The sequence below is a fragment of the Pongo abelii genome, chromosome 18, assembly GCF_028885655.2.
Source record: "Pongo abelii isolate AG06213 chromosome 18, NHGRI_mPonAbe1-v2.0_pri, whole genome shotgun sequence".
Lineage (NCBI taxonomy): Eukaryota > Metazoa > Chordata > Mammalia > Primates > Hominidae > Pongo > Pongo abelii.
Window position 1 is genome coordinate 1,273,582 of NC_072003.2, and position 128,461 is coordinate 1,402,042.

The window sequence follows — 128,461 nt, forward strand, 5'->3', positions numbered from 1 at the left end:
GCTGATGTTACCTGTGTTAGCTGATGTTTCGGGTTGGGGTTGTCCGGGACCACCCTTTGGGCCACGCTGGTCCCACAGCACATGGGCTTCTGAGGACCCCCCGTCCCGACCCAAGACCCTGGAGACCGCTGGCTCTGGGGAGAGGGGTCCCACAGCACCTCAGGGCTCAGTCGGGACTGTTCGGGGGTCTGGCAGCCCCAACATTGGCTGAGCCGCCCTGAGACTGGCTCCTGGCCCCAAGAATCCCAGGTCTCCAGCATCTTCGGCGCACAGATAGCAGCTGCCAGGGTTCCCGCCACTCCCAGACACTCCCCCTCACCCAGCAGCGGGAATGCAGGCCTTGCTGCCCCCCACACAACAGGCAGTGGCTCTGGGGCTGCCCACGCCCACGCCCAGGGGCCGGGAGAAAATGGCGCTTCAGAGCTGTGCGCTTTCAAACTGGGAAGAGCAGTTCGGGAGTCTTTTTCCTCCTCGACTACCCCCAGATGAGAAAACGGGGATCAGTGGAGCAGCTCCAGTGAAGCTCTGTGTTTCCGGCCAGGAGGCCGCTTCCTCGCCCCCTCATGGATGTGTCCCCCACACCTAACCCCAAGCTCTCCCAGCTCTGGTACATCCAGGACAGGCCCAGGCGAGGCTGCTGCTTCAGCACCACGGACAGCAGCCGCCGCAGCACTGCCCGCTCTGCGTCCGCACCTCCTGGCCCGCCAGGGGCTGGCATCTGTGGTGCACTGGACCTGGGCCCCTTGGAGGGCCCCCCAGTTCCTGAGAGCTGAGGGGCTTCTGTGGACCTTGATGTGGGCCACCATGGCCACAGGCGGTGCCCATGTGGGAAGGGGAGCACTTACTGCCACAGAAAGGAGGCTGGGGGGCTGCCTTTGTTCCAGGGTCCCAAGAGAAGCAGCGGTCTGCAACAGGAATCCTGCTGGGGTGAGAAAAGCAGTTCTCCCGGAGACCGAGGAGCTGGTGTCCCTGAAGCGTCCTGGGCGGGACTGGTTTTCTTCATGGGTGCCAGCTGGGGAGGCCCGGCCCCCGGCAGGGCTGCAGGAGTAGGAAGGGGGCTTAGCACCTGCCCAGCCCCTCAGAAGTGCACAGGCCTGGAGACCTGAGGAAGGGGAGGTGGCCAGGCTGTGCTGCTGTGCTGGACCTGGCAGGTGCCCTGAAGAGTGTCTGGTTTTTTTTTTTTTTTTTTTTTTTTTTGAGATGGGGTCTTGCTCCGTCACCCAGCCTGGAGTGCAGTGGCACGATTGTGGCTCACTGTAGCTTCCACCTGGGGTCAAGCAATCCTCCCACCTCAGCCTCCCCGAGTAGCTGCCACCACACCCCAAAATTTAATTTTTTTATTAAATATTTTGTAGCAATGGGGTCTCATTGTGTTACCCAGGCTGGTCTCGGACTCCTGGGTTCCAAATGATCCTCCTGCCTCAGCCTCCCAAAGTGCTGGGATTATGGGTGTGAACCACCGCACCCAGCCTGAGAGCACTGATTATAGAGTGTGGGGCTGAGGGACGGGATGGGTACTGTGCCTGAGGGGTATTTCATCAGACAGGGCGCCACCACCGAGGGGGTCTTCAGCCCTGTTCCCATGTTCAAGCCTCTCTCTGGGGGGTTTTCTCCATTATGAGCCCCTGGCCTGCATTGTGGGGCATGTGATCCCAGTCCAGCGGGGGCCACCCGGGGAACATGTCACCCAGGCTGGAGAAGGCCCCTGTGGTCCCCCCAACCTTGGTCTGTCAGAAAAGAGGGAGAATCACTGAGGTCCTGTGGCTTGGTCCAGGCACATGAAGGAGGGAGGGTGAGTGGGTGCGTTGCTGCTGGCTGGGCCTCAGGGTCTGGTGGAGGCTCCTTGCCTGAGGGAGACCCCGTAGCCGAGACCACCTCACTGCGCCGCTGCCCGGCCCTTCCCTGGCTGGGTTCCCTGACCGTTCTGCCGCCCTGCAGCCACCAGGCCCCCTCCCAGGGCTGTTCCCGGCTACGTTGGCCTGCCTTCTCCAACCCGCAGTGGAAATTGATTCTAATTTGTAGAAGTTGATTTGAAACCTAAAGGAATTTTTAATTAAAACCCAGAAAATCCATCTGTATAATTAAGCTTCCAGAAGTCACCAGGCTCCGTGCGATGCAGCCGGCAGACACTGCCTGTCCTCAGCTGCCCACAGAAGTGTGGCCGGGATGGCGTGACACATGAGGGCCAGCCTGCTCAGCCCAGAGCTGCCCGAGCCCCTGCTGGCCTGTGCGGGATGTGGGACCTGGGCTGGCTGCTCCCCTCACTAGGCAGAGCCCCAGGGGGGCACTGGGACCTGGTACATCTGGCAGTCCCTCTCCAGGGCAGGGAGGGCTGGTGGCTGGGGTGTGACCCGGTTGGGAGGCACCCAACATGCCTGACTGTCACATCATCTGTTGTGAGAGGCCTCCTTGGGGCCCCCCAGACCCTGCTACACCACCGTCCCCTCCAGAGCTGCCCCACAGGCACAGGGATGGGGTCTTTGCCATTGGAGGAGCTCTCTGGGATTGTGGGCCTAATTTTGGGTGGATGCTGGGGGAAGGGGAGGCAGAGGATCTACGATGGGTAGGGGCCCTGCAGACCCAAAAGCTGGGACCCATCAGGCTGGCCTGGCTGTGTGGCCTCAGGCACACTCGGGGTTTCGGTGACCCAGCAGGCTGGCCTGGCTATGTGACCTCAGGCATACTTGGGGTCTCTGCGAGCCGGCACCTGTGCAGCACCACAGGTCCAGGAGATTTGGGGTTCCATTGTCGCCAGGCTTAGATTGGGAGGCCGTCTGCAGCTGGCGTGCCTGCAGGCCCAACCTTGCACCTCTATGGTCTTCAGCTGTGTGTGTGATTTTGGGGGAGGGGGGGTGCACCTGGATGGGAGGGGCTCACTGGAGCCACACCCCTGCTTGGAAAAGACAGTGCCCCATCCCCCACTAAACCAGACGGTCTGAGAGGTCGGGGAGGGGCACCCAGGCCCCGTCCTGGCTTCCCTTGCAGCCAGTCACAAAGGCTTGGGGTGGGTCTCAGTGGCATGGCAGAGGGGCCAAAGGTGTCCAGGTAGGACCCTGGCCTGGGGACCCCTAGCCAGCTGTCTTTGAGGATTTGCCAGGCACTGGGTCCCACCCATCCCTGCCAGCCCCTCTGTGCCTTGGGCAGCTGTCGTGGTGACTGGCACTGACAGGCCCTGGGCTCCAACACCATTCACTCCACTCTGCCGGCTGGACAGGCCTAGAGATGGCTGGTCAGGGGTGCCGGCCCCTTCTCTTCTGTCCCCACTGGGCCCTCCATCTCAGGGTCTGGGCCGGGTCCAGAAGTCAGCGTTCCCGTCAGTTCCAGGGAAGCCATGCCATAGCTTTAGCTCAAAGTCCTGAGCTGGCTGGGTGGCAGGAACTGCCAGGGTCAGGCAAGTGGCTGGGGGCCAGCCAGGGTGCAGGGAGGGTGTGAAGGGCCTTGTGTTCAGGTAGCCCCCTAGCCTAGGGCACCCCCCGCTCCTGCCTGGACATTTCTGGGGGGTCTCTGGGGTGATCTCAGAGCAAACATGGGGCAGGCCTGGGAGAAATCAGGCAACGGCTGGAGACATCTGGAGGCAGGTCTCAGCCCTGAGTCCTGGAGTCCAGGGGTGGCTGGAAACTGCCTGCTTTAGTAGTGGAATGTGTGTGTGCTGGTTGGGAGCCGGCCCAACTTGAAGGAGAGTGTGGAGAGAGGGGACAGAGAGGCGGCCCCAGGCACCCACGGGACAAACAGTCCCACAACCCCCGTTGGGTAGATGGGTAAACTGAGGCCTGGGTTGTCCTGTCCCGGAGAGTGTGGAGAGGGGAGACAGAAAGGCAGTCCCAGGCACCCACAGGACAAACAGTCCCACTACCCCCCATTGGGTAGATGGGTAAACTGAGGCCTTGGGATGCCCTGTGCCCAGGGAGAGGCAGTGCCACCTACAAGACCCATGGCTCAGCCAGGCTGGGGTAGAGTGCGGTGGGGGCTCAGGTGAGGGAGCACCGTTCCCCACACCTGCCTGCTGTGTCCTGTTCTGGCCGGGTGTCTTTGAGCTCCTCCGCCAGCCTGTTCCGTTTACCCAAGAAAACCCCTCCCGCCGGGAAATGATGGCCCTCAGAGATACACAAAGACAGTCCCCGGCCACCCCCGCAGAAAGGTGCTATTTGCAGCAGTTAGGGAACAAAGGTGCCCGAGACTGGGGGCAGAGCCGCCATCCACCATCGCTCCCTTGCACCAGTGCTGGGTCAGGAGGCCGGGAGCGGCCAAGGGGCCTGGCACGGCTTTCACAGCGGGGCCTCGGCTCCTGCCCCCACCACCTTGAGCAAGTCACGCAAACCCCACCCCCACCTCGTCCAGCAAGGACCGTGCTCTGAGGCTTGCTGTGAAGGCGCTCACACACTCTGGCCGCTGGGGTCGCAGTGGGTGCGTCATTGGTAGGCGGCAGTGCGTGCTGTGGCCTCGCCCACCTACGGGACAGTGGCGTGGCCGTGCCAGCATGCCAGCTGCCTTGGTGGGAGGCTGATTTCGGCTTCTTGCAGTCGTGTTACAGCAGAGGCGCCTGTTACTGCTGAACCCATTAAGTGTAATTACCGCACTCTTGGCGGGAATACGTAATTACATTGGTGGCCTGGAGCTGTGGCAGTGGCATCAAATGCTGACCTGCTAGGAGGCTGGGCCCTGGCTTGGTGGGAGGGAGGGTTCCAGGATGAGCTGCTGGGGTCCCTGGGGGAGGACCTCTAGGCTGGAGTGACAGGTGGGGGCAGGGAAGGCCCTCGTCACCGAGCCTCTCCCCTCCTACCGTGGCAGCTGCCCTTGCTGTCATCCCTGAGAGTTTGAGACACTCAGACCCTGACCCCAGTGCTGCACGCAGCACCCAGGACCTCCGCTGTAGTGAGCGTGGCCCGTGTTGGGCAGGGGGCGCTGCTGCCACCATCATCCGGGTCCCAAGCAGGCCTGCCAGGGGTGAGGGTGAGCCGCGGGCGCTGAGGCCTGTGGTCTGCGCCAGGTGGGTGCTAGGAAGGGCGGCCCCAGAGAGTCAAGCACAGGCCCAAGTCCAGAGCTGGGGTGGGGGCAGCCACCGGGCTGCCCCTGAGCTAGCTGTGAGAGGATGCCCAGCTCTGTTCCCTCCTCGGTTCCCATGTGTTGGGGATGGCAGGGACTGGCAGAGCTGGTGCCTGACTTCCCAAGGCTGTTCGCTGACAAGTTGGCGTTTTCCAAATGCCGACTTCTGTCTACCTTAAGGAAGGTCTCTCCGGGTCCACAGTCAGCCGGCGGATTGCCCCTCCCTCCTTCCTCTGGTTCCCTGGTCAGGGTGGGGCCGTGCAGCCCTGGGACCGGGGCCCTGGAAAGCCTGAGCCGAGTGTGTCGCCGTCCAGGCCTGGAGGGTGGGATGGGGAGTCCTGTCCGGTGGGTTGCATGGCGGTGCCCCGACATTCCCCCTGCCCTGGGGCCCTCCCAGTTGCACAGGGCGCACTGCCTGCAGCCCCCCAGCGTGGGAGCCGTATGCAACCTGGGCCCCATGTGGGCAGCTAGGCCCTGGGAGTCTGAGTGGCCCTCACTGGGGCCTCACTCCCGATGCGGCCAGCCCACCGAGGGCTCCTGCACCCCGCTTTCCTGATGAGTCAACGCCGGGGGCCTGGGGGCCGGCCCTGGGACCCCCACAGAGCAGAGCCTGGCCAGGCGCAGGCCCTGGGCGCCACCTGGTGGCTGCTTTCGGGAGGGGCGGCCGTCGGTCCCGAGTCCCCCACCCCATCCTGGACGTCCCCACGCGCGCACACGCATGGTGGGGCACCGGCTGACCGGGTGGGCATTTGGAGGGCCCCGTGGGGGCGGGTCCCGGGCCGCGCCGGTGTGCTCCTTAACCCGCGGCGACACATGGTTCGAGCACGTGAGCATGCTGGTAATCATGCTCAACTGCGTGACCCTGGGCATGTTCCGGCCCTGTGAGGACGTTGAGTGCGGCTCCGAGCGCTGCAGCATCCTGGAGGTGAGGGGCGTGGGTCGGGGTGGGACAGTGGCGTGGGTCGGGGTGGGGAAGGGGCGTGGCTTGGGGGTGGGGAAGAGGCGTGGGTCGGGGGTGGGGAAGGGGCGTGGCTTGGGGGTGGGGAAGGGGCGTGGCTCGGGGGTGGGGGAAGGGGCGTGGCTCGGGGTGGGGAAGGGGCGTGGCTCGGCACGAGGTGGTTCAAGGTGGGGCGTGGAGTGGGGCGGGGTCGGGGCTCAGGGCGGTGTTCAAGGCGGGGCGCGAGGTGGGGCTGGGGGCGGGGCGAGGGGGCGAGGTTCAAGGCGCAGGGCTCAGCGCCTGGGGCTCAGGGCGGGGCAGGGGCGGGGAGAGGGGGGTGTGGCCGGGGTGGGGGCGGGGCTCTTGCGGGGGCGGGGGTGGGGGGCTGCGGGTGAGCTGAGCCGTTCCAAGGGCCCTCCTGATGCCTCCTCCTGCAGGCCTTTGACGCCTTCATCTTCGCCTTCTTCGCGGTGGAGATGGTCATCAAGATGGTGGCCTTGGGGCTGTTCGGGCAGAAGTGTTACCTGGGTGACACGTGGAACAGGCTGGATTTCTTCATCGTCGTGGCGGGGTAGGCCCCGCCTCGGAGAGGCCACAGCGCTGGCGAAAGGGCCCCGCCCACCCCACAGGGATCCCTGTGTCCCACCTGTAAAGAAAAATGGGAGGTGTGTTCTAGAGGGATCCAGGTAGAGCCAGGGACCCTGTCTGGGATTCCGGAGACCCTTCCTCCTGGGTGCAGGTGAGGGAGGTGGCCTCCTGGTGTGACCAAGGGTTGTGCTCCTGCTACCTTGGGGCCCATCCAGGCCAGTAGAAGGTGCTCCGGGTGCCGGGATGGCCGGTTCTATGCCTGCCCACCCTACTTTGCACCCCAGCCCCATCTTGGGCCATCTGGGCCCCTTGTTGAGCTGCTCCCCCTCGGCCCCGCCCCCAGCATGATGGAGTACTCATTGGACGGACACAACGTGAGCCTCTCAGCTATCAGGACCGTGCGGGTGCTGCGGCCCCTCCGCGCCATCAACCGCGTGCCTAGTAAGTGACCGGCCCCGACTGGGCTGGAGACCAACAGGCCTGCGTGTCCGCCAGCCCTGCAGAGCCCTCTAAAGCGCCCACAGGAGCACAGTACTGGGAGGTGAAGGTAGTTACCAGGCACTCCGGCCCCAGTCCAGACCCCAGCACTGGGGTGGCCCCCGCCGCTATCCGTCGGCCTTGCATGTCAGGGGAGAGTCAAGCTGGGGTATGGGGGGCAGTCAGCATTCACAGGGTCCCTGGCTCCCACACGGCCAAGTGACAGGGGCCACTCCGAACCTCGGGTTCCTCCTCTGCATGGCATCTGGGACAAGGCTGGAGGCCGAGCAGATCCCTGGTGGCTTTGCTGTCTGGCGCATCCTGGTGTGGCTCCTGGCTGGTGGAGACACTCTTGTGGGTGCAGCTCAGCTCAGCTCACCTGGGAGCTCTGTGCAGCCCCGCCTTCACACCCGCACAAGCGAGGGGAGAGCCTGACACCTGTCCTGAGGACACCTCGCTCTCCCCACCTGCCACTGCTCTGGCCCCCACCCACCTGCCAGGATCCCCACCTAACGGAAGAGGGGAAGCTGGCTGGCCAGGGCTGGGTCTCCGTGTCCCCTGCTGAGCAGCTGATTTTCTAGAAGGAAGGCTGGAAATCCTTCAGGACTGGGCCAGCAGGTGTGAGGAGGGGGCCTGGTTGAGAGGAGCTGCTGTGTGTCCGCTGTGCGGGGGGGTGGGAGGGGACGCGGAGGAAGAGCTTCCGGGAAGTCATATGCCTGCTTGTTCGGGAAAGATCCTGTCAAATCCGGGCCACCCACCTGCATCAGGGGATGGGGTGGGATCATTCTTTAAAGCACTCAGGGCTACATTCAACTGCTCCGGCTCCTGGGGGTCGGTGCGGCCCCCACGAGGCCGTACCAGGTTCGAGTGCATACTGCGTGTAGATGTGGCCCCGTGTGTGCGCGTGCGGGTATAACATAACCTTTCTGGCTGCCTGACCTGGGTCCTGGTGGCCTTGGCACTCAGAGCTTGACCTGCAGCAACCCCACAGAGTCACAGACCCCCAAGGCTAGGCACTCCTTCCCATGGGGCCTCTGGCTTCCCGAAGGGCAGGTGGGCCATCCTTGTGCGGCTGGTCGCTGAGCCTGACTTCCACCTGCCTGCCTTGGCCCTTCTGTGCGGCTCAGATACAGCTTGAATACTGTGTGACTCCGAGCAACTAACTGAGCCTGAACCTCAGTTTCTCCTAGAATAGTGGAGTACAGGGATACCCATGACCCCAAGGGTGGCTGAGCATGCGGTGAGGGGACGCACGTGTGGCTGTTGGCCCTTTGCCCGGCACCCACTGTATGCTCAGTCTGCACGCCGGCCTGGCCCCAGCTGTTGAAACATGAAGCAACCCAGCACACACAGCACCTTCCTTTCATGGATGTTTACTTTTCAGGTTAAATTCCCAGAGTGGTTCTAATTGTCGCCAGCAGTCTGGCCTCCTGGGGACCTGCTCCTGTCTCTAGGAGGGAACTAGGGAACTCTTCCAGACTGGATAGTACACTCCTCATAATGAGGACACTTTCAGGGCTGCATCCCGTTTTGTTGGCTTGGGGTCCACTCTGACCTCTGGATCATCTGTGATCTTTGAGGCAGTTGCGGTCTGGCCAGGGCAGTGCTCACTGATTGTCTGCTCCTGTCGGCTCTTTTGACACTTCAGTGCCCCTCCTGGCTCTGACTCACCCTTGTGACCTGAGGGGCCTGTTTTGCCATTGATACTCCTGGGTGCTGGGTGAGAACTCAGCGTCCCCAGGTTCCTGGCCCAGGGCTTTACCTGCTGCCTTAGCCTGGCCCTTGATTAAATTTGGGGGAAAGGACGTCTTGGGGGAGTAGGCCCGGGATGGAGCGAGGGGCGCAAGGGGCTTGGCTGACCCACTTGCTGGATTAATCTGGAGTTCACGTAGCCCATAGCACCCAGGACCGATGGCTTCAGTGCTACCTCCTGAAAAGCCACTGCCTGTCCTCCCCACCGCCCCCAGCAGCCTCTCTCTGAGACAGGGCTCTGTTCTGGCAGGATTCTCACTGGGAATCAGACAAAGTTTTCAGGATCCCAGACCTGCTGCAGATATCTCCAGGAGGCAGCCCACCATCTGAGGTTCTGGGCTCCTGAGGCTGCTGCTGCCTTGTTGGCAACTTCAGGGTGTCGCCAGACAAGCCTTGAGGGCCACTGGGCTCCGCCTGGTCATCCTGAGCCCGAGATGCCGTGTGGTCAGACCTGCCTCGGCCAGTCCCCTGCCTCCACTCCCGCTCCTCCACACCCCAGCGCTCCAAAAGCAGCAGACCTGCTGCCCTGGGATGGGTGGAGGTGGAGACCTGGCGCCCCTCCGGATGCATGTCAGACCCCAGGGTGTCAGTGTTCCTGGAGGCCGGCGGTGGTAGGAGGGGAGTCCCGATCACACTAGGGGTGCGGGAAAGTCACCAGGGGGTGGCCCAAGTCAGTGTGTGGTGGGCGTGGACACCCACTGTGAACAGTGGATGGGGCTCAAGGGTCCCGGGAGGGGCTGCAGCCCTGAGGACACTCCTGCAGGGCTTAGCAGTGCCAATCCTGGCCCTGCTGCCCACAGGCATGCGGATCCTGGTCACTCTGCTGCTGGACACGCTGCCTATGCTCGGGAACGTCCTTCTGCTGTGCTTCTTCGTCTTCTTCATTTTCGGCATCGTTGGCGTCCAGCTCTGGGCTGGTCTCCTGCGGAACCGCTGCTTCCTGGACAGTGCCTTTGTCAGGTGCCCAGGCCCCACCCCCGTGAGGCCCCTGCCCATATGGCCCTGCCCACCATGCACATAATGCATTATGTGGCTCCACCCAACACGCAGTCCCCACCCAACACGCAGTCCCCACCCCACGTGGCTCCACCCAACACGCAGTCCCCACCCCACGTGGCTCCGCCCAACGCGCAGTCCCCACCCCACGTGGCTCCGCCCAACACGCAGTCCCCACCCCTCGTGGCTCCGCCCAACACGCAGTCGCCACCCCACGTAGCTCCACCCCCCATGCAGTCGCCACCCCACGTGGCTCCGCTCAACACGCAGTCGCCACCCCACGTGGCTCCGTCCAACACGCAGTCGCCACCCCACGTGGCTCCGTCCAACACGCAGTCGCCACCCCACGTAGCTCCACCCCCCATGCAGTCGCCACCCCACGTGGCTCTGCCCAACACGCAGTCGCCACCCCACGTGGCTCCGCCCAACACGCAGTCGCCACCCCACATGGCTCCGCCCCCCATGCAGTCACCACCCCACGTGGTTCCGCCCCCCCATGTAGTCGCTGCGCCTAGCGGCTCCACACCGTATGCCCCACCCCCAGTGCCACCTTCTCTCAGCCCCCAAGACAGGTTAGTCCCAACACTTCGTCCCCTCCCCACCCCCCAGAGTCCGTCACACCTTACCCCAGGGTCTCCCCTCGGCCCACACCTTGCAGTCTCTCCTCAGCCCTCACCCCGGGGTCCCCTCAGCCCTCATGCCGGGTTCTCCCCTCGACTCTCACTCCAGAGTCTCTTCTCAGCCTTCACTCCAGGGTTCCCTCAACCCACACTCCGGGGTTCTCTCCGCCCTCGTCCTGGGGTTCCCTCCCCCACCCCAGGATCCCCGCAGCCCTCACCGCAGGGCTGCCTCCTCTCCCTCACCCCAGGGCTACCTCCTCTCCCTCACCCCAGGGCTGCCTCCTCTGCCTCACCCCAGGGCTGCCTCCTCTCCCTCACCCCAGGGCTGCCTCCTCTCCCTCACCCCAGGGCTGCCTCCTCTCCCTCACCCCAGGGCTGCCTCCTCTCCCTCACCCCAGGATCCCCGCAGCCCTCACCCCAGGGCTGCTTCCCCTCCTTCACCCCAGGGTTCCTTCCCCTCATCTCTCACCCCAGGATCCCTGCAGCCCTCACCGCAGGGCTGCCTTCTCTCCCTCACCCCAGGGCTGCCTCCTCTGCCTCACCCCAGGATCCCTGCAGTCCTCACCGCAGGGCTGCCTCCTCTCCCTCACCCCAGGGCTGCCTCCTCTCCCTCACCCCAGGATCCCCGCAGCCCTCACCCCAGGGCTGCTTCCCCTCCTTCACCCCAGGGTTCCTTCCCCTCATCTCTCACCCCAGGATCCCTGCAGCCCTCACCGCAGGGCTGCCTCCTCTCCCTCACCCCAGGGCTACCTCCTCTCCCTCACCCCAGGGCTGCCTCCTCTGCCTCACCCCAGGATCCCTGCAGTCCTCACCGCAGGGCTGCCTCCTCTCCCTCACCCCAGGGCTGCCTCCTCTCCCTCACCCCAGGATCCCCGCAGCCCTCACCCCAGGGCTGCTTCCCCTCCTTCACCCCAGGGTTCCTTCCCCTCATCTCTCACCCCAGGATCCCCTCAGCCCTCACCCCAGGGCTGCCTCCTCTCCCTCACCCCAGGTTCCCTCCCCTCGTCCCTTGCTCCTCACCCCTCATCCGCTTGCAGGAGGAGCTGAGGTTTGAGCCTGGGTTTCTGGCTCCGGGGTCTTCCTCCCTGTTTCTCTGTGCTGTTGTTTGTTGATTTCTGTGTCTATTCCTGTTCCTTTGTGTTTTTGTGTCTCTGTGGACTTGGGCTGAGGAGGGTGTGGTTTCTGCAGCACCAATGTGTTCTTGACCCTGGTCCTGGCTGTGTCCCCTGATCCGGGTCTTGATCTCCGGTCCTATCATGCCCCCTGACCCTACCTGTGCCTCCCTAACCATGATTAGTCCGCGGACCCTGACCCTGATCACATCCCTGACCCTGATGGTACCTCTTGGCCCCGGCTGTGCCCATCCCCAGGAACAACAACCTGACCTTCCTGCGGCCGTACTACCAGACGGAGGAGGGCGAGGAGAACCCGTTCATCTGCTCCTCGCGCCGGGACAACGGCATGCAGAAGTGCTCGCACATCCCCGGCCGCCGCGAGCTGCGCGTGCCCTGCACGCTGGGCTGGGAGGCCTACACGCAGCCGCGGGCCGAGGGGGTGGGCGCCGCGCCCAACGCCTGCATCAACTGGAACCAGTACTACAACGTGTGCCGCTCGGGCGACTCCAACCCCCACAACGGTGCCATCAACTTCGACAACATCGGCTACGCCTGGATCGCCATCTTCCAGGTGGGCGGCAAGACGGCGGGACGGGGACCCTGGGGCACGGCTGGGGAGCGGGTGCGGGACTCGCCCCCGCGGCCCAGACCCCAGGGGCATGGGGAGGAGGAGGAGGGACTGGACCGTGCGGGCCCGAGTCCAGCCACCACTCTCCTAGGTGATCACGCTGGAAGGCTGGGTGGACATCATGTATTACGTCATGGACGCCCACTCGTTCTACAACTTCATCTATTTCATCCTGCTCATCATCGTGAGTGTGGGCGGCAGTGTTCGCCACGATGGGCCCTGGTGTTAGTTGGCTGGGGGTGGGGTGGGGCACCTGGGTGGCCATAGGGGCTCCTGTCTGGCCTCCAGCTGAAGGGAGCACACGGGAGGGAGGCAGAGCTTGCGGGGGTGGGGAGGTGTGGCTGGGGACCCCAAGAGGCAATGGCATCACCTAGACAGGGTCCAGGCCTGTGGGTGCTGGCTCAGGGCTGAAGAGCCAGGAACACCTCTGGGGAGCGCATAGCCTCCCAGCACGGCTTTCCACGGCGTGTGTGGCCCCAGGTGTGCTCCTCACCTGGTCCTCTCATAGGCCCCAGTGGGTCCCGGCAGAGTTGGGTTAATTAGGCCGCAGACGTCTGTGGGGTCCTGGGTGTACCTAGAGCCACCTTGCGAGGACCCAGCAGGTAACAGAAGCAGACAGACGTCCCCAGCTTGTTCTGAGAGAGCAAGCGAAGAGAACGATTAGAGACTTGCCGCACACTGGCCTGTGCTAAGGAGGAAACACACCTGGGGTGCTGGGGAGGGGAGAGTGGCCTCCGTTGAGAGGGCCACCTCAAGGGCAGACCTGCAGGCGAAGGAGGGGCAGAGCCACATAGAGAAGCAGGAAAGAGGGTTCCAGGTCTTTTTTCTAGATAGGCACAAAGCAGCTACTGTATGCCGTCTGCTCCAGACGTGGGGCCTCAGCATCGAACACCGCAGCAACCTGCCCATAGCAGGGCACCCGCCCACTGTGCCTATGGCATGGTCCCCACTCGAACAGGCAGCGCACAGTAGGGCTCAGTGGCGAATCAGAGACTCGCTCACTCACTGCCACCCATCCGCCCGCCCCCGTCACAGGTGGGCTCCTTCTTCATGATCAACCTGTGCCTGGTGGTGATTGCCACGCAGTTCTCGGAGACGAAGCAGCGGGAGAGTCAGCTGATGCGGGAGCAGCGGGCGCGCCACCTGTCCAACGACAGCACGCTAGCCAGCTTCTCCGAGCCTGGCAGCTGCTACGAAGAGCTGCTGAAGTATGTGGGCCACATATTCCGCAAGGTCAAGCGGCGCAGCTTGCGCCTCTACGCCCGCTGGCAGAGCCGTTGGTGCAAGAAGGTGGACCCCAGTGCTGTGCAAGGCCAGGGTCCCGGGCACCACCAGCGCCGGGCGGGCAGGCACACAGCCTCGGTGCACCACCTCGTCTACCACCACCATCACCACCACCACCACCACTACCATTTCAGCCACAGCAGCCCCCGCAGGCCCGGCCCCGAGCCAGGTGCCTGCGACACCAGGCTGGTCCGGGCTGGGGTGCCCCCCTCACCACCTTCCCCAGGCCGCAGACCTCCCGATGCAGAGTCTGTGCACAGCATCTACCATGCCGACTGCCACATAGAGGGGCCGCAGGAGAGGGCCCGGGTGGCACATGCCGCAGCCACTGCCGCCGCCGGCCTAAAGCTGGCCGCAGGGCTGGGCGCCATGAACTACCCCACGATCCTGCCCTCAGGGGTGGGCAGCAGCAAAGGCAGCACCAGCCCCGGACCCAAGGGGAAGTGGGCCGGTGGACCGCCAGGCACCGGGGGGCACAGCCCCTTGAGCTTGGATAGCCCTGATCCCTACGAGAAGATCCAGCATGTGGTCGGGGAGCATGGTGAGAACCCAGCCCCACCCCACGGAGGAGGCGGTGGGACCTAGGCAGGGCGGGCAGGATATCCCGTGTGTCATTCCCACACCCACTCTGGACACTCTCATGAGCCCGGCTTTGACTTGTGGAACAGACCAGCTATGCCTCTGGAGCCCATAAGAAGGGAAAAGAGGCAGGTCCCGCCCCTGACAGTGCTAAAGCAAACCCCCAGTGGCCCACAGCTCACAGCAGGAGTGGTAGCTGCGGAGGTGAGATTCTGAATCTGACAAGGCCTGTGAGACCCTCCTGGACCAGCATCCCATTGCCCCTGCCAGGTCCCGAGAGGGACCATATGCTTGTGTCCACAGCCTGGACGCTTTCCTGGAGGACGTGCAGAGTCCTTTGTGGCCACTGAGGCTGGCCCCCCTTCTAGGTGGGGGACACTGAACGGGGGGTGTGGGGGAGGCACCGTCGCAGAGTCACCGAGAGTCAGGAAGAGAGGTTGGCGTGGGGTCCTTCTATGCGGGGCCTGGTCCTCCGTCTACCAGGTGAATGGGAGACTCCAGGACCCCCAGGTGGTGGTTCCACACAGGCCTGGGGCCCTTCCTGGTTCTGTACACAGAGGTAGAGACGCAGGCAGGGGTGTGTCCCCCGTGGCGGGGACAGGCGCAAGCAAGGGTGCCGGGATGCTTTGTGCCCTCGTGCACTGGTACCCAGGGCGTGCAGGCAAGAGTGCCAGGGGCACGTGCTTCTAGCCCTTGAATTGTGGGAGTCCAGCCACTGCGTGTTGTAAGAGGCACACGGGCTCCAAAGACAGCGTGAAAACATCACAGGATGGCTCATTGGTCATTTTCATGTCAGTTTCGTGTTGGAGTGACCATGGTTTGCTCCCATCGAGTCAAACAGAATCCCGTAGCTAACTTTGCCTGTGTGGTGTGGCTGCTGGGAAGTGGCTGGTGTTACGTTTCTGTGGATGGCACAGCCCAAGGCAGGCAAACGTCTGTGCACCTAGGTGTGTCTCCCACTACGTGAGCAGAAATGTGGCTGTGGGGGTTGGGTGTGCGTGCCCAGGTGTGTGTGCAAATGTGCCCGGGTGTGCGCCCAAATGTATGGCTTTTCTGATGTCTGTGGCTGCTGTACCCACGAACTAGTGGGCTTAGAACAGCAGGAAATCACTCAGCTCTGGAGGCCAGTGGTCCAAAATACAGGTCTTTGCAGGGTTGCTTCCTCTGGAGGCTCTAGGGGAGAACTCTCCTCGCCTGTCTTAAGTTTTGGCGGTTTTGCTAGTCCCCGGGTTGTCGACACGTCCCTGCGGTCTGTCTTTGGTTTTTTCTTATCGGAACAGTTATGGCCCAGGGCCCTCGCTACTCCAGGATAGCCTCATTCCTTGTTGTAACTCATGACACCTGCAAAGATCCTACTTTCTGTGAAGCCCACTCGCGGGTTCTGGAGGTTGGACTCTGGATGGATCTTTTGTGGGGGGGCACGTTCACCCCCACCGCTCCTGTGTGTGTAGGTTCCCGGGCCCCTGTGGCAGCATCACTGAGTGGGCCTGCCCCTGTCTGTGCCCTCTCCCGCAGGACTGGGCCAGGCCCCTGGCCATCTGTCGGGCCTCAGCGTGCCCTGCCCCCTGCCCAGCCCCCCAGCAGGCACACTGACCTGTGAGCTGAAGAGCTGCCCGTACTGTACCCGCGCCCTGGAGGACCCGGAGGGTGAGCTCAGCGGTTCAGAAAGTGGAGACTCAGATGGCCGTGGCGTCTATGAATTCACACAGGACGTCCGGCACGGTGACCGCCGGGACCCCATGCAGCCACCCCCTGCGACGGACACACCAGGCCCAGGCAGCCCCCGGCGGCGGGCACAGCAGAGGGCAGCCCCGGGTGAGCCAGGCAGGCTGGGCCGCCTCTGGGTTACCTTCAGCGGCAAGCTGCGCCGCATCGTGGACAGCAAGTACTTCAGCCGTGGCATCATGATGGCCATCCTCGTCAACACGCTGAGCATGGGCGTGGAGTACCACGAGCAGGTGCGGGCTGGCCTGGCCACGGGGTGGGCTCCTTGTCACGCTTGCAGGGCCGGGGGAGTCTCAGGAGGCTTCCGGCAGCCCCGATGACTGACCTGATGGTAGGACGGTCAGGCAGGGCCCCAGAAAGCCGGGGATGGTGAGGATATGAGACCAGGTGTGCCGATCCTCCGCTGGAGGGGATCTCCTTGGATTCCTGGCCTCCTCTCTAGATGGCAGCTGATTAGGCTCCTTCTGAGATGCTGCTGCAGCTCTTGTGACCCCTTGGCTCTTGATGCAGCCAAACCTGCTCCCAGATCAGTGCTGAGGAGGGGTGGGAGCCGCAGGTGGGGGCCCCAGATCAGTGCTGAGGAGGGGTGGGAGCCGCGGGTGGGGGCCCCAGATCAGTGCTGGGGAGGGGTGGGAGCCGCGGGTGGGGGCCCCAGATCAGTGCTGGGGAGGGGTGGGAGCCGCGGGTGGGGGCCCCAGATCAGTGCTGGGGAGGGGTGGGAGCCGCGGGTGGGGGCCCCAGATCAGTGCTGGGGAGGGGTGGGAGCCGCGGGTGGGGGCCCCAGATCAGTGCTGGGGAGGGGTGGGAGCCGCGGGTGGGGGCCCCAGATCAGTGCTGGGGAGGGGTGGGAGCCGCGGGTGGGGGCCCCAGATCAGTGCTGGGGAGGGGTGGGAGCCGCGGGTGGCGGCCCCTGACCTGTCCCCACCTCTGTCTGCAGCCCGAGGAGCTGACTAACGCTCTGGAGATCAGCAACATCGTGTTCACCAGCATGTTCGCCCTGGAGATGCTGCTGAAGCTGCTGGCCTGCGGCCCTCTGGGCTACATCCGGAACCCGTACAACATCTTCGACGGCATCATCGTGGTCATCAGGTGGGTCCCCACCCTCTCCCCAGGCCAGAGGGGCCCGGGAAGCTCCACTCTCTGGCAAAAATCCCACCTGCAGAGCAAAACCCTGAGCATGGGGGAAGGGCAACGGCAGCTCTTTATGACAGGCCGTGGGAAGCAGGTGCTTGGTGACCCCAGTGGCCTAAGGGACCGTCCTGGGCAGAGTCCCCTCCCCAGATCCTAAACTTCTCTGCAGGCACTACGGGGTGCACACCTGTTAGGTCAGCTGCGTCTCGAATGTTTCTAGAAACTAGCGGAGCTGTTCCCTGCAGGAGCAAAGCAGGTGTGCAGTGGCCTCAGGGCCGCGCTGTTCAGGGCCCAGGCCGGCGAGAAAGACCAGTTTAAAATGCTGAATCCTGCTTGCTGCTGGGGGAGCATTTGCTGCAACAAAATTAAACCAGAAAGGATTGGGAAAATTGGAGGGGAAACTCCCCCAGTCTTCCACTAGGAGGATGCTCATCCCTCAAGAGTAGAGAAGGATGCGGGGTCTCACACCCCGGGGCAGGGAGGGAGTGAGCAGAACGGACAAGCCAGGTCTGGCTGAGGAAGGCCCAGGACAGGAGAGCACCCTCGGCGAAGGAGCTTCCCCGACCTGGCCAGAGCCAGGCTTCTGCTTTCCCAGGGGGTGCTGGGGGCCGGGTAGCCACCGGTGCCATCAGCAGATCAAGCGGCTTTTGAGGTGCTTCTGTAGCTGCTCATGCGCCTTGATGCAGCCAGACCCGCTCCCACCTGTGGGATGCAGCACAGGCCGCTGTGGCTCCCTGGCTGCTGATCCTGCTTCCAGCGGGAGGAGGGCTGGGTATCAGGGATCGTGACCCCGCTGACCTCGCCCCCACCCGTCTGCAGCGTCTGGGAGATCGTGGGGCAGGCGGACGGTGGCTTGTCTGTGCTGCGCACCTTCCGGCTGCTGCGTGTGCTGAAGCTGGTGCGTTTCCTGCCAGCCCTGCGGCGCCAACTCGTGGTGCTGGTGAAGACCATGGACAACGTGGCCACCTTCTGCACGCTGCTCATGCTCTTCATTTTCATCTTCAGGTGGGCCCCCCCCCGGCCCGCCCAGCATCTCACCCCAGGGCAGCTGGGAGGCAAAGGCCCAGGGCACCCCTCAAGGAGAAGGAGCCCTCCCACCACCAGCCCCAGAGCATCTGCAGACACTTGGCCTCCGCTGCCTTCATTTGAGAAGCAGTGATTGGGCACCTACTGTGTGCCACGTGCTGGACATGCCTGGAGTCAGATGGCAGGGGTCAGAGATGGGCTGCCAGGTGGACAAGCTGGGGACTTAAGAGCAGAATACTGGGGGTGGAGGCGGGCACCAGGCTCCAACTGGGCTGTTCTGAGTGCCCGCTGGGTGCCAGTCTAGCCTGGAGCTCAGGGTCGGGGTTGGCTGGAGGCTAGGCAGCCAGGCAGGCTGGGCTCTCACAGTCCAGAGAGGCTGAATGAGGCGGGTGTCCCAGGTTCCAGTTGCCGCCCGAAGCCAGAGTGGCCTCCCTGTGTCTGTCCCGCCTCTGGTCTTGTTTCTCTCGCCTGTAGAATAGACGCTACCGAGTTGTAGGAGTAGGAAGTCCCTTCTAAGCCGGAGAGCTCGGGCGCCCAGGGAGGGTAGGAGGCCAGGAGAGCCGAGACGGGCAGAGCCGGTCCTGCCCCTCCCTCCTCCCACCCCGTCCCGTTCCCCGACCTTCTTCCGCTCAGCACACCCCTGCTTCCACCCTCAACACGCCCCCGCCCCCGCCCTCAGCATCCTGGGTATGCACCTTTTCGGCTGCAAGTTCAGCCTGAAGACAGACACTGGAGACACCGTGCCTGACAGGAAGAACTTCGACTCCCTGCTGTGGGCCATTGTCACCGTGTTCCAGGTAGTGCCCGGGGTCCCCGCAGCAGTGCTGGGTGCTGAGTCTGGTCCCCAGAGAGGTGGATGTGCCATCCTGCACATACAGAGCTGCCTCCATCACAAGGACTTGCCGGCGTTTTGGGGCTGGGCTGACCAGCCCAGGCCCCCTGCTGTCCCCCAGATCCTGACCCAGGAGGACTGGAACGTGGTCCTGTACAACGGCATGGCCTCCACCTCCTCCTGGGCTGCGCTCTACTTCGTGGCTCTCATGACCTTCGGCAACTACGTGCTCTTTAACCTGCTGGTGGCCATCCTCGTGGAGGGCTTCCAGGCAGAGGTGAGGGGGCAGGGAGAGGGGCTTCCAGGAGAAGGGGTTGCTGCCGGGAGGAGGGCGATGAAAAGAGAGAGGGGCTTCAGGTCGAGGGGAGGGGTGTGGGGGGCCTGCCAAGAGGTGAGGGATAGAAGGGAAGCTGGCTGCCACGAGGAGGGAGGCGGCCAGGAGCCCAGCGGAGTGGGCAGGTGTCGGTCTGGAGAGGCAGATTCCTCACCTACCTGTCTACCCTGACAGTGACATCGTTCTCTGGGCCCTTCTGTCTACATCCCACCTCCCAGGTTGGCCCAGCCTTCTGTCCGGCATGAAGGGTCCCCACTCACTCACAGGGCCCCTCATGCCTGCCTTGTGCTTTGTTGGGTATAGGGCGACGCCAACAGATCCGACACGGACGAGGACAAGACTTCGGTTCACTTCGAGGAAGACTTCCACAAGCTCAGAGAACTCCAGACCACAGGTGCGTGTGGTTGGTGGGTGGTCCGGGTTCTGGCGGGTGGAGTATGCCAGGCCGGCCGGGCAGGGGCCCCATAGGGCAAGTCCTAGGTTGGGGGATTCCTGGTCCTGGGAGCCTGGCAGCTCTAGGGGCCCCCCATTCCTCCATCTGTCCTGCAGAGCTGAAGATGTGCTCCCTGGCCGTGACCCCCAACGGGCACCTGGAGGGACGAGGCAGCCTGTCCCCTCCCCTCATCATGTGCACAGCTGCCACGCCCATGCCTACCCCCAAGAGCTCGCCATTCCTGGATGCAGCCCCCAGCCTCCCAGACTCTCGGCGTGGCAGCAGCAGCTCCGGGGACCCGCCACTGGGAGACCAGAAGCCTCCGGTAGGGACCATCTCCTGCCCCAGCCCTCAGGCCCCTTCAGGTTTTCCCTGCCTGGCTCCTTATGGCCTTCCCCAAAGATGAGTGAGGGTCCCACCCCCCACACCCATAAAGTCCCAGCCCTGTGCAGAGACTGAGGAAGAGTGTTTTGGTTTCTGTAAATGGAAGCTGTGGCTGCTGTTCTGCGAGGCCCAGTGTGAAGGGGCAGACGCGGAAGCTCTGTGCGCCCGACAATCTAGCAGAGTGCGCAGCGCACAGCACAGAAAGACCAAAGCAAGCAGGGGCAGAAGCGTGCCCGGCAAACAGATGGCAGGCCGGGCGAGGGTTCCGCTGCCACAAGAAGCAGCCCGATTCCCATCACAGCCAGGGCATCTCTCTGGGTCCAGGGGGACTGGAGGGGAGCAGTTTTGAAACGAACTCCAGGCAGTACCGCCCACAACAGACACGGAGCACGGGAGTGAGCCAGATGCCCTAGCGGGGGGGAGGCGGGGCAGGTGTGAGGCAGAGCCACAGGCCCAGTGTGCTCCTGGGGACACTGGGGCCACCCACACTTTGTCTGCTCGTGGGCTGGTTCTGGCCCCTGACCCAGCAGAGCCCAGGGCATCACCCCCGCGAGGCGGCCACCCTGACCCTCATGAGCTACGCCTGCGGCTGGCTCGGTGTCCCCCTAAAATCACAGCCTCCACCGTGCCTCCCTGGCAGGGCTGTCTGTGTGTTAAATGATCCACGTGTGGCTTGCACACAGTAGGTGCTCCATAAATGCCAGCGGTTGGTGTTAATAGTGGTGCCGCCAGGTCACTGACTCCCATCACCCCCCAGGCCAGCCTCCGAAGTTCTCCCTGCACCCCCTGGGGCCCCAATGGCGCCTGGAGCAGCCGGCGCTCCAGCTGGAGCAGCCTGGGCCGTGCCCCCAGCCTCAAGCGCCGCGGCCAGTGCGGGGAACGCGAGTCCCTGCTGTCTGGTGAGGGCAAGGGCGGCACCGACGACGAAGCCGAGGACGGCAGGGCCACGCCCGGGCCCCGGGCCACCCCACTGCGGCGGGCCGAGTCCCTGGACCCACGGCCCCTGCGGCCGGCCGCCCTCCCACCTACCAAGTGCCGCGACCGCAACGGGCAAATGGTGGCCCTGCCCAGCGAGTTCTTCCTGCGCATCGACAGCCACCGTGAGGATGCGGCCGAGCTCGACGACGACTTGGAGGATGTGAGTGCGTGGCCCTGGGCCCATAGCTGATTCGCTTTCCTGTGTCTGGGACAGGTTCCCTGAAGTGGGATTTGAGATGGGATTCAGGGCGTGTTGTTGACTGAGGGGATTCAGAAGGGGAGAGAAGCACGCCAGGCCAGGGAGGAATCCAGCAGCATTCAGGGATTCAGCCACCGATGATCCCAGAGTCCCCCCTCTGCCGTCTAGGGGCTGTGAGCTAAATGCTCCACGTGAGCTAAATGCTCTGCACCGTGGGTCAGCCACTGGCCGAGAGCTGCTGCCGAGGCGGGGCCAGGCGTCCGCTACACTCTCAGGCTTCCGTGGGTCAAGGACCACTCCCAGAGCCAGGGACCCAAGAGCACGCACTCACCTGGCCCCGTGGACTCCAGCACGGGTCACTCTGTCGTCACCAGGGTAGGGAACGGGGAGGCTCCGTGGTTTGGGCCCCAGAGGCCAGAAAGCCAGAGCCCAAAGGCCAGCGGGTGAGGAGTGAGGATGGAGAAGGCCGAGAAGGTGTCGGGAGGAGGGCCGGGAGGGGTGGCCAAGCTGAGCGCAGAGGGCCCTGGTGGGGGGCCGGGCAGGCAGGCACAGGCTCTGAGAACCCGCCTCCTCATCCCCCAGAGCTGCTGCCTCCGCCTGCATAAAGTGCTGGAGCCCTACAAGCCCCAGTGGTGCCGGAGCCGCGAGGCCTGGGCCCTCTACCTCTTCTCCCCACAGAACCGGTGAGGCGGCCCGGGTCAGCAGGCTGCATGGCTAGTTCCACCCCGTGGGACCCCCGCCCCCAGGTCCCCCCTGGGTGGGGCTAGCACATAGTGGATATTTCCGAGTGGGCACCCCTTCTCACACCGCAGGGACCGAGGCTGAAGTGGAGGCCTGGCCAGGGCTGGCCTGCGACCGACCCCCATCCACTGCGCTGTCCATGCCGCCCCGCCTCTCACCCGCTCCCGCCCACCCAGGTTCCGCGTCTCCTGCCAGAAGATCATCACGCACAAGATGTTTGATCACGTGGTCCTCGTCTTCATCTTCCTCAACTGTGTCACCATCGCCCTGGAGAGGCCTGACATTGACCCCGGCAGCACCGTGAGTCAGCCAACCCCATCGTCCCGGGCAACCACGACCCCCAGGGAGGGGTGGAGTGGACACAGCCCCCCACCATCCTCTCTCGGCAGGAGCGGGTCTTCCTCAGCGTCTCCAATTACATCTTCACGGCCATCTTCGTGGCGGAGATGATGGTGAAGGTACTGCGGGGCCCGGGGACTGCCCTCGCTCCCAGGTCCCCATTCTGCCCTCATCCCCACCCCCACCCAGCGGCGCGCCAGCTCCCCAGACCCCCCACGCCTGAGCCTGAGCTCAGCGCCATTGGCACTCTGCAGGTGGTGGCCCTGGGGCTGCTGTCCGGCGAGCATGCCTACCTGCAGAGCAGCTGGAACCTGCTGGATGGGCTGCTGGTGCTGGTGTCCCTGGTGGACATTGTCGTGGCCATGGCCTCGGCTGGTGGCGCCAAGATCCTGGGCGTTCTGCGTGTGCTGCGTCTGCTGCGGACCCTGCGGCCTCTGAGGTGGGGGGGCAGGGGCACCCGTGGGCTCCCGGGGCAACCTGGAAGCATAGTCCCCTGACCCCACTGCCCATTACCCCTCTTGCGGTCCTGGGCTGTTCGCAGGCCGCCCACTCGGCCCCACCTTGGGACCTCTGCTGAGCTTTGCCAGCGCCTGGCAGCTGCTGCCATAGATGACTGCAGTGTATCCTTCACTCCCCTCCAGGGTCATCAGCCGGGCCCCGGGCCTCAAGCTGGTGGTGGAGACGCTGATATCGTCGCTCAGGCCCATTGGGAACATCGTCCTCATCTGCTGCGCCTTCTTCATCATTTTTGGCATCTTGGGTGTGCAGGTGTGTGGCCCCCACGTGCTCGGGGGTCTGCCCCGTCTGCCTTCCCAGTGTGGCTCCCAGCAGCGCCGCTGCGGGACAGGGAGGGACAGCTCAGGCCTCACTCACGCCCCAGGAAGTCCGGTGTGGGGTGGGGCACGGGCCAGGCCCTCCGTGGTGACCGTCGCACCCCGTCAGCTCTTCAAAGGGAAGTTCTACTACTGTGAGGGCACCGACACCAGGAACATCTCCACCAAGGCACAGTGCCGGGCCGCCCACTACCGCTGGGTGCGGCGCAAGTACAACTTCGACAACCTGGGCCAGGTGGGCTAGGCGGCCGGGCGGGAGTTGGGGGTCTCCAGGACCCCCTGGAGCGAGAGGGCCAGCGACCCCAGCTCTAACCCTCGTTAGTGACCCTGGCTCTGGCCCTCAGGCCCTGATGTCGCTGTTCGTGCTGTCATCCAAGGATGGCTGGGTGAACATCATGTACGATGGGCTGGACGCCGTGGGTGTCGACCAGCAGGTGCGCACAGGCGGGTGGCAGCCCCTGGGGTCGAGCTGGGTCACCTCAGGGTCTGCCCCGAGCGGCTGTCTTGGCCTCTGGGGATTCGTGGGGCCATCCTGGGTAGGGCACCGGGCGGAGCAGGTGGGCGGGGACCCACCGCCTCTGTGCTGCAGCCTGTGCAGAACCACAACCCCTGGATGCTGCTGTACTTCATCTCCTTCCTGCTCATCGTCAGCTTCTTCGTGCTCAACATGTTTGTGGGCGTCGTGGTCGAGAACTTCCACAAGTGCCGGCAGCACCAGGAGGCGGAGGAGGCACGGCGGCGTGAGGAGAAGCGGCTGCGGCGCCTGGAGAGGAGGCGCAGGAGTAAGGCGCTCCCGGTGGCGGTGGCGGTGGCGGTGGCGGGTCGGTACCTGTGTGCCCACCGGGCCCTCCAGCCCCGCCCACTCCTGCCCCGGCCTCCCCGAATGGCTCTGCACGCCGCCCGCCTGGGCCTGCATGGGGGCCGGGCCTTGGAGGGGCTGGCCCGAGAGGGCCGTGGGGGAGCCCGCCACGGCAGGATAGGAGGAGACACCCCCAACCCCACCCCCAATGCCCAAGGGGCAGGTTTCCCACCAAGTCCTCACTCCATGAGGAGCCAGCACAGCCCCCGAGACACAGGGGCTGAGGGAGAGCAGGGAGGGCTCCAGGTCCGAGTGCACCACGCCCTCGGACCTCAGACAATCTCCTTGTCTTTCCAGGCACTTTCCCCAGCCCAGGTACCGGCCCTGCCCCGCATGCCTCAGGCCCCGCTTCTGCTCGGGGAAGGGCGGGCATCCCAGGCCTGCGGGGGTCCTCCGCAGGGCGGGCACAGGCAGCCGGAGGTGCTGGGCGTGTGGCGTGGGGAGGGGCTGCGCTCGCCCGCTGGTGTCCGGGCTGCTGTGTGCGTGCACGCGTGCGGCTCTGCCCGGCTCACAGTCTGCCTGCATCTCTGCCGTGCGCCAGGACACCCAGAGCAACGAGGGGCCGCCCACACCCCTGCAGGCTTGTGGCTGTCCTGTGTCCTTGCTGGTCCAGCCTGACTGGCCGCTGGCCCCCTCTGGCTGCCCAGGCTGCGCTGAGTGCTTCAGTGACTGCATGCCGGCCCGCAGAGAATGAGGGTGGGGCGAGGGGTGGATCCTGCTCTTCCAGGCCCTGGGCCAGCGGTCCCCACCGTTGTGTGGTTCTGTGGCCGAGGCAGGTCCTGGGGTGTGGTGGTAGCTCATGCCTTCACCCGTGGGAGCTCCTCCCTGTACGTGGAGGGGCCCTGGAGGCCGAGCATTCAGTGCACGCCTGCCTGGGGGACACACGCAGATCGCGGGCACCGACTTCAGATGGTCTGGAGTCCGGCAGACCCTAGACCACAGCCCATGGCCCCTTGGAGGATGGGGAGGGGAGGGACTTGGGCTGGTGGCCAGAGTGCAGGTTACACTCTCATCTCTGCTCCAGTGAGGCCTTGTGAGCCCAGACCCAGAGATGGAGTGGGGCTGCCCTGCCCAGCCCTTCATCAGTGTCTCAGCCTGAGGCCAGACCAGGAGTAGACCACAGAGGCCCAGCCACGTGCTGTGCCAACCTGGGAGCTCCAGGAGGGCAGGGTCTGCCAGGCACCCAGTTGGGATGTGGGGGAGCCATCTCAGCTTCGTACCCACGCCTGGGGGCTGCCTGGGACGCGGCCACATTGCTGAGGAGGAGGTTAGTCAGTGGCCTGCCCCAAAGGCCTGCTCCAGCCCAGGCCTCTTGGCCTAGCCAGCTCCCCAGGGAGCTGCATCTCACCTAGAACAGGGTCCCTTCCCTGAGAGAGTCCCCCTTCTCCAGTCTTATGTGAGCCCTGCCATGAGGCAGGGCCAGCCCCATCTTCACATGAGCCATGGGCCCCCACTTCTCTCCTACACTCGGCCACCTAGGAGGAGAATGGGGTCTGTAGGAGCGCCGGGCGACCCTGCCGTCCGGCGCTCATGGCCACCCTCCCCGCAGAGGCCCAGCGCCGGCCCTACTATGCTGACTACTCTCCCACCCGCCGCTCCATTCACTCGCTGTGCACCAGCCACTATCTCGACCTCTTCATCACCTTCATTATCTGCGTCAACGTCATCACCATGTCCATGGAGCACTATAACCAACCCAAGGTGGGTGCGAGAGGGCTGCAAGGGGGCCCAGGGGCTGGGGCACCCCCAGTGGGGCAGCCAACACAGTGGGTGCAACCCTGGACTGGCGCTCTGCCGAGCCCTCACTGGGGGTTTGCGTGGGGGATGTGGGGTTTTGTGTGAACACAGGTCTTTCTTTTAACATTGATTGAAACTCCCCTCCCCTTGTCCTTGGGGCCTCTCCCCAGCCTGGCCGTGACTGTCGCACCCGAGGAGGGGCTGGCAGGCCGTGAGCGTCCCACCTGTGGGGAGGGGCTGGAGACAGGCAGGCCTGAGGTGGAGTTTTTCCTTTATTCGGGTTCCCCTGCATCCTCTCCTTTCCTCAGTGGAAGGACGTCATCCTCCCAGCCTTCCAGAGGAAGGAGGTAGCCTCTGGGTAGCAGTAAGCCTTTGAGGCTGAACAGACTCAGCTCTATGGAAAGCGTTTTGTATGGAACCGAGGATGGGTGTGGCCAGAGGCCAGGAGCCTGGGCTGGGAGGGGCAGGATCTTCTCTCTCCAGAGGTTTGTCCTCAGAGGGTGGGGGGCTCCCAGGTCCATCTGGGCAGTGCCTCCCAGCCCAGCCGAGGCTGCATACCGTCGGTGCTCAGATTTGGGCCCTATGAGCCCATGTCCCCATGTCCCCATGTCCCCGAGGTGCTCAGGTCAGTAGAGGACGGGGTGGGAGGTCAGGACACTGCCATCGGGGCGCACAGATGGCTGCAGGTTGTGAAATGGGCTGGCGGCTCAGGGTGGCTTCCCGGAGACAGTGGCATTCAGCTGGGCTTGTGGATGCTGTGAGTGTACCTTTCACTCATTCACCTGATCAGATACTTACGGAGCACTTCCTGTATGCTGGGCTGAAGGAGGGCCGAAGAGGCTCCCGGTGCCCAGGGAGGAGCTACTGAGCTGACCTGGGAGCCTCCAGGGCCGGCCAGCAGGGGCACTCACAGGCATGCAGAGTGGGTGCCAGGGGGAAGAGGGGTGGCCCCAGCCCCACCTCAGCCAGCCCGACCCTCCACCCCCCAGTCGCTGGACGAGGCCCTCAAGTACTGCAACTACGTGTTCACCATCGTGTTTGTCTTCGAGGCTGCACTGAAGCTGGTGGCATTTGGGTTCCGTCGGTTCTTCAAGGACAGGTGTGTGTGGTGGGGCCGTCTTGGGCTCTGGGGGCCCCTCAGGGCTCTAGGGGCTGGGGCAGGTGAGGCCGCAGGCTTTTCCACGGGGGTCTGCAGAAGCGGTGCTGCTGAGCCGAGGCGGGGACCCCAGACGCGTGCGCTGAGCCTGCGGCCACACAGGTGGAACCAGCTGGACCTGGCCATCGTGCTGCTGTCACTCATGGGCATCACACTGGAGGAGATAGAGATGAGCGCTGCACTGCCCATCAACCCCACCATCATCCGCATCATGCGCGTGCTCCGCATCGCCCGTGGTAGGTGCCGGCGTGCCCGCCAGGTCCCCTCTGCGGGTGGAGGGTGGGAGCTCAGCCTTGGGTGGGCGTGAGGGGCGGGGTGGCCAGGGTCCCCGCGCAGCAGGGAGGGTCCGTCCAGCCCTGCTGACGCTCAGTTCCTGGCCCTAGTGCTGAAGCTGCTGAAGATGGCCACGGGCATGCGCGCGCTGCTGGACACTGTGGTGCAAGCCCTGCCCCAGGTAGGTGGAGCCCGCACCACCCTCAGCGCAGGCGCCCGAAAGACGGGGTTGCAGGGAGCGCCTCGCCGTCCGCCTCTCCCCCTCTCCCCCTCGCTCGTCTCTCTGGTCCCTCGGTTGTGCGGCGGCTGAAGCTGTGTCCCTGCTGTGTGCGGTGTGTGGCTTGGCTGGGCTGACAGAGGTGGATCCAGCCGCTGCCCTCTGGCCTCAGTCCTCTGGGCAAGACTCATAACCGGGGCCACCTCCCCAGTGCACTTGCAGAGGCAGGGGCCGTGGAGAGCCAGAGGGATCCAGGCAGAGGGCAGCAGGTGGCCCAAGGTGGGTGTCTGTGGGCACAGGAATACACCCGGGATGCAGGCGTCGGCTGCGGCCCGGGGCCCCCTCGGAGCCCACACGGGCGCAGGCTCCCTGCTTCCTGTGCCCCTGGCCGCTGCCCAGATCCTTTCTGTCCTCCAAAGCCAAGAGACCCAACGTGTTGTCCCATCCGTAGCCTCTAGTTCACCTATCCAACCCCCGTGTGTCCGTCCATCCACCAGCCCAGCCATGTTCCCAGCCACCCCCGACCCCCACAGCTGCCTATGCACCCGGCACCCCCTCCTGTTCCCACCCATTTCCTGTCCCTGCGCCATCTGTCACTTGCGCCCTGCCTGTCTTCTGCCTCCCACCTCAGCTGTCCCCACTCACCCTGTCCTCAGCGGCGTGCCTAGCTTCGCCCGAGTAACACTCCCGAGGGCCCGGTACCGCTCCACCAGGTGCTCAGCTGTGCAGAGGAGGCGCGTGGCATAGGGCAGGCCTGTCCAGCCTTGGAGGGTGTGCTGGCCGTTGGGGCCGTGTGTGCAAATGCTGGAGCTGGTGGGGTGGCTCACAAGAGAGCTGTGGCAGGGGAGGGGTGAGGCCCAGGCCCACCTGCTGGGACCCCTCAGTCAGCTGCGTGCTGGCCTGGGCCCTGCCATGGGATCTCTGAGGTAGCCGCTGAACGGGGCGGGCCAGAGCCCCCAGGGAGAGCATGCTAGGCCTTGGGGAACCTGCTGGGCAGAGTGTGGGCTCTGGGCCAGAGGCTGCTGCTCAGGGGCAGGGCGGAGGAAGAGAGAAGCCAGTGTGGGCCAGCAGGGAGCGGGGGGGCTCTGTCTACCTGGTGAGGTCATGGAGCCCCAAGAGGGGCATGGGGCTGAGGAACAGGGGTCCCCGCCCAGCTCTGGGAACTTGCTTCCACTTGGCTGGGGCCGGGAGCTCCTGGGAGAGGGTGGGTAGGTGGGACCTGGTGGCTGAAGCGCCGACTGCCCTGCAGGGTGTGCTGAGGCCACCCTGCCCGCCCGCCTGACCCTGCTCTGCTTCTCTCTTGTGTAGGTGGGGAACCTGGGCCTTCTTTTCATGCTCCTGTTTTTTATCTATGCTGCGCTGGGAGTGGAGCTGTTCGGGAGGCTGGGTGAGTGGCCCCTGTGCCCTCCTCCTTGCACACACGGGGTCCTGACAGGCACCCCCGTGCCCATCCACTCACACGCCTCCTGGGCGTCCTCACCTGGCCCTGCTTCCGGAGCCTTTTCTGCACGAGGCCGAGTCTCACGTGTTGACGCAGAGGCATGTGCTCAGGCTTGTGACACATGTGAGGACGTGCACACAGCAACACAGACACAGGGATGCCTGCCACACATGAGGGAAAGCAAGTACACCTGGAGACGTGCACACACAAACATCTGGAAACACACACCGTGCCCACCGCCACGTGGTCCCTGGAGACAAATGTTGGCTGTGTTCCCTCACCTGGTGGCCGTAGCCTCCTGAGGCCCCCACCCAGGCCTCAGCCTCGGCCCAGGCTGGGCGGGGCAGGTGGGGACCCTCCTTAGACAGCCCAGCCCTGCCCCTGCCGGGTTCGACTTCAGACAGCCCAGTCCCTGCAGGGCCCTCCCCCGGTCCCTGTCCTGACGGTGGGTATGACATTGCCACAGTCCAGTGTCTGTCCACCGGGTAAGCTTGATTCCGGTCAGCCGGCGCCTACTTATCCCCCACCACGCACAGTCGTAGACACAGACAATAATGATTCTTCTATGGACTGGGGTCGCAGCCGCCGGGCCCGATGAGCCCCAGCCAAGGTGCGGCAGCAGAGGCCTCAGCCCAGGGGCTCTGGCCTCACAGCCAGGGTCAGCCTCTGCCAGGCAGGTCGAACTGCCAGGGCCTCATCATCCACATCCTCCGGGCTGACCCTGCCTCTGGGCTTCCCAAGGGGCATGTGGAGGCCGGGTGCGTGTCCCACCTCCACCCGGAGCGGGCGCGGCTGACTGCGCGGGGTCTCCCTCCCCGCAGAGTGCAGCGAAGACAACCCCTGCGAGGGCCTGAGCAGGCACGCCACCTTCAGCAACTTCGGCATGGCCTTCCTCACACTGTTCCGCGTGTCCACGGGGGACAACTGGAACGGGATCATGAAGGTACCTGCTGCGGCCGTGCCCCTGGCACCTGGCAGCCCCAGCGGTTTTTCAGGCTCTCCCAGGACTGGGTCGGCTCTATTCTTGCAGGGCAGGGGGAAGGGGATGGCACTGCCAGGGCGGCGCCCGCGGGTGGGTGTGGACCCCGGCCCACAGCTGCCCCCCACCGCAGGACACGCTGCGTGAGTGCACCCGTGAGGACAAGCACTGCCTGAGCTACCTGCCGGCTCTGTCGCCCGTCTACTTCGTGACCTTCGTGCTGGTGGCCCAGTTCGTGCTGGTGAACGTGGTGGTGGCCGTGCTCATGAAGCACCTGGAGGAGAGCAACAAGGAGGCACGCGAGGACGCGGAGCTGGACGCCGAGATCGAGCTGGAGATAGCGCAGGGCCCCGGGGGTGCACGCCGGGTGGACGCGGACAGGCCTCCCTCACCCCAGGAGAGTCCGGGCGCCAGGGACGCCCCAAACCTCCTGGTTGCACGCAAGGTGTCCGTGTCCAGGATGCTCTCGCTGCCCAACGACAGCTACATGTTCAGGCCCGTGGTGCCTGCCTCGGTGCCCCGTCCCCGCCCACTGCAGGAGGTGGAGATGGAGACCTATGGGGCCGGCACCCCGTTGGGTATGGCAGCCAGCGGGAAGACGTGGGCTGGGTGGGCAGCAGGACAGGGCAGTGGGAGGGAGGAAGATGGGGGCAGGTGGGGGGATGGGTGGGAAGGAGGATGGGGGCAGGCAGGAGGGAGGATGGAGGCCGGATCGAGGAGGCCGGGTGTGGGCCGATGGGGGGAGGACTGGGGTACACAGGTGAGAGGGAGGACAGATCGGGCTGGGGCTGGCCAGGAAGGAGGGTGATAGCGGGTTGGGGGAGGACCGGGGTGGGTGGCAGCTGGGCAGGAAGGCAGGGGCAGAGCTGCCAGCTTAGATTTTTCCTTGCCCCAGGCTCCGTTGCCTCTGTGCACTCGCCGCCCGCGGAGTCCTGTGCCTCCCTCCAGATCCCATTGGCTGTGTCATCCCCAGCCAGGAGCAGTGAGCCCCTCCACATCCTGTCCCCTCGGGGCACAGCCTGCTCTCCCAGCCTCAGCCGGCTGCTCTGCAGACAGGTAGGAGAAACCGTTGCCTGCAGTGGGGGCTGGTGGGGGTGGGGGGCTTGCAGGGATGCCTCGTCTCATCTGAAGGACCAGAAGATGAGGACAAGGCAGGAGGAGGGTGGCACTGGGTCCTTGGGGCTCCGAAGTTTTCTGCCTGCTGCTTGGTGGATCTCGGAGCATTGGGCCCAGGTGGGTCTTCAGGCCTGTTGAGCCTGTGGCTACAGAGCTCCTGGCTATGGGGACCTGAGTCTTCTCCTTGGACCCACAGCTTCAGGCCCCACGGTGGGCAGACAGCGGTTTCTCAGCCCCCACGGCGGGCAGACGGCAGTTTCTCAGGCCCCACGGCGGGCAGACGGCAGTTTCTCAGGCCCCACGGCGGGCAGGCGGCAGTTTCTCAGGCCCCACGGCGGGCAGGCGGCAGTTTCTCAGGCCCCACGGCGGGCAGGCGGCAGTTTCTCAGGCCCCACGGCGGGCAGGCGGCAGTTTCTCAGGCCCCGAGGCGGGCAGGCGGCAGTTTCTCAGGCCCCGAGGCGGGCAGGCGGCAGTTTCTCAGGCCCCGAGGCGGGCAGGCGGCAGTTTCTCAGGCCCCGAGGCGGGCAGGCGGCAGTTTCTCAGGCCCCGAGGCGGGCAGGCGGCAGTTTCTCAGGCCCCGAGGCGGGCAGGCGGCAGTTTCTCAGGCCCCGAGGCGGGCAGGCGGCAGTTTCTCAGGCCCCGAGGCGGGCAGGCGGCAGTTTCTCAGGCCCCACGGCGGGCAGGCGGCAGTTTCTCAGGCCCCACGGCGGGCAGGCGGCAGTTTCTCAGGCCCCACGGCGGGCAGGCGGCAGTTTCTCAGGCCCCGAGGCGGGCAGGCGGCAGTTTCTCAGGCCCCGAGGCGGGCAGGCGGCAGTTTCTCAGGCCCCGTGGCGGGCAGGCGGCAGTTTCTCAGGCCCCGAGGCGGGTAGGCGGCAGTTTCTCAGGCCCCGTGGCGGGCAGACGGCAGTTTCTCAGGCCCTGTGGCGGGCAGGCGGCAGTTTCTCAGGCCCCATGTGGGCATGGGCCCCACGGTGGGCAGACAGCGGCTTTTTCGGTCCTGGCTTGTGTTCAGATGTCCCAGCCTTGCCCACCTGCAGCCTCAGCTCCTCTTCCTGCCCCTGCCTACCTCTTGCTGCCCAGTACAAGACCCCTGTACCACATGGGAGCAGTTAGGAGAGCCCCATCCTGGGGGTGCCCAGCTGGGCTGCTGGTGTCCAGGGGTGGGGAGGTGGCCTCATCCTCAGCTCTGTGCCCCTGGGGGCCATGGCATCTCTGCCCACAGAGCAGTGGATACAGGCTTTCCTCGGGTGCCTCACAGGTCAGGAGTGAGACTCGGACGTCCACACCAGTGGCTTCCAGCCCCATCTCGAGGGTCAGGAGCCACCCAGGGGACCTGCCCACTTTGGCCTCTCCAGGACCTGGATGGTGAGGGGTCCCCAAGCCCTGGCCACTGATAGGGCTCTCCCAGGGCCCTGCCCCTCACTTTGACTCCACGCCCCCACAGGAGGCTGTACGCACCGATTCCTTGGAAGGGCAGATTGACGGCCCTAGGGACACTCTGGACCCTGGGGAGCCTGGCGAGAAACCCCCGGTGAGGCCAGTGTCCCAGGGGGGCTCCCTGCAGTCCCCACCACGCTCCCCACGGCCCGCCAGCGTCCGTACCCGGAAGCACACCTTCGGACAGCGCTGCGTCTCCGGCCGGCCGGCGGCCCCAGGCGGAGAGGAGGCCGAGGCCTCAGACCCAGCCGATGAGGAGGTCAGCCACATCACCAGCTCCGCCTGCCCCTGGCAGCCCGCAGCCGAGCCCCGTGGCCCCGAAGCCTCCCCGGTGGCCGGTGGCGAGCGGGACCTGCACAGGCTGTACAGCGTGGACGCTCAGGGCTTCCTGGATAAGCCGGGCCGGGCAGATGAGCAGTGGCGGCCCTCGGCGGAGCTGGGCAGCGGGGAGCCTGGGGAGGCGAAGGCCTGGGGCCCCGAGGCCGAGCCCGCTCTGGGTGCGCGCAGAAAGAAGAAGATGAGCCCCCCCTGCATCTCGGTGGAACCCCCTGCGGAGGACGAGGGCTCCGCACGGCCCCCCGCGGCAGAGGGCGGCAGCACCACACTGAGGCGCAGGACCCCGTCCTGTGAGGCCACCCCTCACAGGGACTCCCTGGAGCCCACAGAGGGCTCAGGCGCCGGGGGGGATCCTGCAGCCAAGGGGGAGCGCTGGGGCCAGGCCTCCTGCCGGGCCGAGCACCTGACTGTCCCCACCTTTGCCTTCGAGCCGCTGGACCTCGGGGCCCCCAGTGGAGACCCTTTCTTGGACGGTAGCCACAGTGTGACCCCAGAACCCAGAGCTTCCTCTTCAGGGGCCATAGTGCCCCTGGAACCCCCAGAATCAGAGCCTCCTATGCCTGTCTGTGACCCCCCAGAGAAGAGGCGGGGGCTGTACCTCACAGTCCCCCAGTGTCCTCTGGAGAAAGCAGGGTCCCCCTCAGCCACCCCTGCCCCAGGGGGTGGTGCAGATGACCCTGTGTAGCTCAGGGCTTGGTGCCGCACTCGGCTTTGGCACTGGGGTCTGGGGGCCCCGTTGGGGTGGAGGCCCAGGCAGAACCCTGCATGGACCCTGACTTGGGTCCCGTCGTGAGCAGAGGGGCCCAGGGAGGATGACAGCCCAGGCCCTGGTTCTCTGCCCAGCGAAGCAGGAGTAGCTGCCGGGCCCCGTGAGCCTCCGTCCATTCTGGTTCGGGCTTCTCCGAGTTTTGCTACCAGCCGAGGCTGTGCGGGCGACTGGGTCAGTGTCCCGTCAGGAGAGAAGCCGAGAAGCCGCATCTGTGGGACGAAGACCAGGCACCCGCCAGAGGGGAAGGTACCAGGTTTCGTCCTCTCAGGCCCCGCATTGTTACAGGACACTCGCTGGGGGCCCTGTGCCCTTGCCGGCAGCAGGTGCGGCCACTGCGGCCCAGTGTCACCTTCACTCACAGTCTGAGTTCTTGTCCGCCTGTCACGCCCTCACCACCCTCCCCTTCCAGCCACCACCCTTTCCGTTCCGCTCGGGCCTTCCCAGAAGCGTCCTGTGACTCTGGGAGATGGTGACACATCACTAAGGGGCCGACCCCGTGGAGTAACGCACCCGGCCCCGATGCGAGTCACGCCTCCCCTACATCTGGGGGCGTTGGCCGCGAGATTCCCGTTGACACCTTTGTTTCGTGTGCTTTTAAATTCAGGTTAAATGTTGCAATAATCTGATGCAGAAGACTCAGCTTCTCCAGGGAGAGGGAGGGGGCGGAGCGGAATAAATAGTAACTTATTTAAGAAACGCACTTGGATTCCTGCCGTCAGTCAGGGGCGGGGAAGGGAGTGCCATCCCCAGACGGGTGCAGCAGGCACTTGGCCAGCAGGACACAGGAGACTAGCAGAAGGAAGAGGCTGGGGAGGAAGAAGCCAGCCGCGAGGGGGAGCCTGGGATACCCAGACTCTGAGCCCCCTGATGCTGTGATGTGGCGGCGGATCCAGTTCACGTAGGCAGAGACACGAGTGTAGACTCCTGGCTTGTTGGGGCGGCCGCAGCCCTCACCCCAGCTCACAATGCCAGCCTGCACCCAGGCACCGTTTACCTGGCAGACCAGAGGCCCCCCGGAGTCATCCTGAGGGCAGAGAAGGCGAGCATTGGGAGCCGAGAAGGTGGGGAGCCCCTGCCTGGGCTGCAGCCGCCCCCGTCGTCTGTCACGGCCTGGCGGGCTCACCTGGCAGGCATCCCCGGGGCCCTGGGCACACAGCATGTCGGGCTGAAGGATGCTGCCCCCGGGGCCGGGGTAGTCCCGGCGACAGGTCTCTGTATCCACCACGGAGACTTCCACCTCCTGCAGGCTGTACGGGGGTGGCAGAGGCTCTGGGGTGGGGGGGGACAGGCTTCAGGGAAGGTTGGGGCACCAGGTCCTGCACTGGGGGGATGGGAGACCTTGCCAGACACAAGTCCCATGCCACCGCGATCCTCGTCACGGCACGTGGGTTGTGATCTGACGTTTGGCTGCTGCTCTGGATCCACATGACAGGCTTTGAAAAGGGACAGCCAATGGGGGCGGCCTTGGCCGGGTGTGGAGGCTACCAGGAGCAGATGGTAGCATCAGCGTCCCTCAAGCCAGCTCTCTTCCTGCCGCCCTTGCCTTCCTCCATCCCAGCATCCCCATGGGGGCTCCTCACCTCCCTCCTGCGTGTAACCCCAGCCGGTCACCCAGCACTGGGTCCCAGGGCAGAAGTCATCCGAGGCCTCCGGGAGGCAGACAGGGAGGATCCGGCTGGAGAGGGTCACGGGGACACTGAGCCGCACCAGGGCGATGTCCCTGCTGGACCCCGGCGGTCCTGGGAGGCTGGAGTGCAGGATGATCTGCCTCACGGTGGAGAAGTGGGGAGACAGAGTGATCTCCAGTTCCCCCAGGTGCACTTGGTAGTCGGATGAGTTCAGGGACCTGGGAGGGAAGGTGGGTGGGTGAGAGGGGCCAGCTGCAGAGGCCGGAGGTCAGCGTCGGCCCCGCCCAGACCCCACCCCTGCGGGCATCCGAAGCCCAGCTCTTCCCTCCTGGGCTTGGGACGCAGAAAGCCTGGGCAGTGGCCTCGCCCTGCAGGGCCCAAGGACCACAGCAGCACCTTGGGGTTCCTGCCAGCCCCTGAAAAAGCCAGCAGCATGCCTGAGACCAGCAGGGGCTGGTCAGGAGGCAGATTGCAAGCTCAGCTCCACATGAAGAGACAGCGGGGAGGGAAGGAGGGAGGGAGCTGTCCGTCCCTAGAGGTGAGCGAAGACCGGCAGAACCTCACGGAGGGTAGGCAACCAGCTCCTCCCTTTCCACTGGGAGGAAACAGGCTCAGAGTTCCCAAGCCTCAGAGTGAGTCAAGACCAAGTGGAGGCCTCTGCACTGGCACATGCCCCACTGGGCCCTGGACGTTCAGACTGCCCTGCCCACTCAGACACTCACCCGGAGAAGCAGTGGGCAGCTGTGAGCACCCACTGGGGGCTGAGCAGGGACCCGCCGCACACGTGCACCCTCCGCAGGCGGAGGCTGGCCTGCCATGGCCATGCGCTGGCCGGGGCAGCGTGACCGCCTACGATCCGGCCTACTGCATCCGAAACCTGCGGCTGGCCACACCCTAAGTTGAAGGAGGAAGGGGTGCCTGGTGGGGATCCCAAGAAGCCCACTGCACTTCCTCCAGGAAGCCTGCCCTGACCACACCTCCATGCCTTCTTGGGGACTTTGCTCTTCAGCTCCCCCGTCTGCTGGACTCTCCCCAGAAACATCGTGGGTGCAGCAGAAATGACGCCTCAGGAGCAGTGAGCGCGCCCGGGGCCCAGGTTGTGGTTTCTAAGCGCCATGCTCCACAAACTAACCAGGGCTCCTGGAGGCAGTGGCAAGGTTGCAGAGGGCCCCTGGGCAGCTAGAAAGGGGCTCAGAGAACGGTGGAGCCCCCGAGAAGGCCCGGGATGCTGGGGGTGGCTGCCTAGTGGGCCCTGGTTTTCCTTCAGGGGTGGTGGAGATACTCGGAGCTGGATAGAATTGGGGGGGGGCACACGGCAGTGTCCAAGGTGCTCAGAGCCTCTGAATTGGACGCTTGATAATGTAACTTTATCTTCTGTAAACTTCACCTCAGTAAGTTAAAAAGAAATTAAGAGGAAGTCAGCTTGAGACCCACTGGCCACACCTGGGACCGCCTGAACTGGATAATTTTGCTGGTGATGGAGTGTGGCCACTGGGCTGAATGGAAGGGAAGCTGGGATGTAGACAGACGTAGATTTTCATAGATAGGGAGCGGGTCTGGGGTGGGGCACGGGCTCTCCCGCATAGCAAAGCCCCCAGCTGGTTCCCGGGCCACGGTGGGGACGCTGCGGGGAGGAAGTTCGAGGAGGGCTAGGTGGTTCCATGGCCTCAGAGCATCTTTCAAGGTACAGACTGACTGCAGTGGTGGTGGGGGAGACAGCCCTGCAGCAGACCCCGGCCAGCCCCCCTCCACCCAGAGATGCGAGCAGAAACCACGGTGACAAACTATGACCTCCACGGGCCCCCAGTGGGACCCCAGGGAAGGAGAGGGTCACCTCCGAGGCCCTCCTGCCAGGCCTTGCCTGCACCCTCCCCCACACCCCACACCTGTCAGACACGTACCTGGCTGCAAAGCCCTGAGGGACACACCTGCGGGAAAGAGACGGAGGGCCCAGGATGGAGGGGACTGCCAAGGAGAAGGGTGTGCAGGCTCCAGAGGCCCCTGCCAGACACCTGCCAGGCCTCAGGGCAACACTGGGGTGGGGCCTAATCCTGAGCAGAGGGGCCCGGCCTGGTGAGGCTGGGTCAGCCGCTGTCTCACTGGCCCAGGGCTGGGTGGGACGAGCCACGGGCCATAAATGGCAGCTGGAGACCGGGAGCTTGGCCTCAGGCCTGGACCTCCTCCCCACCCTCCAGGTCCTGCTCAGGGGAGAAATCACCAGTGTTCCGGGGCCTGGGACTCCCGGCCCCCCAACTCCCACCCACACCCCCAACTCCAACCCGCACCCCCAACTCCCACCCACACCCCCAACTCCCACCCACACCCCCAACTCCCACCTGTACCCCCAACTCCACACCCCGAACTCCCACCCGCACCCCCAACTCCCACACCCCCAACTCCCACCCGCACCCCCAACTCCCACCCATACTCCTAACGCCCGCACCCCCAACTCCCACCCGTGCCTCCCTCCTGCCTCTGTCTCCAGGCACAGACAGCCGGGCCTCTAGCCAGGGGTGCAGTCTCTTCAGAGGAGACACGGGGCCCCACAGGGTGGGGGCTCAGCATGTTTCTCCGTCTCAGACCAGCCCCCAGCTCCCATCGGGGTCCAGGCGAGAAGCAGATGCCCCCCCATCCCCACACCCAGGCCAGGTCACCCACCGGGCACAGCCAGGAGCAGCAGGAGGCCACAGGCCCCAAGGGCCATGGTGTCTGCCCACTGTAGGGAGGAGGAGGAGGGCCCGCCTGATCCTTGGACCTGCTGGGCGTGGGGGGTGGGGGTGGCCACACACCTGCTGTCAGGCAGGGCGGGAGGACAGAGGAGGAGGCCGGAGCTCCACAGACCCCACCTGTTCCTTCTGCACATCTGCAGAGAAGAGTTGTCACCTCCATTTATCCCTATGTGGACGCCACAGCCCTGGCACCAAGTGGCTGGCTCAGTCAAGGGCAAGCGGGGAAGGACAGAAGGCAAGCACTTTTCACCGTATCTCTGCTCCAGGGCCAGGGCTGAGGGAGAGGTGAGTGTTCCTATCAGTGCCGCCCCCTCCAAAAATTCCTCCCTGGTTCCCTCGGGGCACACTGGCCCCCTCTCCTTCATCCTCTGGGAGCCCAGTCCTGGGGGTTCCTCAGGAGGGTCCCAACTCAAGGCCCAGCAGCCCCATGGAGACAGCTCAGGCCCTCGTGACAACCACCCTTTGAGAAGTCCCTGTCCCCACATCCGGCAGCAGGTCTCGTGCTCGCGCAGCAGATCAGATGGGCACCGCTTCACGACCCAGCCTGGGTTGGCCCTTCCTAACTGTCTTGGCTGCCCCAGCCTGATGACTCAGCTGATTAGGGGCCCTGGGCAGTGCCCAGGACTTTCCTGCCTCCCTCCCCAGATCCAAATCACAGGCCAGGCTGGAGGGTCCGGCTGAGATCCTCTAGGTTAGGGATCTCCTCTTTGGTGTGGAGAAACTGAGGCATGGGGGGGAGTTGCCTGACCACCCACTAGGATGTGGCCTCCCGGGCACAGACTTGGCCTCCTGCACGCCAGCACGTGGGGTAGCCAAGGCTCAGAACTGGAGGTTCAGTGTTTTTCCTGGTGATGAATAAGGACAACACCAGCATGTGGGGCCAGCAGTGCACCCATGACCGGGCACCCTCCTCCCTCACAGCAGCCGCACACCTGGAGGGGGCGCCTCAGGGGAAGCAGGACAGTCCTACCCCACACAAGGGAGTGAGGTCTGAGCCACGCGTCCCCGGCCCAGGGTGCCCCTAACAGGGCGATGTCACCCAGTGGGGAGGGAGCCTGAGGAGCAGGGTCTTCATGGAACCAGGTCCTCTAGTCCTGACCTCTAGGGCTGTCCCCAGGTCCCCACAGGCGGGGACTATAGGGCCCTCACCTGTCCCAACTCAGTTCACCTGCAGCACTGGGGACCCCGTCTTTCTGCCTGTGCCCCAGCACGCCGCTCCCCGCAGAGTGCTCCACACCACCCAGATTCCAGGCCTGCTGGGGAGGAAGAAGCTCCACGCACCATCCCCTGAGCCCCAGCACTCCTGTGACATGGCGCTGTTCCCCCCACCATTGGACAGGATGCCAACTGAGGAACGGGGAGGGGGGCCTGGCCCTGGTGATGGCCCCCGGCTTGGTGGGGTTTCCTGTAGTCCAGGACCCTGGGAGACCTGGGGTTGCTTCTGTCCGCGGTGGCCTGGCCACCTGGGCGCTGTCTTCTCGGTGGGAACCCTGTCCCCCCACTCGCCGTCCCCCTCACACCCCCGTGACAAGGAACCAGGGCCTCCTGCCGGCAGCCACGTGGATGACCTTGGAGCAGGTCCCCCTGTCCCAGTCAAAACGCAGGTGGCTGCAGCCCTGGCCAGCAGCCTGCCTGCCACATCCTGAGAGACCCTTCCTGCTGAAGCCGACGCTCACATCTGCCAGTGTCACTGGGCTGAGCTTCACTGAGCTTCCCAGGGATCCTGGATGTAATTTAGGAAGCTCTGGGGCTGGAGCCTGCCCCGCCCCGTACACCCAGTGACCGGCCCTTGCTGTCCACCTTTCCTTACACCAGAAGCCATGTCCTGAGGGGCTGTCTTGCTTCCCTTCGGGGTCTCATCCCTCCGACTCCCACCCCGCAAAACCTCCACTGAGCATGTGGAAGTGCTTCTAGGGGCTCAGTGTTCACTGGGGGTCACCCCACGCTGTCACTGTGATCCCTAGAAGGTGGGATGGGCCAGCGGGAGGAAGGAGGGCCCGAGTTCCAGGTCCATCTTCGTAAACAGGACGCTGGGCCTGCAGAACAGGAGCCGAGGGTTGGGCCCTCCAGGGGCTGCAGAGGCAGAGGTCACGTGGGGCTGGAGAGGGCTCTGGGAGTCGAGTCCACCCCTTGTGAGGACAGAGGTCATTTGCAGAGATTTGGGAGACTAAATGCACATCTCTGCATCTGACGGTTGGAAGGAAAGAGTGAATGTTTCTTTAGGGAGTTTTTTTTCAACTAGAATAGCCCCACGTTTCATTTATGAGTGTAATCATGTTCAAATATAAAATGCAAACAAGAGCCTGGGATAAAACGCAACACTCGCCAGACGCAAAGGGCTCACGTATTGATGTAGAGAAAGACCTCAAAATGAATCTGAAAATCTGAAACTCAGGCTGGGTGCGGTGGCTAACACCTGTCATCCCAGCACTTTGGGAGGCCAAGGCAGGCAGATCACTTGAGGTCAGGAGTTCGAGACCAGACTGGCCAACATGGCGAAACCCTATCTCTACTAAAAATACAAAAATTAACCGGGCGTGGTGGCTCACTCCTGTGGCACAGCTACATGGGAGGCCAAAATGGGAGGATCACTTGAGCCCAGGAGTTCAAGGCTGCAGTGAGCCCTGATCACACCACTGCACTTCAGCCTGGATGACAGAGCGAGATCCTGTCTCAAAGCAAACAACTAGGCAAAGCAAAAGCAGTGGACGGAGGGGCCGGGAGAAGACCTCGTGGGAAGCGTGGGGTAAGGGCTCGTGACGGGCAGCCCCGGGGCTCCCAGCGACCATGCTCTGTCTGGACCCGGTTGCAGGGACCTGGCTGTCCTTTACAATCATCTAAATTGCCCGAGTGGCTCTGTGTGACCCGAATGCTGGATGCATCATGTGGGGAGAAGCCAGCGCCGGGGACCAGGGCTGCCCAGGAGACCCGGTCCCACAGTGACTGGCTGTGCCTTGAGGGCCAGGACCTTACACTCCGGCAGCTGTCCTCAGCACACCTGGATCCTTTCTCCCCCAGTGACATCCACAACCAGAAACACAGCGACACACACCAGTGATTTCCATGCACTTTAATGAGGTCCAGCGCTCAGGAGGATTAGCGCCCACCACTAGCTACCTGGGCAGGGGAGGGCCGGAGGGCCCGGTGCAGGGGTCAGGCTTAGGGCAGGGGAGGGGGCTCAGGATGGGGAAGGGTCCTCAGGACAGGGGAAGGGGCTCAGGACAGGATGGGGCAGGGAAGGTGTGGGGGGCAGTTGCCGCCTGGGTAGGAAGCAGTGGTGTTTTGGACAGGAAGGGCTGGTTCTCCAATGACCCGGGTGGCCACCCCAGGCCTGGCTCAGGGCTTCTTGGGGACGTAGCGGTGGATCCAGTCCAAGTAGTAGGTGACCCGGGTGTAGATGCCAGGCCGGTTGGGCTGGGCACAGCCCTCGCCCCAGCTGACCACGCCCGCCTGCAGCCAGGTGCCATTCACCTTGCACACCAGGGGCCCTCCGGAGTCGCCCTGGGAAGGTCAGAGGTCAGTACTTGCCAACCAGGCCCGGGAGTGGGGGTTGTCGTGCGGGGGCGGTGGACACGCGGGGCCCACCTGGCAGGAGTCCCTCCGGCTGTTCCCGGCACACAGCATGTCATCACGGACGATGCGGACGTCGTCTCCCGTATACAGGCCAAGGTGGTATTTTGCATCACAAATGTGGTTTTCCATTATGGGGACCTTCACCTGCTTCAGGGGAAATGGCGGTGGGAGGTGCTCTGCAGGTGGGGAAGAGGGTGCAGGCTCAGGAGGGGGCCCGGCAACCCCCACCTGGAGGCCAGAGGGAGCCCAGGGGCTGGGCTGTGGCTAAGACCTTGCACACCACCTCCCACTGTCCCCAGACCCACCATCATTGTCCACATCACCCCAGCCAGTGACCCAGCACGGCATCCCCGGGGGGAAGGTCTCCGAGGCAGGGGGCAGGGTGACTGTGTGGACGTGGCTGGATATGTTCACGGGCTCCTCCAGCTCCAGCAGGGCGATGTCCGCTCCGGTCTGGGCAGTGTAGAACTGTGGGTGCACGATGATCCTGCCGACCGGCAGCAGCTGGTCCTGGTAGTAGAGGTGCTGCTCCCGCAGTTGCACCCTGAGGGCGGCCAGATCCTTGACGTCCCTGGGCAGCAGAGGCTCCCACTCAGGGTCCTGGGCAGGCCCCAGGAGCACCCGGGAGGCAGGGTGCACATCCAGCCTTTGCCCACCCCTCCAGGCCCCAGGAGACTCACGGTCCCACGCAGTGTGCCGCAGTCAGCACCCACTGGGGGTGGATGAGGGAGCCCCCACAGAAATGCATCCAGTATTGGCCGTGGACTCTCAGGCTCACCTGCCAGGGCCACTTGCTCCTGGGGGCCTCCTGCCCCCCGACGATGCCCACTCGCTGCAGGGCCTGGCCTGGGGCTGGGGCAGGAACCAGGTCAGGACCAGGAAGCAGCCCCACGCCTGGGCCCAGCCCTTCCCTGTGTGGGGGCCAGCCCGGCCTCCCCAGAACCCACCCAGGCCCTGACCTGTGGAATGTGGTGAGGGGCAGAGTGGACCCCGGCTGGGACTCACCAGGGGCCGCGTAGGCCGGGCTCGCCAGGACGGGCAGCGCCAGCAGCAGCAGGCTCAGCATCTGGGGAGCAAGGAGGAGCATCATGGGCCTGGCCGGGCCTCACAGGGCAGGGCTGGGGGCTACAGATTGTGGGGTGAAGAATGGAGCTGGGACGGGGCGACCGGGGTGGGTCCAGGCCTGCGGGCCTGGGTCTTGGTATTCTGAGTCTGAGGCTGGGCCACTCTGCTCCAGGTGACGCTGATGTCAGGGTCTCTGAGAGTGGGGACTTACCCTGGCCGCTCTCTGTTCTTTCTACCCAGTGGGCTGTTTCCTCCCCATTTATCCTTCCAGATCAGGACGGGGCAGAGGAGGGGTGCTGGGCCCTCCCATCCAGACGCGGAGGAAGTGGATGACTCAGACCCAGGGCCCCCGTGTAACACGTGCCCGCGCCACCCCGATGCCCTCTGTGTGTGGGGCTGCCAGGCATGCCCCGCCGAGGGCTGAGCACTGGAGGCTCGCAGCTCCACCTGTCAGCTGGTCGATCCCGGCACCGGAACGCACCACCTTCCCGCTGGTGGGATCTGCTCCTGCCCCTGTCTCGGTGCCAGGAGGCCTTCAGGCATAGCTGCACCCAGGTGGCCTGGCTGCCCCATGCTACAAGACCCGTCACCCCTGAAACCTGTTTCCCCAAGAGGGACACGGGGCAAGGAACTCATGTCCATGGGCCACCCTCCAAGAGACGGGAAGGTGCCCACGGGGTGGGGACATGACGGGTGACACCCCTCCTACGGACTCCGAATCCACGGGGGTGGGGCCAGCCCTCCTCAACTCACTTGGTGGGGGCTCACATGAGACCCCCTTGTCAGATGGGGAAACAGCCTTGAGAGGGGACAGCACCAAGTGTCCTCAACCAGGAAGAGGCCCTGCTCCCCACCCCCCGTATGAGACCCAAGTCCTCCTACGAGTCTTCAATGTCCACCTCTGGGGCTGTCCGTGCAGGTCCCCTGGTCTGCAGTTGCCTCCTTATCATGGGATCTGAGCTTCATCTGCAGAGGGAAGAGCAGACAGGAGTGCAGGTGCAACCCCAGGAGACCCAGCCCAGCTCCCCACGGACTCACCCCCAGCCCCCGCCCAGCTCCCCATGGACTAGTCCCAGCCCCAGCCCAGCTCCCCATGGACTCACCCCCAGCCCCAGCCCAGCTCCCCATGGACTCACCCCCAGCTTCAGCCCCAGCTCCCCATGGACTAGTCCCAGCACCAGCCCCAGCCCAGCTCCCCATGGACTCACCCCCAGCCCCAGCTCCCTGTGCTCTCCGTCCCATCCAGCACTGACACTGTCCCTGCAGGTCCGTCCACCCCACCTCCCGACTCCCCTGGGCCTGCTGGTCACTGGGGCCTCCAGCCCACCTCCTCCCCTTCTGAGCCCCAGGACCCCCTGCCTGCCCCCCAACCCCCAACACAGGGCCACTCCGGGGCTCCTCCTGCCCCCACCCTCCCTGGGACCAGCCTGGTTTGGGGCTGACTCTGCACGGCGGGGCCATATCCATCTAGACTCCTTCCGGGCTGCCTCCCCCGGGGGACAGGCAGGGGTGGCCCAGACCGCTCCTGCTCATGACCCTGCTTCTCTTCCATTCTCTGGACAAACTCCCCAGAGGCCTCTACCTGCCCCGTCCTGGTTCCATGAATGAGGCCCACAAGATGGGACCCTCAGGAGCCCAGGAAGTGAGGGGATGGGGTGACGGGGGACACCAGGGATGAGGGTGTGGCAGGGACACGGGAGACACCAGGGCTGACGGTGAAGAAGAGACTCAGGGGACACCAGGGCTGGGAGAACCCAGGGACACACGGGGACACCAGGGCTGTGGTGTGCAGAGGGCTCTGGGACCCCCGAGTCAGGGGTTCTGGGACCGCTCCTCCTAGGAATGCTCCGATGGGGTCAGGCCTGGGAGGCGGACCAGTCAGCACCATGGGGATGCGAGTGCTTTGATTGGCTAACACTGGGCCAATCAGGGCGAGTCCTGGGCACCCTGCCTCGATCCCCGGCCGCTCACCTGCGGGTGCTGCAGGGCTGGGGTCCCAGGCCATTGACAGACATTGGGCAAGAGGCCACGTGGGGCAGTGTCCCCGAGAGAAGGGGGGGGAGCCGGGTGAGACGACAGTGACCGCGTCCAGACTCAGGGCAGCAATGGAAACTCAGCGCCAGGAGCTTGCTGGGCTGCGGAGACGGACACGGGCGTGTGGAGAGGCCCAGGCAGCCAGGACTCACGAGGCAGAAAACCGGAGAGGAGAGAACTGCACGGAGAGCTCCGGGCACCCGCAGGGGGTTCCGCCTGGCGTCCTTGGCCGAGTGCCGGAGATGCAGAGACACGTGGGGGCTACGTCAGAAACAAAAACCACCAGATAAGACGGGCAGAGGAGTCCGGGAGTGCACGCAGGGCTGGGAATATCGCGTGTTCCCAGCAGCTGAGTGGAGAAACCTTGTCAGAGGCAGGCATTGGAGAGTCCTCAGAAGGGTATGGAAGGGTACTAGGGGAGAAAACTATCCCGAAACCAAAGGCTTCTCTGGACCCACCCTCACAAAGCTGAAAAGCAAACCGCAGACGGATCCAAATGATTGCAAGTAACTTAACTGCCTGTGAGAACACATCTCAGAATGATGTCAACGAATATAACACAACCCAGCACGCAACAAAACACTCCAGTGAGTATTCACGAGATCCGGGGGCTAGTCAAAAACGAGCAGGTGGCCGGGCGCAGTGGCTCATCCCTGTAATCCCAGCACTTTGGGAGGCCGAGGTGGGCGGATCATGAGATCAAGAGAACGAGAGCAGCCCGGCCCACATGGTGAAACCCCGTCTCTACTAAAAATATAAAAATTAGTTGGGCGTGGTGGCACGTGCCTGTAATCCCAGCTACTCGGGAGGCTGAGGCAAGAGAATCGCTTGAACCAGGGAGTCAGAGGTTGCAGTGAGCCGAGATTGTGCCACTGCACTCCAGTCTGGCGACGAAGCAATATCCTGTCTAAAAAAAGAAAAAGCAGGCATGAAAAAGGATGACCTCCCAATAAAAAAAATCAATCATGTCGGGGCACAGGGACTCACACCTGTAATCCTAGCACTTTGGGAGGCGGAGGCGGGTGGATCATCTGAGGTCAGGATTTCAAGACCAGCCTGGCCAACATGATGAAACCCTATCTCTACTAAAAATACAAAAATTAGCCAGGTGCGGTGGCTCACACCTGTAATCCTAGCACATTGGGAGGCAGAGGCGGGTGGATCACCTGCGGTCAGGAGTTCGAGACCAGCCTGGCCAACATGGTGAAACCCCATCTCTACTAAAAATACAAAAATTAGATGGGCATGGTGACACATGCCTGTAATTCCAGCTACTCAGGAGGCTGAGGCAGGAGAATCACTTGAACCCGGGAGGCAAAGATTGCAGTGAACTGAGATTGTGCCACTGCACTCCAGCCTGGCGACAGAGCAAGACTGCGTCTCAAAAAAAAAAAAAAAAAAGGTAGAGGAGACAGAGGGCTGGTGACAGTAGTGTAAGCTGCAGAGGAGACTCAGGCAGAACGCCTGGAGATGAACAAATGTCTACACTGAGAAAATATAATTTGCATGGAATTATCAACAAATGAGAGAATGCAGAGAAACAACAAACAACTCAGGGAAACTGTTCAAAATGAAACACAGAGAGGAAAAGGCAGAAACGGACCACGGAGTCACTGGCACCAGGAAGCATCTCAGTGTCCATGATGCACCTGGGGTCCCGAAAAGAGAAGAAGAGGAAGAACAAATGATGTTTGAGCAGTCAATGGCCAAAAGTATAAACGGACAGAGTTAACCATTTCAGCAAGCCCCCAGTAGGATAAATCCAAAGAAAAACATACAAGGGCACATCAGACATGGCTAAACACCAGTGATAGAAGATAGTAGGCATCCAGAGACAGAGAAACACATGACTCGGAAACAGGCAGGAGCAACAGGAGACCTCTCCTCAGAACAGCAAGGGAGGCCCAGCACAACGCAGCTTTTAAAAGATGGTTGACATTCAGCTACTATTATTATTACTTTTGAGACACGGTCTCACTCTGTCGCCCAGGCTGGAGTACAGTGGTGCAATCTCAACTCAGTGCAGCCTCCACCTCCCGTGCTCAAGCAATCCTCCAACCTCAGCCTCCCAAGTAGCTGGGACTACAGGTGCCACCATGCCTGGCTAATTTTCGTATTTTTGGTATAGACAGAGTCTCACTATATTGCCCAGGTTCGTCTCAAACTCCTGAGCTCAAGCAGTCCTCATGCATCAGCCTCTCAAAGAGCTGGGATTACAGGCGTGAGCCACCCAGTGGCTTTTCCAAAAATGAAGTTTAAACAAAGACTCTTTCAGCAGAACAAACATGGAGAGAATTTATCAGCAGCATATCTGCACTACAAGAAATGTGAAAGTAGGCCGGAGGTGGTGGCTCACGCCTGTAATCCCAGCACTTTGGGAGGCCAAGGCGGGCGGATCACGAGGTCAGGAGATCGAGACCACCCTGGCTAACAAATTGAAACCCTGTCTCTACTAAAAATACAAAAAATTAGCCAGGCGTGGTGGCGGGCGCCTGTAGTCCCAGCTACTCGGGAGGCTGAGGCAGGAGAATGGCGTGAACCCGGGAGGCGGAGCTTGCAGTGAGCCGAGATCGCGCTGCTGCACTCCAGCCTGGGCAATGAAGGAGCCTCCATCTCAAAAAAAAAAAAAAAAAAGAAAGTGAAAGGAAGTTCTGCAGGAAGAAGAAGATAAGAGATGAAAATCTAGACCTAGACTAAGGGAAGATAAGCTCTGGAAATGGAAACAGCTGTGACTGTGTAAGACAGTTCTCTCTCTCAAAAAATATTTGAAAGAGAATTGGCAGTTTGAAGCAACAACAGCAAAGCGAGTGCAGGTATTGTGTGGTTTATGGAATACACAAGGGTGCAGCATGTGCTACAGTAACAGAAGGATCCAGGGGAGACTAAAAGCACGCTGTTGCAAGGTGAAATTGCACGTGAAGTTGTATGGCGTTTTGGAATTAATGCACTTATTTTTTTAGAGCCGTTTTAAGTTTACAGACAACTGGGCAGATATTACAGATCGTATCCCCCCACACACACACACCCACACACAGAGTTTCCTGTTATGAACATTTTGCATTACTGTGGGTGCATTGTTACAGCTGATGAACAATATTGACACATTATTGATACATGTAACGCCCACAGTTTACATGAGGGTTCACTCTCTCTGTTGTACATTCTGTGGGTCAGTGGCAAGTGCATAAGTCATGTGTGCACCATTACCGTATTATGCGGAATACATCCCCTGCCCTCAAAATCTCATGCTGCACTGCCTCTCCCTCTCCCCGTCCCCCTGGAAACCACAGATATTTTCATTGTCTCTGAAGTTTTGACTTATCCACTATCGATGATACACTATTAACTTTTTCCGACTGGCTTCTTTCACTGAGTAGTACGCAGTTATGGCCCCTCTATGTCTTTTCAAGGCTTGATAGCTCCTTGCTTTAATTTATTTATTTTGAGACGGTGTCTTGCTCTGTCTCCCAGGCTGGAGTGCAGTGGCGCGATCTCAGCTCACTGCAAGCTGCGACTCCCGGGTTCACGCCATTCTCCTGCCTCAGCCTCCAAGTAGCTGGGACTACAGGCACCTGCCACCATGCCCGGCTATATATATATATATATATATATTTTTTTTTTTTTTGTAGAGCTGGGGTTTCACCGTGTTAGCCAGGATGGTCTCAATCTCCTGACTACATGATCCGCCCGCCTTGGCCTCCCAAAGTGCTGGGATTACAGGCATGAGACACCGCACCCAGCCAGCTCATTGCTTTTTATCTCTGAATGATATTCCATTGTCTGGATGTACCACAGTTGTTCTACCCATTCACCTTTTGAAGGACATTTTGGTTCCTTCAACTTTTTGGTAATTATGGGTAAAGATAAAGCAATTATGGGTAAAGATGCTATCAACATCATGTGCAGGTTTTTGTGTGGGCATAAGTTTTCAACTCCTTGGGTAAATAAATACCTAGGAGCACAATTGCTAGATCATATAGTAAGAGTATGTTTAGCTTTGTAAGAAACTGCCAAACTGTCTTCCCAAGTGGCTGCACCGTTTTGCCTTCTCATCAGCAGTGGATGAGAGTTCCCGTTGCTCCACCTCCTTGTCAGCACTTGGTATTGTCTGTCTTGGGGACTTTAGTCATCCTAACGGGTGTGTACTGGTATCTCACTGTTATTTTAATTTAATTAATAACGTTTGATGCTGAGCATCTTTTCAGGTACTTATTTGACATCTCTATATCTTCTTTGGTGAAGTGTCTGTTCAGATCTTTTGCCCATTTTTTTTTTCTTTTTAATTCTTTCAATCTCTTTGTTAGATTTATCTGATATGCCCACTTTTTAATCGTGTTGCTTGTTTTCTTTTTTCTTTTTTTTTTTTTTTTTTTGAGACAGAGTCTCGCTGTGTCACCAGGCTGGAGTGCAGTGGCATGAGCTCGGCTCACCACAACCTCCAACTCCCTGGTTCAGGTGATTCTCTTGCCTCAGCCTCCCGAGTAGCTGGGATTACAGGCGTGTGTCACCACACCCAGCTAATTTTTATATTTTTACTAGAGACAGGGTTTCACCATGTGGGCCAGGATGGTCTCGATCTCCTGACCTCGTGATCCACCCACCTTGGCCTCCCACAGTGCTGGGATGACAGGTGTGAGCCACCGCACCCGGCCAGGTTGCTTGTGCTGGGGTGACACGTGTGACTCCGTGCCCAGCCGGGTTGCTTGTTCTCTTTAATGTTGACTTTAAGAGGTATATTTTGGATAATCATCCTTTATCAGATATGAGTTTTGCAAAGATATTCTCCCGGTCTGTGGCTTGTCTTTTCATTCTCTTAACAATGTCTCTTGTAGAGCAGAGTTTTTTTAATTTTTTTTTTGAGATGGGGTCTTGCTCTGTTGCCCAGGCTAGAATGCAGCGGTGCAATCCTAGCTCACTGAAGCTTTAACCTCCCAGGCTCAAGCAATCCTCCTACCTCAGCCTCCCAAGTAGCCACCGGTCTGTCCAGTTTGGGGGCTGTGCTTTGTCCTGTGAGCTCGGTTCTCAGATGGCTGTTCAGCTGAGTTTCAGTTGGCCCAGCGTTTCCGATGTGGTTGTGAGGTTGACTTCCAGTCCCTTTGTATGTCCAAGTGGGAACTGAATGTATAGATATATTTTTTTATTGAGAGAAAATTAAATAAACAGAATGCACAGACCTGAAATGTCCAGTCCAATGAATTGTGATGATTGCCAAACCTGTGTAACCATGGCCCAAAGCAAGACGTATCACCCTAGGGTGTCTACCCCCCGCCCCTTCAGGCAGGTGACCGAGAGGTGAGGAAACCTCTAGGGTGATGAAAATGGCCCGTGTTCCTGTCTCTCCACCTACGTAGGGCTTTGAAATCTCCTCCCGGCAATGTTTGTACTTTTTGGTGTAGAGATCTTGCATGCCTTCCATTAAATGTATTCCTGGTGTTTGATTTTTTTATTCTGTAGCAAAGGATATTGATGTTCGCGTTTATCTTCCAATATTCATGGCTGGCATTTAGAAACACAATAATACTTTTGCATATTGGTTTTGTTTCTCACAGCCCTGCTAAGTCCATTACTCCAGGGTCCATTATTCCTGGATTTTCTATGCAGCGACCACAGACCTTTCTCTCCCTCCGGGGCGCTGCACTTCTCTGCGTCTCCAGCAGAGGGGGCCCCTGACCATGCAAAGCGGAGCCCGGGCGCGGCCGAGGCAGGCGCTGGGAGGAAGCCGGGGCGTTTGCGGGAGGGCGGTGCGGGGGCGTGGAGGGGCGGGGCAGAGGCGGGGAGGGGAGAGGAAGGGGCGGAGAGGAGCCGGCTGCTCCGCCCACTCCACCCGCCCGCTGGGTCGGGTCTCAGAGCCCTGGAACTTCCAGGGCTGGGATAGGCCTTGTGTGTGACCATAGCAGGTAACGGCGCCCTCTCTGCCTCAGTTTCCCACGGGGAGAAGAGGCTGCACTGGGGTGCGAGCCGGGGCTGTGCAGGCCTGGAGCGGGGTCTCTCTCCAGGCCTAGGCTGTGGCCATCGCCCTCCACTCCTCTGGGAGGAGGGAGCTGGAGGGGCTCATGCAGGTCAGGGGCCAAGGGTCAGAAGTCGGGGGAGGAAGAACCACTGAGGCTGGCCCAGAGGTCACTTAGCCACCAGAAGCAGGAGACAGCCAAGAGGAGGACGAGTTGGAGGAGGAGGAAGAAGTCCCCCGGGGAGGGGAGCCTGGGGAGCCGTCTGAGCCCCCGATGCTGGGATGCGGCGGTGGGGCCGGCTCACACAGGCAGAGACGAGGGTGTAGGCCCGTGGCCAGTCCCCGCAGCTGTAGCTCTTGACCCAGCTCATGACGCCAACCTGCCCTCAGGAACCATGCGCCTGGCAGACCAGAGGCCCTCCCGAGTCACCCTGAGGGCAGAAAAAACAAGGACTAGGAGGTGGGGGGTCCCGTTTCTGGGCTCCGGCACCCCCACGCTCCGTGCCCAGCCTGGCTCATCAGCTTGCTCTCGTTGGGGAACCGCAGAGTGAAGCCGCAGGGAGCGCCCACTACACACCCACCGAAACGGCCAGAAGCTTTTTAAACAGTCAAGCTCTGCTCACATCTCCACCCCACCCCTTCCCTTTCCTTCCAATAGAGTCTGTCCTAAAGCCTAGCATGGGGCAGGTCCCAGGGTGGACCTGGGGCGCCACAGCCACACTGGCCCAGAGTGGGGGGCACACGGGGGATTGATGAGATCAATGAATTGGGGGTGGAACCAGCTCCCCACTGCTGGAGAAGGCAGACCGATGGGAGGGGGAAACGCAGAGTAAGCCCTGTGGGGTGGAACCACAGCTGAGGCACTGTGAGAGCTCATGGTTTTCATTATAGATATGGCCGTGTAGATGTGCACGTGGGAGTGTGTGTGTGTCAGTGTGTGAGTGTGCATGTGTGAGTGTGCATATGTGTGTGTGTGCATGTGTGAGTGTGAATGTGTGTGCATGTGTGTTCGTGTGTGCATGTGAACATTGGTGTGTGTGCATAGGTGCATGTGAGTGTACACACATGTGCGTGCATGTGAGTGCATTGTGAGTGTGCATGGATCAAGTGTGTGCATGTGTGAGTGTGCATGTGTGCATGTGTGAGGGTGCATCTGTGTGCACATGTGAGTGCGTGGATCAAGTGCGTGCGTGCATGTGCACGTGTGTGAATGCACGTGTGAGTGCATGGATCAAGTGTGTGCATACGTGTGCTCTGTCCCCTGAGAAGGGCTGTGAGCGGTAACAACCAAGAGCGATGGGCAACCCCTTCGCCTAGATCGTGGTCTCTAAAAACCGTTTGCCACCGACAGGAGCTGGGCTTCCTGGAGGAATGCCTGGCGCAGGAGGTGGATACCAGAGGAGCCCAGAAGAATCTTGTAGGAGGAAAAGTTCAGAGACGGAGACATGTCAGACGACACAGAAGCCAGCTCGCAGGAGCTCCCGGTGTCCGCATTAGGGCGAGTTTGCATATTATAAAAATGATTGGGAAAAAGAAAGAAATTAAAATAATTGAATAAAACAGGGGACCATGAGTCTGTACAGTTATAAATAAGCAAATGAATACATAGTCTGATGAGAACTTGGCTAGTTACAGGGTCTCAAGGAATCTCCCCACGAAACACGCAGTCATCACTAAGGGGAAGGAGCAGCTTCCTGGGGAGAAGCCGGGCAGACGCCCTTGCTGAAGAGATGAGAGTGGACATCCCAGCAACTGGAGAAGTCGGCCGTGTACGCCCTCGACAGGAGGCAGACCTCAGAGCCCGGCCTGTGATGCTCCTGCCAAACGGGTATCCCCTCAATCTAATCGTGAAAAAATATCAGCCTGGCTTGAGAAGCGCTCCACAAAATGATGGCCCGAAATCTTCAAGGGTCTTAGGGTCAGAGGAGCTGAGGAAAGACTGAGGACCCGTTCCAGAGCCCAGCGTGCCTCCTGATCCTAGGCAGGACACTTTCGATCCAAGGACATTGTTGGGAGAGTTGATGGACTTGGATTAGCGATTGAGAATTACATGTCAGTAGGATGCCACAGCTACTTCAGGGCTGGCTGGCTGTACAGCGGAGCTACGGGAAAATGCCCTTTCCTTCCTTCCTTCCTTTCTCTTTCTCTCCTTCCTTCTTTCCTTCCTTTCTCTTTCTCTCCTTCCTTCTTTCCTTCCTTTCTCTTTCTCTCCTTCCTTCTTTCCTTCCTTTCTCTTTCTCTCCTTCCTTCTTTCCTTCTTTCTTTCCCTCCCTCCCTCCTTCCTTCCTTCCTTTCTCTTTCTCTCCTTCCTTTTTTCCTTCCTTTTGCTTTCTCTCCTTCCTTCTTTCCTTCTTTCTTTCCCTCCCTCCTTCCTTCCTTCCTTCCTTTCTTTCTCTCCTTCCTTCTTTCCTTCCTTTCTCTTTCTCTACTTCCTTCTTTCCTTCTTTGTTTTCCTCCTTCCCTCCTTCCTTCCTTCCTTTCTTTTTTTTTTTGACAGGGTCTTACTCACTGCAGCCTTGGCTGTGAGTCAAGGGCTCACTGTAGCCTTGGCCCCCAGGGCTCAAGCAATCCTCTCATCCAAGAGGTTGAAGCTGCAGTGAGCCGAGATTGCGCCACTGCACTCCAGCCTGGGCAACAGAGCAAGACCCTGTCTCTAAGAAAAATAAAAATAAAATATTACTGGATTATGGCTGGGCACAGTGGCCCATGCCTGTAATCTCAGCACTTTGTGAGGCTGAGGCGGGTGGGTCACCTGAGGTCAGGAGTTCAAGACCAGCCTGGCCAACGTGGTGAAACCGCATCTCTACAAAAAATACAAAATTAGCCGGGCATGTTGGCTCATGCCGCTACTCCCAGCTACTTGGGGGGCTGAGGCAGGGGGATCGCTTGAGCCCAGAAGGTGGAGGTTGCAGTGAGCCAAGATCGTGCCACTGCACTCTAGCCTGGTTGACAGAGTGAGACCCTGTCTCTAAATAAATAAATAAAATGTTACTGGATTATAACCAAAGTATAAGATAAATATCCATGAGCCGGCCGGTGTCACACCTGTAATCCCAGCACTTTGTAGGCTGAGGCAGGCGGATCATTTGAGGTCAGGAGTTCAAGAACAGCCTGGCCAACAAGGTGAAACCCTATCTCTACTAAAAATACAAAAATTAGCCGGGCATGATGGCAGGTGCCTGTAATCCCAGTTACTCAGGAGGCTGAGGCAGGAGAATCGCTTGAACCCGGGAGGCAGAGGTTGCAGTGAGCCAAGATGGTGCCACTGTACTCAAGCCTCAACAATGTGAGACTCTGTCTCAAAAAATAAATAAAATAAGATAGAGAAATAAAAAATATTCATGAGTCAATGCGGATATAAATAAATAGTTGAATAAGTAAATAAGTGGGGGGAAGAGACAAATCTCCACGCAGAATTCAAAATAATGTCACAGCCCTCCTCTCTCGTGGATGTGGAGCACAGTGGAACCCCAACCCCCACCTGGCTGTTTAGGAGACTTCCTTCCAAACACTGAAGCACTGAGGTCGGCAGGGAGGGCCTGCACGGTGAGGAACCAGCTATGCCTGAGCTGGGGGTAAATCAGGTTATGGCTGTCGACCCCACCACCACAGGCACTGCGGTACTGAGGTCGGCAGGGAAGGGCTGCACGGTGAGGAACCAGCTACGCCTGGGCCCCATGGTAAATCAGGTTGACAGCTCGCGACCCCATGCGACCCCACGCGACCCCACCACACGGGTGGGAAGGCACTTCACCTCTGTGCTCTTCCTCCCAAAACCCACGGCCTCAGGCTAAGCATGAGAACAACGTCAGACAAATCCCCATTGATTGGCACTCTACAAAATCGCTGACCAACCCTCCTCAACACCGTCAAGGTCATCAAAAGCAAGGGAAGCCAGAGAAACAGTCACAGCCAAGAGCAGCCGGAGGAGACAGGACGATCCGGGGTGAGGTCCTGGGACAGGAACGGGAGGTTACGGAGAGTAAGGAAATCCAAGTAAGCTCCGGGCTTTAGTTAATGTAACGAATCGTGCTGGTTCGTCCGTTATGGCCAATGAGCCTTTCCTGAGGAAGAATGAGAAGCGGGCCCGGGGCACCCAGGTGGCTCTGTTATACGATCTTCGAAACTTTTCCATAAATCTAAACCTGTCCTAAGATAATAAGTGTCTTTTAAACAAAGAAAAGACACAGAAATACTTCCAGGCCCAGCAGGCCTTTGGAGACAGCTCAGGCTCCCGTGACAGCCCACCCTTCGAGAAGTCGCTGTCCCCACATCCGGCAGCAGGTCCCGTGCTCGCGCGGCAGATCAGATGGGGACCGTCTCCCAAGGCCCAGCCTGGGTTGGCCCTTCCTAACCGTCCTGGCTGCCCCAGCCTGATGACCCAGCTGATTAGGGGCCTTGGGCAGTGCCCGGGACTTTCCTGCCCCCCTCCCCAGATCCAAATCACAGGCCAGGCTGGAGGGTCCAGCTGAGACCCTCTGGGTCAGGGATCCCCTCTTTGGTGTGGAGAAACTGAGGCATGGGGGGGGAGAGTTGTCTGACCACCCACCAGGAGAAGGCGACCAGAAACCTGTATGCACAGGACGTCCTGGAGGCCCACCCTCTGGTCCCACCTTTTGTTCAGGGCAGCGCACCCACCAGGGGCAGCCAGCCCCACTCTCCACCCGGTGCCCCACTGGTGGCTGGCTCTGCCTGGCAGCGGCTCTCTGGACATCACCAGGGCACCTCCGCTGGGCATCTCAGAGGTCCCTGATCCTTCTCATTTGGGTTCCTGCTCCAGGACAGTGACCTGCAGTGCCATGAAGAAGTGACCCCCATGCCTGGGCTCCGCCACAGCCAAGGCAGAACAGGACCCAGAACACAGCTCCCTGCCCCATGCCCACCCCCACCCCAGCCAGGGCAAAACAGGACCCAGAACACAGCTCCCTTCCCCCTGACCAGGGCTGGACAGCACGAGGGTCTCGGACAGGGTCCTTCCCGCTGGATCCCGGGGCCACAGCTAGAAACCTCCACAGGGGCCAGGAAACCACGCTGGCACTCACTGACTCTCTCACTCATCGCTCACTCATCACTCACTCACTCATCACTCACTCATCACTCACTCACTCATCACTCACTCACTCACTCACCACTCACTCATCACTCACTCACTCACTCATCACTCACTCACCCATCACTGACTCACTCATCACTCATCACTCACTCATCACTCACTCACTCATCACTCACTCACTCACTCACTCATCACTCACACACTCATCACTCACTCATCACTCACTCACTCATCACTCACTCACTCACCACTCACTCACTCACCACTCACTCATCACTCACTCACTCATCACTCACTCACTCATCACTCACTCACTCATCACTCACTCACTCATCACTCACTCACTCACTCACTCATCACTCACACACTCATCACTCACTCATCACTCACTCACTCATCACTCACTCACTCACTCATCACTCACTCATCACTCACTCACTCATCACTCACTCACCCATCACTCACTCACTCATCACTCACTCACTCACTCATCACTCACTCACTCACTCATCACTCACTCACTCACTCACTCATCACTCACACACTCATCACTCACTCATCACTCACTCACTCATCACTCACTCACTCATCACTCACTCACTCACCACTCACTCACTCATCACTCACTCACTCATCACTCACTCACTCACTCATCACGCACTCACCACTCACTCATCACTCACTCACTCATCACTCATTCACTCACCACTCACTCACTCACCACTCACTCATCACTCACTCACTCATCACTCACTCATCACTCACTCACTCATCACTCACTCACTCACTCATCACTCACTCACTCACTCATCACTCACTCACTTACCACTCACTCATCACTCACTCACTCACTCGTCACTCACTCACTCACTCAATCACTCACTCACTCATCACTCACTCATCACTCACTCACTTACCACTCACTCGTCACTCACTCACTCACTCATCACTCACTCACTCATCACTCACTCATCACTCACTCACTCACTCATCACTCACTCACTCACTCATCACTCACTCCTTCACTCACTCACTCATCACTCACTCACCACTCACTCACTCACTCATCACTGACTCACTCATCACTCATCACTCACTCACTCACTCATTCACTCACTCACTCACTCATCACTCACTCACTCATCACTCACTCACCACTCACTCACTCACTCATCACTCACTCACTCATCACTCACTCATTCACTCACTCACTCACTCATCACTCACTCATCACTCACTCATCACTCACTCACTCATCACTCATCACTCATCACTCACTCACTCATCACTCACTCATCACTCACTCACTCACTCATCTCTCATCACTCATCACTCACTCATTCACTCACTCACTCATCACTCATCACGGGGGCAGGTGGAGGCCTCTGGGGAGTTTGTCCAGAGAATAGAAGAGAAGCAGGGTCATGAGCAGGAGCGGTCTGGGCCACCCCTGCCTGTCCCCCGGGGGGATGCAGCCTGGAAAGAGTCCAGATGGATATGGCCCCGCTGTGCAGAGTCAGCCCCAAACCAAGCTGGTCCCAGGGAGGGTGGGGGCAGGAGGAGCCCCGGAGTGGCCCTGTGTTGGGGGTTGGGGGGTAGGCAGGGGGTCCTGGGGCTCAGAAGGGGAGGAGGTGGGCTGGAGGCCCCAGTGACCAGCAGGCCCAGGGGACTCGGGAGGTGGGGTGGATGGACCTGCGGGGACAGTGTCAGCACTGGATGGGACGGAGAGCACAGGGAGCTGGGGCCGAGGGCAAGTCCACAGGGAGTTGAGGCCGGGGCTAGGACTAGTCCATGGGGAGCTGGGGCTGGGACTATTCCATGGGGAGCTGGGCTGGGGCTGGGGGTGAGTCCATGGGGAGCTGGGGCTGGGGGTGAGTCCATGGGGAGCTGGGCTGGGGCTGGGAATAGTCCATGGGAAGCTGGGCTGGGGCTGGGGGTGAGTCCATGGGGAGCTGGGCTGGGGCTGGGAATAGTCCATGGGGAGCTGGGGCTGAAGTTGGGGGTGAGTCCATGGGGAGCTGGGCTTGGTCTCCTGAGGTCGCACCCGCACTCCCGTCTGTTCCTCCCTCTGTAGATGAAACAGATTCCACCATAACGAGGCACCCGCAGACCAGGGGACCTGCACAGACAGCTCCTGAGGTGGACATTGAGGACTTGGAGGAGGACTTGGAGGAGGACTGGGGTCTCATACGGGGGTTGGGAGTGACAGAGCAGGAGCACCCTCATCTCGGACAAACACCGCCACTTTCAGTTCCAGCTCCCTTTCCAGCCTCCTGCATTTCAAAGAAATCACTTCTCTTCTAACTGCAAGCAGCCAAAAAGAGCAGATAAGGCAGGCTGAGCACAGAGGGAGGTGGAGGGAAAGTCTCTTGGCTAACTGCCAAACTTCACCCTCATACAATGGGCCCCAGTAAAACAGTGGGCCTTAATAACCACCTTCCTTTCCCTTCAAGTGCACTAAGACGGGGAAGATAAAAGCAGACTCGGGCGTACGCCGTATGCCTGCAGCTGCAGGAAGATGTATGGGAACAGACACACAATCTCCCTCCCAGATTAACACAACAAAGAGACACAGAAGCAGTCCAAGCCTGTGATACGCTCTCCTGCTCTCAATCCTTAAAAACTCTTCGTCTGTAAGAGAGTGTGACTCTGACCGAACTCAGCCAGACGCCCCTCTCAGATTTACTTAAAATAAACCTGTCCCTGTTGACTGTGAGGCCACCATTCGTGTTTCTCTCCTCTTTCTTTAATTCTTACAGGGAGCAGGGCCCCTTCCTGGCCGAGGACACTTGGTGCTGTCCCCTCTCAAGGCTGTTTCCCCATCTGACAAGGGGGTCTCATGTGAGCCCCCACCAAGTGAGTCGAGGAGGGCTGGCCCCACCCCCGTGGATTCGGAGTCCGTAGGAGGGGTGACACCCGTCATGTACCCACCCCGTGGGCACCTTCCCGTCTCTTGGAATGTGGCCCATGGACATGAGTTCCTTGCCCCGTCTCCCTCTTGGGGAAACAGGTTTCAGGGGTGATGGGTCTTGTAGCATGGGCAGCCAGGCCACCTGGGTGCAGCTATGCCTGAAGGCCTCCTGGCACCGAGACAGGGGCAGGAGCAGATCCCACCAGCGGGAAGGTGGTGCGTTCCGGTGCCGGGATCGACCAGCTGACAGGTGGAGCTGCGAGCCTCCAGTGCTCAGCCCTCGGCGGGGCCTGCCTGGCAGCCCCACACACAGAGGGCATCGGGGTGGCGCGGGCATGTGTTACATGGGGGCCCTGGGTCTGAGTCATCCACTTCCTCCGCGTCTGGATGGGAGGGCCCAGCACCCCTCCTCTGCCCCGTCCTGATCTGGAAGGATAAATGGGGAGGAAACAGCCCACTGGGTAGAAAGAACAGAGAGCGGCCAGGGTAAGTCCCCACTCTCAGAGACCCTGACATCAGCGTCACCTGGAGCAGAGTGGCCCAGCCTCAGACTCAGAATACCAAGACCCAGGCCCGCAGGCCTGGACCCACCCCGGTCCCCCTGTCCCAGCTCCATTCTTCACCCCACAATCTGTAGCCCCCAGCCCTGCCCTGTGAGGCCCGGCCAGGCCTACGATGCTCCTCCTTGCTCCCCAGATGCTGAGCCTGCTGCTGCTGGCGCTGCCCGTCCTGGTGAGCCCGGCCTACGCGGCCCCTGGTGAGTCCCAGCCGGGGTCCACTCTGCCCCTCACCACATTCCACAGGTCAGGGCCTGGGTGGGTTCTGGGGAGGCCGGGCTGGCCCCCACACAGGGAAGGGCTGGGCCCAGGCGTGGGGCTGCTTCCTGGTCCTGACCTGGTTCCTGCCCCAGCCCCAGGCCAGGCCCTGCAGCGAGTGGGCATCGTCGGGGGGCAGGAGGCCCCCAGGAGCAAGTGGCCCTGGCAGGTGAGCCTGAGAGTCCACGGCCAATACTGGATGCACTTCTGTGGCGGCTCCCTCATCCACCCCCAGTGGGTGCTGACCGCGGCGCACTGCGTGGGACCGTGAGTCTCCTGGGGCCTGGAGGGGTGGGCAAAGGCTGGATATGTGCCCTGGCTTCCGGGTGCTCCTGGGGCCTGCCCAGGGCCCTGAGTGGGAGCCTCTGCTGCCTAGGGACGTCAAGGATCTGGCCGCCCTCAGGGTGCAACTGCGGGAGCAGCACCTCTACTACCAGGACCAGCTGCTGCCGGTCAGCAGGATCGTCATGCACCCACAATTCTACATCATCCAGACCGGGGCGGACATTGCCCTGCTGGAGCTGGAGGAGCCTGTGAACATCTCCAGCAACGTCCACACAGTCACCCTGCCCCTTGCCTCGGAGACCTTCCCCGCAGGGACGCCGTGCTGGGTCACCGGCTGGGGTGATGTAGACAATAATGGTGGGTGTTGGGGACAGCGGGAGGTCGGGCCAGGTGGGCACCAGGTCACAGCCACAGGCCAGCCCCTGGGGTGACAGGTCCCTCGGGGTGGCTCAGGGAGGGGGACTCTGGAGGCCAGGATGGATGGAGCAGGTGGTGGCGAGAGGCAGCAGGTGCCCTGAGCAGACACGGTGAATCCAAAGGGCCTGGGCGTCCCCCACCCCGGGGATTGGGCAAGTCCCTTAGCACCTCTGTGCCTCGGTTTCCCCTTGCCTGAAAGGGTGCATCAAAAGTTTGTACGTCACGGACTTGCTACGTGGAGAGAGAAATCACACAGGGGTCTTGCTGGAAGGAGAGAGACCGGTGCTGGGATGAGACCCGCCTGCCCTCCATCCCTTTGCCACAGACAACGCAGGGGCCTGGGAATCGGGGTCGTGGCAGTGCTGTGGGGGGCTGGACGAAGCTCACTGTGACCCTCCACGAGGCACATTTTCACTTCTAGAAGGTCTTGTCTGCATTTTATCCACAATTCAGAGCAAAGCTTTGGGGTACAGCCTGAGCGGCAGCCCTGGGCTGTGACCTCTGGGTCACTCAGAAGGGGCCTGAGCCACAGTCCTGCTATTCCGCCCCACGCAGAGGGGAAGCTGAGCCCAGCGCCCTGTGTTCCCCTCAGCTGGGGCCAACCGTGGACCATGGGCCCAGCCCAGACCAAAGTCAGCTGAGCACAGGGGGAGACACGGGCCCGGGCTCTGCACCCCCGTGCCATGGAGCCCAGCTTGGCAACTTCCAGGGCCCTCCCCTCCCTTCCCCAGATGGGGCTTAAATGAGGCCAGGGACCCAGGACCAGCCTCAGCGGAGGGGCCTGGCCTGCATTCACCGCCCCTTCCCCGGGGCTGCAGGCACAGAACAGTGCTGGGCCCGTGGTGCCATCTCCCCTGCCCATGACACGGCCGCCAAGTCCACGAAGCAGCACCCAGCCGGCCCCAGCCCCAGCTCCACGCCCCCCTCCACCCACAGTGCGCCTGCCGCCGCCGTACCCGCTGAAGGAGGTGGAAGTCCCCATAGTGGAAAACCACATTTGCGACGCAGAATATCACACTGGCCTCCACACGGGTGACAGCTTTCAAATAGTCCGCGATGACATGCTGTGTGCGGGGAGCGAAAAGCACGACTCCTGCCAGGTGGGCCCTTGAGTCCCCCACCCTGACTCCTGGAGCCTGGCCGGCGAGCGCTGACCTCTGACCTTCCCAGGGCGACTCCGGAGGGCCCCTGGTGTGCAAGGTGAATGGCACCTGGCTGCAGGCAGGCGTGGTCAGCTGGGACGAGAGCTGTGCCCAGCCCAACCGGCCTGGCATCTACACCCGGGTCACCTACTACTTGGACTGGATCCACCGCTACGTCCCCAAGAAGCCCTGAGCCATGCCTGGGGTGGCCACCTGGGTCATTGGAGGGCCAGCCCCTCCCGTCCAAAACACCACTGCTTTCTACCCAGGCGGCAACTGCCCCCGACACCTTCCCCCATCCTGAGCCCCCTCCCCTTTCTCCAGCCCCCTCCCCCATCCTGAGTCTCCTCCCCCATCCTGAGCCCCGTCTCCTGTCCTGAGCCCCATCCCCTTTCTTGAGCCCCCTCCCCCATCCTGAGTCCCTTCCCCTATCCTGAGCCCCCTTCTCGATCCCCTCCCCCACCCTGAGCCCCCTCCCCTTTCTTGAGCCCCCTCCCCCACCCTGAGCCCCCTCCCCTTTCTTGAGCCCCTCCTCCATCCTGAGCCCCCTCCTCCATCCTGAGCCTCCTCCCGCATCCTGAGCCCGCCCCTCCTGGCCCCTCCGGCCCTCCCCTGCCCAGGCAGCTGGTGGTGGACGCCCATCCTCCCTAGTGCTGCTCTCATTAAAGTGCATGATGGAAAGCAGGTGTGGCCGTCACTGTGTTTCTGGCTGTAGGTGTCACGGGGAAGGAAGGGTCTAGGCATGGCCTGGGGCAGCTGTGGGAGCTGCAGGGTCCTGGCCCCCGAGGCACAACTAGTCACTGTGGGGCGGGGCCTCCTCAGCAGCCCTGGTTGGCGAGTGGGGGCACAGGTGGCTCCCAGTTTGGAGGAGGAGCAATTAATTTCGGTCTCCTCCCGGCAGACGGAGGCGATTTCTCTGTCAAACACGGAAGCCTGCCGCAGCCGCGCTGAGGGTTTGAGTCCTCAGCTTCCCATCTGGGTCTTGGGGTCCTGTGAGTCGCACACATCAGGAGCTGCAAGGGAGGAACTCTGAACACTGCGAGGGCAGAGCAGGGTCCAGCGGGGTCCGGCTGGGCAGGGACGTGGCTCAGAGGACTTGGGAATGGCACTGATCACTGCCCCCCACCTGTCTTAGAAAGCCCAGGGAGCCAGGGCAGTGTGGGAGGCCCAGGAGCCCCCTGGGAGGTGGCGGGGTACAGCTGGACCCTGGACCCCCGCCGAGAGCGCCCTGGGACACGGGCTGTGGTCACGTCCCCTGAGGCTCTGGGCTGTGTCCAGCAGGTCTCACCTGGGTTTAGAGCAGCCGGCAACCTGGCCTGGGGCTCCCCGCTTTCTCCCAGGAAGGGAAGCGTGAGGAGTGTCAGAGGGAGCCAGCTCCCCGGGAAAGAAAGGGCAGTGCCCTCCCCATCCACACCCCGGGAGTCTTTCCCCCACTGCCTTGAAGTGCGGTGACTCCCCCGACCAGAGCGCCCCTACCTGCTCTGCTCTGCCCCACTCTGGAAAGACCAGGGACGTGGGAGAAATTATAAACCCAGATGTGGTTTCTGCGCGGAGGCTCAGAGCCTGGGTTTGCCCTGAAGCCCTTGCCCTGGGGGGTTCCCCCCACCCTCACCCCCGGGAGTGACAGGCAGGGCGGGCGAGGGCGGGTGGGAGGGTGAAGGCCAGTCCCCCAGCCGCTCACCTGCGGAAACTTCTGCGGAGGAGCCAGGAGCCTCCCCAGACCCTCCCTTTTGACCTTCCACCTCTTCTCTGCCCTGCAGAGGTCCCGGAAGCACAGGGGCAGAGGAGGAAGCCCCTGGTTTTGGGGGCCCGGGGGAGCGGACGCCGGAACCACACATTGACCTGCAGCCTGGGGTCTGGGCTCTGAGTTTGCCCAGTCCAGGTGCAGAATGAACACTGTGGGGAGGAGGGACCGGGCTGTTCTGGGCGTCGCCTGCCCCTCAGAGCAATGCTCTCCCTGCCCACACTGGCGTGGCCCTTAGAGGAAGCGCCCCAGGAAGGCACCCCATGCAGAGGCTGGGCCTCTCGCCGCCGTCCACTCCAGTCTCGCCCTGCGTGGCGGTGTCTGAGCTCTGGGACCCGGGGGCTCGGCCTCTCGCGGCCATCCACTCCCGTCTCGCCCCGCGTGGCGGTGTCTGAGCTCTGGGACCCGGGGGCTCGGCCTCTCGCGGCCATCCACTCCCGTCTCGCCCCGCGTGGCGGTGTCTGAGCTCTGGGACCCGGGGGCTCGGCCTCTCGCGGCCATCCACTCCCGTCTCGCCCCGCGTGGCGGTGTCTGAGCTCTGGGACCCGGGGGCTCGGCCTCTCGCGGCCATCCACTCCTGTCTCACCCCGCGTGGCGGTGTCTGAGCTCTGGGACCCGGGGGCTCGGCCTCTCGTGGCCATCCACTCCCGTTTCGCCCTGCGTGGCGGTGTCTGAGCTCTGGGACCCATGCCGACGCCCTGAACAGGAGGGAGTCAGGGCAGGAGCCTAAACCTAACCACTGCCCTGGGAGGCCAGGGCCAGGGGACACGGAGGCCCCAGCACAGGAGAAGCGTGCAGCGCGCCGGCCTGGGTCCCCCGAGCCCCCACCCACCGCGCCTCCACGTCCGGTGAGTTTCCTGCCTCAGTTTCCTCATCTGGAAGCTGGCATTGAAGCAGCACCTGTGAGTATCTCCCCCAGAGGATGGGAAACGCACATCTACACAGAGCCCGGAGACGCACGTCCACACAGAGCCCGGAGACCCACGTCCACTCACAGCCCGGAGACCCACGTCCACACACAGCCAGGAGACCCACATCCACACACAGCCCGGAGCATGAATGTTCTCAGCATCTTTATTACCATAGCCAAAATGTGGAGATGGCTGAGCAAACCGCGCCCGGCTGCAGCTCGGAATGCAAATCCATCCCACAGAGACGCCACACACTCTGCTCTTTCTTAGCTCTTTAATCAGACAGAGACGCAGCGAGGCCACCATCCTCCCTTCCCCGGCACCTTCCCCACCCCGGCATCAGGGAGGTCCTGGGCGCTGAGGAGCCAGAGAAGCCGGGCTCAAGCCGGTGGCCTGCAGCGGAGGCCAAAGCGGAGATCGCTGGGAGGAAGGTCCTGGTCCCTCCTCAGCCGACCCAGGTGGGAGCCCAGCCCGGCCTGCTCAGGGCAACTCCCCGACTTGCTGCAGGATCCAGGGCACGTAGGTCTGGACGCGGGCGTAAATGCCGGGAAAGTCCCGCAGGGCACAGCCGTAGCCCCAGCTGACCACCCCCACCAGGCGCCAGGACCCCCGCAGCCTGCAGACCAGAGGGCCGCCAGAGTCACCCTGAGGAAGGGAAGGAAAAGGGGTCACCGCTGAGTTCTGCGGTGGGAGCAGGGCGGGCAGGCAGGGCGGGCAGGCAGGAGTCCCGGCCCTCGCTGCCGGCACACAGCATGTCATCCAGGATGAGCTGCCGGTCGCCAGTGTGCCCTGAGGCATTGCGGTACCGCTGCTCACAGATGGCGTTCTCCAGCACCTGCACACTCACCTGCTGCAGGCGGTAGGGCGGCGGCAGCGACTCTAGGGAGAGAGGGGACCCGGGCTGGCGCAGCAGAGACTCCCCTGCCGTCGACCCAGCAGCCCCAGCACCTCCTCCAGGTGGGAGGGAAGGTGGCTCCCCTGTGGCCAAGGGCCCCTAGTCCAGCCTGAGCCTCCCGGCCTGAGCACAGTATGTGGAACCCCAGGAGGTGGGAGGGCTCGTGTCTCCCTCTAAACTCTCAGGGCTCACAGTCGGACGGACCAGAGAAAAGTGGAGGGATGAGTTATTCTGTTTTTTTTTTTTTTCCTCCAAAAAAATGCCTTTTGGTTTTGAGGTGTTTTCGTTTGCAGTGTTTTTTTTTTCTTTTTTAGGGATGGGGTCTTGCTATGTTGCCCAGGCTGGCCTCAAACTCCCGGGCTCAAGCCATCCTCCTGCCTCTGCCTCCCAAAGTGCTGGGATCACAGGTGTGAGCCACCGCACCCAGCAAAAAAAATTTAAAAACCTTTCTTAAGTAGAAAAAAATGAGAAGTATTTTCCCCTCTGGAGCTTGGTCTGGCCATTGGCAGTTGCAGGACCCCCGAGTCTCTGGGCCCGGGCAGCACAGAGCTGTTGGGAAAAGCAGCTGGAGGTGCTGCATGGCAGGGAGCAGCTCCGTCTCTTCCCTTTCTGGAGCTCACCCACCCCGCCACCACCCCCGGAGCCCTGGAATGAGGCGTTTTGGGCCCACAGCCCAAGTCCTTCCCCAGCCTCCACCCAACACGCACCGAACATCCTGATCGCTCCCCAGCCAGTCACCCAGCACCGGTCTTTCGGGGTGAGCTCCAGCGAGACTGGGGAGAGCTTGACCGTCCTGACATTAGCGGCACAGATCACGGGGCTCGCCAGCTGGAGCAGGGCCACATCTGCACCCAGCCCCGCAGTGACGTAGTTGGGGTGGACGATGATCCGGCTGACGTTCAGCTGCCCCCGGCCCCCGTAGAGATATACATCCCCAGCGTGGATCCGGTAGGTGGACGGGTCAGTGTCTTTCCTGGGGGAGGATGGACCCAGGTTACTCAAGGGGCCTGGTCTGGGGCAGCCCCACTCCCGCCTCCCCTCGGTGGGGTCCCCGGCCTGGGACTCACTGGAAAATGCAGTGGGCGGCGGTCAACACCCACTGGGGGTGGATGAGGGAGCCCCCGCAGATGTGCACCCAGGAGGCCCAGTGGTAGTTGTAGATCCTCAGGCTGACCTGCCATGGCCACTTCCCCTGGGGGGCGTTGTGGCCCCCCACGATGCCCACCAGGTCATTCTCAGGGACGGGCACTGGGAACAACCGAAGGAGGTCAGGGAATCCGGCCTCTGCCACCCGAGCCTCACCCCGCGCCTGCCCTCGGGCAGGAGCCGGGCCGTGCACGTGTCCCCTGGATCCCGGGGACGGGGCTGGAAGAGCCCCTGAGAAGGGAGGGCTGTGTGGGGTCGGGACTCACCTGGGCTCCCCGAGCTGTAGCTCCCCAGGGAGGAGACGGCCAGGAACAGCAGCAGCAGCAGCATCTGCGGGGAGAGGGTGTGGAGTGCGGGCTGGGGGCTCAGACCCGGGGTCAGGGGTGGAGGGCGTGGGGTGCGGTCTGGGGGCTCAGACCCAGGGTCAGGGGTGGAGGGCGTGGGGTGTGGGCTGGGGGCTCAGACCCGGGGTCAGGGTTGGGGGCCGAGGAGCCGCCCGCAGGCATCAGGGAGGGGACGGCGCCCTTACCGTGCCGGGACTCAGCAGCTCTCTCCCCCAGCCCCTTGGAGCCCCTTTATCCGCAGCCACAGGAAGTGGGCAGCTGCCTGGTCAGTCCCCAGCCTCTCGGAGCCCCTTTATCCGCAGCCACAGGAATTGGGCAGCTGCCTGGTCAGTCCCCAGCCTCTCGGAGCCCCTTTATCCTCAGACACAGGAAGCGGCAAGTGCCTGGTCAGTCCTCTCCTCAGAGGAGGGGTGGGGGGAGGTGGCCTCTCGTTCAGCCCCCGAGTCACTGTCCCCACTGGCATCGCCAGCCAGAGTAGCGCCACCAGGGTTAGAGGAGAGAAGGGTTAGAGGAGAGAAGGGTTAGGAGAGAGAAGGGGGTCTCGGCTGCGACTGCAGAAGCACCAGCATGTTCCCACACTGCGGGTGAGGCAGGTCGGAGGGCATCCCCACCTTGAGCCGCCCCCGGTGATGCTCAGAGCCAAGCGGCCAAGATTCCTCGATGCCCAGGGCAGGTGGTGACAATGTTGCCAACGTGGGCAGAGCCCCTGTCCCGGGGCTGCACAGTGGGCTCCCAGCTTCCAGAACCACCCCCAACACTCAGATCAGTGCACAGCGGCCCGTGCCGTCCCTGGGGAGAGGTCCTCACGTCCTCACCGAAAGCAGTGGGGCTTCACCAAGGCCTGGGTCCATGACCTGAGGCCGAATCCTCACTGCACGGGTGAAGACAGGGCCCAGGGGAGCCAAGTGCTGGCCACGGAACCCAGCACCCAGGGCCTGAGGCCCCATGGCCAACCCCAGCCTCTCTCATCCCAGGTCCACGCAGCGGCCCAACCCTGGGCTCAGCTCTCCTCCGCTGGTGGCTAGGGCAGACGGTTCTCTTCCTCACAGAGATACCTGTGACCCTGACGCATCGGGACATCCTGGCAGGTGCAGTGTGGACATCACTGCAGGGGGCTGGAGGAGCCCCTCTCTAGATTCCACCCAGGGCTCCATAAAGGAATCCGCCCCAACTCTGGGTAGGCCGAGCAGCTCATTGAGAGGTAGCAGAGCCTCCTCCACCTGGCTGGAGCCCCCAGGTCGTCACCAGCCCCACCCTCAGTCCCCTTCCTCATCCACCAGGAACAAGCCTCTCCTTGGTGACTCCGGAAAGCACCTCCAACCCCAGCTCAGGCCCCTGCCCGCTGAGGTCCCAGCTCTGAGTGGCCTCTGGGTGGCTGGTGATGCCAGTGGTGACAGTGACTGAGTCCTCAGGGCTGGCTGTGCCTTGGGCACCACAAGGAAGGTGGCTGGGGAGACAGCACACCCAGGCCTGGAGCCACCTCCAGCCAGGGAGTGGGGGGCAGGCACTGAGCTCGGCTTCGGGGGCCCCAAGCCAGGCTGTCCTGTCTGTCCTCAGCCCTGCCTGTCCAGGAGGACTGGGCGGACGGCACTGGAGTGGACAGGGTGATCCAGAGGGTCTGGAGCAGGGCACACAGTAGCCCGGGTGCTTGGCTCTGGGGCAGCCCACGCTGGGCATGGCAGAGTGTGGGTGGGCGGAGTGGCCAGGAGCTGCTGGGATTTAGGACTGGGAGTCTGAGCCCGGGAGGTTTGGGGACACCCCAGGCAGGGCCGAGCCCCACGGCCAGTCAGAGAATGCTTTGCTTCCCAGGACTGGGAAGACCCAGGGGGCACTGGAGAAACAGCCCAGGAGAGGCCTGGAGGGAGAGCAAGACGCCCCCACCTCGGCCTGGGGTTCTCTCCTGGGACGGACACCACGGCACAGCGAGGGACACAGGCGGGACGAGGGCCAGCTCTTGAAACACCCTGCATCCTGCTTTCTGTGCTGACCACGGAGGTGAGGGTTCCTTATCTAGGAGGGATCAACCTGAGACCATCCCTCACAGATGGTCCTGGCTGCAGCTGTTGGGCAACGGCACCTGGGAACAGGATACCTGTTTGTCCTGATACGGTCAGGACCAGATCACCATGAGAGTGTTTGGTGATAGGATCAGAGGAAGGACTGGGGGCTGTGCAACCGTTAAGACTGGGGTCAGAGGCCCCGGCCAATGATAGGATCAAGTCCAGGCCTGCGGCCAGGGCGCCCGAGCCCAGGGTCACCATTAGGCGAAGGATGTGGCTGCTTTGAGCCCGTGTTGCAAAAGAGTTGAGCTGGAGAAAAGACCAGGCAGAGGGTCCCAGCTCAATGGCACGGGGGCCTCAGAACAGAGTGTGCAGAGCCCAAGGTCACTGGGACCTGGGAGATGAAGGGCTCGTGACCACGATTCTTCCATGTCCCAAGGTCACCCAGCATTTGTGTACAAATGGAACCCTGTTATCCATCAGTACCGGCTTCCCTGGTGTGGACTCAGCTCTCACGGACCTGCGACGTCCTATCCGCCTGCTTCCGGGGGTCCTGGGAAGACCGTCTCCGTGCACAGGTTTGAGTCCGCTCCTCATCCCGGGCGTCTGCTGGTCTTCCCTTGGCACCCTGCACGCCAGGTGCCTGCTGCTCACACTGGGCCCCACTTTGTGACGAGGCCACTGAGCTGCACTTCCTGGATTGGGAGACCATTTCCCGAGGGCGTTTTAATGGAGACATTGAGTTTGTGATGAGCTTAAAACCTGCCTTGACATGACTTGAAAAACCGGAAAACATTATCTTCTTCCAAGGTGAGATAGTTTTTAATGTAAAAGACCTAGGCCAAAATAAATTTTTGAAGTAGAAATGCTGCATAATTCTATATCCTGCAGTCACCACTCTCACCACCCACCATCATTTCCCCTGCGTACACACGTGTGTTCATGAGAGGGAGCTGTGCAGTGATGGTGCGGTGAACGCTTTCGTCCCTGACGTCCTGCTTAATGGCGCGCTGTACCCAGCTGTATGGATTTAGGGAAACTTATTTCACCAGTTCTCCATGGACATTTAGGCAGTTTCCAATAATTTGCTGTTATAAATAATAATGGGGGGCCGGGTGTGGTGGCTCATGCCTGTAATCCCAGCACTTTGGGAGGTCAAGGTAGGCGGATCATGAGGCCAGGAATTCAAGACCAGCCTGGCCAACATAGCAAAACCCCGTCTCTACCAAAAGTATATTTAAAAAAATTAGCCGGGTGTGGTGGCACACACCTGTAATCCCAGCTATTTGGGAGACAGAGGCAGAAGAATTGCTTGAACCCAGGAGACAGAGGTTTCAGTAAGCCCAGATTGCACCACTATACTCCAGCCTGGACAACAGAGCGAGACTCTGTCTCAAAAAAATAATAAAAGAAATAAAATAATAATAACAATAATGGGATGAATGTTCTTGCATATGCAGAAGATGTATGCTTGTCTCAGTTAATTATGCACAATGCATAATGCTCAGTCAGGTGTGTCTGAGTCCAAAATGATACCCAAGCTGAGACTACTGAGCCACTGGGATCCTTCCACTCCACTCACCCATACACCCATCCATCCATCCACTCAACCATGCACCCATCCATCCACTCACCCATCCAGCCGTCCACTCATCCATCTATCCAACCCACCCGTCCTTTCAACCATCCTCCCATCCACTCATCCATCCAACCACCAACTTACCCATCCATTCACCCAACCTCTCAACCACACACCCACTCACCCATCCACCCATCTATCCATCCACCAACTCACCCATCTGTTCACTCATGCTCTCAACCACACACCCACTCACCCACCCACCCACCTACCCACCCATCAATCCACTCAGTCATCCACTCATCCATCCAACCACCAACTCGCCCATCCATTCACCCATCCTCTCAACCACACACCCACTCACCCATCCACCCATCTATCCATCCACTCAACCATGCACCCATCCATCCGCTCTCCCATCCACCCATCTATCCATCCACTCAACCATGCACCCATCCATCCGCTCACCCATCCAGCCATCCACTTATCCATCTATCCACCAACTCGCCCATCCATTCACCCAACCTCTCAACCACACACCCACTCACCCATCCACCCATCCATCCATCCACTCAACCATGCACCCATCCATCCACTCAGCCATCCAGCCATCCACTTATCCATCTATCCACCAACTCACCCATCCATTCACCCAACCTCTCAACCACACACCCACTCACCCATCCACCCATCCATCCATCCACTCAACCATGCACCCGTCCATCCACTCAGCCATCCACTCATCCATCCATCCACCAACTCACCTATCTGTTCACCCATGCTCTCAACCACACACCCACTCACCCACCCACCCATCTACCCACCCATCAATCCACTCACTCACCGATCCACCCACTCACTCATCCATTCACCCACCCACACATTCATTCACTCACCCACTCATCCATTCTTTTTTTTTTTTTTTTTTTGAGACAGTCTCGCTCTGTGGCTCAGGCTGGAGTGCAGTGGTGCGATCTCAGCTTACTGCAACCTTCGCCTCCTGGGTTCAAGCGATTTTCATCCCTTAGCCTCCCAAGTAGCTGGGACAACAGGTGTGTGCCACCAGCCCAGCTAATTTTTGTAATTTTACTAGAGTCGAGGTTTCACCATATTGACCAGGCTGGTCTCGAACTCCTGACCTCAAGTGATCTGCCCACCTTGGCCCCCAAAAGTGCTGGGATTCCAGGCACAAGCCACTGTGCCCGGCCTCCATCCATCTATTCTTCTATTCTTCCATCCACCCACGAACCCACCCATCCATCCATTCTCCCATCTTCTCATCCCTCCCTCTCTCCTCCAACCAGCCACTCATTATGACTTATCCATGTACTTTACCATCTATTCCAATTATCTGGACGAGACACACCACCCCAGCCCTTCCCAGCCGTGCTTCTCTTGGGGTGAGTTAAGGGGAGAGGTGTGGGTCTAGAGCTGGGGGAGGACTTCTCCAAGTGTGTGCAGGGCAGTCTTGTTCAGCCCCATCCTACCTAAATTCCCTGGGGACAGAGCTGGGGCCTGGTGATTTAGAAGGATTAACCCTGCCCAACAGCAGAGTCTAAAATCATTAACATTCTTTCCTCACAATGGAAATAGCTTTATTGTTCCCTTTATGTGCACAGGGAAAGTTTGCTCTCACTGCTGTAACGATGCAGTGAGATGCAAGGGTGTCTGGGCTTGTCCCGCAGGTGCAGGTGGTTCTTCCCACTGACACCACCCTCTGTCCAGCCTGCAGGCTCATCCTTGCAACGAAGCTACACCTGGCACCTCCGGGGACCACTGAGGCTTCCCTTCCCGGCTAAACCTCCCTGACACCCAGGGGAGCAGCTTCTTGTTCTTTTGAGGACTCTTCTATGACACGACCTCCCGCTGCATTTCAAATCCCCGTCACACACCCACCACCCTCCAGGCCCTGAGATCGGGATAGGACAGGTTTATTCCCCTACACCCCAGGACATGCCACCTCGTGACATCAGTAGAATGAATGAATAAATGAATGGCATGAATGAATGAGATCTTGAAAATGACTCTGAATTGTGTGTGAACCTGCCAACACCCTCGCCTGGTGGCGGGGTACACGGCACGTAAAAAGCAATAGGGGTGGGATGCGGTGGCCTGTAATCCTAGCACTTTGGGAGGCCAAGGTAGGTGAATCACCTGAGGTCAGGAGTTGGAGACCAGCCTGGCCAACATGGTGAAACCCCGTCTCTACTAAAAATACAAAAATCAGCTGGGTGTGGTATTGGGCGCCTGTAATCCCAGATACTCAGGAGGCACTGCACTCCAGAGCGAGACTCCGTAAAACAACAATGACAACAACAAAAAACCACAATAAGGAGTGATGGCCCTAAGGTTGGGGAAGAGTCTCTGAGCCTCTCACCCACCCAAACTCCACCTGCCCAAGCCAGGCCTGCCCCATTCCCCCAGCATTCAGGGATTCCAAACGGGAGAGCTGGGCCACCCACTCTGCAGCCAGCCACAAAGACCACTCGACCGCCAGCCTGTTGACTCAGACAGTTTAATGAGATGATCACAGCCGCACGGCACCCCAGCTCCATGGGGGCCTCCACCCTCCTCCCTCCTCTCGGGACTGGCAGCGAAGGAGAGGGGAGGAAGAGGGGGATGGGAGCGGGGCTGAAGCACGGGGAAGTGGGCGGCAGGTGTGGGTGGAGGGGATCAGAACGCTCCACCAGGGAAAGTCGGGACAAAGCTGCCGCCTCCTCCACTGATCCTCGTGCCCACCCGGGGCTCACCCACGCTTCCTGATTTCCCGGCAGATCCAGGCAACATGGCTCTGGACGCTTGTGAAGACGGCCGGCAGCTGGATCGTAGAGCAGCCGATCCCCCAGCTGACCACGTCCACCTGGACCCAGGAGCCTCCCTTCCTGCAGACCAGGGGCCCTCCAGAGTCCCCCTGCAGGGAGAGGGGACAGTCACACGTCTCGCCAGGGGCCTTGGTACAACGGGACTCCTTGTCCAGCCTCAAGAGGCCCAGGCCAGGAGGAGCCCCCTGGGGTAAGGCGGAGCCCGGACGTCTTACCATGCAGGGGCCCCGGCCCAGGCTGCCGGCACACAGCATGTCTTCCGGGATGGCCTTCCCGTTGGCGCTGGCGTGCAGGTACTCCTTGTAGCCCTTCTCACAGGCCTCGTGGTCTTGCAGTGGGATGTGCACCTGCTGCAGGCGGTACGGTGGGTGTAGTTGTGCTGGGGGTGGAGGAGGGGAGTTAGGAAGCAGCAGGGGGCTGTGTTCCCGACACAGTGGATTTGCTCACACCCGCCACGGCCAAGGCGGCCATGGGGAGGGGTCCCGAACCGCCTGTGACTCCCGGGCCTGGAGCTGTGGTCCTGCTCTCGCCACTCTGACCTGGAGCCAGCCTGAGCCTCAGTTTCCCCATCTGTCCTGGGTGGGAGTGTGACCTCAGCCCAAGCCATGATAGACGGGCTCAGATTCTGCAGACAGACCCAGGCTGGGTGGTGTCACTGGCATTCACGTCCCTCCAAAACTTCAGGATGGGATCTTATTTGGAAATAGATTCTTGGCAGATTGATTAAGGTGGGATGAGGCCATGCTGGGTTAGGAAGGGCCCTAATTCCAAGACAGGTGCCCTAATGAGAGGCGGAACAGGAGCAGCCCCAGGCCCAGGGGAGAAGGTGACGTGAAAACCCAGGCGGAGATGGGAGCCATGCAGCCATGAGCCCTGGGACACCACGGCCACCAGGGGCTGGGAGAGGCCCGCTGGGAGAAGCCAGGAGGGACCCTCCCCTACAGCCTGAGCGGGAGCAGGGCCCTGCCCACACCTGGACCTTGAGAGAACACATCTCCGTGATGTGAAGCCCCCAGGGTGTGGGTCTTGTCACAGCAGCCCCAGGACACAGACACGTGGGGCGCCTGGGGGCCTGCAGCCCAAAGGTCACCAGAACATATGAAGAAGTGTGACTTCCCCCATCAAAAAACTTAACCAGATTCTTCCTCCCACCCCCCCATACCCTAAAAACCCGCACAGAGCAGAGTGTGAGGGCAGCAGGCTGTGGACCCAGGGGACTTGGGCTGATTCCCCCCCTGTCGCTGGCAGACCGGCAGAGCTGTGAAATGCCCTTCACCATCTTTAATGCAAAACGAGTATCAGAGCATCAGGGCGGCCACGGGGGGCTAAGACGCCGAGCCTGGGGAACAGCTGGGACCTGTGGGGGGCTCCTTTCCTTCCCTGTCCCATTTATTTCCGAGCTTGTGAACCAGCACCTGAGGGACGTGTCCCCAGGAATGGGCATGGAGGGGAAAACTGGGGAGCTTCCCCACGCCTCTCCATGACCCTCGCCCCCTAGTCATTCTCACTGTAGTAGGACGTCCTGCCCCAGCCGGTCAGCCAGCACTCGTCCTCCAGGGTGAAGTTCAGGGCCTCGGGCGGCAGGGTGACCGGCTGAACATTGCTTGCTGCGCCCGCGCGGGTGGCCAGCCTCAGCAAGGCCAGGTCGAATCCGAGGCCGGCAGAGACATAGTTGGGGTGGACGATGATCCGGCTGACGTTCAGCAGCCCCCGGCCCCCGTAGAGATACACGTCCCCGGCGTGGATCCGGTAGGTGGATGGGTCGGTGTCTTTCCTGGGGGAGGGCGGACCCAGGCTACTCAAGGGGCCTGGTATGGGGCAGCCCCACTCCCGCCTCCCCTAGGTGGGGTCCCCTGCCCGGGACTCACCAGAAAATGCAGTGGGCGGCGGTCAGCACCCACTGGGGGTGGATGACGGAGCCCCCGCAGATGTGCACCCAGGAGGCCCAGTGGTAGTTATAGATCCTCAGGCTGACCTGCTATGGCCACTTCCCCTGGGGGGCGTTGTGGTCCCCCACGATGCCCACCAGGTCATTCTCGGGGACGGGCGCTGGGAACAACCGGAGGAGGTCAGGGAGCCGGGCCCCACCGTTCTGCAATGCCAGGAGCTTCCAGGCCCTGCTCGACGAGGGGGTCAGCTCTCCGTCCTAGCCCAGTCCCTGAGGGTCCAGTGTGGGATGGGGCCAGTAGTCACCTGGGGTCTTGGGCATGGAGCCCCCCAGGCAGGGGAGGGTCAGGAACAGCAGCCACAGCATCTGCGCAGGGAGGAGAGGGCTGGCTGGAAAAAACCGGGCGGGACATGGGTCTGGAGGCCACAGGTGGCTGCTGGTGGTCAGTGTCCTCACCGTGGTCTGTGGCCACAGGTGCCCTTCCGGACCCGCCCGGAGCTGCTTTATCTTCCTTGCAAAGGAAGTGGGTGGGGCTCAGTCAGACATTCCTTTCCCGGGGTGGGGGCAATAGCTCCTAGCCCAAGCGGTGACCAGGGTGACCATGAGGACAGGGGCCACCCCCAGCCCCTCGCATCCCCTCTGCTGGGCCAACAGAGGTCCGGTACCCGGGTTCCCTGTCTACACCAGCGGCTCCCACCGGTGACTATGTCCCCCAGGGGACATTTATGCTTGTCAGGGATATGGGGACACCACCCACATCTAGTGGGAAGAGGCTGGGGTTGGGGGGCTAAATGTCCACGGTGCGCAGGACGGCCCCACTGCAGAGGACCCCCGGCCCCAAATGCCCACAGTGCTCAGGTTGGCGCCATGCCGCCCATTCTCGTGGCCAGTGCCACAGAGGCCAAGGAAGCACCTGGTAACCAGCTCTCCTGCAGCCTCTCCTGCCACCCGGGACGGGACGGGCACTTGTACCCACCTCCGCGGGTGCAAAAGCATCAGCCAGAGGGCCCTTCAGAGGCACTTGGAGCCTGTGCCAGGGGACCCGCCTGCTCCATGGTGGCTGCCCCAGGCCCAGGCTCCAGCCCTTGGAGGAAGTTTGCAGACCCCAAACAGGCAGATCTTCTGGATGGGCTCCAGGAAACTATTTTAATCAGATACAAACCTCAGGTTGCAGGAGGGGCACACCCTGCTCTGGGAGAGGGGCGGTCACCTGCTGGGAGTCTCAGAGGGTTAGGAGCTGCATTCTCAGGCCAGGGCCCAGCCCCCCAGGCCCCAGCTGCCCACTGCTGTGCCTCAGGGCTCCGGCAGCAAATGCCTGTTTCAGCCCAGGTGGCAGACACGTTCTGGGGCTGACGGGGCGGCAGAGGCCAAGGCCCAACCCTACAGCCTGTCCTCCAGGAGTCTTGCTTTGCCATGAGATTGTAACCGGGGTGATTGTGGGGGTGTGGAAACACAAGGGAGCACTGTGAACGGGTGGGGGGATGCCTGTGTGCATGTGCACATGTGTGTGGGCATGGGATGTGCACATGCCTGTGTGTGCATGTATGTGTGTGCATGTGTATGAGTGTGTGCATGTGCGTAAGCATGTGAGTGTATGTGTGTACGTGTGTGTGCATGTGTGTGAGTGTGAGCATGTGTGTGCATGCATGTGTGTGGATGTATGTTTGTGTGCATGATGTGTGTGTGTGCCTGCATGTATGAGGGAGTGTGTGCATGCGTGTATGAGTGCGTGTGCATGTGTGTGAGTATGAGTGTGTGCATGAGTGTCTTACATGTGTGAGTATATGTGTGTGTGCATGTGTGTATGAGTGTGTGCATGCTGGTGTTTGTGCCTGCGTGTGCATTTGTGTGCGTGTCTGCATGTGTGTATGAGTGTGTGAGCATGTGTGTAAGTGTGGGTGCATGCATGAGTGTGTGCGTGTGAGTGTGTGCATATGAGTGGGTATGAGTGTGTGCATGTGTGGGTATGAGTGTGTGAGTGTGTGTGCATGCATGTACGTGTGTGCGTGTGTATGAGTGTATGTGTGTATGTGTGTGTGCATGTGAGTATGTGTGCATGTGTTTGTATGTGTGAATGTATGAGTGTGTATGTGCGTGTGTGAGTGGATGTGTGCGTGTGTGCATGTGTGTGTGCATGTATGTATGATGTGTGCATGTAAGCATGTGTGCATACGTATATGTGTGCATGTGTGTATGAGTGTGTGCATATGTGTGTATGTGCGTGCATGTATGAGTTTGTGTCTGCGTGTGTGTGCATGTGTGTATGAATGTGTGCATGTAAGCATGTGTGCATACGTGTATGTGTGCATGTGTGTGCGTGTATGACTGTGTGTGCATATGTATGTGCATGCGTGTATGAGTGTGTCTGCATGTGTGTGTGCATGCGTGTATGAATGTGTGCATATAAGCATGTGTGCATGTGTGTGCGTGTATGAGTGTGTGTGCCCGCATGTCCTCCAGCTGGAGCGAATCCTGCCCTCTCCATGTTACCAGCAGCTTCCTGGCGATGCCTCAGGATTCCCGGAGGCTGAGGGAGTGGGTCCCCGAGGCTGGGCCTGCAGCTGTGAAATCCTCTGCAGCCAGACTTCCACGTGCGTGCCCAGCCCTGGACCTCCCCGCATGGGGAGGAGAGAAGCCCCGGGCTGCCCGAGATGGACTCCCAGCTGCCCCGCCCCTCCCTCCTGGCCGCGTTCACCCATCATGGGCCAGGACCTCTGGCTCTGTGCCTTGGGAGCCGCCGCACCCCTCACTCCCAGAGGGCTTGGCCCATGCCCACTTCAAGCTGCTGCTCAGGCCCGTGGAGCCGGCAGCGCCGTCTGAAGATGCAAGAAGGAGACAGGAGAGCAGCTGGAGGACGGGAGGCCTGGGAGGCCGGCCAGGTGACGCCAGGAGAGGCTGATGGGAGGGAAGCTCGGGTCTGGATCACCTGGGTTCCTTGTTTAGAGCCAGAGGGCCGAGGAGAAGAGAGGACGGTTGCTTAGCCTGGGGGCTTTCTTGGTGATTCCTCTCCCTCCCAGGACACCAGGATAATGTGGCAGCTGCGTCACAGGTGCAGGACCCTCCTGGACCCCCACCCAGCTGCCAGGAGGCAGGGTCCAGGAGGCCCAGGTAAGTCGGGGACGGCACCAGCGTCGAACCAGCCAAGATCCACGAAGCACAGCCAGTCCGAGGGTCGCGGGGCGAGCGTGGCCAGGGCCTCCAGGGAGGCCTGGAGCCTACAGTCAGGGGTCCTGGGCTGCGGGGGGCCAGGGGGAGAGGCCGAGGAGCCCTCGGGCCCCAGCTGAGTCCAGGTTGGGTGAACCAAGCTTGCCCGGGAGAGGCCAAGGAGCCCTCCGGCCCCAGCCGAGTCCAGGTTGGGTGAGCCAAGCTCGCCCTGTGCAGAGGCAGGAACATCGGATTGTCACGTGGAGGATGCAGGTGACACTTTCCTTTTATCTTTTATTCGGTGCTTTATACTTGGAATCAGGTGTGAGGTCGACCAAAATTGGGCATTGTTGTGTGGAGAAGGTTCTAGAAGTTGCCCAGTGCTGTGTCTGCACAGCGAGGCTCCTACAGGACGTGCAGGTGAAGGAGGAAAATACCTCTGGGGTCAGGAGCCGGGTGCCATGGTGAGTTGAACTGCATTTGCCGAAAAGATACGTTCAAGCCTGAGCCTCAGGACCTGTGAACGTGACTTTATCGGGAAATGAGGCTTTTGCAGACATAATTAAGGATGTCAAGATGAGATCATCCTGGAATTAGAGTGGGCCCTAAATCGAATGACAGGCATCCTTATAAGAGAAAGGAGAGGGGGGTTGAGTCCTACAGTGGTGGAGGAAGGCGGGGGAAGACAGGCAGGGATGGGAGTGATGTGGCCGCAAGCCAAGGACAGCCAGCAACGCGGGACACGAGGAGACAGGCACGGAGCGGCCCCTCCCTCCAAGCCTCTGGAGCAAGCGGCCCTGCTGACACTCCAGGATTGAGAGAGAATAAAATTCTGCTCCTCAGTTTGCAGCACTTTGTGCAGCAGCCTCAGGACACTGATACAGGTGACAAGAGATGGGGCGAAGGCTGTGCACCGTGGCTCACGCCTGTCATCTCAACGCTTTGGGAGGCTGAGGCAGGCAGATAACTTGAGGTCAGGAGTTTGAGACCAGCCTGGCTAACATGGTGAAACCCCGTCTCTACTAAAAATACAAAAATTACCTGAGCATGGTGGTGCACGCCTGTTGTCCCAGCTACTTGGGAGGCTGAGGCAGGAGAATCACTTGAACGTGGGAGGTGGAGGTTGCAGTGAGCTGAAATCGTCCATTGCACTCCAGCCTGGGCAACAGAGCAAGACTCCATCTCAAAAAAAAAAAGGAAAAAAAAAAGAGACGGAGTGGAAAAACGTCAGTAACACTGTTGGGACCCGGGAGCAGTGGCTCACAACTGTAATCCCAGCACTTTGGGAGGCTGAGGCAGGAGGATTGCTTGAGCCCAGGAGTTCAAGACCAGCTTGGGCAACAAAGTGAGACTCCATCCCTACAAAAAATCAACAAAAATGGCCAGGTGTGGTGGCACGTGCCCGTAGTCCCAGCTACTGGGGAGGCTGTGGCAGGAGGATCACTTGACCCCAGGAGGTTGAGCAAGGAGCTATGATCACACCACTGCACTCCAGCCTGAGTGACAGAGCAAGACCCTGTCTCAAAAAAAAGTTAGGGGACCTGAATAAGGAACAAGATTCCATTTGCATCTCTCAGGCCACTCATGGGCTCAGGCATCCTCTTTTCCCTCTGGGAGCTGCCTATGCTGCAGCTGCGTGGAGCCAGGCTCACTGTTTAAGCAGAAGAGAATTTAAGAGAAGGAATTTGATATTTTTTTCTTTTGTTGTTGTTGTTGTTTTTGTTTTTTTGAGACGGAGTCTCACTCTGTCGCCCAGGCTGGAGTGCAATGGCGTGATCTTGGCTCACTGCAACCTCCGCCTCCCAGGTTCAAGTGATTCTGCTGCCTCAGCCTCCTGAGTATCTAAGATTACAGGTGCCCACCACCACGCCTGGCTGATTTTTTGCATTTTTAGTAGAGACGGGGTTTCACCGTGTTGGCCAGGCTGGTCTCAAATTCCTGACCTCAGGTATCTGCCTGCCTTGGCCTCCCAAATTGCTGGGATTACAGGCGTGAGCCACCGCCCTGGGCCTGGGATTTGATCTTTTTTTTTTTCCTTTTTCTTGCTTTTTTTTTTTTTTTTTTTTGAGATGGAGTCTCGCTCCTACACCCAGGTTGGAGTGCAGTGGCACGATCTACACTCACTGCAAGCTCCGCCTCCCGGGTTCTCCTGCCTCAGCCTCCCAAGTAGCTGGGACTACAGGCACCTGCCACCACGCCCGGCTAATTTTTCGTATTTTTAGAAGAGACGGGGTTTCACCACGTTAGCCAGGATGGTCTCGATCTCCTGACCTTGTGATCTGCCTGCCTCAGCCTCCCACAGTGCTGGGATTACAGGCGTGAGCCCACTGCACCTGGCTTTTTTTTTTTTTTTTTTTTTTTTGTATTTTTAGAAGAGACGGGGTTTCACCATGTTAACCAGGATGGTCTCGATCTCCTGACCTCGTGAACCGCCTGCCTCAGCCTCCCAAAGTGCTGGGATTACAGGCGTGAGCCACCGCACCTGGCATTGTTTTTTTTTGTTTTTTTTTTTTTTGTCTTTTTTGTATTTTTAGTAGAGACGCGGTTTCACCATGTTAGCCAGGATGGTGTCGATCCCCTGACCTCATGATCCGCCCACCTCGGCCTCCCAAAGTGCTGGGATTACAGGCGTGAGCCACTGCGCCCAGCCAGATATGATCTTTTAAACATCATTGGAGGCCAGGCCCAGTGGCTCACACCTATAATCCCAGCACTTTGGGAGGCCAAGGGCAGGCAGATCACCTGAGGTCAGGAATTTGAGACCAGCCTGGCCAACACGGTGAAACCCCATCTCTGCTAAAAATATAAAAAATAGCCGGGCGTGGTGGTGGGCGCCTGTAATCCCAGCTACTCAGGAGGCTGAGGCAGGAGAATCACTTGAACCCAGGAGGCGGAGGTTGCAGTGAGCCGAGATCGTGCCACTGCACTCCAGCCTGGGTGACAGAGTGAGACTCTGTCTCAAAATAATAATAATAATAATAAATAATAAACATCACTGGAAATTGGGATGGGCTGGAATCGAGTCTCCGGGAGCCACAGTGGAGCCCAGCGCGGAGCCGGCTCTGGGGTTGGGAGCAGGTGGAATGTGGGGACCAGCATGGGCGTGGTTTTCCATCCCTGGGCCAATGACAGATTCATTGCCGCTTCTGGTGGGCGGGGCTCTCTTCCTTGTTATTTTTTTCCTCACATCGTCTTAGATACGGTGGCCCTTTCTCCTCTGAAATCATGAGACTTCATATTGTGCTTTCAACTTAAATCCGAGAAAATCTCTGTGTTTCTTTCACCTGCACAGTGGTGTGGAGAGAAAACTAAACCGAGAGTTTCAGCATCTTCCCAGCCAGCAAGACGATTTGTGTCTAGATGATATTCCTGCCAGGGAGCTCACGTGTGGGAGGAACCTCAGGAAAACTTCAGGCCGAATTAACTTTCGAACATTGACTCAAACATCCAAAATCATTAACAAACTGACTCTGAAAATGTGCTCAGAATTACAATAAAACCTAATCAGGTCTAAACCAGGTGGGTTTAACGCTTGGGAAATCTAACTGTCTAATTTGCCAGTTAACGGAGCAGAGATAAACAACCATGTGATAATCTAATCGATAAGCATTTGATTCTCTGGGTTGATAAATTCAACCACCAACTGCAATAAAACTCTTAGTAAATTTGGCGGATCTCACCCAAGCCCACGGCAAACGTCCTACTTAACAGTGAATCTTCAGAAGTTAGTGGGTAAATTTCATTTCTGATGACAAGTATTGCTTAGAGCTTTAAATGAACAAAAGCAATTTTCTTCAACAAACACTGGAGCCAATACAATTGTTGATAAAAATGTGTTGTTGTTTTTTTTTTTTTTTTTTTGACACAGGGCCTTCCTCTGTTGCCCAGGCTGGAGTGCAGTGGCAAGATCTTGGCTCACTACAGCCTGAAATTCCTGGGCTCAAATGATCCTCCTGCCTCAGCCTCCTGAGTAACTGGGACTACAGGTGCATGCCACCACACCTGGCTAATTTTTGTATTTTTTGTAGAGATGGGTCTTGCTATGTTACCCAGGCTCTGCATGGCTTAAACCAAATGTTTTTATAGAGATAGACTCACTATGTTGCCCAGAGTGGTCTTAAATGCTTTGGCTCCATCCATCCTCCTGCCTCGGCCTCCCAAAGTGCTGGGATGACAGGTGTGACCACAGCGCCCGGCCTGGAAGCCCCTTGTATCACCAGCTGTTGGTCTTGCGTTGGTGTGGATCAGCTGTCTTGCTGTGCTTGTGACCTGACACTGTCTGCAGGTGACCTTGGATGGTCTATGATGACCACTGTATTGTCAGCAGACACTGCAACCCCATCCCTTTCTTTGCAACCCCATCCCTTTCTTTCCAATCCTGACACTTTTTATTCCTTTCTCTTTCTTTTTTGTTTCATTTTGATTTTTTTGTTTTTGTTTGAGACAGAGTCTCACTCTTCTCGCCCAGGCTGGAATACAGTGGCACAATCTTGGCTCACTGTAACCTCCGCTCCACCGGGTTCAAGTGATTCTCCTGTCTCAGGCTCCCAAGTAGCTGGGTTTACAGGCACGTGCCACCACGCCCGGCTAATTTTCATATTTTTAGTAGAGGTGAGGTTTTACCATGTTGGCCAGGCTGGTCTCGAACCCCTGACCTCAGGTGATCTGCCTGCCTTGGCCTCCTGAGTAGCTGGGATGACAGGCGTGAGGCACTGCGCCCGGCCTGTTTCTCTTCGTGTGTGTGCTGCGCGGGGCTGCCTGCACTGAGCTGGGCAGGGGGAGGGGTGGCCGTCCCTACCCATCCCTCACTCACAGAAGGGGCTTCCCGCGGTCCACTGTTAAGTAGGACGTTTGCCGTGGGCTTGGGTGAGATCCCCCCAAATTTACTAAGAGTTTTATTGCAGTTGGTGGTTGAGTTTATCAACCCAGAGAATCAAATACTTATCGATTAGATTATCACATGGTTGTTTATCTCTGCTCCGCTAACTGGCAAATTAGACAGTTAGATTTCCCAAGCGTTAAACCCACCTGGTTTAGACCTGATTAGGTTTTATTGTAATTCTGAGCACATTTTCAGAGTCAGTTTGTTAATGATTTTGGATGTTTGAGTCAACGTTCGAAAGTTAATTCGGCCTGAAGTTTTCCTGCGTTCTTTTAGTCCAGCCTTGTTCTGCAGGCGACACTCATCGAATCTAATCAGTCAGGACATTAGTCTCTTTTTTCTAGTCTCTGGAAGAGTTTGTTTGAAATGGGGGTTATTTGTTCCTTGAAGATTTAGTATAATTCTCACATAAAACCGTGCAAGATAGATATATACACGACTAGGTACCCACAACAATTAAAAAATTTAAAAAATTGAAATAGTTGGCTGTGTGCAGTGGCTCATGCCTGTAATCCCAACACTTTGGAAGGCCGAGTGGGGGAGGATTGCTTGAGCCGAGAAGTATGAGACCAGCCTGGGCAACATAGTGAGATCTGGTCTCTACCAAAAATTTAAATATTAGCTGGGTATGGTAGTGTGGCCCAGAGCTTCACGAGATGAGGCTCAGGGCACACGTGGTAGACATGGGGAGCAGACGGATCCCGGGCCTTCACGGCAGAGCAGTTGGAAGAATACAGTGGCAGACCCCCTCAGCCTGTCCCTGTGGGGCACGGCTCTGCCCAGGGGCTGTCCAGAGGCTGTCAGACCCAGGAAAGGGTGGGTCACAGCGTTGAAATGACCCAGGGACGGGCACAGGATGCCTCCGTGGGCCTGCATCCTCTATGACCAGGGGCGGCAACGTCAGTGAGATTCCCGTCCCTCATCAGGGTGGCCCCTTTGTCCCTGTGGCAGGGCGCGGGAACAGCCATCGTGTAGCAGGTGACGTGGGTGAAGGGCCTGGGGACGGCCATCGTGTAGCAGGTGACGTGGGTGAGGGTGCTGGGGACGGCCATCGTGTAGCAGATGACGTGGGTGAAGGGCCTGGGGACGGCCATCGTGTAGCAGGTGACGTGGGTGAGGGTGCTGGGGACGGCCATCGTGTAGCAGGTGACGTGGGTGAAGGGCCTGGGGACAGCCATCGTGTAGCAGATGACATGGGTGAAGGCCTGGGGACGGCCATCGGGTAGCAGATGACGTGGGTGAGGGTGCTGGGGACAGCAATCAGATAGCAGGTGGCATGGGTGAAGGGCCTGGGGACGGCCATCGGGTAGCAGGTGACGTGGGTGAAGGGCCTGCAGACCCACCCCTGGCCCTGGCCCAGGTCTTTGGGCCTCTGGATGGTTGGCACACTGTCGGCTGCCACAGCGCCTGCCCCAGCACCCGCGTGGGTCTTGCTCCAACTGCAATGTTGCAAAAGGGACCTGTGCATAGCGGGCTCTGTGCCGTTGTCCAGGCTGCATCCTGCCTTAGGCACGGGGCCCTCACCACAGTTCTGATCTGTCCCTGACCTCCCCCCCACACCCCACCGTCTGAATACAGAGGCCCCTCCTGTCTACTGGGGAGCCCAGGCATCTAGCCCTTGCCCTGTGTGGTTCTCTCCAGGTGGGGTGGGAGGGAACTGCCAGGAGAGACGAGATCCCTGCTGCTTCACTCATGGTGTGAAGCCAGAAGGGACCAGACTCAGACACCCTCCCGGGCCAGCTTCTCCGTGAAGCCCCTTTCTCCAGCAGGAGAGTGTAGCTGCCCTTCTGGGTGCTCAGCAGCCTTCTCAGCCTCACCTGACCCTCACCTTGGGGGTGGGGGGTGCAAGAGAAAGGAGAACGAAGACTTCCCCATCTCAGGTTGAGGATGCCTGGTGCCCCGTCACAGCCCAGCAGCCTCCCTGACCCAGCCCTAGTCCCAGACCTTCTGTGAGGCGGGCGCAGGGCGGCCATATGAGAAGTCTCAATGCTAAATGCTCCAATATCCCGGGGCAAACAGTGGCCCGGCAGCTAGGGATGTGAACTGTGCTTGGGTTTCCCCAGAAGCCTCCCGTGCCGCACCCTGGAGATGCCCTGGGCACTGGGCAGGGCTGGGCAGGGCTGGGCAGAGCTGGGCAGGTTAGATGGGTGGGTGGGTGGGTGGACGGACAGATGGACAGACGGACAAGTGGATAGATTCGTGGGTGGGTGGATGGATGGATAGATCAACAGATAGGTGGATGGATGAGCGGATAGATGGATGGATGGATGGATGGATTGATTAGTGAATGGGTGGGTGGATGGATGGATGGATGAATTGATGGTTGGATGAGCGGATGGATTCGGTGGGTAGATGGGTAGACGGATGGTAGATGGATGAAAGTTGGTAATGAGGCTGACCTGTACTTTTAGTGGAGGGCTGGGCTGGGAGCTGGGCCCCCAAGAGTAGAGTCATCACAAAATATTTCCCCTGCTCTTGCCACCCCATTCATCATTTCCCTCCACCACCAAAGAATGTCTGGTCTGGAGCAGCCATGTCTACAGCCCGACCGTCCAGAGCAGATGGACCCACATCAGGAAGCCCGCAGTCACTGCCCGCCAGCCGCACCCACACTCAGGAACACACTGGCCACTTTCTGGTTTGCTTTGCTAACAGTTTAATGAGACGACACTGCAAACTGGCTCCAGGACTTCCATCCCTAACCTCACTCCCATTCAAACCACCTCCCATGCCTCCTCCTCCCAGTATGAAGGAGGAAGGTGATGGGTCTGAAAAGGTGGAGGGGAGTAAGGACCATGTGGGATGGAGGAGCAGAGTAGGTGGGTGCTGGAAGGAGCAGGGAGCGGAGGGGCCAGGACAAGGAAGGAACTGGATTCTTGGGGAGCTGGGAGGGGCCTGGGGCTCAGAGGTGCATTTGCTGCAGGATCCAGGGCACGTAGGTCTGGACTCGCGTGTAGACGCCAATGCTGGGCCGATCACTGTAAAATCCCCAGCTCACTACTCCCGCCTGGAGCCAGGTACCCTTCTTCTTGCAGACCAGGGGGCCGCCTGAGTCGCCCTGTGGAGCAGAGAAGGCCCAGCTTGACCAGAGACCCAGGACCCTGCACATCCAGGTCCAGACTGGACAGGGGCCGCAGACGGGAAAAGACAGGAAAAGAGATGGCAGGAGAGAGGCGCCAGGTCTCACCTTCCAGGTGCGGCGGCCCGTGCGGCCGGCACAGATCATGTCATCCTGGATGAACTTTCTGTCTCCAGCACCAGGAAAAGCATCGTGGATCTGCTGCTCACAGTCTGCATTGCTCAGTGTGGGGACCTTCACCTGCTGCAGGTGGTAAGGAGGCGGTAGCATATCTGCAGAGACAAGCCACGGGTGGCGGGAGCGGCTCAGGAGGGGCCCCCAACCAGCACCAAGGCAGGACCCCTCCCTGCCCCCAGCCTCAGCTCAGGACCTGGGATGCTCAGCCTACACAGCCTAAGGTGGAGTCAAAGGGGCTCCACCTCTAAAGCTGCAGGAACCCAGAATGGAAATGCCGGGGTAGAGTACAGTGGCATAATCATAGCTCCCTGCAGCCTCTGACTCCCAGGCTCCAGTGACGCTCAAGCGATCCTCCAGCCTCAGCCTCCCAAGTAGCTGGGACCACAGTCACACACCACCATGCCTAGCTAATTTTTTTTTTTTAAGATGGAGTCTTGCTCTGTCACCCAGACTGGAGTGCAATGGCACAATCTCTGCTCACTGCAACCTTTGCCTCCCGGGCTCAAGCGGTTCTCCTGCCTCAGCCTCCTGAGTAGCTGGGATTACAAGCACCCACCACCAGGCCCAGCTAATTTTTGTGTTTTTAGTAGAGTCAGGGTTTCACCATGTTGTCCAGGCTGGTCTCGAACTCCTGATCTCAAATGGTCCACCCGCCTTGGCCTCCCAAAGTGCTGGGATTACAGGCGTGAGCCACTGTGCCTGACCAATATATATATATTTTTTAATTTTTTGTAGAGATGGGGTCTGCCTGTGTTGTCCAGGCTCATCTTGAACTCCTAGGCTCAAGTGATCCTCCTACCTCGGCCTCCCAAAGTGCTGCGATTACAGGTGTGAGTCACTGTGCCCACTCCCCCCATCCTACCCCCCCATCCACCAATAACTTTTAAATTGGGAGCAAAGAGAGGCGGGACCTATGCACACACTCTAGAAAAGGGAGGTGGGAACCTACGCACACACTCTAGAAAAGGGAGACGGGACCCTACACACACACACACACACACACACTCTAGAAAAGGGAGGCAGGACCTACGCACACACTCTAGAAAAGGGAGATGGGACCCCGCACACTCTAGAAAAGGGAGACAGGACCCTACACACACACACACACTCTCTAGAAAAGGGAGGCAGGACCTATGCACACACACTCTAGAAAAGGGAGGCAGGACCTACGCACACACTCTAGAAAAAGGAGATGGGACCCCCACACACTCTAGAAAAGGGAGATGGGACCCCACACACTCTAGAAAAGGGAGGCAGGACGTACACACACACTCTAGAAAAGGGAGACGGGTCCCCCCCACACACACACACACAGCCACACACACTCTCTCTCTCTCTCTAGAAAAGGGAGGCAAGACCTATGCACACACTCTAGAAAAGGGAGGCGGGACCCCACACACACTGTAGAAAAGGGAGGTGGGACCCTACACACACACACACACACACACACACACACACTCTAGGAACGGGAGGCAGGACCTACGGACACACTCTAGAAAAGGGAGGCGGGACCTATGCCCACACTCTAGAAAACAGAGGCGGGATGTACACACACACTCTAGAAAAGGGAGATGGGACCACACACACACACACACACACACACTCTCTCTCTCTCTAGAAAAGAGAGGCAGGACCTATGCACACACTCTAGAAAAGGGTGGTGGGGCCTACATGGTCCAGAACAGCACCAGGTATTGACTTTCAAAGAACAGAGGCCGGAAGCAGGAAAGGAAGAAAGCTTCAGGTCTCTGCAGCCTTCAGTGGAGGGATGGACAGATGGGTAAATTCGTGCCCTCTTTGAACCCATTTGCTTTTCCACAAAATGAAGAACACGTCTTGCAACAAGTCTATGAGTAAGATGCGTGTTCCAAACACACACACACAGCGCAGTCGGTGCCTCCTCCCACACACCCCAAAGGTTCATTTTCTTTCCTCCCTCTGTTTTATGAGCTTGTATCCCCAGGGCAGCTCACCTGAACCCTACACCCCAACCCTAGCAAGAGAAACCCCAGAATGTGCAAACCAAGGGCTTGTCTTTCATGAGCCTTCCCAGGACCCCCCCGCACACCCGCCCCGCGTCCCTCTGGCTCTCACCGGACAAGCCGACCATGCCCCAGCCTGTGGTCCAGCGGTTGTCCCTCTCAGTGAACTCCGGGGACTGGGATGGCAAGGTGACTGCCGCGAGAGTGTTTGTTGTTCTCACACTGGTGGCCAGCTTCAGCAGGGCGATGTCTGCCCCCAAGGAAGAAGACAGAGTAGTTGGGGTGGACGATGATCCGGCTGACGTTCAGCAGCCCCCGGCCCCCGTAGAGATACACGTCCCCGGCGTGGATCCGGTAGGTGGACGGGTCGGTGTCCTTCCTGGGGGAGAACGGACCTGGGCTGCTCAGGGGTTCTGGTCTGGGGCGGCCCCACTCCCACCCTCCCCTCGGTGGGGTCGCCGGCCCGGGACTCACCGGAAAATGCAGTGGGCGGCGGTCAGCACCCACTGGGGGTGGATGAGGGAGCCCCCGCAGATGTGCACCCAGGAGGCCCAGTGGTAGTTGTAGATCCTCAGGCTCACCTGCCACGGCCACTTCCCCTGGGGGGCGTTGTGGCCCCCCACGATGCCTACCAGGTCATTCTCAGGGACGGGCACTGGGAGCACCAGGAGGAGGTCAGGGAGCCCGGCCTCTGCCACCCGAGCCTCACCCCCCGCCTGCCCTCAGGCAGAAGCCGGGCCGTGCACGTGTCCCCTGGATCCTGGGGACGGGGTTGGCAGAGTCCCTGGGAAGGGAGGGTTGTGTGGGGTCGGGACTCACCTGGGCTCCCCGAGCTGCAGCTCCCCAGGGAGGAGACGGCCAGGAATAGCAGCAGCAGCATCTGCAGGGAGAGGGCGTGGAGTGTGGGCTTGGGGCTCAGATCCGGGGTCAGGGGTGGAGGGCGTGGGGTGCAGGCTGGGGGCTCAGACCCGGGGTCAGGGGTGGAGGGCGTGGGGTACGGGCTGGGGACTCAGACCCGGGGTCAGGGGTGGAGGGCATGGGGTGCAGGCTGGGGGCTCAGACCCGGGGTCAGGGGTGGAGGGCGTGGGGTACGGGCTGGGGACTCAGACCCGGGGTCGGGGTGGAGGGCGTGGGGTGCGGGCTGGGGGCTCAGACCCGGGGTCAGGGGTGGAGGGCGTGGGGTGCGGGCTGGGGGCTCAGACCCGGGGTCAGGGGTGGAGGGCGTGGGGTGCGGGCTGGGGGCTCAGACCCGGGGTCGGGGTGGAGGGCGTGGGGTGCGGGCTGGGGGCTCAGACCCGGGGTCGGGGTGGAGGGCGTGGGGTGCGGGCTGGGGGCTCAGACCCGGGGTCGGGGTGGAGGGCGTGGGGTGCGGGCTGGGGGCTCAGACCCGGGGTCGGGGTGGAGGGCGTGGGGTGCGGGCTGGGGGCTCAGACCCGGGGTCGGGGTGGAGGGCGTGGAGTGTGGGCTTGGGGCTCAGATCCGGGGTCAGGGGTGGGGGCCGGGAGCCTCCCGCAGGCATCAGGGAGGGGACGGTGCCCTTACCGTGCCGGGACTCAGCAGCTCTCTCCCCTGGCCCCTCGGAGCCCCTTTATCGTCAGCCACAGGAGGAAGGCAGCAGGAGGGTGGGGCCCTGTGGTGGCCTCAGGTCCAGGAGGCGTCTCTTCACCCTCTCCTCCACTCTCTCTCCCACCCACCCTCCAAGTCTCCACCCACTCTGCAGCCTGGGCTGGCAGGACAGGGGTAAGAGGAGAGGGTGAGGGCAGAGAGCGGCCACGGCGGGGTTGGGACCCTCCAGCCTGCCTGTTCCTCCACGAGGACGTCACAGCATCACAGGGCTGGTTTGGAAGGCAGGGCCCTTGGAAAAAACTCAGATCTGGAGCTCAGGAAGGAGCCCGAGGCAGCGGCAAGCCTCTGCCTTCCACCATGGGGTCCCCAGGACAGTTTCCAGCAGTTCATGCGCTGCAGCACCCCATGAAGGTGACGGGTGGCCCCGTGCAGAGGTGCGGCTCCTCCCAGGACAGGGGCCACAGGCCCAGCAGATTGTCTGAGCGAGGTACCCACCATGATGGTGCCCACCACAACCGGCCAAGCCCACTCTGGTCAGGTGTCCTCTGGCCGGCTCAGCCTGGGGTCTGCATGTGGAGACACCTCCATGGTGGATGTGGTTGGGGTGAGGTCCTCCGTCCTCAGAGCGGCCTTCGGGACACAATTGAGTCAGGGTCTGGCTCTGTCGCCCAGGCTGGAGCGTAGTGGCATGATCACAGCTCACTGCAGCCTCCACTTGGCTCAAGAGATCCTCCCACCCAGCTCTCCCAAGTAGCCGGGACCACAGGAGCACTATGCCCCAGAGACAGGAGAGACACCCGTGCAGTGCTGACCAGAGGGGCCTAGGGGCAGAAATGCCGTCCTGGACGTGCCATGGCTGCACCCTGGGTCTCGGGCAAGAGCTTCGGAGGTGTGGTGGCGCCAAAGCTGTGATTCTCTCAGGGAGCAGGGGGCTTCGGGGACAGAGCCAGGACCGGCAACCTCAGAGGCCGCCAGAAAGGCAGTGAGGGAAGGGACGGAGAGGAGAGGTGTAGGGAGGAGGGAGGGAGGACCCAGGAGGAGACTGGGACTCGGCTGTCCCGTGCCAGAGGATTCAGCGTGCCCACGTCCTGCAGCCTGGGCCGTCTGTCCCCAGCCTCGGTGAGAGCTGCTCATCCTCTGGGGCCCCTCCACCAAGAGGTCACAGGCACCCTGAGAAAGGCCTGGAGCTCCAGGCCCGTCCCTCCACCAGCGGGTGCTGGGACCCCAGCTGGAGCTAATGAAAGGGGGCTCGGGGGCTCACATCCTGCCCAGAGTGTAGGGAGCCTGACCCTCGTGCTCCCTGAGGCCGCATGGTCCCTACTCCTCCCTCCCTCTCCAGCCTGGGCCCCCACCTGCCCCCAAACTCTTCCTAACTTCTCCAGTCTTAAGCCTTAAGCCCCTTCCCCATCTCTGTGTGCCCCCCACCCCCGCCGCACACCTCGGGTTTCCCAAGTTGGAGGCACATGTAGTTGGGGTGGGGCAGTTGGCACTAAAAGCCAGAAGTTCCTCTGCCGGAGGTGAGGAGGTCAGTGGTGCCCCGGCCCCTCGCCTGTCAGGTGGATGGACAGACGATCCCATCTGATACTCACAGCCACCGCAGGGCGGCGGGGCCTGAGAATGTCAGGCACCGAGGGGGACCCTCCCGCTGAGGCCCAGGGGCAGAGGCAGCCACTCTCGGCACCCCCTGCCCTATCCATCTCAGGCAAGGCAGTCCTGCCCCAGCCTGGAGGCTGGCGGGGGAGCTGACGAGGCAGCCAACCACCCAGAGCTGGAGAGCGGGCGCCACAGTGTTTTCCCCGGCATTTCTTCCCTGTACTTTCTCAGCCGTTTCCCGGCATGCCCCTGATAACAGAAACCTGATCTGATGCGCAGTCTGGGGACATCCAGGTCCACCAGGGGTCAAGGGCCCTGTGGCCCCACGCAGGAAGCCTGGGCTGTGGGAAGAATCCAGAATCCTGGTGGGGCCAAGAGGGGATGCAGAGAGACCCCCGAGGAAGCTGTCCTCAGGCCCCTATTGTGGAGGAGACCCTGGGCGGGGGGTGGTCAGTGGATTCCGGGAGGGAGTGGATCCCTCGCTTCCGAGGGGCCCAGGGAGCAGGAGGGGCTCAGCAGGGTGGAGGAAGGGCCTCCCTGCGGCTCCAGGAAGCCCACGCAGTGGGGTGCTCCCATCTCCCCCAAAAGTGGGGGACGGAGAGTGTTGTTCCCAGATAAGTGGGAGTGGCCACAGCTCACCAGGCAGGGGCTTTGGGACCACAGGGCCTCGTGGTGCCCAGGCTGTGGCTGTGACGGGGCCACTGTGTCCCGTTCGGGGTCTTAGGGGCAGCCATGGGGACCCACGCCCACAGCGGCTCCTCTTCCTGGAGAGGAAGGGTGAGGGAGCAGCTGCTCAGGGGCAGAGCTGGGGTCCCCCAAATTCCAGGGCAGCCAGCTCCACGGAGACCCCACAGTTCAGGGAGGCGCTGTCCTCAGGTGACCCCAAGACTCCAGGAGGTCCAAGGAGGAGACACGGCCGAGGGAGCAGGCTCAGGCTGCTGGCCCCGCAGTGTGGCTCCGTGTCTGAAGTGGGGTGCAGCGAGGCTGGGTTTGATGTCACAGATTTGGGGGAATGAGGGAAATGAACAAACAACTGTCCCAACCAGGGATGGGTGTTGGGGAGAGGACAGCTAGCTCATCCGTGGGCTGTGGGAACCCGGGCGGGGAGGCTGAGCTGCCCAGGGGCTGCCTCCAAGAAGCGGAGCCCTCCCAGAATGGGGCAGTAACCACACGCCCTCCCCACTGGCCCCCAACCCAGCCTGAAGGTGCAGTCACTCCAGGCTGGCCCTGAGCCCTCCAGAACCTTGAGATGTGTACCAGGAAGTCCCCACCATGGCCCAGGACACATGAGAGAATCAGAGATTCAGAAGCTGCTGTTCACACAGTTTAATAGCATGGCAGACCCAGGCAGGAGGCAAGGTCCCTGGGTGCGTCCTCCCTCACCCACATCCATGGGACACCAGCTTCTGAGCCTCCCCTGCCGCTGTGTCCTCACCCCCAGGTCAGGGAAGGACGGGGAACTTCAGGGGCCAGGTGGGGTGGGCAGGAACAGGGCCTGGAGGCAGGAGGAGGAGCGGAGGGGAGGCCCAGCGGGGATGGCAGGAGGGCAGGTCGGCTCCCCAGCTCTCAAAGCCTCCTCAACGCTTCAGCGAGACGTGCTGGCAGACCCAGGATGAATAGGTCATCACCCGGGTGTAGACACCAGGGTAGTCCCCATGCCTGGAGGCCACACCCCAGCTCAGCACGCCAACCTGGAGCCAGGTGTCCAGCCAGTAACAGAACGGGAGGTCCCAGCATCGCCCTGTGTGGGAAGGACAGTCAGGGGACAGCCCCATGGCAAAGCAGCTCCCACAGCCGACGCCGAGGACGGAGGGCTGGGGTCTCACCTGGCAGAAGCCCTGCCCCTTCTTCCCTGCACACAGCATGTCAGCCTTGATGATGGCGCCCTGGCCGTGGGCAGCGGGGCCTTTGTGATACATCCTCTCGCAAGCTCGGGTCCTCACGATGGGGACCTCGGCCTCTTGCAGGTGGGGGGCTGGGGGCAGCGGCGCTGTGGGGAGGGACTGGGTGAGTGAGCATGGCTGTTCCTGGTGGGTCCAGGCCCTCCATCCATCTGCCAGGGAGCCTGGGCTGGCAGCCCCTTTTGGGCTCATGTTCCCGCTCAGCAGAAACAACACACTCAAGCTCCAACGGAAGCTGGAAGGGAGTCGCAGGGCTGCAGTGCTGTAGAACGTGACCTTCCCAAAACTAAAGACCGGAGCTCCAACAAATAAGAGAAAAATCCATCTAGAAGAGAAGCAACAGCCACACTGAAGCCGTGGGTCACACTGAGAGCTGCGCCTTCTGTCCCAACCTGGGATGGGTGTCGGGGAGAGGACAGCTAGCTCATCCTTGGGCTTTGGGAACCGCGGCGCGGGGTGGAGGCTGAGCTGCTCAGGATTCTGGCTTTTGGAAGATCTCGCTACTTTATTACCAGTCAAGAAGAAAAGTTGCAACATTCTGGTCCTGGAGACAGCCGGGGAGGCCTCCTGGAAGGGAGCCTCAAACCCAGACCTTTTTTTTTTTTTTTTTTTTTTTTTTTTTTTTTTTTTTTTGGCGGCGGGGTCTCGTTCTTGCCCAGGCTGGAGTGCAGTGGCATGATCATAGCTCTCTGTAGCCTTGACCTCCTGGGCTCAAGCAATCCTCCCACCTCAGCCTACCCAGTCACTAGGAATACAGGCGCTCCCCACCACGCCCTGCTAATTTTTTTTTTTTTTTTTCTTAGAGACAGGGTCTTGCTATGTTGCTCAGGCTGGTCTGGAACTCCTGAGCTCAAGTGATCCTCCTGTCTGGACCTCCCAAAGTGCTGGGATTATGAGCGTGAACCAGCGCACCTGGCTGCCAGACCTCTTTCAGAGAATAAGCCAGAACTAGCTCTGGCGGGGTCTTGTGATTCTGGGGAGCAGCGAGGTGCAGTGGCCTGTCTTTGACAACCGCCATAAAGAGGGTTTTTGGGAAGAGAAACCACATCATGAAATTCTCATCATCGTACGTAAGTCCCAGAGGAAAACACTCAGAGCCCCGGCTCTTCAGGGGGACTGAGGGGCCGAGTCCAGCATACGAATCCCCCGCGGTTACCAAGGTTGGAACCACGAGTGGCCAATGACACAGGCCAGGTCAGCAACAGCAGGCCCGGGAGCCAGGGCTGAGGGGAGTCTCTCTGAGAAGCACGGCGTGGCTCCGTGACCCTGGGCACGCCCTTCCCCCCACCCCCCAGCCTCAGTTTCCCCACATCAACGCGAGGCATGTGGACAAAGGGAGTTCTCAGAACAAGCACGGAATCTACATATGAACAGCCTGAGAGCACAGGGCCAGGAAGTGAAACAGGAGCCCATTGTCCCCCGAGGATCTTCCATCGGAAAAGTACAGACACAGACCGTGCCTGGGCAGCAAGGCCAGACAGCCATGGGCTGAAGGCACGGCCCTGGGTACGAATCCTTGGCCAGCCCCTAGGAGTCCTGCCATCCAGATGTATCACTCGCTTTGACAGCTGCAAACTGAGGCCAGGCGCAGTGGCTTATGCCTGTAATCCCAGCACTTTGGGAGGCCAAGGCAGGTGGATCACCTGAGGTCAGGAGTTCGAGACCAGCCTGGCCAACATGGCGAAACCCTGCCTCTACTAAAAATACAAAAAATTAGCCCGGTGTGGTCGTGTGCACCTGTGGTCCCAGCTACTTGGGAGGCTGAGGCAGGAGAATCGCTTGAATCTGGGAGGCGGAGGTTTCAGTGAGCCGAGACTGCACCACTGCACTCTAGCCTGAGGGACACAGCAAGACTCCATCTCAAAAAAAAAAAAAAAAAAGACAATTGCAAACCAAGAAATGGTGTCCAGCTCCTGCAGCTCTCTCCAAGGTTTAAACAAGAACTAAAGATGCCTCCCCAGCAGGAGGCCTGGAGCAGGCGACCAGAGGTCCTGCAGCCCACCTGTGGCCCAGGCGCACCCCTGCCATCCCCACGCACCCTGCGTGAGTTCTGCCCAGTCCTTCCCCGCCCCCCTCCCCTGATCTTACCAAGGGTCCCCCAGCCGGTCACCCAGCACTTCATCCCCGGGAGGAGCACCAGTGAGTCGGGGGGCCAGGGAGACAGAGTGGAAGAGCTCAGACAGCATTACGGGGGTCTCCAGCTTCAGCAGGGCGATGTCTGCGCCCCACTGGGGCCGACAGGCTCATGTTGAACTTGGGGTGCAGGATGATCTGGGCCACCTTCATCAGCTGGTCATGGCGATAGAGCGTTACTTTATCAGGGTCCAGTTTGGACCCTGTATGTCTGTGGCTCCCATGCATCCCTGGGAGAGACCAGCTGCTTCTCAGGGCAGGGGGGCCCGGACCCCCAGTGCAGCAGAAATAACGTCCAGGGGCTCAATGTCGCCTGGAACCTGAGCCACCTCCTGCCCCAGGACAGCACCCCGCCACACTGCATGGCCCCTCCGCTTCCTCCCGCCCACATCTCCCACCACGGGCCTCCGGGTGAGCCACTCACGGTGCCACGCAGTGGGCCGCAGTCAGCACCCACTGGGGGTGGGTGAGGGAGCCCCCGCAGCTGTGTCCCCACTGGTCCCGCTCCTTGTTGAAGGTCCTGAGGCTGACCTGCCATGGCCACTTCCCGGAAGGGGCGCTGTGGCCCCCTACGACGTGCGTCCACTCAGTCCCTGGGCTGGGATCTGGGGACGTGGCGAGACGGGCTGGGATCTGGGGACGTGGCGAGACGGGCTGGGATCTGGGGACGTGGCGAGACGGGCTGTGAGGGGTCCAGGTGCCCTGCCCAGGGCCAGCACGGCCTCCTACACACAGTTCCCCAGAGCCCAGGGTGAGCCAGCGGCTTCCAGGGGGTGCTCAGCACCCACCCCGCCAGAGTCAGAGCAGGCCTGGGGTCGGGGGCGGGTCCCAGGACAGTGGGAACATTGGATGGGCCAGGACTCACCCGGGAACACAGGCACGGAGACCCCCAAGCGAGGTAGGGTCAGGAACAGCAGCCACAGCATCTGCAGGGTTGGGGGGAGGGCAGGTCTGGGATTGGTGTGGTGCTGGGAGGACTCGAGAGAAACCTGGCCCTCACCATCGCGGTCTCTGTACCCTCTGCCCTCTGCCTCTGGGCGTCTCCGAGCCCCTTTCATCCTCTCAGCAAAGGAAGTGGGCGGGGCCTGTGCCTCCTGTGGGCGGGGCTTCTCTCCTCCCAAGTCCGCCCATCAGCATCTTAGCCAGGATCTGCAGCAGGCCCCGGGGAAGGCCCACGGTGGAGGTGGCGGCCTTGACACTGAATGGGGCGTTTCAAGGGGTGCTCGATGCTGTGGGAGATGCCGGGGCGGGGCCAGGCCGCCGATGCTCAGGAAAGGCCTCTCCCCGCAGGAGTCGCCCCAGCACAGCCAGGGCGTGGCCTGGGCTCCAGCCCAGGGGTTCACGGTCCACGCCCTCCCTGGGAGGTGGGGCCGGTGCATCGGCCGCTGTCTCCTCCAGTGGGCCTGAGACGGAGCCCCCAGCTCCCACCCACCTGGAAGAGCTCCGGGCCCGGCTGAGTGGGAGGCCTGCAGGCGGGACTGGGCGGGGATGGCAGCTTCCCGCCCTCTTCCTGCCTCTCTCCTGGGCATCGGGCGTCCGTGGGCCCTGGAGGAGAAGGCTCCCTGGCTTCCTCAGCAGTCAGGCCCCAGAGCCCCAGCGCCAGGACCGGTGAGATCTCTGAGGTGGGGGCGCTCCACCTCGGCCTCCCCCAGCCAGAGAGGAAGCAAAGAAGGGACTGTCGGCCGGGCGCGGTGGCTCACGCCTGTAATCCCAGCACTTTGGGAGGCCAAGGCAGGGAGATCAGCCGAGGTCAGGAGTTTGAGACCAGCCTGGCCAACACAGTGAAACCTCGTCTCTACTAAAAATACAAAAATTAGCCGGGCATGGTGGTGGGTGCCTGTAATTCCAGCTACTTGGGAGGCTGAGGCAGGAGAATCACTTGAACCTGGGGGAGGGAGGTTGCGGTGAGCTGAGATCGCACCACTGCATTCCAGCCTGGGCAACAACAGAGTGAGACTCCGTCTCAAAAGAAAAAAAAAAGGACTGTCACCATGACCCGAGGGAGTTCTCTGTTCCTGGGAGAGGCCTCCTATCAGCACTGAACCTGGGAGGTGAGGGACCAGGGTGGAGGACGCCAGTGGGCGCCAGTGTCCCGGCCACCACCTGTAAGCGCCATCCCATGCTGCTGGGCCCCACCCACGCTGGGGTTCACAGGACCACACCCAAACCAGTGACCACCTGAACAGGGAGACTCCACCCCTGCCAAGACCTCTCGGGGGGACTCCCCACACTCCAATAACCACACACACCCAGGATGGTCCTGCTGCACACACCCAGGGTCCTGCCTCGGGAGGACAGGGCCCTGGTGACTGTCCTTTGGAAGACCCTGGTGCCCGATGTGCAGAGAGGGTTCCCTGGGAGGCTGGGCTGTGTGTGGGCCCCTATGATCAGGAGGCCCCTCAAACACCCGATGTGCAGGGAGGGTGCCCAGGAGGCTGGGCTGTGTGTGGGCCCATGTGATCAGGAGGCCCCTCAAGGGATTCATGCTGTGGTTTTGCAGTTGTGAAAGAATTGGGGAAATGAAGACTTTTTTATTTTTATTTTATTTTATTTTATTTTATTTTATTTTTGAGATGGAGTTTTGCTCTTGTTGCCCAGGCAGCAGTGCAATAGCGTGATCTCGGCTCACTGCAACCTCCGCCTCCCGGGTTCAAGCAATTCTGCCTCAGCCTCCTGAGTAGCTGGGATTTCAGGCACGGGCCACCACGCCCGGCTAATTTTGTATTTTTGGTAGAGACGGGGTTTCTGCATGTTGGCCAGGCTGGTCTCGAACTCCCGACCTCAGGTGATCTGCCCGCCTCAGCCTCCCTAACTGCTGGGATGACAGGTGTGAGCCACTGTGCCCAGCCTCTTTTTTATTTTTTCACATTTATCTGGGTTTTTTTTAACAGCATTATTGAGATTGAGTTCACAAAAACCTAACAATTCACCCATTTAAAGGGTTCGACTCTGTAGATTTTCACGCATTTGCAGGCTTGCGGCTGTCGCCATTCCCAATTTTACGAGATTTTTATCACCCTGAAAAGCCCACACCCTTCTGGTGGCTGTCGCTTCCTGTCCCTGTCACCCTCTCCCCCGAGTCCCACGAATCTTCCGTCTGCCTCTGCAGATCTCCCTTTTCTCTCGACCTGTGGCCGTGGTGCTCGGCTCCTCTCACGGAGTGGGCGGGAGAATTTCGGGCTCTTTCCCTGCGTGGTGCCCACCCCCGCCCCAGGAAGCCGGCTCAGCCCCAGGCCTTCGTGTCAGCAAAGACCTCCTGGAGACACCTCGCCTGGCCTGTGAGGAGGCCTGGGTCACCCGTGCCCGAAGGGGCTCCGGCGGCTGCAACAGCACCACAACCAGGCGGTTTACACACAGCGGGGATTCATTCCTGATGACCCCGGAGAATGGAGGTGCCAGGTCAGGGAGCCACCGTGGCTGGGGTCTGGGGAGGACCCACCTCCTGGTTCATAAACGGTGCCTTCTCTCTGGGTCCTCCAGTACTGGGAGGGATGAGTGAGCTCTCTGGGGTCCCTTCTCTAAGGGCACGAGTGCCCTGTTCGCCTCCCAAAGCACCCACCTCCTGATCCCATCACACTGGGAGTTAGGGCTTCAACATCTGGATTTGGGGGGAGCACAAATCTTCGGAGCACAGCAGGATTCTGAGCTGAGGGGCATGGCCTGCAGGAGTGAGGAAGGGGCTTTCTTTCTCTCATGCCCGGGGTGCAGGGGGGTGTCTGTGCACCCCTCCATGACCCACCTGTTCCCACTGCATCTGGCAGGAGTGGGGTGTGGGGCTGGGGAGGAAATGACCTGAGAGGCCCCCGGGAGCAGACTCTGGGCAGAAGCTCCAGCTGTCTCCAAGATTTCTCCGCATCATGGGAGGGAGACCAGCTGTCGAGCCTTCAGATTTTGAATGGCCGCGTGGCTCCCAAAGTGACATTTTGGCACTGATGGGAGGGGACTGAAGCATTGGGGCAGGTCCCGCCAAGCTGAGCTCTGCCTGAGACTCTTGGGGCCTGCACAGGAGGGCAGCCCCAGGATGCCCACAGGGAACGCCAGCTCTGTGGGGCTGACCTCCAACAGGCCGTGCACAGACGGTGATGGGGGAGGGAGTGGCTCTCCGGCCCTGACGTGGCCCCCTGCCTGCCGTTCTGGACACCCCTGCTCTGCCGGCTCAGCAGCCCCAGCACCCGCTTCTGAGCTCTGGGTTCAAACAGAGATTAATCAGAGCGTCACTCAACTGCACCCCAGCCCCGGGCCCCGCCGCCATGTTGCATCACCGCAGAGCCAAGGAGCCACAACCAACCCCACCCAGCATGAGGCCGATGCAGCCCAAGATAGGGGGACAGGACCCCATGGCCTGACTCAGGACAGACAGCAGACTCTTTCCACTAAAGCCATTTGTCCCAGAGGTTCCCAGGGGACGAGGGGCCGGTGTAGGGCCTGGAGTCAGGTAGAGACCAGGCAGGTTACAGATGGGAGCCCTGAGCTGCCCACCCCTCCCCACTGTGCTGTCCCCACCCCAGGTCCCTCTCCACCATTCCAGGGCCCTCTCCACCACCCCAGGGCCCTCTACTTCCACCAGCACCCCCCAAGAATCTCAGGCTCCAGGCACTTAGAGGCACCTCCCTGTGCCCCAGGCCAGGTGTCCAGGCTGACCAGCAGGACATGTCACAGCCAGAAAATCCAGAGGCACCCAGGGGACCCCTGCTTCCCAGGGCCCACGTAGCCCCTGTAGGAAGCATGTCTGGGGTTAGGACTCTGGGATCCCATTTGCAGAACACAAACCAGAGAATCTTGACTTAGGACTTTTGAAATCCAGAAAAGAGGAGTTTGTGCCAGAAAAGGAGGAGAAAGTCTAGAGTTGGCTGGAAACACTGTCTGGGAGTCGAGGGACCCAGAGCAGCGGGAGAAAGAACCGGGCCCCATGGGCACCGGGACGCCCGCACCGTGCCAGCTGCTCTCAGGGCCACATCTTGCGGGCTCAGGAGGACCCTGGTGGTGGGTCAGGGCCCAGGGGTCCTAGGAGGAGTTGGCTCTGGAAAGCAGAGGGAGGGAGAAGTCCGTCAGCCTGGGACTGACACTCCAATGTCAATGGCCCTGACAGACCTGAGCCGTGGAGGGGGGACGGAAAGAAGCCGTTCCCTCCCAGCCCTCGGGCCCATCCCTCTTCTCCTGCCTGGCCTGAGAGTGCCAGGACACTCTGTGACCCCCCAGCTGCTCCCACAGTCCAGACACACACCACAGACCCGGAGCGGTTTCCACACTATTTAATGGAGTCAAGTCACAAGCAGCCGTCTAGGATTTCTGGGATTCTGTTTCCACTCCCGACTCATCTTTGAGGGCCCCTCCCCGGCTCCCCGAGCCCCCTGCCAGCAGGAAAACACAGAGCCTTGAGAGGTCAAGAGGAGCAGAAGGGTCTCAGGGCAGGGACCTGCGGGAGGGTGAGGCCGAGACTGGGGAGCAGCAGGGGTGTCCACAAGGAAGACAGGCCCTCCTGGATCATGCAGACCCCACTGCACCCCAGCTAGGGTCTGGGGAATGGTGGGACGTACTGGCGGATCCAGGACATGTAGCTCATCACACGGGTGTACACGCCGGGGTAGCCGCGAAGGCCGTGGAGTTTGCCCCAGCTCACCACGCCCACCTGGACCCAGGTACAATTCCACCTACACACCAGGGGGCCCCCGGAGTCGCCCTGTGGGGAGAGACGGCACTCAGCAAAGCCCTTGCGTGCACCCACAGCGACGGGGCTGGTGGGCAGGGGGACGGAGGAGGCAGCGTGGGGCTGGGATCCCACCTGGCAGGAGTCCCGGCCCTCGCTCCCTGCACACAGCATGTCGTCTAGGATGACCCTGTCGTCGCTGCTCGAGGACTCATTCTGGTACTGCTGGTCACATTCCCTGTTCCCCACGATGGGGACGTCCACCTCCTGCAGATGGTAGGGTGGGGGCAGCAGCTCTGTGGGGAGAACGTGGAGATGAACCTGGATGTAGAGGTGGGGGGCCTGCCTCCTCCTTAAAACAAAGACCTCATTCCATCCAATGTGGGGCCTCCCCGACCTTCAGCAGAGAGCACAGGGGAGCCCCCACCCACGAATCCTGACCCAGTGACTCAGTTTCCCCAAGTCCACTATAGTCAGGATCTGACCATGTGACATCTGAGGGTCTGGACGCCAGCCCAGCAGCAGGACACAGGGCTCCTCTTGGAAGCAGGGGCAAAGCTGCATGGCTCAGGACCCCGGACCAACCCTCCGTCCACAGCGGAGGAGCCTGGCCTCGGCTGCCATTGGCAGAGTGGAGCCGGGGAACACCAGGTCTGGAGTGGTGGCCAAAACTGCCTGCCCAGAGCAATCCCCGTTCCTGACGTCTGTCACAGAAACGTCCTGTCCAAAACCCAGGTGCCATATTCACTCGCTCGCAAAGGGGGTCCCAGAGGCCACAGAGCGAGGGATTTTCCGCAAGACCCAGCCCCCTCGTCCTCCCCAGCAAGCCGTCCTGACACCCACGGTGGTCCGCAATGTCACCCCAGCCGGTCACCCAGCAGGTCTTCCCCGAGGGCACGTCCAGGGAGGCAGACGGGAGCGAGACCGGGTGGACAAGCTCGGACAGCGGCACCGGGGCCTCCAGCTTCAGCAGGGCGATGTCCGCACCGCCCTCGGCAGACAGGCTCTCGTTGTACTGGGGGTGACGGACGATCTCAACCACCTTCATCCGCTGGTCGTCCTCATAGAGCCTCAGCTGCCCGACCTGCACCCTAAACGCGCAGGCCTCCAACTCCTCCCTGGAGAGAGGAACGGGCACCTCTCAGAGTAAGGCCGGACCCTCAGGACTGGGGCTTTCCCTGAATCCCGGGAGGGGACCCTGGCACACAGGACACCTGCCCGTCCCCACCCCCACTCCCACCCACCGAGAGGACGGCAGGCTCCACTCACGGCTCAAGGCAGTGGGCGGCGGTCAGCACCCACTCTGGGTGGATGAGGGAGCCCCCGCAGATGTGCTCCCACAGACCTGTCTTCATGCTGTAGAACCTCAGGCTGACCTGCCAGGGGTGCCTCCTGGCCGAGACGTCACAGCCCCCGACGATGCCCACCAACTCATGCCCCACGCCGGCCTCTAGGGAAGCAAGTGAGGGCCATGATGGGGATGGACGAGGGTCTTCCCAGAGCTCAGGGGCACCAGGAGAGACTGGCAATCGGACAGTCCCCACGCCTCCCGGGGCCGGTGCTCTGAGCCCAGGGTAGGGAGGGGGTCCTGGGGCAGCAGGGGCATTGGATGGGGTGGACTCGCCTGAGTTCCCAGGCACGGAGCCCCCCAGGCAGGGGAGGGTCAGGACCAGCAGCCACAGCATCTGTGGAGAGGCCTGCAGTGGGGAGGGGGACCCCAAACACCAGCTTCTGGGGACGGAGGTTGAGCTCAGGGATTCAGCTGTGACAGGAGCAGCTCCCTGCCACACCAGCCTCCACACACACCCCTCCTGGGGCCGTCTCACTCATGGCCCCCTTTATCCTTCCATCACAGGAAGTGGGCGGAGGCTGGGCAGCCCCACTTTGTGGGTTCAAGACGTGCCCAGAGATCTCCTCCCTTGGCCGGGCTTGGTGGCTCACGCCTGTAATCCCAGCACTCTGGGAGGCTGAGGCGGGCGGATCACAAGGTCAGGAGATCGACACCATCCTGGCTAACACGGTGAAACCCCGTCTCTACTAAAAATACAAAAAATTAGCCAGGCGTGGTGGTGGGTGCCTGTAATTCCAGCTGCTGGGGAGGCTGAGGCAGGAGAATGGCATGAACCCATGAGGCGGAGCTTGCAGTGAGCCGAGATCGCGCCACTGCACTCCAGCCTGGGCGACAGAGCAAGACTTTGTCTCCTTTATCTCAAAAAAAAAAAAAAAAAAAAAAGATCTCCTCCTTCGACTGGAGCTGTGGGGCCTGATGGGCCGGGGAAAGCATAGACCCCACATTCCTCCATGGGGCAGGGAGGTACAGAAGGACACGGGCCGTGGGTGCCGCCCTCCAGAAGCCTGTCCGTCAGTGAAGGAGAGTTTGGAGAGGCTGCTGGTGAGAGAAGAAAAGGCAAGTTCAGGGTGGCGCTGGTGCCTGTGACAGAGGGAAGCGTCTCCAGGAGCCACTGCAGGGCCTGCAGCAGGGCCCTGAACCCCGGCCCCACCCTCAGCAGCCCTGCTTCTCTGCGTACCAAGTGCTCCAAGTGTCTGGACACCCCAAAACACCAGAAAAAGGCTCGAGCACGGCCCCAAAGGACACAAAGTTACTAACCAGAAACAGGCTCCAGGAGGCCCAGAACCCAGGCCAAAGGAGAGGACTGTCAGAGGCCACGGGACCGGTGGGGACCCGGCCTTTCCAGGAACATGCTGTCACCCAGAACAGCCAGAACGGACCACGCCGTCCACTGTAACGCCCTGCTTGGGGCGGGAGGCCCAGGAACATGGCCCGGGATCTCAGGTCCACTGTGCTCCAATGGACACGGCAGAGTCCTCCAAGCAGGTGGAGAGAAGGAAGGGTCAGGGCACTACAGGGGTCCTGGCCACATGACCGTCCCCTCCAGTGAATCTCCAGGGTGAGGGAAGAGGGGGACCAAGCTGTCATTTGGTGTGGCCACCTGTCCAGGACCCGGGGTGGGGTCCACATCACAGCTGCCCTCACTGCAGCAATGACTCAGATGCCACGGACCCTTCAGCCCAACCAGTGAAGCACCCGTCCCTGCTTCTCAGACCCTCTAGCTCCTGGCACAGCTGGGTCCTCCCCGTTGGTTGATCTGGGTCACGGATGGCACCCACGCGGGGGGAGGTGGGAAGGGCACTGCCTGGGGCTGGAGGGGCTCCTCCCCTGCTGAGGCGCCCAAGGAGGGACTCCATAAACCTGAGAGGAACTGGGGCGCTGGTCCCAAGTGAGGACAAGCATCTGTGCCCCAACTCCATGCCTTTCCCGGGCACCCTGCGTCCCACGTGACTCTGGCCGAGCGCCTCTGCGGCCGGGACACGGCTGTGGATGCCTGTGTGGCGGGCAGGTCACTGGGGGACTGTGGCGCGTTGTGCTTTTGAAGCTGTGAAAGAAACAGCAGACAACAGTGGACGTTTCTCTGCGTCTTCCCTTCCCGGCAGCCCAGGCGGTGCTGCTTGAAGATGGCTTGGGCCCGGCTTCCAGGGGTCTGAGGGTGTGAGAACGTTTTGCTAAGTGTTGGAAGAGGCGTGTGCATTTGAGAGAAGACAGCCCGTCCTGGGAGGGAGGGAGCAGGTGTCTCCCAACCCCTTGGGGAGGGGACAGGGCCTGTGGGTTCGGCAAGGAGGGGGTCCTTGTTACGGCCTGGAGCGTGCCCTCCATTCCTACATTTGCTGTTTTATTTTTGAGACAGAGTCTCGCTCTGTCACCCAGAATGGAGTGCAGTGGCGTGATCTCGGCTCACCGGGTTGAAGCAATCCTCCTGCCTCAGCCTCCCAAGTGGCTGGGATGTCAGGCACCCACCACCATGCCCTCATTTGTATATTTCGTTTTTATTTCATGCTTGGTGCCGTGGCTTTCCCTGCTCACCAGCGGGAGGAGCTTTCAGGACCTCTCCGGTCCCCAGCGCCAGGGTCCTCAGGATGATGTGACGCCCTCGTGCCTGGACCCTCGGCCCCCAGGGTGGGTCCCTCCTGGAGCCTCGCTCTTGCTGGCTTCAGCCACGGCCAGCACTCGCCTCTGCCCACAGAGTTGCAGGAAGAGGTCAGAAGACAGTAACAGCAGGTGCTGCCACCCCATCCCAATCTCTCACCCCAGCGCCCCAGCCCAAGCCCCACCCCACAGGGTGCAGATGCCCCCAGGCCGACCAAGGACGGGAGCCTGCACGGGAGTCTCTCCCACACAGAGCAGGACCCGTTCTCCTCCCCCTGCCAGGCCTTCAGTGCCTGCCGCTGGTCTGTAGACCTAGGTTTGGGCATGGAGCTGGGGTCACTTAGAGAACAATCCAGGTGAAGACAGATGCCACCTGTCTGGGGGTCTCCCAGTTTCCTCCCATACGCTAGCCAGCAGCCCCGATCCCCGCTTCCATCTCTTTTTTTTTCTGTTTCTTTTTTTTTTTTTTTTTTTTGAGACGGAATCTCGCTCCGTCGCCCAGGCTGGAGTGCAGTGGCTCAATGTCGGCTCACTGCAAGCTCCGCCTACCAGGTTCACGCTATTCTCCTGCCTCAGCCTCCTGAGTAGCTGGGACTATAGGCACCCGCCACCACGCCCGGCTAATTTTTTGTATTTTTAGTAGAGACGGGGTTTCACCGTGTTAGCCAGGATGGTCTCGATCCCCTGACCTCGTGATGCGCCCGCCTCGGCCTCCCAAAGTGCTGGGATTACAGGCGTGAGCCACCGCGCCCGGCCTTTTTTTGTTTCTTTTTTTGAGACAGGGTGTCTCACTTTGTTGCCCAGGCTGGAGTGCAGTGGTGCAATCTTGGCTCGCTGCAACATCAGCCTCCCAGGCTCAACCGATTCTCCTGCCTCAGCCTCCCAAAGCGCTGGGATTACAGGCGCCCACCACCACACCCGGCTAATTTTTGTATTTTTAGCAGAGACGGGGTTTCATCATGTTGGCGAGGCTGGTCTCGACCTCCTGACCTCAGGTGATCCGCCCGCCCCAGCCTCCGACAGTGCTGGGATTACTGTGCCCAGCCTACTTCATCTTCCATCCCTTAAAGCTGCTCACGGAGTCACAGGCTTCCATCCAGGGAGACTCATAAATGCTTCGGGCCTCGGGCGCATCTGTGCCCTGCCACGCATTTCACCCTGACAATAGCCCACAGCAGGCAGGTTCCCACACGGGAACTTCATTCATAGTCAGATCGACAGCCCCAGGAACACCAACGCCCCTCGTGGGCCCAGATCCATTCTCGCCCCAACCCCTGCCCACCCAGGCAGCCGCTCGTCTTTCTGGGCCTCAGACACTAAAGGGCTGACCACGGCCCTCGGGGGAAGGGACGCCATCCCCGCGTGGTCCACCCATGTGCAGGGATGAAGGGCTACATCTGTGCCTCCAAGGGGACTCAGACAGGGGACCCAGGCGGCCACTCCATCATCACAAGGTTCAATTTCTCCCCAGCGTCCGCGTGTCTCCTGCCATCTACATTGACACCAACGTGGCTGGTCTGCGCGTTTTACCCCTTGCAGTGTGGATCTTGATACGGTTGGTTACACAATCGATTTGTTCATTTCAATTGAAGAGTTTTTAGTTTACTTCCAGGTTCTTCTTGCCACCACAAACATAAACAGGATTACCTTTTTTTTTTTTTTTTTGGAGATGGAGTCTCGCTCTGTCGCCCAGGCTGGAATGCAATGGCGCAATCTCAGCTCACTGCAGTCTCTGCCTCCCGGGTTCCAGCGATTCTCCTGCCTCAGCCTCCTGAGTAGCTGGGATTACAGGCACACGCCACCACGCCTGGCTAATTTTTGTACTTTTAATAAAGACAGGGTTTCACCATGTTGGCCAGGCTGGTCTCGAACTCCTGACCTCAGGTGATCTGCCTGCCTCAGCCTCCCAAAGTGCTGGGATTACAGGCCTGAGCCACCATGCCCGGCCAAAATAACTTTTTTTGGGGGATGGAGTCTTGCTCTGTTGCCCAGGCTGCAGTGCAGTGGTGCAGTCTCAGCTCACTGCAACAGTCTCAGCTCACTGCAACCTCTGCCTCCCGGATTCAAGTGATTCTCCTGCCTCAGCCTCCCAAGTAGCTGGGATTACAGGCACACCACCACCACGGCCAGCTAATTTTTGTATTTTTAGTAGAGACGGGGTTTCACCATATTGGCCAGGCTAGTCTCAAACTCCTGACCTCAGGTGATCCACCCGCCTCGGCCTCCCAAAGTGCTGGGATTACAGGCCTGAGCTGCCACACCTAGCCTAAAAATAACTTTAAAAAAAAAAGCATTCAGTGCCTGAAGCAGATCCTAGCAAACCCTCCCCCAACACACTGGGTCTAAGAGTTGGTGTAAATGTGCCACGCCACCCTGCCAGCACCTGCCTCCCTCTGAGGCGGGAGACCAGCAGGACTTGATCAGGACCTCTCTGGAAACCTGCGGAGACCAGCAGCTGCCCGAGAGGCCGAGAAGCCACCTCTAGCCCTCACTTCTCATTAGCATACAAACACTCCCATCAGCACCATGACAGTTTACGAATGCCAGGGCAACAACCCGGAAGCTACCTTACAGGGTTCCAGGAATGCCCTGCCCCTTTTCTAGAAAATTCCAAATAACCTGCCCCTTGATTAGCATATAATTAAGAGTAGGTATAAACATGGCCAGCAAGGCCTGGGGCTGCTGCTCTGGACCCGGCCCTGCCCTGCCCCTGCTGCTCTGAGAAACTAATTTTCTGTCACTGTTGGCTCACTCTTGAAATCTTTCCTGAGTGAAGTCAAGAACCCTCACTGGCTGAGCCCCAATTTCGGGGTTCATCTGCATCATCTTTCCCAGCTCTGTTCTCGCACCCAGCAGGGCGGCATTTCCTGGGAGTTGCAATGGCCAACGGGAGCTGGAGGACACAGGCCCCGGCTCCCAACCCCCAGGAGGGAGAACACACGCAGGCGTGTTCTGGGGGCTCCCAGGGCTCCAGGAAGCTCCCAGCAGCACCAAGCTCCAAGTGCCCGCTGTGGAAACGGGTTCCACGGTGCACACTGCTGTCTGTTCCCTGCCAGCATTCCCGCCCTTTGACACGCGGGTCTCCCAAACACACAACTCACACCTGAGCCCTTGTCTCAGGGTCCACGCTAAGGTAGCCTTCAGCGTCCTAAAGACAGGCAGGGCTGTGACTACAGTGAGTGCATCACTCGGCACCTTCTGGTTCTTGGAGAGAAGACAAGTGTCCCCTCCCTGTCAGGTGTCATGCCCGTTCATCCTAAGAATAACTGTGACCCCCAAGACTGGGAGGGAGACAGCCAAATGGGACCTGCGTGTTCTAGGATTAGCGAATGTGAGGCCGGGTCCTGTGTTCATTAGCGTTGTGAGAAATCATTAATCGTTTGACGACACATGAAAGACCAAGTTGTGTCAGATTTTCCAACGGCAAGAGGAGAGGCAAGTTCACAATAAAGTAACATTTTAAGATGCCGAAGAAAATAGCTCAGAACTTAGGTGGGCGCGGTGGCACACGCCTGTCATCCCAGCACTTTGGGAGGCCAAGTGGGGGGGTGGATCACTTGAGGTCAGGAGTTTGAGACCAGCCTGGCCAATATGGTGAAACTCCATCTCTACTAAAAATACAAAATTAGCCTAGTGTGGTGGCGGGCGACTGTAGTCCCAGCTACTCGGGAGGCTGAGGCAGGAGAATCACTTGAATCCAGGAGGCAGAGGTTACAGTGAGCCAAGATCACGCCACTGCACTCCAGCCTGGGCGACAGAGCGAGACTCCGTCTCAAAAAATAATAATAATAAATAAATAACTTAGAACCTAGAACATGCTATCCAAGAAAACTGCCACCCGAGGCTGAGGGCAGTATAAATGCATTTTCAGGCACAGTGCACCTCGAACCTTTCATATTGTTTAAAACAGTTTATATAAAACTCTTAAATAAAAGGAAAGACAATTACAGAAAATGTTACAAGAGATACATTCAGCAAAGGAAATCAAATAGCATGATAAAGTGTGTTATCTTTTAAAAATAGATAACACCAAAGAAAAAGAGAAAATATATCCACAATAACCCAGAATTAACAGTCTAGATGGTATCGACATGATGGATTTACGGGACGAAGAGAGGCCAGCAGATGTGAGAGGCTGATAAACTTCTTATCTGATTGAGGGTTCACGTAGCTATCTGTTTCAGAAAGGTGAGAAGGGAAAAAAAGGAGATAGAAAATAACTGAATTTGTAAAATAATAAGATAATAGGAACCAGTCTGAGTATATCAATGATTCTGATAAATATGAAAGAATGAACTTACCAGTTAAAATATTATACAAATATTAGCAAAAAAAAAAAACTAAAAAAAAGAGGAAATTTAAAAACACAAGTATGGCCAGGTATGGTGGCTCACGCCTGTCATCCCAGCATTTTGGGAGGCTGAGGTTGGTGGATCGCCTGAGGTCAGGAGTTCGAGACCAGTCTCTACTAAAAATAAAAAAATTAGCTGAGCGTGGTGGCGCACGCCTGTAGTCCCAGCTACTTGGGAGGCTGAGGCAGGAGAATCACTTGAACCCAGGAGGTGGAGCTTGCAGTGAGCCGAGATGACATCACTGTACTCCACCCCGGGCGACAGAGTGGGACTCCATCTAAAAAAAAAAGAAAAATACAAATATTTATGATGGATATAAAAAACAAATCCAGACATATACTGTTTACAGGAGAGAGAAAAAGTTGAAAGTAAAACAATGGGAAAAGATCTTACAGTAGAATAGTAGCTGAAAGATGGCATAATTCATTTTTAAAAATAGAGATGGGGTCTCACTATGTTGCCCAGGCTGGTGTTGAACTCCTGGCCTCAAGTGATCCTCCTGCCTCAGCCTCCCAAGTGCTGAGATGACAGGTATGAGCCAGCGTGCCTGGCCCATTTTAAAAAATAGTTTTATTAACTAGATTTTATCAAAATGAAAAACCCTCATCAAAAAATACTCTTAAGAAAATGAAAACAAAGTTACAGACAGGGAGAAAATATTTATTAAAGATACAATGTTTGTATCCAGGACATATAAAGAATTCTCAAAACTCCAGAATGGGAAAACAAAAATGCTTTAAAAATTGATTTAAGCTGGGCGCGGTGGCTCACGCCTGTAATCCCAGCACTTTGGGAGGCCAAGGCGGGCAGATCATGAGGTCGGGAGATCGAGACCATCCTGGCTAACACGGTAAAACCCCGTCTCTACTAAAAATATTAAAAAATAGCCAGGCGTGGTGGTGGGCGCCTGTAGTCCCAGCTACTCAGGAGGCTGAGGCAGGAGAATGGCATGAACCCGGGAGGCAGAGCTTGCGGTGGGCCGAGATCGTGCCACTGCACTCCAGCCTGGGCGACAGAGCAAGACTCCGTCTCAAAAAAAAAATAAAAGAATTTGAACACTCTATGCAGGACACTATGTGGATGGCAGATAACTAAATGGAAAATGTTCAATATCATTAGGAAAATGCAAATTAAATCAATACAGACCTTTTTTTTTTTTTTTGAGACGGAGTCTCTCTCTGTCGCCCAGGCTGGAGTGCAATGGCGCGATCTCAGCTCACCGCAACCTATGCCTCCCGGGTTCAAGAGATTCTCCTGCCTCATCCTCCTGAGTAACTGGGATTACAGGCACACGCCACCACACCCGGCTAATTTTTGTATTTTTAGTAGAGACGAGATTTCATCATGTTGATCAGGCTGTTCTGGAACTCCTGACTAAAAGGGCATCTTCAACAGCCTACAGCACCAATGGCTGGTGAGGATGAAGTTAGACACAGACTTACTATGCACAGGGGAAATTATATCCACATGAAAACCTGTATACAAATATTTATATGTTTTTTGAGATGGAGTCTTGTTCTTTCACCCAGGCTGGAGTGCAGTGGCACGATCTCAGCTCACTGCAAGCTCCGCCTCCCAGGTTCAAGCAATTCTCCTGCCTCAGCCTCTCAAGTAGCTGGGATTACAGGCGCCCACCACCACGACCAGCTGATTTTTTTATTTTTAGTAGAGACGGGGTTTCGCCATGTTGGTCAGGCTGGTCTCAAACTCCTGCCCTCAGGTGATCCACCCACCTCGGCCTCCCAAAGTGCCGGGATTACAGATGTGAGCCACTGCGCCTGGCTGGAAAATGTAAATTTGATTATAGCTGCCAAAATGCTGGCAACCGCCGTTCTACTTTCTGTCTCTATCCATTTGATTACTCTAGGTAGCTTGTATCTGTGGAATCACGCAATAGTCGTCTTTCAGTGACTGACTTCTTTCACTGAGCCTCCTGTCCTCAAGGTTCATCCACACTGTGCTGTGTCCACACTGTGCTGTGTCAGAATTTCCTTTCCTTTTCAGGCTGAGCGTTTTATTGTGTGAATATACCACATTTTGCTTTTCCATTCATCTGTCCATGGACACACGGGTTGGTCTTGCCTCGTGGCTGCTGTGAACCTGGCTGTACTGTTAGGATATGATTTTGAAAAGACCTAAACTAATGGGGAGATATCATGATCTCGGCTAGAAAGACAGACATCACAGAGGTGTTAGTGTTTTCCAAGTGACCCGCAGGTTCTATGTGCTTCCAATGTAAATCCCAACAGAATTCTTCCCATTGACTTGGATGAGATGTTCTAAAAGTGACAGAACAGTAGAGGCCAGAAGAGCAGGGAGGTTCCCGACGAGGAACAGAGGGCGGACTCCCCCTGCATGATGTCAGGACTGTTGATGGCGCCATGCTGGGTCCACACTTCCTCTTGTTCAACCTGTTGGATTCCTCTAACTCCAGGCAGTGTCCCCACTGGGTTCAGCATCAGTGGGATCATCAGCCCTGGTTCTAAATCCGCAACTCAGCACCGTGATGCTGCGCACACTTTCTTCCCTGGGAGCCTCCGTCTCCCCGTGCAACGCTTGACGTCGCTCCTGAAATAAAGCCTATGGGGGGCATGGCGCTTCTCCCCCTGCTGGAGCTGGTGCTAGTACCGTCTTTCAGTCAATCAACAAACGTCTATTGAGCTCAGTCTTTAAAACACCTGGAAGATTTTTTTTTAGACGGTCTCTCTCTGTCACCCAGGCTGGAGTGCGGTGGCGCGATCTCGGCTCACTGCATCCTCCACCTCCCGGGTTCAAGTGATTCTCCTGCCTCAGCCTCCCAAGTAGCTGGGATTACAGGCACCCGCCACCACGCCCGGCTAATTTTTGTATTTTTAGTAGAGACGGGGTTTCGCCATATTGGTCAGGCTCGTCTTGAACTCCTGACCTCATGTGATCTGCCCACCTTGGCCTCCCAAAGTGCTGGGGTGACAGGCATGAGCCACCGCGCCCGGCCAAGATTATTTTAAAGACTCGCGTTCTCTAATCCCAGAACATGCAGGTCCCATTTCGCTGTCCCCCTCCCCGTCTTGGGGGGTCACAGTTGTTCTTAGGATGAAAGGGCGTGACACCTGGCGGGGAGGGGACACTTGTCTTCTCTCCAAGAACCGGAAGGTGCCGAGTGATGCCTGATTAAAGGTGGAGAAACCTGGCCTCTGGGAGTCTTGTCCTCTCTAGGGGTGGAAGTCAAACGCTCACGGGGGTGCAGGCCATGGGCACGTCAGTGCAGCTGCAGGGGGCTGCAGACTTGGTGGATGTTCTGAAATGCCTGACTCTGACGAGGCTTTGCTCACAGTGCCCTGCGTGGTGTGAGAACCCCTAAAAACACCGAGATGGAAACGCCCACTAATGTGCAGGGCGATTTTCTATGATGTGGAGAACACAGGGCAGCGTGACTGCTTTGCTCATCCAGAGACAGTGAGTGAGTAGATATTCACGGCTCCCAGCACCAAAATCCCCAGAGGCCTTAATGTGAGAGACCCCCAGACCCTGTGCTGAGTCCCCCGGTGGAGACCCCCCTCTCAGCGGCCAGGGGCTCACCCAATGCCCTTCTCAGCCCTGCTGGACACACAACTGCAGACAGAGATGAAGGAGAGAGAGGGAGCCACGGGCATTACCCAACCCAAGCCCCAGCCCCACCCCTGCCCACGTTGCATCACAGCCGACCCAAGGAGCCGCAACCCCCAGAGGAAGACGCGGTGGGGCCGATGCAGCCTGAGATACAGGGAGAGAACTCAGAGCCCGACTCCGGACAGAGCAGGAGCCTGGTCTCCCTCCTCTGGGTCAGGTCTCCCTCCTCTGGGTCAGGTCTCCAGCGCCCTCCCTCTGGCCTGCAGGGCTGCGTCAGGATGGGGAGTTTGAGGTCGGTTAGAGACCAGCCCCAGAAAAGCAGAGAGAGGGTGTGGCCCCCCAGCCCTCTCCCCCACACCCTAGCAGGCTGGCTGACCACTTCCCATGACCAGGGCCACCCCAGACCCTGGCTTTCCAGCAAGAGGCACCAGAGGGGGCCGTTGGTCAGTGCTGTGGGCAATCCACAGACATGGCACAGCTGGGCACCAAGCCCAGGAAAGAGCAGAGGGATTCGGGGTCCCCTCGGAAGAATCACCCCTTCCCAGGAGAACTCAGCGCCTGGCAGACCCCACGGTCGGATAGTTTCAGCCTGAGGCCCCTGCACACACTGGCTGAGAGCAGATGGGAAATGAACAGGGTGCCACTCAGGTGGGGCTGTGGGCCACAAGTGGACACCTGGCCCAGCCAGGCCAGCAACCCTGACCCATGCTGACCTACTCTGAAGGGAAGGGGCCTCTCTCTGGCGGGCCCGGGCCCCCTACTCCCTGCAAGAGGCCGTGTGAGGCTCGGGGGCGTCTGTCCTTTCTCACTCCGACCCTGCGGAAGTGCAGGTATGGGCCCTCCCCCAAGGAAAGTGCACATCAGGCCCCCTAGGGCAGAGAGAGCACCACCGTGGCCTCTGAAGCCCAGGACTGGAGCTTGGAAGGGCTTCCAGAGCCAACGCCACGGCCTAGACCGCAGACTGTAGGGGTGGGAGCCCTGAGGCAAGTTCCAGGGCGATGGGGGCAGAACAAAGCCCCGCCCCCCAGGTGGCCCTGACCCTCTTGCAGACAGGAGCGAAGGTGAGGTGCTTGACACTGGAACCTGGTCATCCTGCTGGGCAGATCCCTGTGACCCCTTCATCTCCCTATCCCCCCGGGGGAGCCAGCCTCAGCATCACCGTCCAGCCCGAGCAGCTCCCACTGGTTAAGCCCCTCAGCTGGTCCAGGGACACCTGGGACCCCACTCCCAGGCTGTTCCAGTGCACCCTACAGCCGTCCCCAGTGCCAGCGACATCACGCCCACGCAGTCTGTGGACACGGCTCCCTCCCTCCCGCTGTGGAAGCCACCACCTTATCCAACTCCGCACCCAAGGCCTGGCCCAGGGTAGACTATTGCCAACGAGGAGGGAGAGGGGAGGGGGAGGGAGGGAGCAGGGAAGTGCCAGCCAGGATGAGCACCCACAGCGCCCTGGAACCCCCACCGCACCCACCCAGCTCCATGCTGCCCCGAGGAAGTGCCCGAGCTTAGAGACCCCAAGGGAAGCCTCCCTACTCCTGTAGATAAATGCACTAAGACACATGGAGGCTGCTTTACGCACAGTTTAATCAGAGTCATGGGCCCGGCAGGAGGCGGGACAGCCGGGGCCTCTGCTCCCCACGCACACCCGCCTTCCTGGAGACACCAGCCTGCAGACGAGCCCAGGCCTCTCCCTTGAGAAGGACAGGATGTGGATGACGGGCAGGAAAGGGCAGCGGAAACGTGGGTCCCAGGCGTGAGGACCAATGGGTGCCAGGATAGTGAGGCTGGAACTGGGGAGGGGCGGGGGGCATCCACAAGGAAGGCGGGGTCTCCTCTGTCACGTGGACGCCCCTGCAGCCCCGGGGAACGGAGGGACGTACTGGCGGATCCAGGACACGTAGCTCATCACGCGGGCGTACACGCCGGAGAAGTCACCGTGACCGCAGAAGGTGCCCCAGCTCACCACCCCCACCTGGACCAGGTGCAATCCCACCTGCACACGAGGGGGCCCCGGTTGTCGCCCTGTGGGGAGAGACGGCGCTCAGCAAGGGCTCCCCATGTGCCTCCCCATGTGTCCCCCCTAAGAGGGGAGAGACAGGTGGGTCTGGGGTCTCACCGGGCAGGAGCCGTGGTTCCCGTCCCCGGCACACAGCATGTCGTCCTTAATGAGCTGCTCAAACCGCTCAGTGTGGTTGGAAGGAAGGCGGTGGCGATAGATCTGATTACAGAGGACGTTGCTCCTGACCTTCACCGTCGCCTCCCGCAAGCTGAGGGGCCAGGGCAGTGGTTCTGCAAGGAGAGGCGCAGTGAGGCGCAGGGGCCTGGCGGGGACAAGGCTGCAGCTTCTCGTTTTGTCCAGAGCTGAGGCATACAATTCGCTCAGAGCTGGGCCTTCCCTGGCCAGGAGGTGAGCCCCAAGGCTGCAGTCCTGGGCACAGGAGCCTGGAACCTCAGGACTCACTCTTAGAAACGACTAGGGGCCGGGTGCGGTGGCTCACACCTGTAACCCCAGCACTTCGGGAGGCCAAGACGGGTAGATCACTTGAGCCTAGGAGTTCAAGACCAGCCTGGCCAACATGGTGAAACCCCATCTCTACTAAAAATACAAAAATTAGCCAAGCGTGGTGGCTGACGCCTGTAATCCCAGCTACTCAGGAGACTGAGGTAGGAGAATCACTTGAACCCGGGAGGCGGAGGTTGCAGTGAGCCAAGATCACACCACTGCACTCCAGCCTGGATGACAGAGAGAGACTGTCTCAAAAAAATAAAATAAAATAAAATTAGCCAGGCATGGTGGAGCACACTGGTAGTCCCAGCTATTAAATGCTTGGAGGGCTGAGGTGGGAGGATCGCTTGAGCCCAGGAGTTTGAGACCAGCCTAGGCAACACAGCGAAACCCCATCCCTACAGAAAGAAAAAAAATCAGCCCGGTGTGGTGGCTTGCGCCTGTGGTTCCAGCTATTCAGGAGGCTGAGGTGGGAGGATCACTTGATCCTGGGGGTTCGAGGCTGTAGTGAGCTGTGATTGCACCATTGCACTCCAGCCTGGGTGACAGAGCAAGACCCTGCCTCAAAAACAAGTTTTTAAATAAAAAAATTTTTAAAAAAGAAACTATTTGGGAAAAGCATGGGACCAGGACTCCCCCTGGACTGCGTTGTAGTGGGAATGAGGCAGTCCACCCCAGGGGCTGATGCGCTGCAGGGCCCAGGAGTTCCTAACCTCCCTTAGCTCACGGTTTCTTTGCTGCAAAGGAACAGCAGGTAACTGAGGGTGACGCTGAGGATGCAGTTAACTCACAAAGTGCCTGTTGGGAGGTGGGCAGGGGCACCCCCACGTCATAACCCCAGAACTTGTCACTGTGACCTTATCTGGAAAAGGACCTTTGCAGATGGAATTAAGATGAGGTCATGTTAGATTCGAGACACCATAAATACAGCACCCAGTGTCTGTAGAGGAGGAAGGCGAGGGGAGCCTGGAGAAACACGACCGCAAGCCCAGGGACATGGGGACGGGCAGGGGCCCCAGAAGCCAGGGAAGGCATGGAACGGACCCTCCCTCAGGGCTTCTGAAAGGAACCAACCCTGCTCACGCCTGGAGTGCGGACGTTTCGTCTCCAGAGATGTGAGATAGTAAATTCCTGCTGCTCTGAGCCACCTGGCCTGTGGTCATCTGTCTCGGCAGCGGCAGGAAGCCATCCAGGACGCATCTGGAGCCCAGGCCTGCACCGACATTCTGGGTCATCTCTCCACATCCCACCCAAGTGGCCCTACTCCTGACCTCCACGTCCAATGTCACCCCAGCCGGTCACCCAGCAGGTCTTCCCCGAGGGCACGTCCAGGGAGGCAGACGGGAGCGAGACCGGGTGGATGAGCTCAGACAGCGGCACCGGGGCCTCCAGCTTCAGCAAGGCGATGTCCGCACCAACCTGGGCAGACAGGCTCTCGTTGTACTGGGGGTGACGGACGATCTCAACCACCTTCATCCGCTGGTCGTCCTCATAGAGCCTCAGCTGCCCGACCTGCACTCTAAACCCGCAGGGCTCCAACTCCTCCCTGGAGAGAGGAACGGGCACCACTCAGAGTAAGGCCAGATGCTCAGGACCGGGGCTTTCCCTGAATCCCAGGAGGGGCTCCCGGCACACAGGACACCTGCCCGTCCCCACCCCCACTCCCACCCGCCGAGGGGACGGCAGGCTTCACTCACGGCTCAAGGCAGTGGGCGGCGGTCAGCACCCACTCTGGGTGGATGAGGGAGCCCCTGCAGATATGCTCCCACAGACCCTTCTTCATGCTGTAGAACCTCAGGCTGACCTGCCAGGGGTGCCTCCTGGCCGAGATATCACAGCCCCCAACGATGCCCACCAACTCATGCCCCACGCCGGGCTCTAGGGAAGCAAGTGAGGGCCATGATGGGGATGGACGAGGGTCTTCCCAGAGCTCAGGGGCACCAGGAGAGACCAGCAATCAGATGGTCCCCACCCACCCCAGGGCTGGCACTCTGAGCCCGGGGCAGGGCAAGGAGGGGGTCCTGGGCAGCAGGGGCATTGGGTGGGGCAGACTCGCCTGGGTTCCTGGGCACAGAACCCCCCAGGCAGGGGAGGGTCAGGACTAGCAGCCACAGCATCTGTGGGGAGAAAGCCGGGGCCTGGGGTGAGGCGATCTGAGCCCCAGCTGGGGTCTGGGAACGGAGAAGGGGGTTCAGAGTGGGCGGCATACTCGTGCCCCAGGTCTCTCTGCGTCCTGCCTGGCATCTCTGGGAGCCCATTTATCTCTCATACAGAGGAAGTGGGTGGGCGGGGCAGCCCCCTCCTGGGCACATTCAGAGTGCTGACAGCAGGTGGGGCCAGCCGCTGAGTTCCACTGGGCAGGACCGGGTCTGGGGCACAGAAATGCAGAGTGTTAACCACGGCCACCTGAGCTGCAGGGGCAAGAGGCAGCTCTGGGGGCGCGGGGAGGTCTGAGAAATGGTCAACACCACGAAGAGAAGCAGCAGCGACATCCCAGCTGGGGAGAGAGGGAGGGAGGCGCATGTTAGACGACAGCCGTTCCCATTCTCCGGCCAGGTCTCCTCCCTCACCCTCACCTGGGACACCCACCGTCTCTGGCAAGGTCCCCTCCCTCACCCTCACCTGGGACACCCACTGTCCTTGGGAATGAAGGGTTCACTTCTCGGTGCCTGGAGCCCATTCTCCTCTTTGGCCCAAAACGTCCACCTCCCCGAAATAACCCCAAGTGCCCCTACCCCGCGACAGCCTGGGCTACAAGAACCAGCTCCAGGAGGGCGCAAGTCACCAGCCAGGGAGCAACGGAGACAAGCCCAGGACGCAAGGAGCAGCCCCAGTCCCCGACCTCTCTCTAGACCTTCCGCTGCCCGGAGGTGCTGGGGTGGGGGCAAGAAAACATGACCCAGTCTGGACTTGTCAGCAGCTCCAAGGAATGAGGACTTGACATCCCCTTTAGTCTGTCTCCAAGACCCCGAAGCGCCGTGGTGTTTTGTGCTCACCCATGGGAGAGGGTCATGAGGACCCAGGAGCCCTTCCCTGCCAACCCCCCAGCACCCGTGTCCCCAGAACATCAGGATGCTGCTGGAGGTGACTGTCCCGGTGCTGGTTCCCCTGTGGAGACCCCCCTGGCTGCTCTCAGCCTCACCCAGTGCCCTTCTTGGCCCTGCTGGACACAGAGCTGCAGACAGAGATGAAGGAGACAGCGGTAGGTGCAGGCATTACCCAATGCGACCCCCAGCCCCCGCCCCTGCCCACGTTGCATCACAGCCGACCCGAGGAGCCGCAGCTCCCAGAGGAAGACACGGTGGGGCCGATGCAGATGCAGCCTGAGATACAGCCTGGTCTCCCTCCTCTGGGTCAGGTCTCCCTCCTCTGGGTCAGGTCTCCGGCGCCCTCCCCCAGCCTGCAGGGCTGCATTAGGATGGGGAGTTTGAGCTCAGTTGACCAGCCCCAGAAATGCAGAGAGAGGGTGCAGCGCCCCTCCACAGCCCTCTCCCCGCTCTGTCTCCTCCCCCGCCCGCACAGCCAGCAGCCTGGTCCAGCTCTCTGCGTCCCATTGCCAGGGTAGCATCCTCCAGGTCTGCGAGCGACAGCAAATGCACGCAGATCTGCAGCAACCTCAATTCTTGCCTCCTCAGAAGAAAAATTCAACTGAGGGGCAGAAGGCAGGAGAGACTGAGGCAAGTTTTAGAGCAGGAGTGAACGATTATTAAAAAGCTTTAGAGGCCGGGTGTGGTGGTTCATGCCTGTAATCCCAGCACTGTGAGAGGCCAAGGCGGGAAGACCACTTGAGGCCAGGAGTTCAAGACCAGCCTGGCCAACGTAGTAAAATCCTGTCTCTACTAAAAATACAAAAATTAGCTGGGCGTGGTTGTGGGTGCCTGTAATCCCAGCTACTCGGGAGGCTGAGGCAGGAGATTCGCTTGAACCCGGGAGGCAGAGGTTGCAGTGAGCCAAGATTGCACCACTGCATTCCAGCCTGGGTAACAGAGTGAGAACCTGTCTCAAAATAATAATAATAAAGAAATAAAAATAAGCAGCTTTAGAGCGGGAACAAAATGAAGGCAAGTACACGTGGAAAAGGCCCAAGCAGGCAACTCGAAAGACAAGTGTGCAATTTGACCTTTGACTTGGGGCTGTTTGTTTTTTGAGATGGAGTCTTGCTCTGTCACCCAGGCTGGAGTGCAATGGCACGATCTTGGCTCAATGAAACTCCACCTGCCGGGTTCAAACTATTCAGGCACGCGCCACTACACCCAGCTATTTTTTGTATTTATAGTAGAGACAGGGTTTCACCGTGTTGGCCAGACTGGTCTCAAACTCCTGACCTTGTGATCTGCCCACCTCGGCCTCCCAAAGTGCTGAGATTCCAGGCGTGAGCCACCGCACCCGGCCTGACTTGGGTTCTTATAGGTTGGCATGCTTCCGGGGTCTCGTGTCCCTTCTCCCGAAATTCCTCCCGTGGGTGGGCTGTCTGCGTGTGCCATGGCCTGCTGGCACTCGGGAGGGGAGCGTGTGGTGCGTTTGCCACAGTAGTGCGTGTGCTCACTTGAGGCGCTCTTCATGACCAGCCACAGGTCCCTTGAAGGCCATAGACCAGTTAAACTCTACCATTTTGCCTCTTAGTGTGCCTGCTCCGGCCCCCTTGCCCAGCTCCTGAGATCTTACCGGGAAGCTGCTGATCACCAGTTTCAGGTGTTTGCTGTCTATTGGGAGCCTGCCTTTCCCTGGTGCCAGCTGCAACAAGTATTATGTTAGAGAGGCAGTTAACAACTGCCTGACCATCGCCGGAAGGACGCCCGACGCTCCTGGTGTATGGGAGGGGAGCTCTCTCCTGCCCTGCCCATGCCTGACCAGCTGCTGCTGTCGCAGGCCCAGCAATCGTAAGTGACCAGCAGGACACATTCCTGTGATGAACAGCCACACCCAGTAAGTTTGTTTCCCACCCGAAATCTCCTTCCTCTGGAAACCTGGGTGGGCGCCGCTCAGCCCACTTGGTCTGGCTCTTGGTCCCTCTCGGTTCTTCTCTCTTGCTTCCTCCCTCACCGTGAGATGCCCTGGCTCCCCCTTGGCCTTCCGCCACCACGGGAAGCTCCCCAGGCCTCCCCAGAAGCCAAGCAGATACTGATGCCGTGCCCGTACAGCCTGCAGAACTACAAGCCTCTTTTCCCTCTCCTTTCCTCTTTTTTTTTTTTCAGATGGAGTCTCGCTCTGTCACCCATGCCAGAGTGCAGTGGCGCAATCTCAGGTCACTGCAACCTCTGCCTACTGGGTTCAAGTGATTCTCCTGCCTCAGCCTCCCAAGTAGTTGGGATTACAGGCGCACGCCACCACACCTGGCTAATTTTGTATTTTTAGTAGAAACAAGGGTTTCACCATGTTGGTCAGGCTGGTCTCAAACTCCTGACCTCAAGTGATCTGCCCGACTTGGCCTCCCAAAGTGCTGGGATTACAGGGGTGAGCCAGCGCGCCCAGCCTGACTTTCCTTTCTCCTCTCCTTTCCTTTCCCCTCTCCCCTCTCCTATTCCCAGGCGATTGCTCTGTCGCCCAGTGGTGCGATCTCAGCTCTCTCAACCTCTACCTCCCAGGCTCAAGCCATCCTGTCCTCAGCCTCCAGAATAGCTGGGACTACAGGCGCACGCTACCACGCCCAGCTAATTTTCTTATTTTTAGCAAAGACGGGGTTTCACTGTGTCACCCAGGCTGGTCTTGAACTCCTCAGCTCAAGCAATTCTCCCACCTCAGCCTCCCAAAGTACTGGGATTACAGGGGTGAGTCACTGCCTGCACAGTGGGCCGGGTGTGGTGGCTCATGCCTGTAATCACAGCACTTCGGGAGGCTAAAGCGGGAGGATCACTTGAGATCCGGAGTTCGAGACCAGCCTGGGCTACACAGTGAGACCCCATCTTTTTTTTTTTTTAGACGGAGTCTCACTGTGCCCAGGCTGGAGTGCAATGGTGCGATCTCGGCTCACTGCAACCTCTGCCTCCCGGGTTCAATCAATTCTCCTGCCTCAGCCTCCCAAGTAGCTGGGACTACAAGCACCCACCCCCAAGCCCAGCTCATTTATTTGTATTTTTAGTAGAGATGGGGTTTCGCCACGTTGGTCAGGCTGGAGACCCTATCTCTTTAAAAAAAATTAAAAATTAGCCAGGCACGGTGGCACACACCCATGGTCTTAGCTATTTGGGAGGCTAAGGTGGGAGAATGGCTTTGTTACAGGAAAGGGGTCCCAATCCAGACCCCAAGAGACGGTTCTTGGATCTCTCACAGGAAAGAATTCAGGGCGAGTCCACAGAGTAAAGTGAAAGCAAGTTTATTAGGAAAGTAAAGGAGTAAAGAATGGCTACTCTGGCTGGGCACGGTGGCTCACACCTGTAATCCCAGTGCTTTGGGAAGCCGAGGCAGGCAGGTCATGAGGTCAGGAGTTTGAGACCAGCCTGGCTAGCATAGTGAAACCCCGACTCTACTAAAAATACAAAAAATTAGCTGGGCGTGGTGGTGGGTGCCTGTAAGCCCAGCTACTCAGCTAGGCTGAGGCAGGAGAATCGCTTAAACCCAGGAGGCAGAGGTTGCAGTGAGCTGAGATCATGCCACCGCACTCCAGCCCAGGCAACAGAGCGAGACTCCATCTCCAAAAAAAAAAAAGGATGGCTACTCCATAGACAAAGCAGCCCCGAGGACCGCTGGTTCTACATTTTTGTGGTTATTTCTTGATGGTATGCTAAACAAGGGGTGGATTATTCATATCTCCCCTTTTTAGACCATATATGGTGACTTCCTGACGTTGCCATGGCACCTGTAAACTGTCACGGCGCTGGTGGGAGTGTGCCAGTGAGGACGGCCAGAGGTCACGCTTGTCACCATCTTGGTTTTGGTGGGATTTGGACAGCTCCTTTGCTGCAAGCTGTTTTATCAGCAAGGTCTTTATGACCTGTATGTTGTGCTGGCCTCCGGTCTCATCTTGTGACTCGGAATGCCACAATGGTCTGGGAATGCAGCCCCACAGGTCCCAGCTTCATTTTACCCAGCCCCATTCAAGATGGAGTTGCTTTGGTTCCCACGCCTCTGACAGCTTGAGCCCAGGAGGCTGAGGCTGCCATGAGGCTACACTCTATCTCAAAAAAAAAAAATTCCAGGAACATGAAGATAATGAGTGACTGTTACATTGTGCATCTTGTGGCAACATTTTAGGTAATTTATCAGCTAGTCTGAAGCTACAGGGAAAGAAAGTCAAATTCCCTCAAACAGCTTCCCTCCTCGCACAGGTGCAGGGGCTTCACACACCTCCTGCTCAGGTCTCTCTGGGCCTGATCCAGGTCACAGACCTCAGGTTTCTCAGGCTGCTCTGAGCCACTTTTCTTTCTCACATCCATGGGGTGGGCCTGGTGCACCTTTCTGAACCTCACCCTGAGTATCTCTTCATCTGCCCGCTCATTTTTATCCTCTAAGACATCTGCAAAACAAAAATAAAATTAAAAGCCCCCAACCGACGAAACAGACCCCTCGAAAGTGGCTCAAAACACTAGTTCAGGCCATGCTGGGAAGGGGGATTGGACACGCCTCATTACACCCTCCTCCCTCACTAGTTCAGGCCACGCTGGGAAGGGGGATTGGACATGGCTCATTACACCTTCCTCCCTTTGGGATTCAGGCACTGCTGACCAGCCTTAACATTAAAACAGAGATTTTTTTTTTTTTTTTTTTTTTTTTTTTTTGAGAGGGAGTCTCGCTCTGTTGCCCGGGCTAGAGTGCACTCAGATGATCTCGGCTCACTGTAACCTCCACCTCCCGGGTTCAAGTGATTCTCAGGCCTCAGCCTCCTGAGTAGCTGGGATTACACGTGCCCACCATCATGCCTGGCTAATTTTTATATTTTTAGTAGATACAGGGTCTCGCCATGTTGCCCAGGCTGGTCTCGAACTCCTGACCTCAAGTGATCTGCCCACCTTGGCCTCCCAAAGTGCTGAGATTATAGGCGTGAGCCACTATGTCCAGCCCCAAAATATATTTATTTGATATATCTTTAAATGGCCCTGCAAAGCTGCCTCTTGTGGGGGAAATTTACACTCTGCAGAGAATCGTCTTCCCTTACTAGGTCTTTATTTTTATTTATTTATTTTTTTTTTGAGACGGAGTTTCACTCTTGTTGCCCAGGCTGGAGTGCAATGGCGTGATCTTGGCTCACCGCAACCTCTGCCTCCCGGGTTCAAGCAATTCTCCTGCCTCAGCCTCCCAAGTAGCTGGGATTATAGGCATGTGCCATCACGCCCAGCTGATTTTGTATTTTTAATAGAGATGGGGTTTATCTGTGTTTGTCAGGCTGGTCTCAAACTCCCAACCTCAGGTGATCCACCCGCCTCAGCCTGCCAAAGTGCTGGGATTACAGGTATGAGCCACCGTGCCCGGCCCTTACTAAGTATTTTCAGGAGAGTCTAGCCCCTTTTAAACTCTGGTAGGAGACATTTGCCATCTATTCTCTCTGAAGCCTGCTACCTGGAGGCTTCATCTACGTAACAAGAACCTTGGCTTCCACAATCCCCCCTGAACTTAGCCCCATTTTTTTCTGCAGACTTCAACTCTTTAGGCAAAACTTAACTCTTTCAACCAACTACCAGCCCGGAAATCTTTGAATCCACCTATGACCGGGAAGCTCCCCTCAGACATCCCACCTTTCCAGACTGAACCAGCGTGCACCTTGCATGTATTGACTGATGTCTGCCTATAACTTTGGTCACCCTAAAATGTATAAAACCAAGCTGGAGGCCAGATGAGTGGCTCACGCCTGTATCCCAGCACTTCGAGAGGCCGAGGCAGGCAGATCACTTGAGGTCAGGAGTTTGAGACCAGCCTGGCCAACATGGTGAAACCCCGTCTCTATTAAAAATACAAAAAAAGCTGGGCACAGTGGCTCACGCCAGTAATCCCAGAACTTTGGGAGGCTAAGGAGGGTGGATCACTTGAGGTCAGGAGTTCAAGACCAGCCTGGCCAATGTGGCAAAACCCCGTCTCTACTAAAAATACAAAAATTAGCCAAGTGTGGTGGCAGGTGCAGGTAATCCCAGTTGCTTGGGAGGCTGAGGCTGAAGAATCGCTTGGGCCTGGAAGGCAGACGTTGCAGTGAGCTGAGATTGCATCACTGCACTCCAGCCTGGGCAACAGAGAGCCAGACTCCATCTCAAAAAAATAAAATAAAATAAAATAAAATAAAATAAAATAAAATAAAATAATTGCCAGGCATGGTGGTAGGTGCTTGTAATCCCAGCTACTTGGGAGACTGAGGCAGGAGAATCGCTTGAACATGGGAGGCAAAGGTTGCAGTTGTTAGAAACAAATGCTTGTTCCTTCATGCTAAAAAGAAGAACTAACACTCAGACCAAAAATTTTCTCACCAAGACAATTTACTTTTTTTTTTTTTTTGAGACAGAGTCTCGCTCTGTCACCCAGGCTGGAGTGCAGTGGTGCGATCTTGGCTCACTGCAGTCTCCACCTCCCGGGTTCAAGTGATTCTCCTGCCTCAGCCTCCTGAGTAGCTGGGATTACAGGTGCCCACCACCACGCCCAGCTAATTTTTGTATTTTTACTACAGATGGGGTGTCACCATGTTGGTGAGGCTGGTCTCGAACTCCTGACCTCGTGATCCACCCGCCTTGGCCTCCCAAAGTGCTGGGATTACAGGCGTGAGCCACCGCACCCAGCCCCAAGACAATTTACTTCTATAGAAGGGTGCATCTCACGGATGGAGCAATGGCGAGAGCACACCTGGACAGGGGAGGGGAAAGGGTTGTTATCCCTGACGCAGGCAGCCCCTCCTGCTGTGTCGTTCCCCTATTGGCTAGGGTTGGACCGCACAGTCTAAGCTAATTACAATTGGCTATTTTAAAGAGAGCAGGGGTACGAGTCGGAGTGGCAGAGTGAGTAGTTTGGTGGGAAGGACAGTTACAGAACAGGTGACTCAGGATGTGTCAGGGCAGAGCAGGTGACAGGGGTGACTCAGGGCGGAGCAGATGACCGGGGAAGAGATGTGAGCTACTGATTAGAACTGGTGGGAAAGTTGTTGAATGAAACTAGAGGCAAGGGGGCAAAGAGAACCAGGAAGTTAAGCTTTGAAATGGAGAATCAAAGAATAAGAGAGCTGAACAAAACTGACATGCTGATTCTTTGAAGAGAAACTCGGAGTTCACTATATTTAACACAGTGAGCTGATATAGCGTCACTGCACTCCAGCTGGGGAAAGAGCAAGACTCTCTCTCCAGAAAACAAAAACAAAAACAATAACAAAACAGCGGTAGCCCAGCCACCTTCACACATTCTCAGGACCTCCTAAGGGTGTGTCATGGCCAAATCCTTAACCGTGGCAAAATAAACTTCTAAATTGATTGAGTTGTATCTCAAATACTTTTGGCTCACATATCCTTTGTAATAAATCTGTAATAGTAAATAAAGCATTTCCCTAAGTCCTGTGAGCCACTCTAGCCAATTGTTGGGCTCAAGAAGTGGGTCCCGGGAATGGCCTATTTGTAGCCAGGTCAGACAGAAATCGTGGGTAACCTGTGGGTAACCACAGTCCAATGCCTGGCAGGTCAGCGTACCAATGCCAACGGCTGTAGTAGAGAAGCGTTTTATTTTTATTATTCTTTTTTCAAGACAGAGTGTTGCTCTGTTGCCCAGGCTGGAGTACAGTGGCATGATCTCGGCTGACTGCAACCTCCACCTCCTGGGTTCAAGTGATTCTCCTACCTCAGCCTCCTGAGTAGCTGGGATTACAGGTGCCTGCCACCACGCCCAACCAATTTTTGTATATTTAGTAGAGATGGGGTTTCACCATGTTGGCCAGGATGGTCTCAATCTCTTGACCTCGTGATCCACCCACCTCGGCCTCCCAAAGTGCTGGGATTATAGGCGTGAGCCATTGCGCCTGGCCTGAAATTCTTTATAGATGCATATCTCCCCCCACAAAAGATGGCTTTGCAGGGCCATTTCAAAATACAGCAAAGAAACATAATTTGGAGGCCAGGTACAGTGGCTCATATCTGTGTCTTTTTAGTTTTTTGTAGAGATGGGATCTCACTGTGTTTCCCAGGCTGGTCTCAAACTCCTGGGCACAAATGATCCTCCCACCTGGGCCTCCCAAAGTGCTGGAATTATAGGTGTGAGCCACCGTGTCTAGCCTGAGAAAGGGGAACGCTTGTGTCCTAAAGATGGGTGTATTAATTTCCTGCCACTGCTGTAACAAATTACCGCAAACGTGGTAGCTTAAAACAATGGAAATTATTTATGTGTTTAAGTCCTGTCTTTTCTTATTGTCATGATGCCTGTGCCACTCCCTGCTGCCTCCATAGCCACGCCATCCCCTCCTGTTTGCATCCCCTCTGTGGAACCCTCTTTTTTTTTTTCAGATGAAGTTTCACTCTGTCACCCAGGCTGGAGTGCAATGGTGTGATGTCCGCCTCCCGGGTTCAAGCCATTCTCAGGCCTCAGCCTCCAGAGTAGCTGGGATTACAGGCCACCACGCCCAGCTGATTTTTGTAGTTTTAGTAGAGACGGGGTTTCACCGTGTTGCCCAGGCTAGTTCCAAACTCCAGACCCCACGTGATTTGCCCGTCTTGGCCTCCCAAAGTGCTGGGATGACAGGCGTGAGCCCCCGCACCCGGCGAACCCCTCTTATTAGAAAGATGCACAGGATCCCATTCAGAGCCCACCTGGATAATCTCTCAGCATCCTTAACTTAATCACATCATTTGCTACATGAGACCCAAAGGTTCCGGGAATTAGGACACGGACATATCTGTGGGGAGCCACCGTTGAGCACGCCACAGTGGGGAGGGGACAAGCATGTACAGACACCCTGGAAGACAATTCAGCCACACTTAGTGAAATTAGGGGTACTTGTGTCCCCTCCTGGACAGACTGTGCCCAGAGAAAATTCTCACACGGAAGATCAGGTACCATTCGAACAGGAGTGCATCCAGAAATGAGGTGGGAGAAAGCCACAGATGTTCACTCAGGGGTTCACTCAGCACCGTCACTTGATTCCCAAAGCACAGTGCTGAGAGGAAGACGCCCCCAAACAAGAATCCTTGCCTCAGGCTCTGCTCCAGGGGAGCTGATGGGAGACCCAGACCTACAGCAAACCCTGGGAAAAGCGCCGAGCTCACGCTGCATCTGAGTTCTGCCAGGGAGCATGGCAACGAAGGGTGTGATGGCCCCAAGTGGATTTCACAGCACTGGGGAATCCGAAAGTTTCCGTCCGATCACCAGATCCCAGCCCAAGGAACACGGGCCCTGGTTCTTTCCTCCAGGTCCCGAGGCCAGCAGGGTTTCTCCTTCGATGGTCCTTCTGTCTGTCCCCCAGGGCTCCCTCTCCTCCCCCTGCTCCGCACAGCAGGCTGCCCCAGCTCCCTGCCCTCTTCACCGGGTCACCCCCCACACCCATCCCCCTGGGTGGGAGGACTACCGGACGGCCAGGGGCCAAACCTACACATGTGACCTGCAGCGTATTTCACCACGGCAGGTGAAACCTGAGAACTGCGGGGGCAAAGGTAGAACTTTTTTCTGTTTTCTTTTTTTTTCCTTTCATGTCTAGTCCTGCAGAGAGAACTTTTATTTTCTAAGTGAAATAATTTTTCCCTCTCAAGCTCTAAGTCTGTTTGATTCAGCCAACTGAATCCAGACATTTTCAGTCAACGGCCAGCACGGTTCTGGCTGGTTCATTCATTCATTCATTCATTCCACGGATAACTCACTAAGCACCCACCACAGGTCAGGCACTGCTCCAGACACCAAGAATACGGCAGTGAACGCACAGGCAAATGTCCCTGCTCTCCTGGATCCACAAGACGGCAGGACCCAGGGAACAGGTTTCAGAGCCAAATTACCCCAGCCTCCAAAAGGTTGAGAAATGCTCTGTAGCTAATACCCCCCGAAACGCCTGCACCCAGTGAGCATGCCTGTGTACACCTGCTCCAGCGCACACACACTTATGTAAGCGGGTATAAAATGTGAGCAATTTCTGTAGCCCTGAAAGCCTGTCTAAGAAGCCGAAGTTTGTTTAAAAAAAAAAAAATTTTTTTTGACAGTGCCAGGGTTGGCGGGGGTGGCCGGGTGCGGTGGCTCACGCCTGTAATCCCAACACTTTGGGAGGCTGAGGCGGGCGGATCACCTGAGGTCAAGAGATGGAGACCAGCCCTGGCCAACATGGCAAAACCCCATCTCTACTAAAAATACAAAAGATGAGCCAGGCGTGGTGGGCGCCTGTAATCCCATCTACATGGGAGGCTGAGGCATAAGAATCACTTGAACCCAGGAGGCAGAGACTGCAGTGAGCCGAGATCATGCCATTGCACTCCAGCCTGGTCCACAAGAGCGAAACTCAGTCTTAAAAAAAAAAGTGTCAGGCTACCTTGCTAAGAAGCTGAAGTTTCACAAGTCGGCTTCAGATGGCGGCTACAGCATCCGACCCACCGTCCATGCGCGTGGGAATCCCAGGAGCTCAACCCCACCTGGCTGCTGCCCCATGTCAGGAGACCTGGTCCAACCTGCTGCCCCGCCTCCCCACGCCCCTCCTGCTGGGTGGGGTGAGGGCTGAGAGCCCACAAGCCCGGGTGTGTGACTCTGCAGAGGAGTGACTGCAGGTCTGCCTGCCCTGCCTCAAGCGTTTTAGACACCAGTCAGTGCCCCACTGTCCTGGCCAAAGTGTGTCCTTTGTGCCCCAACACAAGCACAGCCCACTCTGCAGGCGCAGCTCTG

The 128,461-nt window shown here is 59.7% G+C and overlaps 8 protein-coding genes across 17 annotated transcripts; 2 read left to right on the forward strand and 6 right to left on the reverse strand.

Moving 5' to 3' along the window:
• The first annotated feature begins 5,830 nt into the window (after positions 1 to 5,830).
• CACNA1H (calcium voltage-gated channel subunit alpha1 H) lies at positions 5,831 to 33,990 on the forward strand. Of its 2 annotated transcripts, XM_024234022.3 has the most exons (33): positions 5,831 to 5,968; positions 6,418 to 6,551; positions 6,912 to 7,009; positions 9,598 to 9,757; positions 11,784 to 12,099; positions 12,248 to 12,340; positions 13,192 to 13,981; positions 15,535 to 15,977; positions 16,682 to 16,833; positions 17,695 to 17,880; positions 18,581 to 18,698; positions 18,855 to 19,010; positions 19,371 to 19,461; positions 19,617 to 19,825; positions 20,642 to 21,022; positions 21,644 to 21,744; positions 21,979 to 22,102; positions 22,192 to 22,260; positions 22,396 to 22,580; positions 22,783 to 22,909; positions 23,084 to 23,209; positions 23,319 to 23,408; positions 23,564 to 23,756; positions 24,131 to 24,148; positions 25,383 to 25,534; positions 26,560 to 26,669; positions 26,829 to 26,962; positions 27,110 to 27,180; positions 28,525 to 28,603; positions 29,479 to 29,600; positions 29,770 to 30,214; positions 30,532 to 30,692; positions 32,197 to 33,990. In XM_024234022.3, exons 1-33 carry the CDS (start codon positions 5,876 to 5,878, stop codon positions 33,208 to 33,210), a joined length of 6,741 nt encoding a protein of 2,246 aa, XP_024089790.2. In that variant the 5' UTR covers positions 5,831 to 5,875; the 3' UTR covers positions 33,211 to 33,990. The 2 variants fall into 2 exon arrangements, with proteins under 2 accessions (XP_024089790.2, XP_054390423.1); XM_054534448.1 differs by lacking the exon at positions 24,131 to 24,148.
• On the reverse strand, positions 33,873 to 37,628 carry TPSG1 (tryptase gamma 1). Of its 3 annotated transcripts, NM_001204312.3 has the most exons (6): positions 37,581 to 37,628; positions 36,824 to 36,850; positions 35,645 to 35,816; positions 34,875 to 35,140; positions 34,418 to 34,563; positions 33,873 to 34,318 (listed from the first exon to the last, which is right to left on the reverse strand). In NM_001204312.3, exons 1-6 carry the CDS (start codon positions 37,624 to 37,626, stop codon positions 34,010 to 34,012), a joined length of 966 nt encoding a protein of 321 aa, NP_001191241.3. In that variant the 5' UTR covers positions 37,627 to 37,628; the 3' UTR covers positions 33,873 to 34,009. The 3 variants fall into 3 exon arrangements, with proteins under 3 accessions (NP_001191241.3, XP_054389209.1, XP_054389208.1); XM_054533234.1 differs by lacking the exons at positions 36,824 to 36,850; positions 37,581 to 37,628 and having other exon boundaries at positions 33,880 to 34,318; positions 35,645 to 36,659; XM_054533233.1 differs by lacking the exons at positions 36,824 to 36,850; positions 37,581 to 37,628 and having other exon boundaries at positions 33,880 to 34,563; positions 35,645 to 36,659.
• A 3,079-nt stretch (positions 37,629 to 40,707) lies between these two features.
• LOC100294628 (beta tryptase 4) lies at positions 40,708 to 44,561 on the reverse strand. Of its 3 annotated transcripts, none has more exons than XM_054533221.1 (7): positions 44,261 to 44,561; positions 43,189 to 43,255; positions 42,230 to 42,290; positions 41,905 to 42,076; positions 41,530 to 41,795; positions 41,237 to 41,400; positions 40,708 to 41,152 (listed from the first exon to the last, which is right to left on the reverse strand). In XM_054533221.1, exons 2-7 carry the CDS (start codon positions 43,237 to 43,239, stop codon positions 40,988 to 40,990), a joined length of 879 nt encoding a protein of 292 aa, XP_054389196.1. In that variant the 5' UTR covers positions 43,240 to 43,255; positions 44,261 to 44,561; the 3' UTR covers positions 40,708 to 40,987. The 3 variants fall into 3 exon arrangements, with proteins under 3 accessions (XP_054389196.1, XP_054389197.1, NP_001153284.1); XM_054533222.1 differs by having other exon boundaries at positions 41,530 to 41,768; positions 44,261 to 44,560; NM_001159812.1 differs by lacking the exons at positions 43,189 to 43,255; positions 44,261 to 44,561 and having other exon boundaries at positions 40,988 to 41,152.
• A 14,157-nt stretch (positions 44,562 to 58,718) lies between these two features.
• Positions 58,719 to 61,086, forward strand: TPSD1 (tryptase delta 1). The gene is made up of 5 exons (NM_001202501.3): positions 58,719 to 58,991; positions 59,145 to 59,316; positions 59,426 to 59,691; positions 60,688 to 60,851; positions 60,922 to 61,086. The coding sequence occupies exons 1-5, from the start codon at positions 58,910 to 58,912 to the stop codon at positions 61,084 to 61,086; spliced, it is 849 nt and encodes a 282-aa protein (NP_001189430.1). The 5' UTR covers positions 58,719 to 58,909.
• A 23,863-nt stretch (positions 61,087 to 84,949) lies between these two features.
• Positions 84,950 to 90,364, reverse strand: LOC100454376 (putative serine protease 29). Its single transcript, XM_063717816.1, is given in 7 exon segments — positions 84,950 to 85,306; positions 85,436 to 85,599; positions 87,599 to 87,758; positions 87,760 to 87,865; positions 87,961 to 88,141; positions 88,306 to 88,487; positions 90,342 to 90,364. Coding segments are annotated over 7 exon segments (972 nt in total). The 3' UTR covers positions 84,950 to 85,150.
• Positions 90,365 to 91,937: 1,573 nt separating this feature from the next.
• On the reverse strand, positions 91,938 to 95,780 carry LOC112129422 (putative serine protease 29). Of its 5 annotated transcripts, none has more exons than XR_008514768.1 (4): positions 95,545 to 95,780; positions 95,104 to 95,312; positions 92,472 to 92,871; positions 91,938 to 92,386 (listed from the first exon to the last, which is right to left on the reverse strand). XR_008514768.1 is itself a non-coding variant. In XM_054534450.1 (4 exons), the coding sequence occupies exons 1-4, from the start codon at positions 95,735 to 95,737 to the stop codon at positions 92,324 to 92,326; spliced, it is 957 nt and encodes a 318-aa protein (XP_054390425.1). In that variant the 5' UTR covers positions 95,738 to 95,780; the 3' UTR covers positions 91,938 to 92,323. The 5 variants fall into 5 exon arrangements, 3 of the variants coding, with proteins under 3 accessions (XP_054390425.1, XP_024089705.2, XP_054390426.1); XM_054534450.1 differs by having other exon boundaries at positions 95,104 to 95,404; XR_002911830.2 differs by lacking the exon at positions 95,104 to 95,312.
• Positions 95,781 to 100,188: 4,408 nt separating this feature from the next.
• On the reverse strand, positions 100,189 to 102,011 carry LOC100456082 (mastin-like). Its single transcript, XM_024234059.2, has 5 exons — positions 101,951 to 102,011; positions 101,596 to 101,776; positions 101,170 to 101,444; positions 100,462 to 100,622; positions 100,189 to 100,359 (listed from the first exon to the last, which is right to left on the reverse strand). Exons 1-5 carry the CDS (start codon positions 102,009 to 102,011, stop codon positions 100,189 to 100,191), a joined length of 849 nt encoding a protein of 282 aa, XP_024089827.2.
• A 12,035-nt stretch (positions 102,012 to 114,046) lies between these two features.
• On the reverse strand, positions 114,047 to 119,326 carry LOC100456439 (mastin-like). The gene is made up of 8 exons (XM_009250281.3): positions 119,262 to 119,326; positions 117,858 to 117,890; positions 117,041 to 117,212; positions 116,772 to 116,886; positions 116,413 to 116,593; positions 115,987 to 116,261; positions 114,326 to 114,498; positions 114,047 to 114,202 (listed from the first exon to the last, which is right to left on the reverse strand). The coding sequence occupies exons 1-8, from the start codon at positions 119,324 to 119,326 to the stop codon at positions 114,047 to 114,049; spliced, it is 1,170 nt and encodes a 389-aa protein (XP_009248556.3).
• Positions 119,327 to 128,461: the final 9,135 nt, after the last annotated feature.

Coding starts and splice junctions, on each gene's coding strand:
- CACNA1H (XM_024234022.3), top strand. CDS start 5,876: ATGCTGGTAATCATGCTCAACTGCGTGACCCTGGGCATGTTCCGGCCC. Junction 25,535..26,559: donor AGCACTATAACCAACCCAAG/GTGGGTGCGAGA, acceptor TCCACCCCCCAG/TCGCTGGACGAGGCCCTCAA. Junction 30,693..32,196: donor GCCGGCTGCTCTGCAGACAG/GTAGGAGAAACC, acceptor ACGCCCCCACAG/GAGGCTGTACGCACCGATTC.
- LOC100456082 (XM_024234059.2), bottom strand. CDS start 102,011: ATGCTGTGGCTGCTGGTCCTGACCCTCCCCTGCCTGGGGGGCTCCGTG. Junction 101,777..101,950: donor CTCCGTGCCTGGGAACTCAG/GCGAGTCCACCC, acceptor TTGCTTCCCTAG/AGGCCGGCGTGGGGCATGAG. Junction 100,623..101,169: donor GGGTGACATTGCGGACCACC/GTGGGTGTCAGG, acceptor TTCTCCCCACAG/AGCTGCTGCCCCCACCCTAC.
- TPSD1 (NM_001202501.3), top strand. CDS start 58,910: ATGCTCCTCCTTGCTCCCCAGATGCTGAGCCTGCTGCTGCTGGCGCTG. Junction 59,317..59,425: donor GCGGCGCACTGCGTGGGACC/GTGAGTCTCCTG, acceptor TCTGCTGCCTAG/GGACGTCAAGGATCTGGCCG. Junction 59,692..60,687: donor GGGTGATGTAGACAATAATG/GTGGGTGTTGGG, acceptor CTCCACCCACAG/TGCGCCTGCCGCCGCCGTAC.
- LOC112129422 (XM_054534450.1), bottom strand. CDS start 95,737: ATGAAAGGGGCTCGGAGACGCCCAGAGGCAGAGGGCAGAGGGTACAGA. Junction 92,872..95,103: donor GCGGCCCACTGCGTGGCACC/GTGAGTGGCTCA, acceptor CTTCTCTTCTAG/ATGGATTTTTCTCTTATTTG. Junction 92,387..92,471: donor AGGGGCAGGGCTTCTGCCAG/GTGAGACCCCAG, acceptor CTTCCCACACAG/GGCGATGCTGGGACCTCCCG.
- TPSG1 (XM_054533233.1), bottom strand. CDS start 35,964: ATGTTTCTGGGGAGAGTCCAGCAGACGGGGGAGCTGAAGAGCAAAGTC. Junction 35,141..35,644: donor GCTGCCCACTGCTTCTCCGG/GTGAGTGTCTGA, acceptor CTTCCCTCCCAG/GTCCCTGAACTCATCCGACT. Junction 34,564..34,874: donor GGGTTACACGCAGGAGGGAG/GTGAGGAGCCCC, acceptor CCCCCACCCCAG/AGCCTCTGCCACCCCCGTAC.
- LOC100294628 (XM_054533221.1), bottom strand. CDS start 43,239: ATGATAAGGAGGCAACTGCAGACCAGGGGACCTGCACGGACAGCCCCA. Junction 41,401..41,529: donor GGGTGATGTGGACAATGATG/GTGGGTCTGGGG, acceptor CCCCACCTGCAG/AGCACCTCCCACCGCCATTT. Junction 41,153..41,236: donor GCCGGAGGGACTCCTGCCAG/GTGGGCCCCGCG, acceptor TGACCTTCCCAG/GGCGACTCCGGAGGGCCCCT.
- LOC100456439 (XM_009250281.3), bottom strand. CDS start 119,326: ATGGTAGAGTTTAACTGGTCTATGGCCTTCAAGGGACCTGTGGCTGGT. Junction 116,887..117,040: donor AGCGGCTGGCCCCACCTGCT/GTCAGCACTCTG, acceptor CTCCGTTCCCAG/ACCCCAGCTGGGGCTCAGAT. Junction 116,262..116,412: donor GCCGCCCACTGCCTTGAGCC/GTGAGTGAAGCC, acceptor TCCTCTCTCCAG/GGAGGAGTTGGAGCCCTGCG.